This window comes from Clytia hemisphaerica, unplaced genomic scaffold (assembly GCF_902728285.1).
Source record: "Clytia hemisphaerica strain Z4C2 unplaced genomic scaffold, Clytia hemisphaerica genome assembly, whole genome shotgun sequence".
NCBI classification, from domain to species: domain Eukaryota; kingdom Metazoa; phylum Cnidaria; class Hydrozoa; order Leptothecata; family Clytiidae; genus Clytia; species Clytia hemisphaerica.
Genome location: NW_027104551.1, coordinates 633,796 through 749,696, shown reverse-complemented (window position 1 = coordinate 749,696; position 115,901 = coordinate 633,796). Strand labels below are relative to the sequence as shown.

The 115,901-nt window shown below is 35.6% G+C and overlaps 9 protein-coding genes across 9 annotated transcripts; 2 read left to right on the top strand and 7 right to left on the bottom strand.

Moving 5' to 3' along the window:
• Positions 1-4,012: 4,012 nt before the first annotated feature.
• Positions 4,013-22,887, bottom strand: LOC136822847 (parafibromin-like). The gene is made up of 20 exons (XM_067079159.1): positions 22,556-22,887; positions 12,673-12,766; positions 12,451-12,489; positions 12,270-12,300; positions 12,059-12,124; positions 10,897-10,958; positions 10,568-10,653; positions 9,941-10,070; positions 9,479-9,607; positions 8,955-9,056; positions 8,369-8,438; positions 8,185-8,249; positions 7,904-7,970; positions 6,897-6,929; positions 6,660-6,747; positions 5,951-6,109; positions 5,495-5,595; positions 5,137-5,213; positions 4,832-4,896; positions 4,013-4,428 (listed from the first exon to the last, which is right to left on the bottom strand). The coding sequence occupies exons 1-20, from the start codon at positions 22,684-22,686 to the stop codon at positions 4,392-4,394; spliced, it is 1,632 nt and encodes a 543-aa protein (XP_066935260.1). The 5' UTR covers positions 22,687-22,887; the 3' UTR covers positions 4,013-4,391.
• A 2,840-nt stretch (positions 22,888-25,727) lies between these two features.
• On the bottom strand, positions 25,728-29,280 carry LOC136822862 (uncharacterized). The gene is made up of 4 exons (XM_067079175.1): positions 28,091-29,280; positions 27,456-27,552; positions 26,938-27,086; positions 25,728-26,399 (listed from the first exon to the last, which is right to left on the bottom strand). The coding sequence occupies exons 1-4, from the start codon at positions 28,448-28,450 to the stop codon at positions 26,127-26,129; spliced, it is 879 nt and encodes a 292-aa protein (XP_066935276.1). The 5' UTR covers positions 28,451-29,280; the 3' UTR covers positions 25,728-26,126.
• A 33-nt stretch (positions 29,281-29,313) lies between these two features.
• LOC136822904 (uncharacterized) lies at positions 29,314-36,445 on the bottom strand. The gene is made up of 4 exons (XM_067079212.1): positions 36,035-36,445; positions 33,161-33,257; positions 30,189-30,337; positions 29,314-29,867 (listed from the first exon to the last, which is right to left on the bottom strand). The coding sequence occupies exons 1-4, from the start codon at positions 36,443-36,445 to the stop codon at positions 29,586-29,588; spliced, it is 939 nt and encodes a 312-aa protein (XP_066935313.1). The 3' UTR covers positions 29,314-29,585.
• Positions 36,446-39,583: 3,138 nt separating this feature from the next.
• Positions 39,584-56,932, top strand: LOC136822851 (uncharacterized). The gene is made up of 9 exons (XM_067079163.1): positions 39,584-39,890; positions 50,762-50,896; positions 51,512-51,602; positions 51,971-52,076; positions 53,457-53,534; positions 54,048-54,175; positions 54,670-54,909; positions 55,244-55,413; positions 55,641-56,932. Exons 1-9 carry the CDS (start codon positions 39,717-39,719, stop codon positions 55,764-55,766), a joined length of 1,248 nt encoding a protein of 415 aa, XP_066935264.1. The 5' UTR covers positions 39,584-39,716; the 3' UTR covers positions 55,767-56,932.
• Positions 56,933-57,338: 406 nt separating this feature from the next.
• LOC136822903 (protein ARV1-like) lies at positions 57,339-82,348 on the top strand. The gene is made up of 7 exons (XM_067079211.1): positions 57,339-57,443; positions 58,033-58,195; positions 59,303-59,422; positions 74,238-74,313; positions 77,117-77,262; positions 78,889-79,014; positions 81,966-82,348. The coding sequence occupies exons 1-6, from the start codon at positions 57,339-57,341 to the stop codon at positions 78,996-78,998; spliced, it is 720 nt and encodes a 239-aa protein (XP_066935312.1). The 3' UTR covers positions 78,999-79,014; positions 81,966-82,348.
• Positions 60,276-62,547, bottom strand: LOC136822850 (uncharacterized). Its single transcript, XM_067079162.1, has 2 exons — positions 62,101-62,547; positions 60,276-61,203 (listed from the first exon to the last, which is right to left on the bottom strand). The coding sequence occupies exons 1-2, from the start codon at positions 62,504-62,506 to the stop codon at positions 60,278-60,280; spliced, it is 1,332 nt and encodes a 443-aa protein (XP_066935263.1). The 5' UTR covers positions 62,507-62,547; the 3' UTR covers positions 60,276-60,277.
• Positions 69,109-71,673, bottom strand: LOC136822889 (uncharacterized). The gene is made up of 2 exons (XM_067079197.1): positions 70,902-71,673; positions 69,109-70,043 (listed from the first exon to the last, which is right to left on the bottom strand). Exons 1-2 carry the CDS (start codon positions 71,272-71,274, stop codon positions 69,109-69,111), a joined length of 1,308 nt encoding a protein of 435 aa, XP_066935298.1. The 5' UTR covers positions 71,275-71,673.
• A 122-nt stretch (positions 82,349-82,470) lies between the features above and the next one.
• LOC136822865 (type-2 ice-structuring protein-like) lies at positions 82,471-84,847 on the bottom strand. The gene is made up of 3 exons (XM_067079178.1): positions 84,585-84,847; positions 83,823-83,919; positions 82,471-82,816 (listed from the first exon to the last, which is right to left on the bottom strand). The coding sequence occupies exons 1-3, from the start codon at positions 84,732-84,734 to the stop codon at positions 82,590-82,592; spliced, it is 474 nt and encodes a 157-aa protein (XP_066935279.1). The 5' UTR covers positions 84,735-84,847; the 3' UTR covers positions 82,471-82,589.
• Positions 84,848-85,538: 691 nt separating this feature from the next.
• LOC136822856 (uncharacterized) lies at positions 85,539-86,772 on the bottom strand. Its single transcript, XM_067079169.1, has one exon. It carries the CDS (start codon positions 86,759-86,761, stop codon positions 85,760-85,762), a length of 1,002 nt encoding a protein of 333 aa, XP_066935270.1. The 5' UTR covers positions 86,762-86,772; the 3' UTR covers positions 85,539-85,759.
• Between the last annotated feature and the right edge of the window lie 29,129 nt (positions 86,773-115,901).

The following is a 115,901-nucleotide window of genomic DNA, read 5'->3' as shown; positions in this document are numbered from 1 at the left end:
CGAACGAACGAACCGAAACGAACGGACAAAGGTTTTTATAGGACCTTCACCCCACCGGTTAGGTCCAAAAAAAAGATGAAGTTTGGTTACTTTCATCAATTTTTTGAAAATTTATTGGCCTTTTTCATCAAAAATGGGCCGAAAAACGCATATATCCTTACACAAAAAATCTCAAAAACTACAAAAGCTATAACCATAAAATTTTCGTGCTGTTACATATGTCCTGGTCTATGTTCTGAGTTTTTTTAACTTTGATTTGAGTCAAAGTGACTTGAGCTAGGCAAAAAAAACCAATTTTCAAAATCGAGGGGGTCGGTCACAGATCGCCCGAAGGGCTAGATTGCAGCTTTTAAGCTTTCTCCAGCAAAAAATGAAGCTAAATTTGACTTTTTAAAATTCGTGCGATGGATAGGATCTAGCATTTTGATTGTTTTCGGAGCGCGATATCAAAAAACATTGGCGGCAAACGTATTTCACATCTCTCCGGTGAAATGCATATTTAGTAGTGACTTGGTAGGAAATCCTACAAATGAGCTTCACTTTTCAACAAAGCTGCAAATCTAGCCCTTCGGGCTTACCAGATATCGTGGTTGCTACCTTAGAAAATCATAGCAATTTTCCTCGGCAAATCTCTTAAAAAAAACCAGCACATGCTTGCATACGCAATGAACAACCCTGAAAATTCAGTCAATAGATTGAATGTCCAGGGTCTATTTTCTGTAGAGTTCTAAAAAAAAATGAGAACACGTTTAAAGTCTTTTGTGCGTTTTGGCTGAAAAAAGATACTCAATTCCATTTTTTTTTGCCTTGTTCCAAAAGGTCAATATCAGCCTCATGATAAGTCATGTCAAATTTCCCCTAATTTCAATGCAGCAAATAACTGCTTGTGGTGAACAGGGAAATCCCCTAATGACCAAAAAAATTCCCCAAAAGTAAAGGTCAACCTATGGGTAGTCGTTAAACGTCAACTTTGAAATCAGCATTTTTGGTAGGGAACCACCTTAACTTTCCAAAAATGTATAACAAGTACTTTGACTAGGAAAGTCGAACGACCTCAAAACATCGAACAAATTTCCCCCTACTAAGAGACTGTTCATCTAACGTTTCCAGATCATCTAAAAAGAACGACAAATAACTATTAAAAAGCGACAAAAAGAACGACAAATTTTTAAAGAACGACAAATTTCATATGGCCATCCACAACCCCGACCGAAAGTGACTGTTCCACCCCTAGAGATTCATTCCTCTTTGATTGTCACGGGAATTAACTGCTTGTGGTTGAAAAGAACGGCAAATTACGCATGCGTATTGTGTCTATTGGGTGGTGGAAACATACATGAACTCCTCCTAATGATCCATTTCTTGGGCCGAAAAAAAAATCCTTTCGAAATCTGTTTTAGCTACCATGTAACTACGATTGTATGGAAAAAAATCAATGATAATGATGATCCAATTTGAAATGAAGGCTATAAAAATCGTTTGTTAGCCTTTATTGGCTGAAGTTTACACCCCAAAAATAGTTTTTGAATCGGGCTCGCCACATTTGAGGGTTTATGGTTATTATTTATACATTTTTGTATACGAAAAACAAAAAGCTGAATGAGCCAATCACAAGGAAAGACGCCCCCTTCTCACAGACCCGGTAGGATTTTTTCAGCCAGTGGGGGTAAAAATAACGGACTGAAACTCGATAGGGATTGATATTCCCATAAAATCATAAAATTCCAGTGGGGACGGGAAAAATAGCATGATATTTTGCAGTGAGGACAAAAATTGCAGGATAATTTTCCACTAGTGGCGATGTTTTTGCCAATTTTTTCAGTGGGAAGGGGTCCCAGTGGGTCTATGTGAGACAGGGGTGTTGAAAGCTAACGGATGTCTAACGTGACAGGGGTTGATTGAAACAACCAAGGGGTAAAGAAAAAAAATTAAATAACTATTTTTATGATACATTCTTTTCTAACGTATTCTTGAATTAATCTTGATCTACCTACAAAATTTAATTTCACGAATTGCCATCAAATTGTTATAGTTGAAGTGATATAACCATCACCAGCACCCACAAAGATAACATCCAATATTAACAGTCTTTCATTTCAAACATTCTCATATGAAAACGGACTGATGCACCACCTTGCTTCATTCAATGTCCAATTGACTCATTTTTGTTCGACTTCTTCCTCTGTTAATTCTTTGATTTTCTTGGCACGTTCAGATTGAAAACCTTGCATACCAAAATACAAACCAAAGTGAACTGAAAAGATAGAAATTAAATTTATTACCGATGGAATTTTAGTCGAACCATACCGGTGTAACCGTAAATCTTTACTCCCCGGAAAAAATCACTCCCTCAGTTATAATTTCCCGGGAAAAAATTACCCCCGGAGTAATAATTACCTGAGAAATTATTACTCTCCCGTGGAAAAAATTACTCCCCTTCAAATTGCAAATTTATTTGCTCTAATAGGGGGGAGTGTTATTTTTCCAGTAAATTATGACTCCCTTGAATTCCGGCTATTGCATATTCGAATTAACTTCTTTTGGACATTCCAATCAATGACCACTGCTAAGTAGAGACGTTTAAAATGTATGCATACTGTAATCATCTACAAGTTAAAGTGACCCGTTGTTACCCCCACCCATCCCGTTGAACTGTACCCCTGGTGACGCCAAGAATATTTTCATCCGTTCGGGGAAAAATGAAAGAATGCTATCCCCACTGTAGCGATTTTTTATCTTCATTTTCCTTTTGATATATTCTACTCTAAGGACCCGAATAATAAAGGGGTCCAAATATAAAAGGGGGTTGGGGTCCGAAATTTCTTTAAAATATAATAGACGGAGGGTTGAATAAACGGGGGGGGGGGGTTCGAAATCAGTATAGTCAAGAAAGATGCCTTTTCATTAGAATTTTTATTGGGCCAAGAAAAAGCTCTACGAACAAGAATTTTTGTTAATTTCAAGACTTATTTCAAAATAAAGAAACAGTGTGGAGGTCCGATGTAGCCCGATTTTTAACCCAAGAAATTGCACTCAAGAAAAAGTTTAAATTCCTTTAATGTCAAAACGTAAAGGTTCCATATTGTTTTTTATTATTCTGAAAAAGAAGAAGGATAGGACACGAAGTTGTCGTGATCATGCAGTTTTGGGTACTATCAGGGGAGTAAATTTCCCGACGGGAGTCATTATTTCTGCTTTTAATACTCCCGGAAGTAATAATTTCCTGGGAAAAGATTACTGGGGAGTAATAATTTCCCAGTAAATAATGACTGGAGAGTATAAATTTTGGGGAGTAATATTTTACTGTGACACCGGCAAAGTTGAAAATGCATGCATGGATTTACTTTAATCGATCCAAGCTGAATTTCGAAATCAGATTTTCAGCGTAAAGTTAACAAAGCTACAAGTGGTCATGCTAACTGAACGATTTAACGCAAACTTGAGCTAAAAGTGGATTAATGCCAAACTGGAAAGTAAGTGAGCGTTGCATTGAACTTTGGTCTTTAAGGGCTATCATAACGTATATTAATTTTTCTAATGATCCAACTGATGATTGCATCAATGATGCATGAAACCACCGGTATTGGTAAAGAAGAACTTATGTACAGTGAACAGTTTGAGTTTTTTAAATCGTAGAACAGGTTAGAAATTTCTTACTTGTTATGACAGCGGCTCCTATCTTCAATAAAACTGATCGATCCATGTCCAGTAGAGAAAATGATGAGAGTTTCAAGTTCCAGTTAGGCCGTCTCTTCCAGATGTTAAGTTTCTTTGTTTTTTTAGTTATCTTTTATTTATCTTCTATACTGAAAAATAAAATTTGAATATCATATGATGAAATTTTCAGGAGATCTAAAAAAAAGATGTTTTCCCACTTTCAAATATTTTAGATTTTTAATTTTGAAAATCATCAAGCACTCTCCTAAAAAGCTTTCTCCGAAATTCCCTTTTTAAAATTTTTGAATTAGAAATCGGACGTAAAAATAAGAAAAGAAACGACTCTCTACGAGCATAAAAATATGATATATAATATTTAGAGATAAAAATGATCACTATAAATTGTTGAGTAAATCTAAACTTAAAAAATTATAATGACACTTTTATAATAATTACCACACTACAAAAGCAAAATTAGATACAGCCTGTAAATTTATTGAAAAATAAGCTCAGAATAACCTATTTTTTTATGGTCTATTTAAAGCTATTTATTGAGACGAAAATCTATTCAAGAAGCTGTAAGATAAACACCTCATTTAAAAGACTGCTATATTGTTAATATAATAAACAGCTTAAAATACTTTTTCTATTTTACAAAAAAAAAAATTACGCTCTAACCAAGCTGCTAGCGTCAATACAATTTCACTCAGAATCCACTCAAAACCACCAAATCTTTAAAACCTCAAGTTCGGTTTATTCTTCGCTAAGAATCTGAAAAGGTAGATTGGGAAAATATTACAATATTGACGATCAAAAACAAAAGTCTTTGGTTTCACTTTGATTTTGATTTGTTTGCTATACCAATACGTTACTAAACATCAAGGTGTTTTAAATTTCAATACCATACCCCCTTGAAAAAAGAAATTTTAAGTCGTTGAATGGTGCCGTAGAAGTGAAAAGGATACACATTTTTTATAAGCAACCAGGTTGCTAAACCTAACCATGTCAAACGAATATCCTTTACCCAATAACCATAAACATGGTATAATATCAGGAGTGGTCAAAGCAATTTTTCAGAAAATGAACAAGAATGCAAAGTAACCCAAGACCTGACCCGAAAATTGTAGCTGTTTTTAAAAAAACTGTGTATTTGTTGGGATATTATTGAGCTTACTTTTCGAGTGCTTCCCAAAACTTGAGAACAGTAGCTCGATCCATGTGTCGTCTGTTGCGGTTGAACTATAAAAATAAAGAATAAAGTTAAAAGTGAAAGAAATAAATATTTCAAGGATAAAATGTTGTCCAGCATTTCAGTCTTCTTCCCCAGGAAATTTTTACCCCCCGATTAAGCTTGAGATTTTCCACTAACCCCACTTATCCATCTCAATTCCCCTCATTAATTTGGAATCTTAGAGTGAAAGCCAAAATCAAAGGATAGTCTCTTAAGGAAAGAACCAATAACAACAAACAAAGATGTACCGTTAAAACCATGACGTCCCATTTCATGACGTTGGCGTCAGTCTTCATATCGTCATATCGAACGTGAAAGCCTTTGACTAAAAGAAGAAGTGGAAATTTGACAATTACCAAGAAAATTCATTTCTTTAACTATATCAACATAAAAAGAATCGTAATGAATTGAGACAGATTGAGAAAGCAAAATATTTCTGCTTTTATTATAATGAGGCAGTGAAATTATTCTTTCTTTCAATACTGAAATTTTCATGTCTCCCTCAAATAATCTTCAGTTGAAATAAAATCTGATGTTATTAAAAATATATTAAAATAGATATTGCACAGGTAGTCTAGATAACCAATGAGGAGATTGGTTTCATACTTTTGGTGAGGATGTCGACAGGCGATCCATCAGGCAGTAAATGAGGCCATCCTTTGAATTGCCAGGTTGGTCCTTGTACGAAAACTGCTGCTACACGATTCCTGGATGAGAGAAGTGACGAAATTAGGTTAATGTCTGATTTTTTTTCTTAGGACTTTAGTAGTAAATATCGATGTAAAAACATGCACTCCATCTAATTTTACACTTTATGGTGTGGAATTTGAAGGATTGTTGCCAGCATAAACCCTTTTAGTTTTTAGGTGACAAGATAGATTAGAAAATGATTGGGAAAACGACTTATCCATTTGAGAACAAAACCATGGAGATCATTTATTTTTTTCCTAAAGGAATAACTTAGGTATCGTTTAACTTAAGAGGTCCTTCTGAGCACAAAATAGCATGGGGATAATAAAAGTACCACAGGAATTACATAGGGAACGTCCATAATTAGCTTACCATTCATTTGGTTGTAGTTTGAGGGGTTGATCGACGATACGGAATGGAATGGTGACCGTTTGCATTGTGTTGTTGATGAGTGTGTCTTTTTTACGTTGTACCATCACTTCGTTCTCTTTTATCGTGCCCAGTCTCTTTTTCTCTTCAACGCTCACAAACCTGAAACGGAGAAAGTTGTGCATTGTCTATACACCTTTTCGACCGTAGTCGCCAATTGCCGCGCGGGCATTTTTTGTCCGATTTATTCCACTAAAACCGTCCCAGTCCATTTTTCGCACTATAGACAATAGAAAAATGTGTCAAAAAAGGATTGGATCGGCTAGCGATAATTAAATAACTAAGCGACACGCGCCTGACCGCGCGACTACGATCAAAAAGGTGTATTCAGCATCGTCTGGTTTATATGTCTTCCGCTAAACTGGTCTTGTTTTTTTTTTAACTTGTGCCCATCCCCATGACACTTCGAATCTTTGTTTTCAATAGTGAAAATTTACAATTTTACGACTTTCAGGCACCATGATAAAAGTCGTTCACAATTACAGAAACCTAATTGATGCCATAAATTTATAAAGTTTTGCCTAAAGACACCAAATGTAAGTTACATTAAGTTTATTTCCAATATTCTTGGTTGTTCCTCTGAGGGTATTTGAGATTGGGTGGTCCCTGTAAAGGGTTTAACAGCAATGGGAAAAAAATTATCCCTACATACCTATAGTCTTGTAGTATGTCTTTGGCATTGAGAAGTGATATAAGGGCAGTTGTTCCCGACGGTACGATGATAATGGGCGTTTTTGATTCTAAAAGAGAAGATACACTTTCAAACCTCTTTAATATACCCTTCAATGCGATAGATTGAAAAGCAAAATAAAAGCTAAATTGTCAAGATGATAGATATTGAATACAAAAGTGGTATTAAAAAATGACATAAAAAAGTAAAGCGCTCCACCTCTTTTTTGTGGTTTTCCGGGACTTTTGCTTCCTGAAACGAAACAAGAAAATAAAAATTATAAAATTCAAACTTGTACGTTTCACAGATAGCTAATTTTCATTACAACAATTTTTTTTTACTGATGATGGTACTCTGTTGAGACCGAAACGTTTAAAAAAATAAATTTCAAAAATGAACCAAAAGCAGCTTCTGTTATTCAATCTTTTACTGAAGATGTATGGAAGGATTGATTTATTTAAAATAAAAATGAAAATCGAACCGAATCAAGATCAAACAAATAAAATTTTGAATCATTCCTGAGATGGAGGATGGGAAAGTGCTTTCTCCGAAGCATCCAAAATGACACTGAATAATTAATGCATTGTAACCAACCCATACAACGATACCGGGCACACTTCCCAGCATTCTTCTATCAGAGCCATAGTGTCCTTCAGGGTCTCTTCCCCCCCATGCCTAGAATGAATTTTCCATTCCCCCCCCTCATTTTTTCCCACCCTGCCTCAAAAAATTTTTCTGTCCCCCCGCCCTCCAAGCATAACATTAAAAATCAATAATTTGATGAACTTAACGCTTATTATTTTCCCTAAGATAGTTCTAATTCAAGAATAAATGGAAAGGATGGTTGTTTTTAAACCATGATATTAATAGAACTAAGCATTATGCTATATCATCTCATAAAACCAGATGTTTTTCAATTTTGAATTGATTTTGGTGAGTTACCCCCCCCATGCCTAAAATGAAAATTTTCCATTCCCCCCCTCGTTTTCCCCCACCCTGGCTTCAAAAAAAATTCTTTCCCCCCTATACGTCCTTTTGACCTCAAAACCAATCCCCCCCTGAATCCAGGGGGGAGGACACTATGCAGAGCACCCAATCCCCCTCACATAGAATGGGATGACCCGGGCAGAAACTCCATTTTCTATTATTCAGGACTGAAAAATATGATAATGGAGTAATAGTAGATTGCCTGAGAGGTTTGAGGAAAAAGATTGGTTTTTACTCACCGGAACTCGATTTTATAGGGTTGTGTGGGGATGGCGCTGGGGCGTTACGGCGTTGACTCTTTCCTTCCTTAAAATTTAAAGTAGATTGTACATAACAATATCCGAAAGAAAATTTAACATGAGAAAATTTGTTGACTTTAATCAATTTGCACGACGTTCTTTTCCTTCAGAAAAATATCCGACAGAAAATTTGAGAAAAGTTAAAATAAAAATATGATAAATTTCCTTCAAATTATGCTAAAAAAGACAAGTCAAATAATCCAAAAATGGTTTTTGCTTACTTTTACACTCTGTAAGTCAAGACCGTGAAAGGTAGCCATTGTATCAATCTTGAATCCCTCAGTTGCTAAGGTGATAAAGTAAACAAGATGCAAAGAGGTATCAATTGAACTAATAAATAATAAATTTAACTCTGGAAGAATTCGACACACAAAAGGAAATGAAAGGAACCTAACCACCTAGTACCTTTTTGACTGTCGAATCTTTCTTGGTAGAAACGATCATATCTATTTTCTGTTCCGATTTTTCTTGTTTCCTAAAAAAATGAAAACAAAGATGAATGAGTCAGCTAAATTACTATTAGAAGTAGTACATATTCTAACTGCAGGACTTGTTTTCATACTTTTTTCCACAACATTGATTTGAACATATTCTGATGTTGCGTTTTAGGCTTAAGAAAAACCGAAATACCCCTTATAGATACCTTATTGGAACTAATTTCCGCGGGAATTAATTTTTGCCTTTTTTCAACGAAAATTTGAACACGCGAAGTACAATTTTTTCTAATTTTAGCGGAAAATGAAAGAAATTTGTCCAAAAAAGGGCAAGACCGCAAGAATTAAAACCCGCGAAAAGCAATTTTTCCGATTTTTTTTTTCGACCGCGAATATTACTTCCCACAAAAATTACTTCCAATATGATACATTATATTTCGCTCTATAAATAAGAAGTTTTAACAGTTTGTTGAGCACAAACCTTCCTAAAACTCTTATTTTCCTGGAAAACCCAATTTCGAGACATCGTTCACGTAAAAATTAATTTATTTCTGTACCTTTACAGGGACAGCCGGTTGTGGTTGTTGTTCAGGATTAGATTTGCCTTCTTCTTGTGCTTTGATGGATGTTAAAATAGCCAAAATATTCTTCAAAAATTGCTGAAAATATAATTGGACAAAAACGTTGATAAATACATTAGGTTTATGATGATGCAATCATGAAAGAGTAAAATCAAATTCAAAGGACATTAGAGAGTAATACATAAAGCTTACTTAAATGTTTTGTTTTTACAAGTGTTCCCGTTCCATAAACAGACACATATCAGACATATATGTCTGCTTATTGTTACATTATGCTGATATAAGCAAAAAAATGTTTTTCTTTTCCTCTTTCTGATCAATCTTGCTCCCTATCCGTGTCAATCCAATGTGAAAAAGCTTGAAAATTAAAATTGATGAGTAAGCAAATGATATCACTCTTATTTAAAAACAAAACCTTAACAAGGAGAGCCGATGAAGAGACGAACTGATTTCTGAATCAAATTATACGTCTTACAATGAGGAAAATTATAACAACTGACCTTTCCATTGCTTTGTAAAACACTGGTACGTGTGCGTAGATGACGTTCACGATTCAGAATATCTTTGGTCATCTCATTGTCAGCATCTACCACAAAGTTCTGGATACCCGTTACATTGCTCTCCATCGGCTGTAAAAGTGATGAGTACAAACATTATTCTTTAACTACTCAGAGCTTTGGGTATTTACTCCAAAATAAATAACGCAAATACAATTTCTTTTGACAATTTGTAAAATGAGACAACGAGGAAAAAAATTTGTGTGAACGAGGAATACTAGTTTGAGTAAAGAAAACGGTTTAAGTTAATTTTATACTCTAAGTTTTATGCCATCCAGGATGGCAATTTTCAGTGAAATAAAATCTACAATTTACGGAATATAAATTTTCTTAAAGTAAGTAAAGAAATGAAGATGAAACGTTCCATTTTACTTTGTTGTATAAACAAGATGAATTCACACTTACAACAACTTGTGGAACTTCAGGATTGTAATCTTCACCACCTTTGATGGTTCCACGCTTACGTGTCATAATTTTACGTTTGATCTCAGCAATTCGATCAATTGACATGACTTCATTCAAACCACTCTTACCCCTGGAACAAAAAAAAGAGAAGAACTAGGATAAATTAGAAACCGTTTTACGAACATTTGAACTAACATTAGTTCTAAAATAGGACCACATACAACAAGTGTAAAACAACCACAGAAGCAATGCACTTCATCCGAAAGAAGACACCATTCCAGCGTGCAAAAACTTCAATAAGGAAGAACATAGTTTCCAAATGCCAAATTTACAATCATTGAACAGCTAAGAAACATCGAAGGAAATGAAAGCAAGCTAAAGAACACCATTCTAACACGAGAGAGCTTTTGATATAACAAACTCCAAACCTTAAAAGCCAAGGATTTAAACCAAGATTAAACTTGACTGTCTGTGTTTACACGACCGTTTTTTAGAACAAGGGTAAAAATAGAACTTAGAATTCATGACAACCAATAAATCAGGGAAACGTAAAGTGATGAAGTTTATAGACTAGATCTACCAGATCTTTAGTATTCGATTCTACTTAGCATTTTACACTGTTCTTACTCTTTAATGTCATCTGTAATGATTGCTCCCTCTTTTTTGTTCAGTTTGTTTTGTAACCATTCTTGAATATCTTTCTTATTCTGTGTCTACAATTAATGAGTGATAAGAATAAATAGGACAACATAGTCATACCTCCACCCTCCACACAATCAGAAGGGAGAAGCAAAGACAGGTCACGAATAACTTATATAAAACTGTCGAACATGTTATGGTAATGGTTATTTTTAAAAGAGGGGCTAAGGTTGATCTAAACATTAAGTTGTATAAAATTACTTTTAAATAATTTGGATACAAGAGCTGAGTTTAATGCATAAAATATATTTACTTACATCTGTTATCTTGGCTTTCTTACTTGCTTCAGAAACTGTGTCTTCTCCAGATCTTTTAATACCTGCAAAAAAAAACATGGGATATTTTTTTTCAAGTATTGGGCCGCCATTCTTTCTGTTGCAATCTATCAGTAAAAATACTCAGCATCAGATGCATCGTTTGATTAGCCCTTTGCGTGCCGTTACCTTGTTTTTGTACCCCAATCCATTTGCCGAGGGGTAATTTTTTTTAGTAATCTGATTTGCCGATGTCGTATATATACGACATGCAAATTTTAACTCGTGTTGCCGCATGTCGGATATATAAGGATATTTTATTCCTATTTGCCAATGTTTGACATTTGTATTTTACATTTGTTTTATATATATTTTATGATAGACTAAAATAAACCTGAAATAAATCTTTTGAGCACTTAATATAATACTGTCACTATTACTATTTGGATTTTTTTATGTCGGATATATACGACATTGGCAAATAAGAAAACCATTTTCCTAAAAGCTGATTTCTCGGCAATAGAGCTCCCTCTTTTTTAAAGGCCTCGGCAATTAGGTAAAAAAATTTGATGTCGGATATATCCGACATTGGCAAGTAGAGTGAAAATTTGCATGTCGGATATATACAACATCGGCACGGAAAGGGTTAGGAATATAACATCGTTTTATACTATCATATAATGATACAAACTGCCGTAAAAATATGCCAGGATAAAGTACCACAAAATACTCAAAGAGGTTTCTTCTCTTCCCTTTATTACTTTTTTATAAGAAAGATTTTAAATGATGTTGAATAAAATCATAATCTGTCTACTTCTTACCCCCCTCCTTTTATACGGCCCTTTTCCCTTAAAGTGATAATTGGGAAGACTCTACTCCAACCTTTAGAAAGGGTATGGAACAAACCCAAAGCTTCATAATAATAAATTCATACAGTTGTGATAAAATAATTTTTATGAAGTAGTACCTTTCTTCAATTGATCGATAGAGTCAATCATTTGCATGGACAGCCCAGTAATCTAGGATTTTATGGCAGTCTTTTAAAGTGTTTTGAGAGAGTCCATGACGAACCAACCTAGCTTTCTTATAGATAGGAGCAGGGATTTGAACCTCTTTGAGGTGCCAATACCTTGATCACTCAATCATCGCACCTTTAAAAACTTACCAATAGCAGTGGTTCTTGAGATAGGTAACTCTAAGGGTGCACTTTTATCCACATTAGCAGATTGGTCTGAAAAAAGGAAATTAAAGAAGATTTCAATTACTGACAAGAAAACAAATGAAATTGTTCTAGATAGTGATATACTCATATCACTGTCATCAATAAAAACAGATTGTCATACAAAGTAAGAAAAATATTTCTTTGGAAGATGTACCTTTCTCTCCATTCAAATAGGCCAGCAGGTCCTAAAAAAAAGAGTTGCAAACTTTGTTTTGACAAATTTACAAATTTTGTTTGAAGGTAACAGTTTTACAGTAAAGAAACAGGTCATTGAAAATCCAGCTTGTAGATACAATAAGCATTAAAATAAAGTCTGTTTCAATCAAATTTGTAACCTTTCGATCTGGAAATCTGACAACTGGAACATTGGCTGCCTGTAAAATATAAAAATTGTTGATATAAATATTGTCACGCCTTTATGAATCAAACAAATTATGGTTTTAAATGATGTTTTGTTTAGTGTTTCAATGAGAATAATGTTATTCCAAGGATATATGATATAATATATATGATATGAAAGATAAAAGAAGAAATTTCCAATAAAATACAAAACTTACACCAGCTCTTTGTACGTAAATGGGATGGGAAAGTTGTACATTTTTCAACAAGAAAAGAAGAGCTTCCAATGTGTAATATTCCCTGGGTGTGGTTCTAAAAGAATATAAAAATGAATTTAGACAAGAACTTCTTCAGTTATTGATAGGTGGCCAACATAGTTCCCTTATTATGTCAAAGCGGTGTGGGACGGGGGGGGTACCAGAATTAATGTTTCTAAGTAAAATCTTAAAAATATCACCCATGTCCCTATCTTGTAAATAAATAGTCCCAACCTTAATCCACCTTTAGTCAGCTTTAGTAAATCTTTCTATACCTTTTGTCCTTCAGAAAAAAACATTAAAATCATTTGCTTTCAGTTCCTCTAGCCATTAGTATAACCCCCTGTAGACATCTTATTTCTATTGAATTTCGTACGGGTTTTTCAATAGAGATGTCAAACGGCTCAAATCCTGTTTCTTCATACGACTCAAATCCTGGTCATTTGGTTGATTTTGACGTTTCTGTTAGCTTCTCTCAGCTTCTCTCGTTCACTTTAATTATTAGAAGCTTTGGGGAAGGTGTGTCTATAAAAGTTATTTATTTTTTGTTGGAAAAAAGTGTTTAAAAAAGCCCTTTTTGTGCTCAAGGTTTGTTTTTCTTCGCAAATTTTTGTGTTCAATCTTAAAATAGATTAACGAGTATTTCACTAATGGTTATGATTTTTTTACAGAACATAGTAAAACTATTTAAGAGTTTTAACTTTTTTACAGAATTTCAAAAAGTCTGTTAGTTCTGTAGATCATTTTGATGGAAGTTGTTGGAATATTTACCGTGAAGTCAGATAACTTGCATCAGTGGAGGGAAACTTGCATAGCCCTCAAATGAATAACCTGGCTGGTCATTAAAATACAAAGTTAGATCAAAACAAACCTGATTTACAAAATTTGCGGGTGGTAAAATGTATATCTTCTAATCAAAAGTGATGTCATGCATAATTATGTTTAATATCGTTATCAAATTTAAGAGTTACACATCCAGCAGTCATCAAGAAACGTCTGAATTCCTGCCATTTATTATAATCTTGCATGATTTTTTATTATCCAACCATGCTGTTTAATTTACCCCTGATTCTGTCGTCGAGTAAATTGCCAAAATTACTCGCACAACAAATATGAGATTCTAAAATGGTAGAGTAGAACTGCGAGCGGAGCTGCATAGTTCATTTGTTTTGAAATTTTGCTCCTTGATTGGTTAGTCAGTTTTAGTGGAAGTAGTTCAATTTTTAAACTGGTTGAAAACATGAACCAAAATGTATTCTTGCTTTTTTTTGATGATGTAATCCTTTTGAAGCAAGAAAGTGTGACCACAAACCAATGAAATGACATCCAAAGACAATCCTTTTAACAGGATAGACCTACCATGATGCATCCTGTTTTCGTGGACCAACCAAATGAGAAAACCATGGTCAAGCTTTGAAATATTTATAGTTTACAAGCATTTTTCCCTCCATTGATGCAAGTTACCCAACTTCATGATACAATGTTCTTGACTGAAAATCCATTGTTTGATTGTCAAATGACGATGTTTGTGAGTGCACTTAATAGTTTTGGATTCCCATTAAGAATAATATTCTGGTTTTCATGTTACTAGATCAGGGGGGGGGGGTCGGTAGTGAAATCTCAGACATATATGAGGTAGTAAAAGGATTTTTATGGATTTTTACATACCACCACCCAGACTCTTGGAAGAGGTATTTTACGACCCTGGTAGTAAAAGTTTTTGGGACAATTTGTCATGGAGACCACCTATTTTTTGGTTGCTTTTCGGACTGATTTTGCAAAAAAAGCTAAAAAGTGATTATTTCTGTGACACATTTTTAACGTAGTGCAAAAATTAATGTTTTGCCCTTAGAATTAAAGTCTTTTTCATATTGACAAAAAATTTCGAGAATTATTTGTTGCAGCCAACAGAAAATTTTTTCAAATTATAAAAATTTTCAGATTTTTTCAGAAAAGTCATCCAAAAAATTTAAAAAATTACAAAAAATAGCTAAAATTTGCTAATTTTACCAGTTTTAACTACCCAGTTAGTAATTTTGTTTTTAAATTTAACACATAGATACCACCCATTTTAGTATTTAACTACCCTGGGTAGTAAATTTTTTTTTCGATTTTTCGTCACACCACCACTGTAGTAAACGTCATTATGTCTGAGATTTTACTACCGACCCCCCCCCCCTTACTAGATGCTATTTTAGAGCTTTGGAGCTAGCATGACATTTTCCTGAATTAGCACCCGTGGGATAATGCTGCAAATCTTCCCGCAAGACGTTGTTTTAAAGTGTTATCTCGAGTATTATGGTTTTATTTTTGTTACAAGATGATGTCAATAGAACAAATCAAGCTTCGAATCAATGGATCGAAATAGAATGCAATCAAATAATTGCCATTCGATTGTCGAATGCAATCAAATCGTAATTGAATATTACCCAGGATTTCATTGTGAGCCCCCCTTTTTTAAAGGGGGGATCCAACTTTTCCAAAAATGCTTTATAGGAGGGTAGGAGATTTTCCGAAAAAAAATGGGGGGTTTTAGATTTTAGGGGGGGGGGGGGGGGGGGGGGGGGGGGGGGGGGGGGGGCGGGGGGGGGGGGGGGGGGGTCAAGTAAAAATAGGTGGATAAAACAACTTTTGGTCAAAAAATATAAAAAATAGCCCAGGAATTGGTTCGATCACAATTTTTGTTTGAACTTGTTCGATTGACATTGTCTGGCCGTAATATGTAGCAAATAATCTTCCAGTCTGAAAAATCTCCTTAATTGCATGCTTGACTTCCAAAGCTTTAAGCGCGCAATTACGCAGTTAAAATTTACGCCAATGTGTGCAATTGCACGCTTATGATCCCGTCCCGCCCTAGTTGAAATTGCTTGAGCAGATTAGAAGGTACAGATTTTTCAAAATCAGGCGAATACATGCTCAACCGGGCAAAAGTTTTTAATACGATTGTTATCTACGTTAAATTTTGAGTAAGATATATAGTCCAAGGCTTTCCGATTTCAACGAAGCGAAAAAGCAAATAAAGTTTTTTTAAATGACTAGTTAAGAGCCATTTTATGTAAGAAACAGGCAGGTGGTGATAGTAGAAAAATCTAAATTCCCCCATTTTTGGATATTTGGTAGACAATAGTGAAAAACTCAGAATCCCAAAATTTCAGGTCCCCAAAATCCATAATGGCAGATTTACAGCCAAACAAAAACTTTTTTTGGCCGTTTTCTTTGTTACAACTTTAAGAGGCATTTTTTCAAGTTGCAACTAAGATCACATGGCTAATTTTCTTGAAGTACACAATTAATGCTTCAAAAAAAACCAAAAAAACCAATGCGACCTTAAACGCCAATTCCATAATGGCGGCTAAAAAACGCTCCAAAATCCAATCAAATTTTTCAGAGTTGCGACTAATTTCGGGCAAAACCAAAAATTGGATCTGATAGCCCTAGACATGTACAGTGGGGCTTTCGCATGTCTTTACACGTACGCGAACCTTGCGTGTCAGAGACTCGCAAGCGGCTTCTTTCACTATTGAAAACCTATTTATTGGCGACTCGTAGCCTCGAATTAATAGGGACACTCAAGCTATTTAAAACAGGTCAAAAGCCTATTATAATTTGCGAGCTATTATGTAGTGCAAAAAGAAAACAATAGTCTGCATGTTGAGTGTCGCAAGCCTTCTTATGTGCGAGTGCTCCTATTGTTGGACGCTTAACAGTTGCTTAAATCGTTTTATAAAAATGTATTGTGCTTAGGATGGAACTAAAAGGCCTTTTTAATTCATTTTTACTTTTCTTTTAGTCTAAAATTTCGAAATGTAGTAAGGAAACAACGGAAACAAATGTTGTTGCTATTAAAAGAATTGAATATAGAAAATTAAATGAAATTAAATGAAACAACTAGAAATTTAATAAAAGTATTGAATGTGACGTTCTAATATACAAATACTGGATATTTTAACTTGTCTCCCCTGTCCAGAAATTTCTGGAAGATTCGTTTTGGAAAAAAAAGTTTTAACCCTTATTTTTTCACACTGACAATGTTAACAAAAACACTGATAAAACGTCAATGAAAATAGCTATCACTTTTTAGTGTCCTGAAGCTTTACCCCCTCGTTTAACCACTATTGGCAATACTTTGTTTATATGGTTAACGTCCATGGGTTAATGTATCGGCATTTCGCTTGGCCAACCATGTCCCAAAAGCTTTTAATACCATCAACTAGTTGATCTTATGTCATCGGTAATGTTATTTCTGAGATGATATTTCATTTCAGCCCATAGCATAGGTTTTTTTAGATTTAATTTTTTTCTGAGTTCTTCTAATTTCATTTACTCATAAGCTTATTATTACCCTTTATATACTATTACAGTGTTAGTCGGATATCAGGGTTCGAATTATAAATTTTAGGAGCTTCCCTATTTTTTGAGCGAAGCGAGATAAATGAGCAAAGTAAGACTTGAAGTCAGAGATTATAGACAAAGCGAAGTATAGTGAAGTTTTGAAGTAACGAGTAGATAAAGCAATATATAAATGAATGAAGAAATAGCCGAGTAGATAAAGCATTAGATAAACGAGTGAATAAAGTAGCGAAGTGGCAAGTAGAAAAGGCAATAGGTAAACGAGTGAATAAAGTGGAGAAATAGCGAGTTGATAAACCAATAGATAAACGAATGAATAAAGTAGTGAAGTGGCAAGTTGATAAAGCAATAGATAAACGAGTGAATTAATTAGCTAGGTAGCAAGTTTATAAAGCAATAGATAAACAAATGAAGAAAGTAGCGAACTCGCAAGTCGATAAAGCAATAGATAAACGAGTGAATAAATTAGCCGAGTTTATAAAGCAATAGATAAACGAATGGAGAAAGTAGCCGAGTAGATAAAGCAATAGATAAACGAGTGAATAAAGTAGCCGAGTAGATAAAGAGAGTGATAAAGATAATAAGCAATAGATAAACGAGTGAATAAAGTAGCCGAGTAGATAAAGCAATAGATAAACGAGTGAATAAAGTAGCCGAGTAGATAAAGCAATAGATAAACGAGTGAATAAAGTAGTGAAGTGGCAAGTTGATAAAGCAATAGATAAACGAGTGAATAAATTAGCGAAGTAGCGAGTTTATAAAGCAATAGATAAACAAATGAAAGAAGTAGCAAAATAGGTGTTTTCTTATAGTTTTTTAATTTTGCATTTTTAGTTAGGAAATCTTTTTGGATCGCTAAAAAAATCACTTCGCATTTTGTGAAGTGCGAAGCTATAAATTGGAACCCTGGATATTGTTTATATTATCTCGTCTTTTGGACACTCTTATTATTCAATAAATACATTGAAAGACTTTTCACAAATGTTTCAGCTGTATCTTCTTTACTTAAAATAGGAGGCCTTTAAATATGAAACGTCAGTAAATACTCACTCGCTTCCCTATTAATTCAAAATAAATAGCTTTGCTTTCCTATTAATTAGCGGTTGAATAGCACGTACCTATTATACTAAATTAAATAGGCCTTTTATAAAAGGTACGAGTTGAGTGTTGGGAGGGAAATCAAAAGCACTCGCATTGAACGAGTCTGAATAAATTGGATTTCTAACACCTATACATTATGTACTCGCAACGCGCGAGCCTCGCGCACACGTAAAGACATGCGAAACCCCCACTGTATTTTCAGAAAGTGAAAAACTCATGTGATGTATGAGCATGAAAGAGAAAAAAAGGCTCAAAAATTTTCTTAAGTCCGATAAAAAAAGAAGTCTTTTAGGCCTTTTTTCAAGCTGGAAAACTGGTTTTTCAGCTTGGAAATCATTTTTTTTCAAATATTTTATCAATATTTCCAAAATAGACCTAGTATTTTTATTCCAAACAATTCATTTGAGTTAAATATATCCAAGATTCCATGATTTTCGTCATTTTTTGGCGAATTTCGTACATACTGGGCATTTTTTCACAAAAAAATCATTCAAAAAGTGATATTTTTTTCAATTTTGATGCAAAAAAACTTCTTTTATCAACCTAGGTAAGTCTCAGTTCATGATAATTAACAGAAAACGTTAAATGAGATTCATGGTTATCGTCTAAACAAGGGGAAAACAAAGTTTTGAGAAAAACAGCTTTAAAGTTTTAAAATGCTTAACAAATCCCTGTAAAAAGCATATTTTATAGTCTAATATTTCCTTAATGACTACACCAACGTCTTTATTATTTCGAATACTGGTTGTTAATTGCACCAAGTTGTCAGGTGAGCTAAAATGAACCAAATTGGCCAAAATACTAAAGTCTGGTTATCGTCTAATCAAAACTTTGTTTTCCCTTGATTAGACGATAACCATGAATCTCATTGTAACTTTTTGGGGGCCTGAAATTTTGGGCTTCTGAGTTTTTCACTATTGTCTACTAAATATACAAAAATGGAGGAATTTAAATTTTTCTATTATCACCACCTGCCTGGTTTTTACAGAAAATGGCTCTTAAGTCCCCCCTAAGAACAAATTTCTGAAAGGCTTTTGTTTTTCTGTAAATATTTAACAGATTTTAGTATTTTGGCCAATTTAGTTCATTTTTAGTTCACCTGACAACTTGGTGCGATTAAGAACCAGTATTCAAAATAATAAAGACGTAGGTGTAGTCATATTACAGGGATTTATTAAGTATTTTAAAACTTTAAAGCTGTTTTTCTCAAAACTTTGTTTTCCCATTGTTTAGACGATAACCATGAATCTCATTTAGCTTTTCCAGTTAATGATCATGAACTGAGACTTACCTAGGTTGATAAAACATGCAAAACATAGTAATTATGACGTCACGCATACAGCGGGTCCAGATCGATGTTTTGATTTTATCGTTTGGCGGTTCTATTCCCAGGAGAATAATTTAATTACCGTCAGCCGAATAAGGATTATTTTTGTACCTTTGCGGGTGATTTTTCAGCTTGAGTTTATGTCTAATGTTATGGTTTCTTGAAGTGCTTGTTCTAAGAGATGAGCGAATTTGATTCTTTCTAGTTTTCAAAAGAAGCAAATTTAATCTTTCTTCTACAAGATTACACTTTAATATTATGCCAATTATGCATGTAAGTTTTATATTAATAAGACTGTACTTTCTTTTTGCATAATGTTTTCCAGACGATGTCAATCGAACAAATCGAACGCTGAATCAATTGAACGCAATCAAACGCAATTGAATGATTGAAATTCGATTGCCGAACGCAATCGAATACCAATTGAATATTACCGCAATTTTCTCGATTGATTCGATTGTGTTCGTTTGATTCGATTGCATTCGATTGACTAATGTATTCGATTGATTCGACTACGTTCGATTGGCTTATGCATTCGACTGGTTTGACTAATTGATTCTGTTGATTAACGTTGATTCTCGTTCAACATTTGAAGCGTTAAACCAGATGATATGAATCGAAGAAAAGACGGCTGTCTTTTATTTTTTTACCCAGAATTTTACGTTCGATTGATATTCGATTGCGTTCGGCAATCGAATCGCAATCATTTGATTGCGTTTGATTGATTCAATTGGAATTTGCGTTCGATTCCGTTCGATTGACATTGTCTGGTGTTTTGCATACTTTCCAAGGGAATAGACCTTTTTTTAAAGAGGCAGCCATGTTGAATAATTATGTACTCCAGCATAAAAACAATGATACAGCCATGCATAATTACTGTATCATGCATATTTTAAAAATTATGCATGGCTGTATCATTGTTTTTATGCTGGAGTACATAATTATTCAACATGGCTGCCTCTTTAAAAAAAGGTCTATTTCACCACGGCAATTCGGCCACCATAATTTTTGCATACAATTCAATATGGCGGATGGAAAGGTGAAAAGGTCTATTGCAACCTTAAAAAATTCTATAATTTTGATAGCCGTTTTTAAATCTCGGAAGTTAATTGCGTAATATTTAAGAGGATGATTTCCCAGACTGTCTTCGACCCGAATGGTGGGAGAAATTTATCATGCAAAACTGAGTCAAAAGGTTCTCCTGTTCTCCCAAACAACTGTTAAATATACCGACCATCGTATTATTATGCACAAAAAATGTGGAAAAATATCCCACTACGGATTTTTCCTCCTTGCATTTTTGCGTCCAGATACCAATAGGTAGCAGTAGAGAGATGGCGTGGATATGTCTTCTCCTGCCCTCAGGCGGCAATCAAAAATATGTTCCATTCAGGTCGTCCGACCAACTGTTTATTTACAAGAAAACCCGATTCGGAAAGTCAGTAAAATCGTCGATTTTTTGGGCGCTGTTCGCTGGTTCATTTCTTTCCCATAATTAGCAACTCCAGAAGATTTTTAAAGTTTTAATTTTTTTTTCAAAATCTATCCTATCTTGTAGAGCTTTGAAAAAGAAAGAAAATGAGGGGTCATAGGCCTCCAGAGGATTAGTGGTTGTAAAGATATTCAAATTTTAGTGTCAAAAATTTGACTAAAAATGTCAAAAAAAAGGTTAGGAAAATAGCTTGGAAAAATTCGAAAAATGTGTCAAAAAAGAAAAAAAAGAAATTTTCCAGTCATGCTTCTTAAATTTTGCATATCTCTTTTTCTAGTGTAGCTAGAGACCTCAAATTTGGAGGGAGAATTCTTTGATGGTGTTAAAATATGATGGTGTTAAAATATTATTATATAAAAATACTTGTAAAATGTTTAGTATATTTATCAAAATAACGAAAGATATATCTTTTTTTGAAAAAAGAAGACATTGCATTGTTTTATTTTTGTTTTTGAAAAAAATAGCTTGGAAAAGGTTGAAATGAGTCAAAAAAGTTGGTAGGACCCATTTTCAACGGGCCTCTGGAAATGGAGGAACAAAAACTTATGAGTAAAGAATAAGTTTTTCTGAAAGGAGAAACCCCAAATGAAAAGAAAATCCATTTCGGCAGAAATAAAAACTTTTTTTTGGGACATTCCCATGCTAAAGAAGCAAAAAAGTTGGTCGGTAGTAAATTTTGTCGGATTTTTAAGATCTAGTAAATCCCGATGAATCAAGTCGGCAATCAACAGAATCTTATGCCGCCATCTTTAATTTGCCAAACTAAATGTGCGCGCGCATGTGTTAACCTTAAAGTGACCCTTATTTTCGGCCCAAAGGGTATTGGCCCTACCGCGTTGCTGAATTTTGACATGAAAATTTCAATAAGAGTACATGAAAAAACTTGAACGGGACTCAATGTGGGTTAAGTAAACAAAAAATAATGATTCAAAGAGCTCCTTTCGCCCGTGCCCGCCATTATGGTAGCGACTCCAGAAGTCATGCAACTTTCGTTGACGTCAAACCAAATGTTTCATTTTTCCGTGAACTTTGAACCCTTGGAACTTTATTTCTATGTATGCTAAAGCGTTCCGGTTTTTACTAAATGAAAGCCCGTGATCTTAGCTTTCCAGCGGTGTATAACACTGTGGACACGGGCTAGACGGCAAATTGGTAAAATGCCGAACGTTTTGCAACATTTTGAAAATTGTTTGCCGACGGGAGAAAAAAAATTAGCAACTATCGAAGAACAAAATGTGTCTGGAAACGGAGGAAAATGTATTCGGAGGCTGAAACTTTGTATATTTATCAGAAAAAGGGTGAGGAATTCAAAAATCACAATCGCTAATTCTAGTTCTTTCATTTTCATGACCGACTGGATTTGAAGATGTTTTAGGACCCGGAATGGAACATATTTTTGATTGCCGCCTCACTACTCTCTCTTGTGTTGAAGACTTGAAAAATTGTGCTCTTCACATAGAATTAATTGTGCCTACCCCTGGATAGGCTGAATGATGATGAACCTGAGATTTCTAGAGGGAAAACTGTCATTAAATGAAAACACTGTAGACTGAAAAAAATTAAATTTTACCTACCTTCCAATAACATAGTTTGTCTTGGCTGTTTTGAAGAAAGAAATTGTTTCAAACACAATCTGATCCTCTCTTTCTACTATGTGCTTCTTGGCAGTATTAAACTGACGCAATAGAGTGAGTGGATCAGCCATAACGATTAGCTAAAAATGATGAAATCTCCAACTACTTCTTGCCTCTTGTTTTGATTTTATGGTTCTTTGTCTGTCGGGGTCAACTGAAACTCTAGTCGGCCTCATCTGAGAGATAATACACTATCCGGATGGTATATCAACCCGGAAACGGAAACTACCGCACTTTACTTACTGCTATCTTGTCAAAAGTTTTCTCCAATGCAATGTTTCAACATTCAAATTGTTTTTGATCCCGTTTTTCTGAGCAGTGACGGCAGGGTCGATTTCGTCATCAGATTTTTGCGCTTGTATTTTGATTGGCTCCCGGCATGTGCTGCCAAAAAAATTGCTTTTAAAATCGGACCCTTACAGAAGTTAAGTGCAGCCCTTTAGCAGTGAAAAGGTACCTTTACAGTGCATTTTACCGAACGTTTCTGGCACTTACAGTGTTTCATTTTATATCTTATGTCGCGGAGGCCAGAGATGTCGATCAATGTGCAAACAATTCAGAATTTCAGGATTCTATTCCATTCCAATCGGGAATTATCCCGATTCCGATTTTGAGGGATCTCAGGCGGGATGAGACGGGATTTTGAGGGATCTTTTGAGTAGATTATTATAAAATTATCCGATTTAGAAGACAATCGACAGAAACATACTTTTGAGTCATAATTGTAAAATCAATTGCTTAATCGACAAAAGAGTACCGTGAAAAGCACAAGCCTAAATCATATATTGACCTGTGCCGAACAATCCAGATTCTATTCAGTCAACGCAGAGAAAAAAGTAATCATGGTGTGACGTGACATTGCATAACTTTTTCATAAATTACGTCATGAAAATCACTTGCCTCGTATTCAAACAATTATCATGGTGATTACGCTTTTTAAAAAGTGAATCATAACATAAAGATTTATAGGGAGGTTTATTTCGTCAATAGTAAACATATGTAGTCTGCTAGACATTAATAAGGTAATATTTGCTCTTCATCTTTGATTTTTTCTACAATGATTAGATTGATACATGCGTGATAAAATTTCTTTACTTGGTCTTGGTCCTCAGAGGTTTGTTCTTTGAAAACTCAACCTCTGATACTCAGGGTAACGAAAGAGTTTAACACCCCCTTCTCACAGACCCGGTAATATTTTTTCAGCCAGTCGGGGTAGAAAAAAAGGACTGAAACTCGATGGGGGTTGATATTTCCATATTTTTTATGACTGGTGATTCCAATTCTTTTGTTTTCAAGTCAAACAATTCACTGGGGATGGGAAAACTAGCATAATATTTTGCATTGAGGATTGGTTTATTTGATTATTTTCAAAAATAAAATATTGGAGGATAATTTCCACCGGGTGCGATATTTTGGCCAATTTTTCCAGTGAGAAGGGGTCCCAGTGGGTCTGTAAGAAAGGGATGTAGTTTAGCACTTATTACAAAATCTAAGTTTGCATTTCCCCGATTTTTAAACATTAATTTAAAGATCGCCATGTATTGGTTTTCGAGTCAAAAAGCACAGAAGACTAAGGTTTTTTTCAGAAAGGAAAGAGCCCTTTCCTGGATTGTAGCATAATCTGTGTTATCATTATACTATAGCACTTACCAGACACCGTTGATTCCACGCTTGCGACACAGAAATAGCCATGGCGTATCGGTAATATTACTTTCGCAAGTGCTTATTCGTATGAGCAACGGTATCACCATAGATAAAGACATATGGCCATAGGCGGTTTTAGACCATGTCAAAAACTTATCAGAGGAAGAAATTTGTCATTGTAATTTCATTGTGGAAGTTGTCTTTTACGTGCGTTGCACTCCTTCGCGTTTCCGACATACTTGCTCTATTAAATCCGCTAGTGTATGCATACCTCATCCATGCTTCTTATACCAAAGTATGGTTCCCCTCACATGGGGGTATTGTCATGAGGGAATTATAAATAGTTTTGTATGTTTGAATATTTGTAAATATGCATTATACATGAGATCAAAATTTCTCGACCAGATATAGAAATTCGGATATTCTTCAGCGAGCGTTCGTCCGGACAAGACGTAATGAAGAATCATAGATTGCGTGGCCATCAGACCTAGGTTAGCCTGGTTCCACAAGTGGACCCCGTTGACCCCGGTCTGACTGCCATGCGCATCCACAAAGAATGTTAAAGCAGAGTCCGTGACCGTGAGGTTGGTGAAGCGAAGTACCTGGATGAGGCAGGTGGTAAGTCAAACGGGGAGAACTGCGAAGTTATGCGGTTCTTGCGCAGAGATAATAATAAAACCCACGTCGCAATAAACTGCAGTGAGCGGCGACGCCTGGACGCAGGTGAATTATTAACATTTAAATTTGTTTGTTTATTGTGTGTAACTTTACTTTATCATTTGGATGGATTAAAATAAATATGCACGAGCCTAGAAACTCTTGTCTACTTTGTTCTACTGTCACTCTGAATTCCACTGTACATTCAAGTCCTCCCTGTCTTCTAGCGGCGGGTCAGATCTTAAACGCCTTTGGCATAAAAATAAATATTCGCTTATCGCGCCGGGAGAGGACCGTGCACAACCTCTTCCTGCCCGACAGTATTGGCTGACCGGATATCCGGCTGACCCACTAGAAGAAGGTCATTCACTCACCAAGTTAATCGAAAAATCGAATGGGAATCCAGATGAGAGGAAGTTTTTATAAGATACTTTAATAATTGGTCATTTGAAGTAATAGAAATGATGCGTTCTTTAGAAAAAGTAACAAAATTGTTTTATTACTGGTTAACGACCAACCAAATCAAATAAGAACTTTTAAAAACTTCATAATATCGTCCTGGGAATCGAGCCCTTGTCAATCTCGGCTAGCATGTGCGAGTCGAGGATAATAGTTACTGCACTATAAAACCTTTTAGAAAAAATAGCGAAAACATCCCGGAAAAGTGAGTGGAATCTTAGTACCAGAAATGAGATCTTAGCCAAACGACGGTAAGCTTATTGATTATGCTTTTGAAAGATTTTTTATTCGTAAAAACACAAAATGATGTACAACAATAAATAAATTAAGTTAAAAATGCCATACCTATGAAAAATTTACATGATAAAAAGCTATTAAATGTGCTGGGTGTTCATTTATTAAATCGTGGAGGTCTCTATAAATAATTTTCTTTTTATAAGAATCGTGTTTTTCCAATCCATCATGAATATTCTTATCATTTGTGAAAAATCATCCTGAAATATTCTTAGGGTATTCTAAGGTTTGGATCCAAACTCAGTTAAAATCTAGTATGTAATACACAGCTCAAGCAAAAATGGAACCTTTAGCGTTGCTGGGGAATATTTGGTAATTTAATGGTAGAATACTCTAAAAATGGCATTCTTAGGTTCAGTTGCAAAATTCCAGTGTTCTTTACCATATTTTTAATTTTTTGGCCAATTTCATCATGAATATTCTTATAAAAAAGCGTGTACTTTTAAACAGGTAAGCATTACAATACTGCACCGTATACCCAAATTTCTTCTATATGAATGGTTTTTGCCGATACAGCTTGTGGTTGTTCAATGTAAATTCCATCAGCTTGACGCATACATAAAAAGGCTCTACGCAATTTAATTTTACCAGTATTTCCAAACCATGTCATAACTTCTTGGCCGTTAATGGAAAGAACGGTTTTGAGGTCAATATTGTGTTCCCGTTCGTAAAAATGCAATCGATTGACAAAAACGACATAATCAATAAAAACACGCGTTTGAAATTCTGCCTGTGAAGATAAAAAATTTTAAGTGTTTTAAATTAATAATGAAATCCTCTTATGTTTAAGGATAATTGGCCCATTTTATAGGACTCGTGCATCCATCACATACTATTTTCTATTCAATTCAAAACGCAAAAATGTATGTGCAGATTTCGCGAAAGACGATGAAAAAAATTGTTTTTTTGTCATCGTTTCATTGACTTGGGAATTCAAGAACTGTTTTCCATCATCGTTGCCTTCGTAAAACTTAATCTCAATTGACAGAAGTGGTTTACAGTTTACTGCAGTGACGTAGAAAAATTTACTGAAAATACGAATCCTATAAAAAATGATAGCGCTTAGGCTGGTAGTAGTTAGAGTCTTTCTATACCCACATTGGTTAAAAGATACTCTAATGTCTAACTGATTTGGAGCATCTTAATGATGCCTTGATACTAAATAATACCTTATGGTTTTAAAGAATCGTTAATAAGCTCGCTTTCTAACACCCATATTTCCAAGTGGAAATTCAGCATAAGTAACAAACACCAAAAAGGAAACAGACCCTAAGCCAATGTGTTGTCATCTGAGCAGAACCTGTGACTCCAGAGTGGAACAATGTTGCTTCGTTGCCATCGAATGCATTAGGAGCTGGTGTGTCACTGTTGTAAACAGATGAACTGGTTGGATTTTGGATGTGATTGTGGAGAGATTCTGAAAATAAAAAGTTCGATGTATATAATCACGTGTATTCACTATGCAAAATCGTTCTTGTAAACAAAAATCTTCCGCCATTCTTGTGCAACTTGTACTTATACATCAGAGAGTATGAGGATTTTCCCTGTGTAATGTCTAAATGTCTTTTGCAGTTAAAAGGTGTTTATATCTTTCCTAGTCAATACTTCTTTCTCCTTTCAACGCTACCTAGAGATTTTTGTTTGAGTTAAGGACACCGGCCTATCCATGACCGATAAAGAAATCAAAAAATTTGCTGCCTTTACAATGTAAAACCTTCTTTGAATTTCAGCAGCTTTTTTGTCCTTTCAGCCTCCGAAGTATGAATGATAGGATTGTATGACTTACCAACTGTAAGAGGAACACAAACGCTTAAACCATTACAATTATCGACACATCGCTTGTCCGATCCACAAGGATTGTTTCGAAAACACGAAGTCCCAATCTAGAATAAAAAGAGACCAAAAAATATAAAACTCCATCCAAATAATTTTTGAGTTATGGGAATATTCGGGTTAACAAGATTATCCCGGTCAGATCTACAACTTGCAACAGAAAGATGTATAACATTTTTACACCCCCTATATGACCTGGTGAGGTCCGCCCCGGTGAATAATTCTTTGTAAAAAATCACCTGAAATGGCCTAATTATGAGAGGTGGGATAATGAGTGAACCCTGTCAAAAGTTTATTAAAATTCCACCCTGGTTAAACTTTGAAATCTATTATTTTACCACGGTCAAAAATTATGATTAAGGCAACTCATTCAAAGGAAAAAATATACATATTATTGAATTCTAGGAAAGCCTGACTCACCATAAAATAAATTTTTTCCAGCCAGGTGAAATTCGAGTTAAAAATTTCCATCATAGTGAGTTTTTGAGATTTCAAAAAAAAACCACCGAGAAAAAGATTTTTTCATAGTCACACCCCGGTGGATTTCAAAACTTCAACAGTCACTGAGAAGAACACCCCTGTTCTTACCTCTTTTCTGTCATAATTCGTTTCGAAATGGTTCCATTCTTCATCGCCTGATAAAATATCTGTTTGATCTGAAATATTTCTCTGGATAGTGTTTCCCAAAATCTCACAAGTTGAATCATCCCTATTGTAATTGACTGACAGACATCCCAAATAATACAAACACTTTGTCAGACACTCTCTCAAAGAAAGTGAACTCAAAGATTGGAAAATATCACCAATCAACCGTTGACCATAAGTGATTTTTGAAAATTCTGCATCGAAGTTACGACATTGGTCGAGTTGGAAAACATGAGAGAAAGTTTCGTTCACAAAAACAAGAATTATTGTCAATGTTACAAATCTTTGAAACTTTAAATTCATTGTTCAAATATCATTAAGCTATTTCTCCACAAGGGAACTAAAAAATAATAATTTTGTATTGAAAAAAATCAATAAATTTAATGGGAAAAAAATACATACAATATTGTTCATAATATTTTGGCACTTTTCTTAAATGGCACTGGAGAAACCTTCCCCTGTCTACAAAGCTATTGGAGTCAGTTCTGGTGAAAGATTGACAATGCTTCAGTTTTGTAGACAAGGGGAGGGGAATTGCTTTCGGAATGTTCTGAATTTCTAAAAAGTGCTAACTGCCAACATTCATAAGCTTGATTGTAAATTAGTTGAATTATTCAAAAATCAAAAATTGTTGAAAAAAATATTTAATCATAAATTATTTAGTGTATTTTTATTGTATAAACACCACACGTGACCAAATCTATACTCTGTTACTGAAATCCAAGTCAACACATAATGCACAGCAACAAACTATTGGTAAACTAATAAAAAAAACATGAAGCAAAAGTTTCTTAATTAGATGTCCATTTAAAATTGTCATAACAGAATTCTTTGAAGGAATCCGTAAGTCATAATTCTTTCAATGGAAATATTTTCAGTGAATATGAACATTGAAGTTAATTCGCTATTTTCAATTTACCCAATTTCAAATATATTGATTTTTTAAAGGTCGGCCCACAGATAAAGAACCACTACACTATACCCCCGGGGGGCAGCTGGGCAAAAGGACTGACGGGAATGTGCGGGTCCTAAGGGTACCTTTTCAAATATGTTTAAAATGCACTGTAAGGGTCGGAAAAACTAGAGATGCACTGTAAGGGTAGAAATTTCACAAAATTCTTGAAAAATCTAGATATTTTGACCAAAAATGCTAGAATTTTGACCATTTTTTGCACGAAAGGGATCGAAAATTTTGGGGAAAATGCACTCTAAGGGTATGATTTTCACTGATTTTTGCTGCACTGTAAGGGTGCAATTTTAAAAGCCAATTTTTGGCCCGCACATACCGTCAGTCCGCAAACCCAGTGCCCACCCCCGGGACTATACCTAGAGAAATAACAGAATTTGGAACGGAATAATAGAACTTCGGAAGGGCCCAAGATCTGCCGTAATTTTCCTGAGATGTTTTCAGATAATTCCATCACATGCGTCAACGAATTTACAAAATAGCACCATAGACCCAAATCTCCATGATATTAATGGCATCTCTTGAAACGGCTTGTGGCTGTACAGCATAGATCCCATCTGCTTGACGCATACATGTAAACATTCGACGTTCGATTTCAAATTCACCAGTGTTCCCAAACAAACTCATGGTGGTCTCACCGTTAATGGAAAGAATAGTCTTGAGGTCAATGTAAGAATTTCGAGTATGCCAGGGAATGACCTTACGATTAACAAACACAACGTAGTCAATGAAAACTCGACTGTGAAATTCGGCCTTTTGTGGTGTGTAAAATAATAATGAAATGTATAAAAAGAGACTACAGGAAAGATTACCTGTACAAGACATGTCTTAGGAAGACACACAGAGTGTTTTTTCACTATTTGGAATAATCTCAGCTAGGACGAGAACAAGTCATCTTGTGTTTCAATATTTAAGACATTTCTTTTCAGTGTGCAAGGCCTTTGTATTAGAGCATAAAGTAATAATTGCAGAAGTCAAAATGAAAAAAATTCGCTCAAAATAGAAATAACTCGAATGCGTCGGAAGCAGTTAGTATAGAGCTAAAAAGAAGGTAAACAGGCTAGGACTACTAACCTTTATCCAATGTGTTGTTTCACCATACTGAAAACCATGCTCACTGTGAAACATAGAGTTCTCATTTCCATCAAATGCTTTTATAGCTGTTGATGTTTCCTGTATAGTAGAAGAATTTGTCGCTTCTTTAACGTGTGCATGCAAGGATTCTAAAAGAAAGATTCATTACTGCAATGATGACTATACTATTCACTCTTTATCCCTTAAGAGTGTCCAAAACCCAATGGGATTAGGTTTGAAGAATCCTAGATTCCCCAGAGTCAAGGTTTACAGTAAAGTTCAAATTGTGGAATATACTTTAGGCGTACAAACTTTCGCTCGCGATTTTCGCGACTTTTGGCCTTTTTCGCGAAAGTAAATGTCATTGAAAATTCTTAACAGGGCGATTCGCGAAAGTTTATGCTCGCGCAAAAATTCTTAAAAATATTGAAAATCTAAAAAACCTCGAAATTGTAATAAATATCCAATTTTCAGCATATTCTTATCCTCTAATGTCTTCTTGAAGTCAAAGAGCAACCGTCCTAGTCATATTTAAGGATTATTTTTCACTTTTAAGGAAATTTTTATTCGAAAATCCTCATTTTTATCCAACGATTCGCGAAAGTTTATGCTCAGAATAAAAACATACTGGTTTAAAATATTTCGCTCTCTCTTAGAGCATCTTCAGTTTTTTTGAATAACAAAGACGTTTAACAATTATATTTAACGACGCTAGAACGGCATTACAATGACTTCTTCAGTTTTTGACGTCACGGAACATCTGGTACACTTCTTTCGCGTATCCGTGGCAGTCTTTGTTGAGACCTGATGGAGCCAGAGTCTGCACATCCATTTATCTTCGGCTCGTTCTCTTTCTGCGGAGGATGAAAAGTCACTTTCTAGGATCATCACCTCAAGGTCAGCAAAGGAGTGGTCGCGATGGAAATGTTCTGCCAACTCTGAATTTTTCTGTCTCTTTCCAATGTCGTAGCGGTGCTTTGAAAAACGCGTTGACAAGGCTTCTCCTGTGTGACCAACGTACAACTTGTCATGGATCTTGCATCTGGCTGCATACACAACGTTCTTCGTTTTGCAGCTACCACCATTGGTTACACGTTTAGTGATACCATTGTGAGTGATTTCTGACTGGGTGACAATGTTCGGGCATAGCTTGCATTTACCACACGGTTTCGTGGTGTTTTGACGTGGTGGTCTTTCCAAGATATCATTTCGCACGATTTTGTGGGCGATTGTTTTTCGGCGGCGGAAGGCGACTGTTGGAGTTGAAGGGAAGACGGTGGATAAGGTGATGTCGTTTTTGACGATGTTGAAGTTTTGACGAAGAAGTGATGATAGGTGTCTGAGAGCTGGATGCCATGTGCAGACGAAGATGGATTGTTGATCTTGTTTATCTTTTTCTTTTGAACGAAAGAGAGATTCCCGGCTGATCTTCAGGACGTCTTTGTACGTGTTTTCAACAACATCGTGTCTGTACCCTCTTTTCAGAAAGTACTGAAGGAGTTGTTTGCCATGGTTGATGTAGTCAGCTACGTTCGTACAAATTCGACGGATTCTGATGAATTGTCCCTTCGGGATGTTTCTGATGACATGGTTTGGATGACAAGATTTGGCATTGAGGTATAAGTGTGCATCTGTTGCTTTGGAATACACGCTTGTCTGGATGGTGCTGTCACGAAAACGAACCTCGACGTCCAGGAAATTTACGGAGTCAGTTGATTGATGCGTCTCGTATTGAATGGTTGATTTCATTTTGCGGTTTTTCGAAAAGTTATTGCAAAAATCGATAAACTGATTTAGTGACTCATTGCCATGGGTCCAGATGAAGAAGATATCGTCGATATAGCGGTACCAAACGAGGGGTCTGAGCTTGGTGAGTTCGTAATATTCGTCAAGCATTTTCGTCTCTAATGATGCCATGAAGAGGTTTGCGTAGTTTGGAGCCATTGGAGTACCCATCGCGGTTCCTTTGATTTGGTGGTAGATGTTGCTCCCAAATCGGAATACGTTTGACCGTAGTACCAGAAGTATCAGCTTTTTTAGATAAGATGAGCTGATCGATTTCTTGTTGCGTTGTTCCAGATGATCAAAGCAGGAAAATTCAGAGTTGGCAGAACATTTCCATCGCGACCACTCCTTTGCTGACCTTGAGGTGATGATCCTAGAAAGTGACTTTTCATCCTCCGCAGAAAGAGAACGAGCCGAAGATAAATGGATGTGCAGACTCTGGCTCCATCAGGTCTCAACAAAGACTGCCACGGATACGCGAAAGAAGTGTACCAGATGTTCCGTGACGTCAAAAACTGAAGAAGTCATTGTAATGCCGTTCTAGCGTCGTTAAATATAATTGTTAAACGTCTTTGTTATTCAAAAAAACTGAAGATGCTCTAAGAGAGAGCGAAATATTTTAAACCAGTATGTTTTTATTCTGAGTTTTACTTCGTCCGCAATGCTGAATTGAAAGTTTATGCTCGCGAAAAACATTTTTTAATAAAATTCGCGAAAGTAAATGTCGTGAATTTCGCGATTTTTCTGACTCGTGAAAGTTTCTGCTCGCGAAAGTTTGTAAGCCTAAAGTACACTGTATGGGTATTGAATTATAAACGAGACTATGGCACTACATGATTGTTCATTGCTAAAATTAGGAATAGATTTTTCTTGAAACAATCAAGCCTTTAGCCCTAAGGCATCTGAGAAAAAAGTAAATTTTGATATCGATAAAAAAATCATATAACTGCAAGTAGGTTCACGAATGTTTGGGAGAATGTACACAAAGGTGTTTACACCTTTCCTGGTCAATACTTCTTTTTCCTTTCAATGCTACCTGGAGATTGAACCTCCTCAGTTAAGGTCTATACATAACCGATAGAATAAAGAAATAAAAAAAGATTTGCTGCCTTCTCAATGTAAGATTAATTTTAACAGCCCTTTGTCCGTTTAGCCTCTGAAGTATGAATTAGGAATGTATGACTCACCAACAGCAAGAGGAACACAAACGCTTAAATCATTACAATTATCGACACAGCGCTTATCCGATCCACAAGGATTGTTTCGAAAACACGAAGTTCCAATCTAGAATAAAAAGATAACACCCCTATCTCAGTAAGCCGTTAAGAATTGCCGAAGATTTAAAATATTGAATGTTATGGATGTTAAAATGTTTTAAATGTTAGTGGAAATTTTAAGTGAAGATGGATTTATAAATTCTTGTTTTTCTCAATGCGAAAGTTTCTGCCCTTTCCTGGTTATTTCCTGGTGTTACTTTACTCTGCATTAAAGATCAATGGCTGAAAGAGGCCCTAAAATTCCGAAAGTTGGCAGGAATAAGGGTTCTTAATAATTGTGGCGCCGCAGGCAAAAAAATTTGGTGTAAGAAAGGTCAAACACCTTAAAAGATATTCAAAAAAGAAGAAAGTTAGTCCGCATAAGACCACAAAAACCACAGCGAGCAGTTTCGATCAATCTCTCATTTTGGAGGGTTAGCATCCTCTTTAACCCCTGGTGGATACACAACACTTCTCTTACTTTGACTTTTCGCAATTCAATGTTGATAGTAGTTTTGAAAAAATTCGTAAAATAAAACGAAGCGCCGCAGGCGAAAAAAATATTACATTGCACTTATAGAAAGACGCTAAAAACGTTTCAAAGGGCGCCAAATCGCCCAACCAAACATCAAAAAAAATTTTGGCGCCCCTCTCAGGTCTTTCTGGGTGGTGCACTGCACACCCTGCACCCCCTGCCAGGCCGCCACTGCCTTGGACACACTTTTTCAAATAGAAAGCTCTCGAAAAAGATATATAACACAATCGAAAAAACAATTTAAATTTTTTGTACACTACAAAAACAAGAAAAGAAAACTTCGTCAAATATTGATTTTGTCTACTTAGAATATTAGACTAGTCATAGCTTTCACTAAATGCCCCCACTGAAAGGTCATGTCATGCACTTATAAAGCTTTTAATGCTTTAAAGATTTATAAAGCTTTTAATGCTTTAAAGATTGAAGCATAAAAAATAATCAGGAATAATTAATTGATTGATTTAATTATTGATTGATTGATTTAATTATTGATTGATTGATTGATTCTCTATTGCTACTTTGCCTAATAAACAATAGTCAGGAGGGTACTGCGGATAAAATTGATCAAAAAGTTCTGCGCCATCTTAAATAGGGCGAAATAGAAACCAATCCTAGCTAAGGCCCGGACTCCACTCGCCTATGCTGTGATTGCACTTCTCAAGCAAAATCTTTTATGTTGTTGGTCAAAAGAAAAATAAAGGAATGCCATTGTGGCCCATTCAGACGTACAGTCGAGAAATCTTGAAATGCACCTAATTTTTTTAAAAGTGCATAGTACTTTTTCATGATGCAATCTTTTCTCCAAGCTGAAAGGATTGAGTCCATTAAGGGATTAAGATGATCGCAGCGCAGACAATGAAGAGACGTGCCTTCAGGAAGCTAGACTTTTTGAGTTTATAGCTATATACTTTCACTTCATGGTGTTTCTGTATGACTGTCTGTGTGCCTAGTCTAACCACCGTTAAATGCCTTCGGGAAGGTCCCTCCTAGCTTGGAAAGCCAGAATTAGAGCTATTTTACCAAACTACTGGAGCGCAAGTTATTACGTAGGCTATTACAACTGAAAAAGTTGAATGTGCGCTTATACAAACTTTTTTCAAGTTTTCCAAATAGATTGAACAACTGAACAAACAGTGAAAACACTCTAATGAGGTAAATCTATTTTGAAGACCAAAAAAAAAAAGTTTGTTTTCATATGCATACATTCTACTTTTCTGTACTTTGCCGGTATCTTATTTTACCAAGTTAAGAAAGACATTCCTGAGTTACGACCATATAATGGTCTTTAAAGCTCAAGAAGTTCTATAAACAATAAAGGTAGTTATTAAATAAAATAACAGACAAAGATAAATTACAGTTTGAACAAAAATATCAACAAAATGTACATTTGAAAACTTGAGCAAACTTCTTTAAAGATTCCAGAAAAAGAATTGAAATCATTGCTGAAATGAACTTCTGACTAAATTACAGTATTTATTCAGTTTTAAAGACAAGAAACAAAATTAGCCATACAAAACACTTTTTCCAGTCAAAGACGAAAGAATCAGCTCATCATCATCATAACCAGTCTGCCATTTTGTTTGTTTTGATTTGCAAAAGTAATATTGTAATTCGTGTTATGGTGTAATTATATACTTTTTCTATGATTTGCATTTATAACACTCGTTTTAGCTTTTCAATGCTAAATCAAAACTAATGAAATGTAATATATAATAATGGTAATAGCATATAACGTAATATGAAAATGTGTATAACATTTACCGCTGTATAATTTACCGCCATATTTTTGCGGAACACTTATTTGGCCGGAAATCAAATTACAAACAAAAACGCAAAGATTCGAGATTCCAGTCCAATATATATGCGTGAAGCTATGAGTGCCTCCTCGTCGCTGCGCTCCTGCGGGGGCAATAATTGAACTTATAATTATGTATTTTCACAAAATATATGGACATTGAAAATTACAAATAAAATCATCTTTGTAAAGAGCAACCAGTTTTAAATGCAACAGAATCTGCTCTCATACGTAAACTGTCTCTTGTTCTCGTTGAATGAAATTTAAACTCCTCATCCCTTAGTATCTGACTCCAAAGCTTTCCATATTTGACAATGCCTGCTCGCAAACACCTGTCTTCCTCGATTGTAAAACGTACATTCTTAATTGCTTTTTTGGAGGGATTTTCCTGAATATTAGTTATCTCCCTTTTTAAGTCCACGATGTTGTTCTCACTATTTACAAAAGTTTTAGTTCCCCTATCGACATCATTTACTAATGCTTCATTCGATAAAATTGACATGGTCACGTTATTCGAAACAGGTTCGTAAGGATTAGCTTCAAGTTCCTTTGAGGAGGATGCAGCTGCTTGAATTATTTTCTGGCTTTGTTCAAGGACTCTTGAATCAAATTGACTATCTATATTATTGTACATAGACATTATATTTTTCTCCGCCCTTGCTGTTTCAGTCATCTTGTCCATACATTTTCTACCTTCAACTGCGACAATTCGAGACTGTTTTTTCTTGTAATGAACCTTAGCAACTCTGGAGCTATGTTTTTGATCTTCACTAATGATTCTTTGTTCTTCAACAGAAAGTCTTTCACTGCTCTCAGTCTCGATAATTTGTCGATAGCGTGTTGGATTAATGTTCTTACCGATCGCTTGATGTACTAGCATTACCATTGCAGAAGTTAACGATTGATATTGAGTGCCATTAGTTGAAATGAGGAGATAATCACATCTTGGTTGTAGACGAGGTCTTACATGATTAAGATATAGGTCAATAATTTCCATTACGTCATCTGTAATAATCAAAGTGTCAAAAATAAACGTTGATGCAGTTTTTAATTCGGTTTGGTCAATGAATCCATCATTAATTCTAGCTTTTTCGATCATAGGTACTGTTAGAAACTGAAAAGACATTGGTCTTGAACACTTAACACGGAGAAATAACATGGTCGTGATAAAACGAATGCAAAATACTATGTCATTTTTTGTCACAAGTGTACTCTCGTTTTGGCACTTTTCGATAATAGTTTTAAATGGTTTCATATGGAACGGGATTACCTGCTCCATCTCCTCTATCGTTGCCCAACTATTTCTCGAAATTAAAGTTTCTAAGTCAAGGTTTCTTGTGCATTCAAGGTTCTTTTTTTTGCCCAAATTTTCCTTGGCTCTTCTAAGATAAACTTCTGTAACGGTAAAACATCTTAAATCATCATCAGAAACACCTTGAGATTTCCGAAAATCTAACATATCCCCAATGGACTTGATGTAATTCAAAGACGCTGATGAAGATAATTTCCAATCATTCTCCAAAATTTGCAAAAAGTTTATCAAAATGTTCGGGGACCCTAGACAACAGTCTACATACCCGTTTGTCAGTTCTTTGCCACAGTCATTGTTTCCCATAGCTTGCATAAAAAATTTTATGGCTCTTTTGGCAATTTGTACAGCCTCCTTGTTGTTCCTTCCGCCACCACAAGTTATGGTAAGCCAAAGAAAAAATGTTTGTCCAATTCCCTCGTCTATCGAAAACGCAAGTTTTTTTGACGTACAAACCTTACGATTTGGTAAAATCAGTTCAACTTCATCTCTCCTTATCTCGGGCTCTTTGTCAAAATAGTAATACCATGGGTGCTTCGCATCGATGTGTTTGCGTAATCCACGACTGCTTTTAAAATCTTCATGCAAACAATTTTTGAGAGGGCATCCAAACATCCCATGAGCATTCAATCTTAGTATTAATTTTCTTTTGGCGTGAGCAGCACCATTCATAGATTTCCAGATCACCAGTAAAAGTCGACTGGTCGACTTCATGGCGGTGCCATGAATAAATTTCAATGTGAAATTTTTAGTTTTTAAAGACATTTGCCAGGGGGTATTCGGATATTTCAAACTTAAATGTTAATGTTAAAAACTAAACTTGATTGGACCATAAGTAATTTCTCTTTGTAGAATTAGCAAAAATAGACCCCCCATACAAGGAATACACCAATCAAGAAAGCGCACGCGAGAAAAGGTCTTGATTGTGCATTAATGTACCAAAAGAAAACTTCCTTTTAGCATCAAACAATATGTTCCTACTAGAGTGATGACTAAAATTTTCTTATAACAGAAAAGAACAAATCAAACACCTTAAACAGAATAGAAAATTCACTTTTTTTAAGGAACAGAAAGGAACAAAGTGTTCAATTGATAAATCTTGAGTGAACAAAATGATTGTAAAGGAATTAATTGTACGCTACTTGAGAGTGGAGTGACAATATTGTTCCCTAATGAACATAATGGACACTTAAACTGTATTCCCTTCGCGTTCACTAAAAAGAAGAAAATTATAGACAATCAACTACATTAAAGTAGGACTAGAAGGGCTAGATTTTCTCATTCCCTGCTTGCTAACTCAACTTCCCGCGCCAATTTACAATGCGAAAAGGCCGAGACTCTGAGCAGGTAAAAAAAATAACTTCAGTTTTTTATCACTCTACTCTTGTCTCCCGAATAGATGTCCCCCCCGCTAATTGTTAAGTGAAAAAAATCCATCCCTCGCTCTTATTGAGACCACCCCCGCTAATTAAATTTGAATAATTAAATATTATATTACAGTGTAGATAGACCTTAAACTTGTTAAAATTTTCCTTTTTGTTAGTATTGGTTCTTATTTTACGTGTTTATTTGCTAATGTTTCTTTTTTGTTATGTTGGAATTGATATCAGTTAAGAAAATTCTGTCTTCAAATAACCCCCCACTTATTACATTCCCCCGCTTATTAGAAGTTAGAAGATATTCCTACCCCCCTGCTTATTATTCGGATCCCTCCGTCTATTCGGGAGACAAGAGTATGCCGTATTCCATTATCCGCGTTTTTGTACGCAGCAGAAAAATTTTCTTCCAGCGCGCAGTGTGGCTGAAGAGTAAAGTAGTGGAAAGATCTTGCTCGGGAATGCGCCAGGAATGTTTCACTGGTGGGCGGGAGTTCCAGGGGCGGCGGGAGGCACTTAGGAAAAATGGGTGTCGGGTATTCTATTAGTGAGCCATAAGAAGAGTAGTCCCTTTTGTAAATTAAGCCTTCGCAAGACTCTAAAACAGGGGCATAACATAATTTAAAAACCATAAATTAGCAAATGAGTCTCTGATATCAAAAGTCGACTCCCTCCTCAAAGGGTCATATATCATAGATTCTATTAGTATTAAGTCAGAATAAAGTTTGAAAATTTTGGCTGAAAATTGAAAGTCAAAGGGTCGTAAAAGCGTCAAAAATGGACCGAAATTCGCGCGAACTAAGGGAATTGGGCTCAAGTCAATGAAGTACAAGCCCAAAGGGCTAGAAGAAGCGAATCTCCTTGTCCTTGGGCCAATAAATCCTACAAATCCTGCGCAGACTAGAGTCCGGGGGGGGGGGGTACTAGGGTTGCGAGCTGACGGGGGGGGGGGTGCCGCCCGACTTTCCAGGAAAGAAAAAGTGAAGCTATAAAATATGTGCCTTCGTATTTTAAAGGATGGATTGAATATTGAATTTAGCATTAGCAATTCCTTTGTTTTCGAGTGGTATTTTTTTCGAGATTTAGCGGTAAATTTTAGTTTCAGCAGTCTGGTATTTGTACAAAAACAACTAGGCGGACGCGCGCTCGCTTAGATATAGCCCTTCGGGATTTTTGGACGATGTAGCTCCGTCGGTTGATTTTGATCATGTGCGTTTTGGTCATGTGACATGTTTATACAACAGTAGATGCAACACTAGGGAGATAAAGATACTTACCTGATTTGGGTTTAAAAAATGTTGTTAGCTCTATAACCTTGCACAGCCGTGTGTTTGTTTTGGAATTGGAGGTCGGTCGGACTCAAAATTTTTTTTGGAACTGCACAAAACAAACAGACAAACAAACTACTCCTCATCATACTGTCATACTAACAACTAAAGGAGCAAAGACATCAGCCATTTAGCATTTATAACATGTCAATAATGGAGCAATATTCTTGTGATTGTCTGAATATAATTGCAAACGTTCGTGGAAAACGAGAGACTTCTGGTCGTGATCTGGTTTCTTTTCAAAATTTTAACAATGAAGATCAATTTTTCAGTAAAACTCTTCTAGATGTTGATCTTGGTGTCAGTGGTATTGAAGTTGTAAGTTTTTTTCTATTTTTATTCCTGTCTATCTTTTCATTGTTCTCATATAATAATCTCTTTTGCTGAACATATACCTTTTGTGAGAGCAAGGGATACTGTAAGTTGGTCTAATAAGGCAGTTTGGGAAATTGCATGCATAGATCCTCAACATTGCGAAATTTCGCATTTTTTGCGTTGTCATATTCCCTAGCCTATGTACCAAAACCGGCATCGCAGGGCCTGCCCTGGATGGACCGGGGTCCCAAAATAATGTGCATTTTGAAGGCCAGAAATCCGCGCTCGATAGGATCGATCATCGGAACAGCTCGATGACGGATCGATGGTGAAGGCTTCTTCATAAAGACGAAAGACATGTATCTATTTTTCGAATCCGGTATGCGGGAATAGTGTCAGGACCTGCAGGCGACCTGGTAGCGTTGGGTATGGGTGTGGTTACGTATCAGATTGGTTAGGAATTGGGTTATTATCAGTTAGGGTTAGGAGGGTTGGAGCTCGAAACAAGCACTCTTTTGTAATTTTCTCTTAATCCAGGCGTAGTTAATCGATATAATCGATAATCTTGAGTAATCGATAAATAATCGATAAGTAATCGATGGATTAGATATCGATTAACCGATAGAATCGATAGGTAATCGATACTCAAGATTCAAGATACGCTCGATTATTTATCGATCAATTTTCTCATCGATTGTTTATCGATTATAGATCGATTATACTTCGATTAAATTAAGTATCGATTAAAAATCGATCGGCTATCGATCACAGCTTTTGATCGATTACATATCGATCAAAAATTTATTAATCATCGATCAAATAGTTAATCGATCAACTATCGATTCGTGATCGATTATTTATCAGATTTTAGGGAGTGGTACTTTAATTGGATTAACTTTCGCCTTCGCGAGATTAAATTGGAAGGTTTTGGGCAAATAGTCTCTTCCCGACGAGATTTACCATCTAATTATACCGCAGAACTTGACGAGTGGGGTCTAATTCGCGAGTTTAGAAAATTTCATTTTCAAAAGTTTCTTCTACGAGGAACAATCTTCAATCGAATACAAGAAAATCGAGTCACTCGTTTCGGGGTGAAGTGGATAGCATTTGACGGGGCGCCATTCGTAACATAAACAAATACTTTCTATATTTTGTGGTGGAGCAATACCATTTTTCAAAAAGTACGTTTTGCCGAAGTTTTAATGTCAATTTATACGATTTTCACTAACCAATTATTCATTAGATGGAGCATCATAAAAATGTAATACCTAAGGGATATCTATTTTGGGTAGTATGTTAAGTATCATTGATAGTAAAAGTTTAATTAGTGTGCGCTATGAAAAGTTTGGTTGAGGAGCACGATAGAAAGTGCGACGTAAGAAAATGAAACGGTTATGAAAGGTCTGACTACATTATTAGCTAAATCAAAGTTTGTTTGTTTTTAAATTTGACGCTTGCGTTTCGTTCCAGAGGAAAATAAAAAGGGAGAAGTAAATAAATGAATAAAAAAGAAGAGCATTAGAGAAACTGGACAACTTACGAAAATATCAAATTTTCATCGAAGCATCGATAGAGTCAACAAACACATGGTCGTTAGTTATATGGTCGTTATATTCCGCGGTTACGATAGATAGCATTGAATTTAAAAGCAGAAATATATCATACCCAGCAGGTGCGTATTTCTTTTAACCCCAGAAGAGTCTAGCATACCACACCCACACCCCTGTTTCACATTCACAGGCTAGGTTAGGTTGATAGAAAATTCGCCCAAAAAAACCAGTGTACATATTCCGTTGTTTTACGGACATTATAAAAGAACGTTGTTTTGACGTTTAGCGTCCATAGAATACCCCTGTCTCAAGTATCCACTGGACTTCTACTAATGCCCTATGAAAAGCTAACTTTTTCCAGTTTATTCGCAGTGATACTGGGTGTGATATAGCTGAGCCGATAAAAAGAGTAGAGAAATTAACCTGTTCATCGTATATTTTTGTTTTCCCGTTATTTCAGGTGGTACTGAACAATCTTGATACCTGAGAGGCGGGAGAAGATTATCAATAACGCTCTGGTTAACTCTAAGATTTGTCGACAAAATGATAAGAGAAAACGTATGATATACCCCTGTATCAGTGACCCGGTCACAGATCCCGTCTCGATGGAAACCGGTGAAAAAAATTACCAAGAATGAACTCTAACACGTTCACTGTCAAGCCATTTTCAGAAATTTGACTCTTTTTTTTCATCGAAAGTGACTTTCAAAAGCTCCGGTGGCCTTGGTTCTGCTTTAAGTGCCTACAAATTGTATACCGATCGACGCAGAAATTTAAGGAAGATTCCAAAAATACAAAAACGAAGCAAGCAAAAGTATTTGTATCAAAGGTTATGGCCCTATTGGAGAACTGTCGGTATCTTGACACCTCTACTACAACTAGGTCAACCCGGTCAAAATCGAAAAAGAATTATCCACCGTATCATACTTGTTTGCCCCTTTTTCGAATTTCCGCTTGCAGAAATATTTGCACCCCTGTCTTTATCTGATATTCCGATGGCGTATTGGCGGCCGCCCACGCTCAAGCTCAAAAGGAGCGGACCAATATTTATTTATTTTTTATTTTATTTATTAAAGGATTTACAGTCCAGGCACACTAGGGCCTCTAAACCGGTTTATCTACATAGTGATTACAAAAGTGATCTTGAATCGTAACGTAACGGGTGCTTTATCCATGCTTGAGTCAGTTCTTCTTTAAATGCTTTGATTGACTATATACCTAATATACAATATATAAAATATGCCCGACCTTCAGAGCAAAGCGTGTCGTAGCATATTTCCACATCTGGTACCAGATAACCCTGTCTCAGAGATGATTTAAGCCAGGGGATGCGAGACCTCTGAGAGAATGAACAGCATATGAACGAACGGGAAATTATATCTTGCTTCATACTGTACCTTGTCTCATTATCAAGCCTTTAGAAATAATCCCTTTCGTCAAAGACATTTCCTAGGAAGGACGAGAGATCGAGGCGTCCATTTCTTTAATAAACGTTCTATCTTATCCTGTTGTAAAGTGTTTGTAGCCTTACCCTTCCCACTATCTTCTTCTGAAAAATAATACATGACATATAAACTGCTAAATTATCACTATACAAAATATACAAAGACGTTGTATTCACATGAACAATGAGTGACTATTAACATTTGAACATTTATTCCTAGCTACTCTGAACACTAACAAGCCTCTTGGGATAGTGTGGGAGTAATTAAAAATGACATGATGACGGCATTTGATATTTCTTGATTATTAAATAATTAACTCCTTTCCATTTCTCGGTTCCGTATCACTTAACAACGCCTTCAACTTGGGGCGCAAATGGACGATTCGTGTTTTAATGCGAACAATTTTCCGCCCTAACTTTAGAATGAAAATATGAAGAATAGACATTGCTTTTTGTTTAGTGAACCAAAGATTGTATACAACTGGCTTTCGTAGAACACAATGCCAAAGGAATCTTCAATCACGGTCGCTTCATTATTTCTTATTCGGTATTTCAAAAAAGGGTCCGAAAATCAGAAGGTTTTCTTCTTCAATTTCCGAAGAACATGTTCCAAATCTTCGAAGCCATATTTTTCCGAAAGCTTGATCGATCAGTGAACGGGATCTGAAAACAGAATGGAAAAAGAGATCGTCAGTGAAGTATGAGAGGCGATTAAACAAATTATCCGATTCACCCCGGGTATCCGATTCACCCCGTCCTACGGAAATTAAAAGCAACATTTTTCGCTGATCTCAATTGAGATGTACTTTTGAATTGAATCCAATCTCCTGGTAGCATAGGGCCTAGAAAAGCTACTACACTCATTTTTTTTATAAGCATACGGTAAATTTCGGCTGAAGCATTCTCAAACCCTCTGATAGGCTGAACAAAAAAAAGTTAAAAAAAAAACAAAGTTATATACCGTTTTATTTAGAGAAGGGGCGTTATTGAATGGTTTGCCTTTTTGGAGGAGCATTATTAATTCGAAAGCGGGTGTTTATTCAAAGTAATACGATCGGTATGAGATTTGGCGAATTCCAGAAATGTTCTTTACTTCATTAAATACCTTATCTTGGCCCTTTTTACCCCGGACCTTATTAGCGTTATTTTTGGGCTCGTTGGTGGAATAAGGGCCGGCGCAAAAAGGGCCGGTAATGTAGTCAATAGTAGGTCACGATCGATATATAATCGATAACGATACGTGATCGAAGATAAGTAAATAACTGATAAGTAATCAATGCATGAACGATAAGTAATCGATGATTGTTAACAATCGATACATGATCGATATGTAATCGATAGGTTGTATGTAGTCGATATGTGATCGATAAGTAATCGATAGTTTGGAAATAATCGATCGCTGATCGATACTCAAGATTTTTTGAAGGTCTGATTACCTATCGATTCTATCGGTTAATCGATATCTAATCCATCGATTACTTATCGATTATTTATCGATTACTCAAGATTATCGATTATATCGATTAACTACGCCTGGCTTAATACAGTCTGGTCTGCAGTTTGTACAATATAATAAATAGCCGTCAGAAGCGCTATCCTGGCATGAATCTGTGGCGCAGTGGATAAGGCAATGGGTTTCAAAACATCGGAACTTTGCATTTAGTGGGTTCGAATCCCACCGGTGGCGATCTGTCTGTAAGTCATTCAGTAAGTTAGAAAACATAGAAAATAACTACGTTTCAAAGGTCTTTGAAAAGATTGTACGAGCCAAGATACAGAATCATCTAGAAGAAAACAATCTGTATAACAATAATCAACATGGCTTTAGGAAAGGCCGCTCATGTCTTAGTCAATTGCTTCAACACACCGAAAGACTGATCCATTACCTAGAGAATGGAAACAACATTGACGTTATCTATTTAGACTTCAGTAAAGCTTTTGATAGAGTATGACCATACCATTTTGTTACACAAGCTTCAGAAAAATGGCATAAACGGTAAACTCCTTGAATGGATCAGATCCTTTTTGACTCATCGAACACAGAGAGTTTCAGTAAACTCAACCTTGTCCTCAGAAACAGATGTTATTTCAGGTGTGCCGCAAGGATCTGTGCTGGGACCGCTATTGTTCCTGATCATGATTCAAGATATCGATAACAACATCCTTCATTCTATTTTGGCATCGTTTGCTGACGACACTCGTTTGATGAAAGAAATATCCAAACTGGAGGATGTTTATCATCTACAAAATGATCTAGACACTGTCTACAAGTGGACAGAAGACAACAACATGCAGCTGAATGGTCTTAAATTTGAGCACCTTGCCTACGGGAAAAACGACGCTCTGAAGCAAAGTTCTCGCTACTTTACTGACACAGCAACATTGATTGAAAATAAAGACAAAGTTAAAGACCTTGGAGTCACCCTAGACACTCACTTGACTTATGAGAAACATATCCAAGAACAAATGAAATCAAAAAAGTGAAAAATATAAGTGCATGGATATACCGCACATTTAAATCAAGGGAAATTGAAACCATGTTAACTTTATGGAAAGCACTAGCCATCCCTCATTTGGACTACTGCTCTCAACTCTGGTCTCCCTGGAAGCGTGGTCTTGTCCAGCAACTGGAAGAAGTTCAGAAATCATTTTTACATGGAATTCCATCCCTCAGACATCTCAATTATTGGGAAAAACTCAAATCATTAAAACTATATAGCCTTGAAAGACGGAGAGAGCGGTATCAAATAATTTATACCTGGAACGTCATTGAAGGCAACGTCCCGAATTTTGATTATGACGAAAGTAAAGGAGGCATTTCCTGCCATATAAATCAGAGATTGGGGAGAATTTGCAATCTAAAAGCTGTCAATATCAAACACAAAAATATCTGGAGGGGAAGTCTTTCCCAAGAAGGCCCTCGATTATTCAACACCCTTCCCAGACCAATAAGAGATTTGACAAACTGCCCCAAAGAAGTATTCAAAAAACACTTAGACACCTTCCTCACAACTGTTCCGGACGAACCTCTGCTTGCCCACTATTTTAACCTTAGGCAAGCTGACTCCAACAGTCTCAAAGAAATGTCAAAGCATCGGACTCAACGAGTTGGATGAGCTGTTCTAGCAAAAGCCAAAAAGAGGTACAAAGAGGTATAGGTAACTCACAAAGAACCAGAAAGTCAGAAAGACTATGAACAAGAGATGGAAAGTACGAAATAAGTCCAGATCTGTCTTTCGTCTTTGTGAAGAAGCCACAACCGTGATCGATGGATTACTTAACGATCCGGATAGGATATCGATAGAGGATCGATACTCAAGATTTCTTTAAGCTTATGATTAGTTATCGATTATTTATCGATCTATCATCAATCTTTTATCGATCTTATCGACCCTATCGTAGCCATTCCAGGGTCAAATTGAAACTATTCTGGTGGCAATCAAACCTAGTTCATCTTGTAGAGCTTCAAAAAAGAAAAGAAATGAGGGGTCATACACCTCCTAATAATAAGCGGTTCCGGAGATTTTGGTTCTGCTAAAATAGCACCTTTTTAGACATTTGAAGTTGACAATTTAGCCCAGAAATGGCATATAAAATGGCACCGAAATATGCTGCAAAAATTGAAAATTCAAGCTTTTGTATTGAGTCAAGATATTCCAGATATCTTCATTTTGACTGCAGACTTTTATCAAATTCTTTTTGTTAATTCCTGCGATAATGGAATTATTATGTATACGTTTTTGAGCTGTGATAAAAGGGATATGTCCGAAATATAATGTACTATCAAATGAAGCTAAGATAATGAAAGAGAGCAACACAAGAAATGACACAGTGTGAATTTGAGTATCGAAAATATATTGAAAACACGAATAGAGTAACATACGTATAACGCGAAGCTGACGGGTTTTGGGGTAACATTGGGGTTGTGCCAAGACTAATTGATGAGAACTGAGAGAACATGAAATCATCCAGTTACGAAGTAACCCAGATTAGCCCCAGTGCAGCCCCAAGTACCGTCAAACTCAACTATTTTAATATTTTGTCACACGGGTCCCAAACTGAAGTCGTAGAAGTCACTTTAGCCATGGCTCGCTGGAACTTTCAATCAAATCGTCTGAAACTCTGAGATAGCGAATGTAGCAGTCACTTGACCACCTGCCTAAAATTTTAATCAGTGCATCAGAGGCGCCGGCGGATAGTGCAGCAGAGGCATCTCCAATCTGAAAACTATGTGAAGAAATATTGTGAATATTAGATAGTGCGTTTTTGAGCAATTTGTTGATATGTCTCCTAGTGAGAAGACGTCCGTCGCTAAATCGAAATAAAGGCAAGTCAGCAATTGGTAAGCTTCTAAAATAAGCCAGCATGGCCCGTACCGGGCAAAATAGGGTGGGGATAGCGCTAATGCGGATGACCGTGCCAATTCAGAAGGGATCTGTTTTACTTCCTTTGAGACGCAAAAACATGATAGTGCGTTGAAGATTGAAAGAAATATCACTTTGTAACAGGTGTAGGGTAGAGTCATACCGAGTCTGAGTTGGAGATGTATATTCTGAAACTCTCAACAGGCCATAGAACGCTGTGTGGATAGCTGCCATGTACATAAGCTTATCTACGAAGGGCATATTAGATGTACGTATAAAAGTGATGATTATTGTCATATGCTGGATGGTGATGGGTGTACGTGGTTTCTTTCTAAGGGAATTACCCTGAACCCGACGAATGCCCCTAAGGGTGCGAAATAAGATAGGGAAGTGAGCCAGAGTGTGATGATAACCAAGTAGTATATTTTGATGTAGAACTCCAAAAAGGTAGACTTTAATAGTACCATAAGATATGCGACGATTTGCTTCAGCCGTAACAAAATAGCAAAGTGAAGCTTCAGTAATAGGAAACGAACAGATACCTATAGAGCCACAAAAACGCAAATAAGAAGAAACACCAGAAAGGTACGTGCTCGTAGTAGACTGTGCCAGGGATTGGTCTAAGTATCCTGCCAGAGATTTCCCAAGATGTCCAAAGCGACTGAGGCACCGGTGTGGGAGAAGCATCTGCTGAAGGGCAAATTGAGAGAAAACGCTCTACCTGTAAACGAGAAAGATGGTCTGCATAAGGATTTAACACTCCAGGAACGTGCTTGAAGACGATAGACAAATTCAAACTGGTACAGAGAAAAAACAAAGCCCTAACCAAAGCCATGATCGGTTTGTCTCGTGTAGAACCAGAAGCCCAGATAGCCACAATAGCCTCGTTGTCTGTAAAAATGATGATGTACTTGTTAACCAGAGCCGAAGACCAGCACGAGATGGCTGTGAAAACTGCAAAAAGTTCCAAAAGAGCAACATTAATACCCACAGTGCAAGGCCAAGCCACTGAGACCCAAGCTCCCTGAAAAAAGGCACCTAAACCAAGCCCTGAAGCATCAGTGAATAGATCAAAGTCGGGAGAAGAAATAGCGCGATATTGAAAGAGGGCAGAGCCATTCCAGGAATCTAGAAAGACAAACCACATGGCTAAATCCTTACGGATAGAAGATGAGATGTCAATGTGATGGTGAAGAGACTTGACCGAATGAGCTAAATCAATCATGCGACGAAGAAAGATTCTACCTGGTCGAATCACACGGCAGGCAAAAGATAAAGACCCAATTAGAGAGAGCAATTCCCTTTTGGTGCACTTGCGTCTGGATGACCACAAGATAACCAAACCTTTGAGTTCCAGAAGCTTTGTGGGGGGGACCCTTAACAAGCAAGCCTGTATTCAATATGGCGAATGGAAAGGCGAAAAGGTCTATTCAATTGCGTTCGATTGCGTTCGATTGCGTTCAATTGAGATCGTCTGGAGTTGATTGTCTATTTTTTACTGCCATCTTTATTTTGACGGTTAGAAAGTAGTATGGTCCGATCAACAATACGTCTGAACCGGGCGACGTTTCCCAACAACAACGACAATCGAACCAGTCGAACAACAATCGAACCAGTCGAACAACAATCGAACCAGTCGAACAACAATCGAACCAATCAAATATTACCCAGAATTTTGACATTCGATTGAGATTCGATTGCATTTGACACTGGTTCGATTGTCGATTCCATTCGATTAAGATCGTCTGGACATATCGATTCTTCCCATGAAGAACCCCCCCACCCCACCTCTTAACGTCCTAGTTTAAACAGTCCGTCATAGTGCCTTACAAAAGTTGTCTTTTTGATTTTCCAAACATTCGTCTCAAGCGTTCACTTCCACAATAATTTATGTAAATTTCAATTTCTGTCAGTCCACAGTCAGGTTCAACATAATATACGTGTGTTTTTATTCACATGACCGAAGTGCCTACTAAGACAATCCGGGGATAAGTGGCGAAGCAAAATAGCAGATTATTCCTAAAGTAAATAAATATATTTCATTATATTTCCTTAATTCAAAAATCAAAAATTCATTTTATGATCGCAAAAAAGTAAAAAAATGAATTAATATTACATAATAAAGCTCCCCCGTCTTTTACTCTCGTCTAATTTCCCATCTCGGGACATGCAAAACACCCGTCCGCCTAATATCCACCCAATCATCTTAAATTCACTTTAATTGTGCTTTGACTTTCGAAAAATAGTATTCAAAAACTATGAATTTATAATAATTACAAAAAACAAAAAGTTCGATACTTCATCAGTGAAATATTCAATAAAATTCTAGTTTCAATTTTCAGTGGGCGTTATTCTAGCGCTTTGTTGATCGCGCAATTTTTGCGTCACACCAACTTTCTCGGCCACTCGTAATAATTATGCATTGCCAAATTTGGTTCCCATTGTGAAGTCAGGATCAATGGTGATGTCACCTAAGCATAAAAAAGAAAGGATTTTGTCAGTTTTATGCATATATCAATTTGCGAGATATTCTATTCGCCGCACGAGCGCACTTTTCGTAGACTAGTCGGAATACCTTCTTTTACTCACGGGGTTGATGATAACTGTTCATCTTCGTTATTTTTAAAATGAAGCACAACCGAGAAAAAACGAAGCTTCAAAAAGTTGCGTATTTCCAGTGAGTATTAAACGATAACGAAATTGATGATGATGATGATTTTTTTTCAGTCAGGCAATTGTGATGCACTGTTAAAAATTATCAAAAATCTATGAAACTCTAAATTTTCTCCTTCACTTTCATTGTTGTTTTGTCAGCCATCTTCAATTGGGCCATTCCAGAATTTGTCTGTAACAGGGGGCAGACGACACAGGATTTCCGAGGGCAAAATTATTTTACCAAAATTCGAAATTTCCAAGGCAAGTAAAAAATGTATGAATTTCCAAGGCAATTGAATTAAAAAGCCAAAAAAGAGTGGAATTTCTGATGCATTTTGCAAAATTACATGGATTTTCATAGGAATTTCCGACCACCACTGGAAAAGAAGGATTATTTCCAAGGCTAGAAAAAATTAAAAAATGCACGTCGTCTGACAGGGGTAACAAAAATTTTCTGGAATGGCCCATTTCGCTATGGCTTGATGCTCGGTGTTTACATTTTAAAAATAATGGAGATGATTTCTAAACTTTTTTTCGGAAAGTTGCCAGAATTAATTATCTCCTTAATCATAATCAACAGAATAGCAACATTTCACAAAAAAAAGACAGACCTTCTGTGAAATTCAAGGGCTACGCGGACCATCTAAACAAAAGAATACGAGACATAAACATCAGGCCGTTTGTTTTTGTTCTATAAAATAGCAAAGCGAACAAATACAGAATTCGGGCCCTCGGATGATCTCACATAGCAGCATCACTAGTACGGTAGCAGCGTACCTCAGACCTTCAGTCACCTTGACTTACTTCTATTTACTGAAACCCCTGCCTGTCTGAACTTGTAAAAATTATTTTATATTCTAGGCTCAAGAGATCTTGACAAAAGAACGAGTGTATGGTGATTGGATTGTAAATACATGTTTGAATTGTTCCAGGGATGTTTATTGTATGCATAGTTCTAAGGGTTTAGAACGTGTTTTACTATCTAATGATTTAGTGGTAAGTTGCATTACTAAAAGTGTTGAACTTGATTCGTGTATAGATCTCTCTTTTACTTTAAGAAAAAAGTCTTTAAACCTTTAATAAAGTTCAATTTTGAAAGAGATTTTGTGCTTGTTAGTAACTTAATCAGGATCGAAATATTATCAATCAAATACTGTAGAAAAGATTTAGAAATCATTTAAAAATAGAGAAAACAAAATGAAAGAATTTAGCTTTATGCTAGGATCAAGTTTCAACTCGAACGTCGAAGCATCTTTAATTTTAGAACCAATGTGAAATAATTTTAAAAAAATATTCAGTTAAAAAATACAGCTTAAAACTTTTTTCTGGCTGACTAAAATGTTTTTGTGATTTGTTTAATTATGCCTTGCTTTGTGATGATAAACATCTCGATAATAATCTTTGGGATATAACTTTCCATTTAATTATATTTTTGAAAAACAGTGACGTTTTTCTAAGATCAAAGAATAAAGTGTGTGAAAAGTGGAATCACAACGCTGTTCTTCAAGAAGTTTGTTTTTCAGGGTCAGCACAGCATTAATTCAAATTGTATATTGTGTTTTAAAGAATTTGATACACTTTCCAAATAACATCTTTGTTTCTCTGTTTTAGTGTAACAAAGATTTGGAGACTGATATAAAAAGTTCATCAACATTTTCCAACATATTCAGACTAAAACTTGGCGATTTCAAGTGTCAACCAAGTAAGTCCCTAGAATTTTTGAATTGAAGAATTGTTCCATAAAAGTCTGGCTGTTCAATTCTATTCATTTGTAAGTTGAAATGGAAGTTTTCCTAATTACCTTTTTATCATGGTTATGGTGGTAGAAACTCAATTTGAATTTCAGTTTGTAAACTCAATTTTGTGAAATGAACTGAAGCAGAATAAGCAGCAAATGGTAAAACCCTAAGATTTGAAGATTTTCCATTTAAGTAAGGTTTTTTCAGGGTAAAAGATGTGTGAAAAACAGCCTTCTATGGTGGGACTTTTAATGTTGGGAGAGAAAAATACTTGGAACCCTTCAATGAGAGTATATGAAAAATAACTACAGGTTTTTAATATCATTTTTAGCTCAAACACTAAGTGCCAAAACTGTTACATCAGTATCAACAAAATTGAATGCTTACGCACAGAAGTTACTTGCAACTGAAGAAGAAGCAATGCTTGAGCGAATCAGGTTTTTAGATTTTTTCCCTTCCTTTTTGGACCTTCCTTAAGGTAGTCCTTTAAATTAACCCTTGTCCGTTCGTCCGTCTGTTGCCAGCTTTTCTCGGGATTGGCTCATTAGTTTTTTCTGATTTTTTGCACAATGATGCAAAATGGCAATGCCCAAAATGTGACGGAGCCCGATTTTCGAATGCCGGAAATATCCCGAAAAACTGGTTTTTTGGCACTTTCTCGAGATTTTATCATTAGTTTTTTCTGATTTTTTGCTCAAAGATGCGTATTAACAATGCCCAAAACATGACCGAGTCCGATTTTTGAGAAAAAATTTTTCCAGAAATATGCCGGAAATTGCCGTTTTTCTGGATTTTCATTGGACTTCTTCCTTATAATTGGTTGTTTTTTCATTCCAAAAAATTATTAATAGCAATGCCCACCATCAAGTATGTTCCAATTTTCAATGAAATTGATTTTTAAAGCCGGAACTATTCAAAAATCGCCAGGCCAACTTATTTTCGCCGGAAAGACAGTATTTCTTGAATTTCTTGAGCTCTACCTTATATTTTTTTATGAAATTTTGCACACTGATGCAAAATGACAATACCATTTTATTCCGGCCGGAAATATGCTGGAAAAACCGGTTTTTTGACATTTTCTCGAATTTTCATCCTTGTTTTTCTCTGATTTTTTGCGAATGATGCGTATTGGCGTATTCGCAATGCTCAAAACATGACCGAGTTCGATTTTTGAGAAAATGTTTTTTCCGGCCAAAAAAGCTGGAAATTTCCGTTTTTGCAGATTTTCATTGGATTTTTTCGTTTCATGTCTTTGTTTTTTTCAAACAAAAATATAATTTATAAGAGAATGTCCGCGATTAAGCATGGTTCAATTTTCAATGAAATGATTTTGGTACAGGAACTTTCTAAAAATCGCCAGAACAGCCGAGAATTGCCGGATTCCATGAATTTCTCGAGTTGCTCTCGTATTATTCTGCATTTTCATACTATTGTTCTCATTTTTCAATTGTCTTATTATATCAATCTTCAGGTGGTCCATTCAGCATGTAGCTTGTTTCAATTGTTATATTCTTTGAAGTCAGTTGTTTTTTCTTGATTAAGTCTTTACTTGTCATTTTAGTTATCTTTGAATTATTTCGATGTATTTTCCTATGTGTGACATAGCTACCACTACCTTTGAATAAGCTTAGATGCTGAATAAGTTGATAAGATAAGTTTTAACAGTATTTGTTTAAAACCTTTCCCTTTATTTAAAATTTTCCAGACATGGTTAATTTAAATTTTTCTCTTTGATTTAGTTGTTGGTGGCCTGCCTGTTGTTTATACCTTTTTATACCATGTGAAAAGAAAAGGCTAAACCAAATCCTATCTTTCAGGTTGTTTACAGAAACACAAGAAATGCAGCTCCATGAATTTAAATTGAACACTCAGAAACACAAGGAACAACTGCTAAGGTATCAATTATAATTTTTTACTTTCTCTTTGATTTTTCAAAAGCAGCATACATTGTCATCAGAAAATATTTTGACTTATCTGGAGTTCACATAATTTTAACTCTGTTCGTTATTAGCTAGCTCCCTCCTTTCCATGTGATTGGCTCATAGAGTTTTTTTTCTGACTTTTTTCACAAAGATATCACCATAATAAACCCTCTTATCTAGCAGCCCCTTATTTTCAAATAAAAATTTCACCAAACATCAGCTGGTTGTTCAATTTTTCCTGATGTTTATTATAGATCAAATTCTTTTCAAGAATTTAATGCTTTATAAGAGGTGTTTTTACTGACTCAAGGGTTGACAATTTTCTATATTTTAAAAAAGGAATGATATTTCACTTTGATTAAACAGATTGGTCCGTAAAAGTAAAGTATCTAATCACTTCTTTCTTTTTATTTTATCGGCTTTTATTATACATAAGTTTGTTGAAATTTAGTGAGTTGCTAAAGAGATTCTGTCTTGAAATTTCAGGTCAGTAAGAAAACATGAAAATAGCCAAATGGACTCTTTATTCGACTCTTTCAACGAGTCATATTTTGGTGATCCTAAGCAATCAGAGGAAAGAGATCTATCAACAGATCTACCTAAAATTCATAAAGGTACAATACAATTCAAATTATTACTGGGATTTTTTGAATGACCATTTTGCTTGATAATTTACAAATGATACATATTATTTTCCCCTTTTCCTTAAAAAAGTGATATGATACAGGCTCTTTGGACTTTCTATTAAGACTCATGCATATACCTTTTTGCTAAAAAATGATAAAGAAATGTTCTTGGGTGTTAAGATCACTATGATAAATTATCTATCATCGGATCTACCTAAAATTCACAAAGGTACAAACAGGTACAAATAAAACTTTTACTGGGGATTTTGTTAATGACCATTTGTCGTGAAAATTTAAATATTATAAATAATATTTTCCCTTTTTCCCTTACAAAGTGTATAACTTTTGTGCTCTCAATGGAAAGTTGGAAAGTACAAAAACCCATACACAAAGGATGTTTGGGTGTTTTGTTTTGAAAAAGATTCACCCATGTTATACAAAATAAGTATACAATTTTGATAACCATCCATTTGTTACTCTAGGTAAAAGCATTCCAGCTAAAGGTTCACTGAGTGCCAATTTAGACAGCAGTAATGTAGCTCAATCTCTGCCCACAACATCCTTCATGCCCCCGTACAAATCAAGGAATTATCCAAGTGGTAGCCGTAGAAACAACCGTTCAAGGAGTTTATCAGAATCTGATGACATCATGTTTGATATTGAAGGGTTTCATGAAGACAAAAGTTGTGAACCTTTTTATGAGTCGGATGAAGATGAAAGTGGTATGTTAAATTGATGTTTTGAGTTTACTACTATCTTTTACAATCTACCAATATAAAATCAATTTTTTGGAAAGTATTTACAATAATTATTTCTATCAACAAGCTCATACATGTTTTTTATAAGCATACAAAAATCCAAAAACTGGCTCGGAGAAGTTGTAGGGAAATTCCAAAAATCCGTAAAATCCCAGCGAAAAATAACCAAGATCAGAAAATATAGGCTGAGCTAAACGTTTAGCATATGCTTAAATTTTTGCCATATCTGCATTTATTTACTAATCTTTTTGAAAGAAGCCTTTTAGTATAACATCGACCCAATTTCTTTTACTTGTAGGAGATGCAACGAGTCTTGAGAGTAGTGGTGGTTATTCAATCCCTTCATCAGCAACCAATCGTGGATTGAATCCTGGTGATCGTGTCTATGCAACCTCAGTCCCAGTCTCCATCCCATTATTTGAAAATGTGAAGAATTCATATGACCCTGAAAGTGATGAGGAAGAAGAGGTTTGATTTTATTCTGAATTTTCATTTTCATCTTGCCCTGATGGTCATTTTGCAAAAATTCATCCGTTAAATACTGATAGCTTTTTTTAACGGTGATAATATGGATTTAAAATCTCTTAAAGTACGTAAAAGTTACAGAAAGCAAAATTTTACTATAGCCTAACAATCGTTTTTGTTTTCAAGCGGTAATATTTACAACAATTTTATTTTTTTTATTTCATTCCCAGGTATACTCTCCATCGCCCAACCATATTGCAGATTCCATAAAAGCATTGGCAAAGAGCATGCAGGATTCCACTAGTATGTTTGGGGAGTTGCCCCGCCCAAGGTTGAACACTGGAACAAGGAGATAGAAAATTAAAAGGTTTTTCCATTATATTTTTGTATATAGATTTTAAAGGTGTTAGTAGATTTTTTAAAAGTTGAAAACCAACTTCAAGTTAAAGATTTCTTCAGAATTTTACTACATTTCTCTTTAGGTACAGTTTGAAAAAAATTTATTTTTATTTTTACTGTATTTTCAGAGACAATCCAAGGTATAGCTCAATTAACCGAGTAATTTGTTCCTTTACCTTTTTATTTTGTTTTCTATTGTTCATTTTTTCGTGTTTGATAGATTTAGTTAATTGTCTTTATTTATGTTCTACATATATATTACTGACCAAGGTTTCTAAAAAGGAAAAACATTTTCATTTTTCACACCACAACGACTTTAGCTAAAGTTGCGCACTAAATCATCATTCTCAAGCCCTTTTTAAGTCTGCAAATATTTGATCGTCCAATTCCTACAATTTTAGGCAACTTATGAATGGAGCTAAGTATGTTGTGGATTTATGTTTATGCGTTTTATTTTGTTTTTGTACAGTGCTTTCTTTCCATTTGTATATTACTTTTCATCCTAAGTCTCTGTTCTTTAATTTCAGTGTACTACAAAGTTTGGAATTTCAATTTTGCTGCGCAAGGTGAAATTTCCTTTGTAATTGTAGTGTCAAAATGTTTAGAATAAGCATTTAGAGTTTCTCTTATAGAGTAAATATTTTTGAATCATTGTTATGATAAAATAATAGGATTTGATCTTCTCATATACATATTTTTTGCCAGTGTATTTTTTACAGATTATACTTTTACGCTACTGTTTTTTTTTACAGTTCGTTTTGAAAAAATAAAATTTTAAAAAAGAATTTATTTTTAAAAAGATTAGGATTTTTACATCACATAACAGATGGTATAAAGTCTAACTGAACTTAACGGGCTGGCTTAACTTACTCCATAAAGTTCGGTGATAGTTAGACTTAAAAAAACGTTATTGTGATCCAAGTCAATTTCATTTAATATCACATCCGTATTATATCAAGTATAGGAACAATTTACATTATATCCATTCCCAAAGAAATATTCCAGCATTATACTTAGTTTTTGATTATGGTTTAGTTTTCCATTTTCTAGTTTGTTGTAGAACTGTAAAACATATATTCCAGGTGTATTATAGGAAGATGTAAAATATTATTTTTTATGAAAATCTTTTCCTTTTGTATTTCTTGTTTTGGGTACCCTGAAGGCCACCATCCTGGTAGACTAGATGACGCGATATTTTACTGAACTCATCGTCATCAAATGTCACCATAAAAAAACAGAATTCATCCAAAAGCAACTCTTCTTTTAAGTGGCTTGAAATCTCCATTGATATATCTTTAGAAATTGGTTTTCAATATACTTAAATCCTCTATTTTCTAATTTGCTGTCTTTGATTGACTGACACTTTAGTCGTCTGTAATAAGAAAGTTTCTTATCATAGGTTTGAAACTCGTCACTGTTGATTATCACTATTAAATTCTTTTTAGTCCCAATACTTTTAGGGTATTGAATGTGTTTTTAATTATCTACTGTTATTTTTTAGTAAACAAAAAATAACTAATTATTGAAATATGCAAATGGAAATGAAAGACAATTTTGTTTGTGTTGAATGTGGGAGAAAAGCAAAGTCCATTTTCAAAAGATATGAAAACGGGATCACAAAGCTCTCGAGATGTGTAAGTTAAAAATCTGTTTATTTTTATTTCATTTATGTGAGATATTAACCTTCTAAAGAACATGTTCCTTTCTTGATTACTAATTTAATCTCAATCTAAACTTTCGTTGATTGAACTTTTTAAAAGATAATCATCTTGCGACTCTTTAACTTTGTTTGTTTTATTTCAATTATTTTTGAAACAAAGGGGGTTAAAGGGACATTAAAGTAGTAAAATGTAAACATTGCACGAACCACGTGTCATTAAAGAGAACAATTAAAATCACGTGTCCAAAACAAACTTGTAAAACAATTGAACAATCAAAATTAGCCATATTTGGTTTGATTTTTTATTTTGACATGTGACATTTGTTTTGATTTTGTATCCGCTGCATACAGTTTGTTTACATATTTCGCAAGTACTGTTATGTCCCTTTAAAACATTCGCTTGTAATGTTGAAGAAAAAAAGTTTCAGAAACTTTATTTTTCATGAGCTTTTTTTAATTTTCGCGAAACTTTCGCAAATTTACCAAAGACAATCTGAAATTGTTTCTATCCAGGTCTACCGGCTAAAGTTCATTCCATAATCAAATTGAACTTCCATATTTAGGTCTATTGTGGGCACCTGGTAGACGAGTATACAGAGCTAGATGGTGTGCTGGTATTCTTGAATCTTCTACTTCACAAAATACAAGCCTTCCGCCATCTCATTTACAACCGAACATTTACCAATCACAAGAAATGGTTATTCTTGTACATGTTAACTGATATCTGTATCCTTTCAATGCCACGATTTTTAATCATATTGCGTATTGGAAGATACACCCAAACAATTTTACATGTTATTTTATAAACATACAAGACTCCAAAAGCTGGCTTGCTTGGAAATGCTTAGATCGAGAGGTTTACAAAGCTGAAAAATGCTTTGAGAGATGCTAATATTCTAAGCAAAATTTAAGAGAAATTTCGAAAATCCAGCCAAAAACAAACAAATTCTGAAAATGAAGGCTCAAAGTAATGTTTAGCATATGCTTAAATTTTTGCCAAATATGAGCCTAGATACGCTTATATAAGCGCAATGCTTTTAAAAAAAGTATGAAAAATTCTTTCCACGATTAAAAAAATTGACATTCTGGACATGTCGATACATTGCAAAGGACGAAAGACGAAATAGTATGGTCGTGTTACAAAAATACAGGCTGTTTGTAGGAAAAAAATAAGATCTAGCTGAAACTTTCTCCAGACCTTCTCTATAGGATGGTTATGCCTCAGGAAAAATTCCCCTAAAATCCCACTGGTGGAACATCTCTTTTTTGGGACATTTCTATTTTCCCCAGGCAAAACCCTAAGGGCGAAATTTTTTGACAATTTCAAACTTATTTCCAGACAATATCATGTATACCATTCGAAAGCTCTCGAAAAACTATAGACTTTTAAACGATTATAGCTGATTTCCTTACCTAACTTGAGATATTTCATGCACAAGTTCCACTTTTCGCTACACTTTGGTCAAAATTGACCATAATCATAAATAGCATCTTCTGCGTGAATTATCTTGAGTTAGATAATGAAATCGGCTATACCCGTTTAAAAGTCTTCTATTTGGTTTTTCGAGAGCTTTCGAATGGTATACATGATATTGTCTGTAAATAAGTTTGAAATTGTCAAAAAATTTCGCCCTTAGGGTTTTGCCTGGGGAAAATAGAAATGTCCCAAAAAAGAGATGTTCCACCAGTGGGATTTTAGGGGAATTTTTCCTGAGGCATAACAGACTTAAGTTAAAAAGGGTAAATCGTTGAGTGAGTCTTATATACTTAAAAATTATTCATCTTATTATCTCATATACAATATACAATCCTTAACTGAATCCCCTTTTTCAGATAGTAAATGGTGTTTCATCAGTAAATGGAGATGCAAGGAGAAAGAACAAAGTGAGATGGAGAAATGGAATGATTTTATGACCAATTATTTTCTGATGCTGACAATTGTGACACTCTGTGGTAAGTAGACCTATTCATCTGGTGAAATGTTTCACCGTTTGACCATAGCGTCAGCCCCCCTGCTAGTTAGAGGGGTTACACCCTCCAAAAAACTCAAAAAGAGTGGGGGCTAAAGATGTTTCAAATATTTGGGGGGGGGGTCTAATGTACCTGGGGGAGCTGAAATTTCATCATTTAACTTGGTGATGAATACTTCATTTTAATGCTTGGCTTCAATTACTCAAATTAAAGCTCATGAAGCTGAAAGTTTTTCACCTGCGGCGCAATATTTTTATTTCAATGATCAGGGGGACCTACTTTTTGTCAGGGATCTAAACCCAGTCTGTCTGTCTGTCTGTCTGTCTGTCTGTCTGTCTGTCTGTCTGTCTGTCTGTCTGTCTGTCTGTCTGTCTGTCTGTCTGTCTGTCTGTCTGTCTGTCTGTCTGTCTGTCTGTCTGTCTGTCTGTCTGTCTGTCTGTCTGTCTGTCTGTCTGTCTGTCTGTCTGTCTGTCTGTCTGTCTGTCTGTCTGTCTGTCTGTCTGTCTGTCTGTCTGTCTGTCTGTCTGTCTGTCTGTCTGTCTGTCTGTCTGTCTGTCTGTCTGTCTGTCTGTCTGTCTGTCTGTCTGTCTGTCTGTCTGTCTGTCTGTCTGGCTGGCTGGCTGGCTGGCTGGCTGGCTGGCTGGCTGGCTGGCTGGCTGGCTGGCTGGCTGGCTGGCTGGCTGGCTGGCTGGCTGGCTGGCTGGCTGGCTGGCTGGCTGGCTGGCTGGCTGATGCCAGTACAGTTAATTCGGAAAAGAGTTGGAAATAGTTTGATTCGTTCATTGCCACACATCAACAGTTGTAAGATGTTAAATTTGAATGATAAGGAGGTTTTTATCACTTGATACTTTTTCTTTCCACGTAGTGAAACCGATTTGACAACAATAACAAAATTAAAATATAAGTAATTAAACTATAGACTGGAATTATATACTTCAAAATATCATAAACATAACTTGCAGTAAAAAAAGCCAAACACGCCAAAGCTCTGGCGATGATATATCGATGGGATTCGATGATACTCGAGGAATGTGAAGGAGTTATGGAGAACATCAACCATTGACAGTAAACTGTCGATCCGAAACCCTGAACGATGTTGAAGAATAAGGTGGTGAAGATAACTACATGCTGCAATGGTTTATCGAACTTTGTAACAGTACCAAATAAAATAATGGATTCTAAAACTCCAATAATTACCAAACCAACAACATAGAGAAATAATATATTCAAAGCAGATCCCATGAGCTTCTTCTGAGTCAAATACAAAGTTCCAGTAGATGCAATAATAGCAATACTTGTGATTAAACCAAGTTGCAGCATTGGCCAATGGAAATATTCAACTGCCATCAAATTGATTTCGAGCTCCATTTGAAAGTATTGAAAAGCTAGATACCCTTCAGCGACCAACAATAACATTAGATATCTATCCTTTACAATTTCCTTTGTTGTCCATAGTTTGTCCTCATTGGATATCCTTGCATTACTATTATTCTTGTTAAAATCAGAGAAAGGACTTTCCGGATCTTTGGTCAAATTGTGTAGCCCGAAATAAGAGAAGATCCACATGCATGATGTAATGGAAGCAAGGAATATGCCAATGAAATTATCTTGACTGATTCTCCACGAACCGATTTGGAAATGAATGCCATAGAAAAACAAAGGTGTGCATGGTGCGAGTGCCATACACGTCGTCGAGATGAATGCTTTCAATGATAGCATTTGTGCCAACTCCTTCTTCTCCTTATAAATGCGATTGAACTCTCCTGGGAAAAGAAAAATGAAACATGAATGAAGTATTTCGTAAAACTAAATGGATGGAGTCAATAATTTACTTGGTATTTTAGGATGATTTTCATTCTCTCATTAGTTCTCCGGGATTATAAGGATCCACGAACCGGCTTGACTGTTTCGCTCGGGGACTGTATAAACCGGTATAAGAACTCTGCAAGACTTGGTAAGAAAATATGGAGGTTTGAACTACCATCTTAAAGGTATTATGCCAAGCGAATTTTATTTTTAAAATTTTCCATTAAAATTAACCTATTACTGAAGCTCAAATTCCTGCTGCAATACCGCACACAAAGCGGCCCAAAACTGAGGCATAGTTTTAACCTTATAAATTCGGTTTTTGATACCTTTTAAAACATGTTTCTCATCAATTCGAGATTTTTTCCAGTCGGTGCAAGCCGACGTTGATTTTTCAGGGAGCCATCAAAAATAAAGTCGTTTATTTTTTGGTGCAGAAAGAAGTTAAAAATTCACTTAAAACTATTTTCGACGGCAAAATTTCTGGCATATTTTGACCCTAACCCCGATGATAGAAATTTTCGGACCATAATCATAATCGGACCCAGTGAAATTTTAGTTTTTTCATACAGCCACCCCGGTGTAACCTGATAACAGCTGTTCATTATTTTCTTACGTGCACGGTAAACCTCTGAAGGCACTTGAAAATCATACAGCTGAGGAAAATAGTCCTCCCGCGGAAAATTTTACAACAAGAATCTTTTCGTGCGCCAGAAAGTTAAAAACTGATACGGCGCCCTATTCGTAAACACAATCACGCAACTTTGTTGTCGTCCCCAGTCTTTTTAGACGAACGCGGTCCTTACGATTTTGAGATAGCATATTCCTCAGATTGTAAGTTATCAATTATTTACCTGTAACTGCAGCACCAATTCCAGTTGCAATACCACACACAAAGCGGCCCAAAACAGGAAGCCAGGGCGACCAAGTCAGTGTATATGTTAGATTACCAATAATGTTAAATAACGATAAAGTCAATACAATCTTCCTTAAATCTCTTGTCTTATCCATTGCTCGTCCACATATGTAGTTTGAAATAATAGCGCTGAGAAATATTGCTGCCATTGAGCATCCATAATAAAATTTAGGATTTTCGACATTGAAAGATTTTTTATAGTAATATAAAGCAGAAATTGCAGTCGATGAGTACTCAAAGCAATAAAGACATCGGTATATTATACCAATCGATACTGTTAGCTTTCGCTTTAATTTCCATGTCAAATGCATGTTTCTAAAACACTTGTTCAACACTCTGTTCATAAACAGCCAACCAAAGTCATAAAATTTGAAAATAAATTGATTTCTTATTAATTACAGAGGTTTGAACCAATTACATTAATATCATGTTACACTATCGCATTTTCCATACAAAAATCTTTTTTAATTGGATTTATGGAGTATATAATATAAATTGCAATATTGCACGTTGAAGGCGTCCTCAAGTAACGTGTTTAAATCTTAATGAACTAGCTGCGCTGGAAGGTCGCCTGAATAGAATAGCTTGAAGAGCTTAAACGTTTGAAAAAAGTAAAACACGAAAAGCTTAACAGTGTAACACGTGATTTGCGAATGTGCCAAATCGTTAAAAAGCAATGTGCTTTTGAGTTGCATTAATGTCAAAATGGCTGAAGTGGATTTTAAGTTAATATTAGAAAAGATAAAATGAGATTGGAATCAGCCTGAAAAATATTCTTCAGAAACAAATATGTAATATAATATTCTTTTGTCATCCCTAAAATCTTAAAGGTTTTCAGAAAGTTATAATTTTTTTAAACTAACATTAGGATATAGGTGAAAATAGCTTAAATTTGTTCTGAAGGAATAAAAAAACCTTCCAAGTTACTATAGTAGGGGGGAATTTGTTCGTTTTTTTGAGGTCGCTCGATTTTTTTAGTCAAAGCACTTATTATAATTTTTTGGAAAGCTAAGGGGTAGGGGAATCAAAATAACTTGGTTGCCAAATTTTTTTCGGACCAGTCTTACTTTTTTGAGAGCTTTCCAAAAATATACAACAGGTCTCCGTTTTCTCAAGCTAAAATTTTCATTAATTTTTCACCCTATGATTTTTGCCTGAGATCTTCGTATTTGTCCGAAAATCACACCAAGGTGTCCGAAAAAAATTGCAACCAAGTTACTTTGATTCCCCCACCCCTTAGCTTTCCAAAAATGTATAACAAGTGCCTTGAATATAAAAATCGAGCGATTTTACAAATTCCCCCCTACTATTAAGGACACATTCAATTTATAAAGTTCGAGTTTGAAGACGGTCACTTAATCATATCATGTTTCTTGTTTGTATAATAAACAAGAGCCGCAAAGATGCGGATAAATATTTCCTTTACAAATGTTAAAATAATAATTGATGTCCACAAAAGATTTCAAAGTGCTTTAAATCTCAGATAACATCAAGCAACACAAGTCCCTAAGAATTTCAAAATTCCATTTATGTTATTGCCAGTATTTACAGGATTATTCATAAGATGGCTGTAGGTTCAAAGCTACGGATCATGGAATATATCCAAGCTGAACCCGACTGAGAACAACAATGCAGTAATCAAATTGGCTGGAACTTTAATTCTCGTTAGGTTGACTTTAAATGGATTTTAGTATTAAATACTAGCGGTCACCCGGCGTCGCACCGCCAACTAGAGTGTTGTTGAACACATCAAAAGACCTGATTATATAATTATTATTTCATGCGCTGATTTCCAGAAATATTATACAGACAAAAAGGGCAAATATTTAAAATGAAAAAATGACAAAAAGGAGAATATTTCACAGTAAGAAAACCAAAGAAAATTTTATATATTTTCAAAATGAGATGAAATATTTTGCATTATACTTTCATATATAAAATATTGTAAAAAGTAACTTTTGGAGTTTTTTGAAATAATGTACGTGCTAAAAAGTAAAAATATTTCAAAACAGGGAAACAATTTCATATTTTCCGACAGGATGCAACAAAAAAAAAAAATCTCATTTTTATATACTGGGAAACATTTCATAATCTGAAAGAATGTCGATAGGAAAAAATTCCCCTAACAGAAGCCATTTTATGATTTCCAAAAGCATGCTGCAAGAGCAAAAAATGTCACATACAGTACTTGGAAACAATCAAAATTTCCAAAAAAATGTCAGAAAATAAAATAAATTGTCAGGCCAGGAAATCACTTGAGTTTTCTTCATTTTTTAAATGCATGTGGTAGAAAATGTCAAGTTCACGACAAAAGTTTTTCACGTTTTGAATTGACGGTAAGAAAATCTCCAAATTCACGACATAAGTTTCCACGTTTTAAATGTACATACTGTCAACTGCTTTAACTTGGGACGATTGGTCGAAACATGGGACTGTTTGATATCTGGTCTGTATTTTCACTAACTTGTTAAATCTCTTTGACAACAAATTTGTTTTGATAACTCCACCAAGTTTATCAATCATACTTTACTTCCTTTCATAACATGTCACGATAACTTTCACTGATAGCGCCGATTGGAGAATTAGAGATCGCACGCAGAACGCTCCATTGTTTTGCCATTTTTTTAATACGCCGTTCATTAACTCAAATCAAATGACTTTGGAGGTTCGGTGAAATGGTGGCCAAATTGCCGTCCCATGTTTTGTCAGATATTCCCAAGCTGGAGCAGTTGACGGTAAGAAAATCTCCAAATTCATGATAAAATTTTCCTAGTTTAAAACACATGTTGCAAAAGATCTCTAGATTCACAACTAAAGTTTTCCACGTTTTAAAATGCACGCGGGGAAGCAAATCTCCAAGTTCAAGAAAAATTTTAATTGTACATGTGAGGTGATTTCAAATTATTTACATCCATATTCAATGTAGGCTGCACACATCCCCTCTGATAAGTTTTGATATAGGGGATGCGAATCAGGCTCACAAAACCATTCCGAACTTAGCAAAAAATCTGCTAACCAAAAAAAGAGTTGAATGATAGAGAACTTTGATTGACAGTTTGTCGTCTTTTGTTATCTTGAGAGTTTTGTTTGCTAATTCAATTAATTTCGATAAACAAAAAGAAAGAGAGGAGAAAGAGAGATTTCTAGCAATATGTTCTTTTTATTTGATTTCTATTTACGTCATCAAATAACTCAAACAATACACATCGAGTTTTTTGAAAAATACAAGTCGCCAAAATTCTGCAAAATACATAGCTATTCGGTAATTTTCTCGGAAGCGATATCAGAGCCCGATTCGCATCCCCTATATCAAAACTAATTTGGGGATGCATGCAGCCTATATTCAATGCAATAAACCTTTTAAGAAGTATAACATAACATTCTTCATATTGGGGCCGTGGTGTTCCGGATCCGGTTATCAGCTTTAAAATTTGAAATTTATAACCGCAACAAGTTTTCACTAACTGTCAACTGTCACTAACCCCAGCAGTTAATTCATTGTTGTAGATAAAAAAACCAAGGGAAATTCAATCATTAACCAGTCAATTTTGCTCCATGTTTAAATTTTTAGCTAAAATCAGTTCATCAACCATTCCCATTGTTGTGTCGGCATTGCATTCGTTGGGTGCAAACTTTTTTCATATTGCAACTGCAAGTACATATGTAATTTTTCAGGTATAGCGAAAGAGCAAAAGTTGTCTATTTTCTGCCATCTTTGTTTTGACAGTTAGAAACGATCAACAATACGCTTCTGAAACGGCCGACGTTGCCCGATCGACAAGGAGAATAGAGCGCCGTACCGATATTTACCGCCTCGAAAAAAGAACATCCTACTTTTTTTACCGCCGGAGCTTGATCTAAAAAGAGACTCATTTACAAACTCACGAAATTGACCAAAACCGGCGTTAGACTTGAAGAAGGAAGGAGAAGGAGGAGAAGGAGAAAAATTACCGTTTTAACAAATATTTCCTATATAGATAGATAGGAAATATTTAAAAATTGTTGCTAGAAAGTTTCAATAAATTATTAGTAAATTTAATAATACAGTTGAAGTAATCTTAACAAAAGTAAAAAATTTTGGAGGCAATTTTAATATGACTGCGAGCTTGAAAAATTAAATTTGACGGGAATTTATTTGCCTTGAAATAGATAACATTTGGGGGAAGAAAACAATAATCTAAGTTGTATGTTTGTTCAAGAAATTTTAAGTCAATACTCGCAATGGTTACACAAAATTACTCGTCTTGGAACGGTGAATCATCAATCAAATCTTGCTTTAGCGTTTAGGTGATAAATGTTCTTTTGTTTCACTTCAAATCTGCTAATTGTAGCTAAAGAAATTCATGGTATAACTTGATCTGGCAATTAATACATTGGTTAGGTTGCCATATGCAGTGCGTGATCTTGGTTGGGACATGCTATCAACTGTTATCATAGATTCAATTCGAGTAATTGAAACAATACACAGGAAAAAATTATTGATTCCTTAGCCTAGGGGTTGTTCATTTTCAGATGTGTTTTTTTATTCGATCACATTAGTCTAGAATTTTAAGTTAGTGAAAGTAAGGAAACTAGGGAAACCTATTTTCCAATGCTGGAAGTGCATTACCAATGTGTTAGTGAAAACGGATTTCCACATGTGGAAAACTAATATTTTTAACGTTCTAGTTGCCCATTCAGAATGGCATGGGAAAATCAAAAATCCCTAGTTTTTCTAAACTGATTATGGATGAGTCGGTAAAAGAGAGATCACGAGTTTTTAAAATGATCACTTTCTACAAGCTAGGGAAAGGAAATATCACGAATTGTGACCTTGCTTGCTTTATTCTATTCTTTCTCTGGATCAGGAAATGTGATTTCTCGAATTAGGGAAATAAAATTTCCCAGAATGGGAAATTCGATTTCCCGAACGCTTTATTTTGAGTGTATCCTTTAACCAATTAATTAAATCAGAACTTATTTCAAAAATTTAAACTGTCACAAATTAGAGCCTAAGTTCGGGGAATTTATTTTCAGGTTAGGGAAAATTGATTTCCCTAACTTGTATTATGCATGCGCGAGAAAAAACCACAAGTGATTTTTCACTCAAAAGTGTTCGAGTCGTATGTGAAGCAAACCATTATAAGGGTGTATTCGATCAGTGTGTAACACAATGCTAAAGGGGAGGCGTCCCGCCAGGGCGGCCTCATTCGTTCGCAATGGACTTGCGTCGCAAGGGCTCAGTGGATCGGTGAGCCGGGTTTGAGGTCATTAAGTTGGCTCTCTAGTGCAGCTTCACTGTTGTGACAAAATTGACAAAAGTGCCGGGATTCTCAAAGTAGCGCAAGTACATGTCAGAACGAATGAGAGCTATCGAACCAATGCTCACAGAATGATCGAATACATTTAATTATTTCTTTCTTAATTTCGTTCTATAAATCAGGATTTAATTCGTGAATATGGGTAACCCTATGGGGTTTTATTGGGGTTCGCTCAAGAAAAGCACTTTTCAACAATAGGGAAATTCAACATCCCTAGGTAGTCATAAGATCGTGAAATTTCATTTCTATAACTAGGGAGCTGTTGCACCTTCCCTAGCTAGGGATTGGTTAGGGAAAAATCTAGATTTCAAGATCTGGAAATATACATTTCCATAGCCTAGGGAATCAAAAAACTTTTCCTGTGTAAATACTACGGAGCTAATTAGAATCTATATACCGCAAATACTATCTGATAAGTTTTAGTAGGGGGAAATTTGTTCGTTTTTTTGAGGTCGCTCGATTTTTTTAGTCAAAGCACTTGTTATACATTTTTGGAAAGCTAAGGGGTAGGGGAATCAAAATAACTTGGGTGCCAATTTTGTTTCGGACACTTAGGTGTGATTTTCGGACAAATACGACGGTCTCGGGCAAAAATCATAGGGAGAAAAAATAATGAAAATTTCAGCTTGAGAAAACAGAGACCTGTTATATATTTTTGGAAAGCTGTCAAAAAATTAAGATTAGTGATATATTGCGAGTATAGGTGATTTCTTTACCTAACTCGAGATATTAATCCTTAAAAACAGTGTTTTTCAGTGTTTTTCAGCCAGAAACAGCTGTTTTGTCCAGTTTTAGCGCTTTCGGAAGCTCAATATCTCGAGTTAGGTACTGAAATCACCTATACTCGCAATATATCACTAATCTTAATTTTTTGAGAGCTTTCCAAAAATATACAACAGGTTTCCGTTTTCTCAAGCTAAAATTTTCACTAATTTTTCACCCTATGATTTTTGCCCGAGACTGTCGTATTTGTCAGAAGATCACACCAAAGTGTCCGAAGCAAAATTGGCACCCAAGTTATTTTGATTCCCCTACCCCTTAGCTTTCCAAAAATGTATAACAAGTGCTTTGACTAAAAAAATCGAGCGATTTTACAAATTTCCCCCTACTATTGCGTGGCGTAATATAACAGAGATAAAACGGCTTATGCAAGAATTTACGCGGAAAATAATTTCCCGATCCACCGAACATTTAATTCCGAATCGGGCGACCAAACTTTCACATTTTTGTCAGAAACACCGAATTTAAAGGTCCCTTTCACTTCGGAAAAGATTTGGAAATAGTTTGATGTTAAATTTGAATGATAAGGAGGTTTATTATCACATGATACTTTTTCTTTCAACATAGTGAAACCGATTCGACAACAATAACAAAATCAAAATATAAGTAATTAAACTATGGCTTTCTTAAGGAAAAAATTGGTCACAAAATGGTGAAAATAATAAGATTTTAATTTAAGAACATTTTTAGGCTTGAAACTCAAAAAGTTAAGAACATCCTAATGCTTCAAAAATTTTACAACGTGTAGCCTAGCTAAATTACTCTTCAATGCCAGTACAGTTAATTCTGAAAATAGTTTGATTCGTTCATTGCCACACATCAACAGTTGTAAGAAGTTAAATTTGAATATAATCAAAGTTTGTTGATCACTTTGTACTTTTTCTTTCCACATAGTAAAACCGATTCGACAACAATAACAAAATTAAAATATAAGTAATTAAACTATAGACTGGAATTATATACTTCAAAATATCATAAACATAACTGGCAGTAAAAAAAGCCAAGCACGCCAAAGCTCTGGCGATGATATATCGATGGGATTCGACGATACTCGAGGAATGTGAAGGAGTTATGGAGAACATCAACCATTGACAGTAAACTGTCGATCCGAAACCCTGAACGATGTTAAAGAATAAGGAGGTGAAGATAACTGCATGCTGCAATGGTTTATCGAACTTTGTAACAGTACCAAATAAAATAATGGATTCTAGAACTCCAATAATTACCAAACCAACAACATAGAGAAAGAATATATTCAAAGCAGAACCCATGAGTTTCTTCTGAGTCAAATACAAAGTTCCAGTAGACACAATAATAGCAATACTTGTGATTAAACCAAGTTGCAGCATTGGCCAATGGAAATATTCAACTGCCATCAAATTGATTTCGAGCTCCATTTGAAAGTATTGAAAAGCTAGAAACCCTTCAGCGACCAACAATAACATTAGATGTCGATCCTTTAGAATGTCCTTTGTTGTCCATAGTTTGTCATCATTGGATGGTTTTGCATTACTATTATTCTTGTTTATAGTGTTACAATCAGAGAAAGGACTTTCCGGATCCTTGGTCAAATTGTGTAGCCCGAAATAAGAGAAGATCCACATGAATGACGTAATTGAAGCAAGAAATATGCCAATGAAATTATCTTGATTGATTTTCCACGAACCGATTTGGAAATGAATGCCATAGAAAAACAAAGGCGTGCATGGTGCGAGTGCCATACAGGTCGTCGAGATAAGTTCTTTCAACGATAGCATTTGTGCCAACTCCTTCTTCTTCTTATAAATGCGATTGAACTCTCCTGGGAAAAGAAGAATGAAACATAAATGAAGTATTTTGTAAAACTAAATCGATAGTAGACTAGAGTCTACTTCTGGCTGAACTTTGCTTTCTAATAATTTTTGATGACGAGTCCAGTGAAGTAATCCCTTAATCGCGCTATCCAGTCTATAAAAAAGCTTTAAGTGGACCTCGGGCTAAATCGATGGAGTCAATAATTTTCTTAGTATTCTAGGATGATTTTAGACAGTATTCTCTCATTAGTTCTCCGGGATTATAAGGATCCACGAACCGACTTGACTGTTTCGCTCGGGGACTGTATAAACCGGTGTAAGAACTTTGCAAGACTATTTAGGTTTGAACTGCCATCCTAAAGGTATTATGCCAAGTGAATTTCATTTTTGAAATTTTCCCTTAAAATGTACTTATTAATGAAACTCCAATTCCCGCTGCAATACCGCACACAAAGCGGCCCAAAACAGGCATCTTTTTATCCATATAACTTCAGTTTTTCGATACCTTTAAAAAAATGCTTCTAATCAATTCGAGATTTGTTCCAGTCGGTGCAAGCCACTTGTATGTTGTTTTTTTTCAAAGAATTTTCAGGGAGCCATCAAAAAATAAAACTCATTTATTTTTTGGTGCAGAAAGAAGTGGAAATTCACTTAAAACCATCGATGTTAAAACACACCACCCAATAGACGGAACTATTTTCGATGACAAAATTTCTGGCATATTTTGACCCTAACCCCGATGATAGAAATTTTCAGACCCGGTGAAATTTACTATTTTCATACAGCCACCCCGGTGGGTTTTAACGTTTCCGGGTCACTGAGACAGGGGTTGAAAGTATGATACCCAACGAGTATCAATTATTTACCTGTAACTGCAGCACCAATTCCAGTTGCAATACCGCACACAAAGCGGCCCAAAACAGGGAGCCAGGGCGACCAAGTCAGTGTATATGTTAGATTACCAAGAATGTTGCATAACGATAAATTCAATACAACCTTCCTTAAATCTCTTGTCTTATCCATCACTCGTCCACATATGTAGTTTGAAATGATAGCGCTGAGAAATATTGCTGCCATTGAGCATCCATAATAAAATTTAGGATTTTCGACATTGAAAGAGTTTTTATAGTAATATAAAGCAGAAATTGCAGTCGATGAGTACTCAAAGCAATAAAGACATTGGTATATTATGCCAATCGATACTGTTAGCTTTCGCTTTAATTTCCATGTCAAATGCATGTTTCTAAAACCCTTGTTCAACACTCTGTTCGTAAACAGCCAACCAAAGTCATAAAAGTTCAAAATAACGTCGTCTTCAGAAATGAAAGTTTAAGTTTAAAGCTCAAGTAGTACTAAGTTGATAAAGGGATTAAGAAATGCAACGACTTAATTGCTATTTCATCTTTTAGATAGATTACATAAGAGAGGAAAAAGGAATCTCCTTTTGAATGTTTGAGCATAGTATAAGAAAGCCGCGGCTGGAATGATAACATCTGAACTTCTGTTGTTCTATCTCTGCCGTATTTGATGACTATTTTTTTATCAAGAAATTAGTAATGTAGCATCTTTAATGGTAAATTTTATTGGTTTGTCGTTAATACTTACTTCTCAGTGTGTTTTAGACATTAATGATATACCCTTGATAAGACATGCATTATAGAATCATTGTAAAGGAAATATCAACAATAAGAAATTTAAACAAGCGTAAAATGGCTGGGCTGAAAGAACTCAAAAATAAACAAAGTGCCTCGAATGCCTTTGCAATATTTCAGTGAAATCTTTTTAGAAATCAATGAAAAAGTACATCAAGATAATACTGTGAAAGTTTCAAGCCAACACCTAGCCTGGATATCCAAGCTCAAAATTTTAGAAAAAAAAATTTACCTCAACATACAAAGTTCTAAAATTATAGAGCTTGGTCTCCCTAGAGAATGAAAGTGCAAACCCATGTTTCCAAAACTTTCCTAGCCAACCAAGGGCAGCAAAACAGAACTTAATAAAAGCAGCCTTACAAGATCTAAAACCATTTAAACATCCATGAACACAGACAATGTTTTCTTGAAAAATGAACTTGACTCTGTTTTTTTCTTTTTCATGTTTTCATGTAACAGAAAGCTCTATCTTCACTAGCAAGTGGAGGACTATCCTATTTTTGCTTCAGAATTGCTCCGCGCCGTGTATATTGGTCCTTACGGCTTTAGCGAAGTGAGCGCAAGCATTCTCATCTGAAGAATGCAAATCGCTCTACGGAGACCAGGCTGTAAACCAGAACATAAAATATCAAAAACTAGACTGTGAAATAGTTTACAGCCTGGATATCCAGGCTAGCCAGCACCTTCAAAATTGATCATTCAAACTGACAGGAAATTTGTCATCTTGAATATAGTTCTTATAATTTCAATTTTGGCGAAAAACTATTTTTTCCATAAAAATACCCCTAAATATGTCCAAATTAGTTCAAGTGTTTTATTGGGTACAGATTCAAAGATATCTAGCACTAAAAAACCTTTTTGCGAAGGAAAATAAGAGAAATATTTCAAAAACTATCTACCAATAATAAACTGAGCATCTTGATGTTCTTATAAAGCTCTGAGACAGATATAGAACAGCAATTATAACTGAGAAGACAATGTGGTACATATTCCAGCCGCGGCTTTCTTATACTATGGTTTGAGTGAAGCTTCGTTTTTGATAGAGGAGATCGCAAACAGTTGATAATTTATACACAACTTCCATACATACTTTTATGGGTATCCACTGTATCTTTATACTCTGCATTAGACATGATACTCTTTTTTTCAACTTCCACTCAAAACAACTTTCTTCTCTCTATCTCACTATTCATCAAAAATGGATTTAACAAATCGATTTTTTTGTTGCGGAGTATGGGAATCTCCATACTTCGATCCATGATATTCTCATTAAAAGCCCGTTAACTGCCTAAATTGCTAGAGACGCTCCGAGCGTCGCTAAGTCATAAATTTCACGTTCTCCTTTCATAATTTACAAAAGCAGCATGTTTTTGTTTCACTTGCGAATTCTGATTTCGTCTATTCAGAAAACGGTGATAATATCGTAAAAACTTATTTTTTAAACCTTTTTAAACTTTGGTTTAACTTATGAGGAGCGTGTAGCTAAATACAAAAGGAATATAAAAGAAACATGTAGACTTAATTACTTTAAACCTTGGGTGGTTTTTCACTACGCTAGATAGATAAGTGGTTCACATCAACGGTCCTTTTCATAAATTTCTAAGGGTTGTAAAAAATATACAATGAAGATTCGTGCTTAACATCAGATTTTGATCGCTTTATATTAACATTCCAGATTTAACGTCGAAAATTGGTCATTAAACCTTTTGTTCATTCAAAAGAATATTGCAAGCAATTACAAATGCTAGGCTAGTCTAAACGCAGCCACTATCAAAAGACGTGCACTATTACAATTTATATTAAGTTTTTTTATCACGCCATGAATTCAGTTTTTTTATATGAAAAATGCAATACTGTAACATGATATTAATGGCTTAAATGCCATGACAGACAGAACATACAATGGAAAAGCTATTAAAATCGAATCCCTCATGAGCAAATGCCAAATTACAAATGCCAGTTGGTCTTAACGCAGCCAGTGATTTTTCATATTTTTTATGTATAATTAATTTAATAAGGTATGGGCAGTTCAATTGCTAAATTTTGTTTCGAGTGGCTCGCAAATTTAACTACCCATTGAAAGTATGTACGGTAAAAGCGGGTGTAATAAAACATTTTACTAACGTCGTTTTGTAGTTCAAAACGTTATTTTTGCAATTAAGACTACTTTATCGGCCCCTTTTACCCCCCCCCCCCCCCCCCCCCCCTTCCCAGCTGGCACACAACGTTGTTTCAACGTTCATTTAACGTTATATGGGCGTTGTGAACGTTAAATAAACGTTGAAACAACGTTGTGTGCCAGCTGGGTTGGCGAAGCAAATTTTTTTTCCGTAAGCGATCAAAGGCCTCCAGAAGCGAAGACCTCCAAAACTTTTTTAGCGCAAAATCTAGCTATCCAAGACCTGATTTAGCTATCAAGACATACCTGTTTTGCCGTGCGGAAGCATTTATCCTCGGCGAATGAGAAAAAAGGGCCGATAAGTTAGTAATAAGCATGTTGATTGGGGATCAGTAGCCCCTAAATTTAATCGACCTTTTTTCTTCTCACAGAATACATTACGCAGACCATTGTTGCTTTATGTCTGATCAAATCAATCGCTGTGAAGAATGGCTATCATAATCTTAGGTAAAGCTGTTTAGTAGATTATTTATTTGTCGAAATAAGCGAGACCAGCGACCACACTTAGCGAGCTTATGAATAGTGAGGTTAAGTATACCAAGCTAATCACGACGACGGACGAAAAATGTAACAGGCTAGTGAAAATACGAAATTTGATTGGTTGAAACTCACCAGCCTGTTACATTTTCGTCCATCGTCGTGATTAAACCGATTTACTTAACTTCACTAATGTGTGTTTTTCTGTGACGGAGACGGTTTGGTTCTGATTTGTTTAGATCTTGATCGATTGAGGACGACAATAAAAAAGCTGTTTTACCGTCCTCGATTTTGTGGGTTAAAACAGTGTTTTTTCCAAATCGCTAAAAACAGTATGATTTATAGCTAAAATATCGTAAAATAAACTTAGCAAGAGGTCATTGATCATAAAACCCAAATACTTTAGGCGTACAAACTTTCGCGAGCAGAAACTTTCGCGAGGTCGAAAATTCGCGAGATTTGCGACATTTACTTTAGAGAACTCGACGAAAAAGTCTTTTTCGCGGGCTTAAATTTTAGCGAATAAAGGCATAAAACTGAAAACTTTTCACATTAAAAATGGCTTAGAGGGACAAATACCTCTTGAATTGGGTTGAAACTTTTGTCTTTCGACTTATTGGTATTTAACAGGCTAAAAAGTGCCATAAATCTTACAATGTATTCAAAGTTTGAAGTTTTTCTATTTTGTCAAGAATTTTTCACGGGCATAAACCTTTGCGAATGACCCTTTCAAGAAATTTTTTCGCGAAAGTTTATAAGCCTAAAGTGGTATAGCAGGCTCAAAATTTCAGCCACAAACTATTTTGGACGGATAGGGTATGCAACATCTAATGCTAACAGACTATTTATAAAATTCTGAGTCATCACAATATTCTTATTTCGTTCTAAAGAAAATGAGCTTCTTGTACATACTATTCATAAAACAAGAAGCCGAAGCGGCATGAAGGCCCAGCTGACGTGGCAATAACCAAATGTCGTTTGTATTGGGTATATACCTTAAGAGAACCAATGTTGCGAAATCGTATTTTTACAATTTTAGGGTTCGAAAGAAAACATCGAATCTTAGAATCCTAATGCACACATTTTCGGCAGAGATTGAAATACAGAACATTCAAAAAGTTAAAAAAGTTCGAAAATTGGCTGAATGAAAAAAAAAAACCCAGCTGTGCTGGAAGGTCAGTAATGATAGATTTACTTTATATTTTTGTTACTAGTATGAAAGAAAAAAATCGGTTTAAATAAATTCACAAGCTTCAAATGTCAAATGTTGACCGTCAAAGTTCAAAAATATCGATTTTTAACGCGTAGCATCATGAAAAACATTCCAAACTTATTCAAATTTACACTCACATGAGCTGCATTTTAGAACCCTAAATGACTTACAACATAGTTTAATTGGGAAAATTCTAATGATAAATGATACGCAGTATATGTATATAATAGATTTACTTTATGTTTTTGTTACTAGTATGAAAGATAAAAATTGGTTTAAATAAATTCACAAGCTTCAAATGTCAAATGTTGACCGCCAAAGTTCAGAAATATCGATTTAACGCGTAGCATCATGAAAAACATTCCAAACTTATTCAAATTTACACTCACATGAGCTGCATTTTAGTATCCTTTAATGCATTACAACGTAAGTTTACTTGGGAAAATTCTCTGTCAGGTTTGAAAAATCCAGCCACCGTCCGTTTAGAGCGATAAATCCAAAATTAACCATTTTCACAGCGTAGCATCATGAAAAACATTCCAAACTTATTCAAATTTACACATGAGCTGCATTTTAGTATCCTTTAATGAGTTACAGCATAAGTTTACTTGAAAAAATTCTCTGTCAGGTTTGAAAAATCCAACCACCGACCGTTTACAGCGATATATAAATCCAAAATTGACCATTTTCACGGGTAGCATCATGAAAAACATTCCAAACTTATTCAAATTTACACATGAGTGGCATTTTAGTATCCTTTAATAACTTACAACATAAGTTTACGTGGAAGAATTCTCTGTCAGGTTTGAAAAATCCAGCCTCCGACCGTTTAGAGCGATAAATCCAAAATTGACCATCTTCACGGGTAGCATCATAAAAAACATTCCAAACTTATTCAAATTTACACATGATTACGCATTTTAGTATCCTTAAATGACTTACAACATAAGTTTACTTGAAAAAAGTCTCTGTCAAGCTTGAAATATAAAACTCCAACATCCAAATGCTCCCACTTTTGCTCCCTGACCTGACTCCATCCATCTTGAAAACCATAAAGAGGATGAAATTTGACTTTACTACCAACTCAATCCAATATAAGAGTAGGTCAAACATCGTGCGGGTAGGCGAGGCAAAAATTCTAAATCGGCCGCTGGTTTAGCCTGGACTACTGGACTTGTTAATTTATTGCGCGCACAGGCTCCGACAAAGCCAAAATCTTTTCGATCAGTTGCTTTTTAAAGGCCCACTTGCGCTGCGCGGCTGGGCCAAAGAGTCTAGTTCAAGGTACTACTACTATTGTGAAGAAATCTAGCCTCGAACATCGTCCAAGTCTTGATTATATCACAGTATGGACTTCTTTTCAACATGACAGTAGCTATTTGGTCCTAATGATAACTATTTCTGAAATTCTGGGCCTTCAGACTATTCATATTTCGTTTGAAAGAAAAAGCTTTATGTTCTTATATTAAAATTTCCTGTTCACAGTGTTCTGCTCATCGTGAATAAAAATTTAGTCTTGAATATCAATATCTTACGCTCAATAACCTTCCATCATTTCAGCATGGAGAAGATCGTCCAAGTCTTGATTATTTCACAATATGGACGTCTTTTCAACATGGCAGTTGCTATTTGGTCTTCCGATGATTATTTATTTTTCATGCTGGCTCAATGTCTTATCTTCACAACTTCCGTTCAATCTTTCAGAGGTAAGATGTGAACTATGCCCAAATACTTACGATACCACATTAATAGAAGATTAATCGATGATATTTGCGTCTATTGATAGCTTTCTTTGGTCTAATCAACGATGTAAAAATGATAGATAACCAACTACCTCTAGAAGGCACTTCTCCCAAGAGAACAACCATTGTTTTCCTATTGAAATGAGCACTCCTTTAGTGTTATGCTTTTAGCTAGATTTTGACACACTTTTTGACATCCACTGAATTGATAGAAAATTTGAAATGTTATTTACTGCAAATTTTGGAATTGTTTTCAAAAGATAAAGGTGCCAATCTTTAGACAAATTGACTACGGATCGGCCTGATACCACTTAATCTTCATCTGGATAAATAAACGCTAATAAAATGCTGTTATCTGAAAAATATATGTGTGATTTGAAGTGCGATATTTCACGAATGAAAAGTGCATGAAGGTTGCCTGATACAAAATAAACAGATGAATGTTTATAAAACAATAATATCTAATTAAAAAATTCCTTCTGTGAGGCTGCCTATGGGAAAATACACTTTTTCTAACCCAAATTTTGGAAAAATATACATCACGTGATCGATTCTGTCCAATAAAAGGTTGCAAATGAAGCAAGTTTTTATTTAATTGCACTTTTTACGATGCAAAATGTCATTAATATTTTTACAACCGTAACACGGATGTTTTTTGAGAATCAAGGCAAGTTGGTTATCTATTATTTTTACATCGTTGGTCTAATTTTCTCCCTTTGAAGTACCTTAAGAGAAGATTAATCGATGATATTTGCGTCTATTGATAGCTTTCTTTGGTCTAATTTTCTCCCTTTGAAGTACCTTAAGAGAAGAAATTTTTGCGAGAAGAAATTTTGGCGAATCAGCCCATTCGCAAATTTTGGCGCAATTTGGCGCAATTTATTCTGGCGATTTAATAAAATTTCAAAATTTGGCGAGAATTAATTTTGGCGAACGACCCATTTTTGTTCAATATTTTAGCTGAAAAAAGAGGGCTAAAAGGCTTTTTAGGAGAAATAGAGACTAAATTGAAAGAAAATTAAATTTGGCGAGAATTTATTTTTGTGAATGACTTATAAATTTAAATTTGGCGGAAAGGAATTTCTTCCCTTAAAGTAGTTGATTCAGACAATTTACGTCTAATTGGTTACTGACTTTAGTCGCTTCAGCAGAACTTTTCTTTGGTTCTGTTGCAGTTTGGAGTATTTGGAATATTTGCATACTATAGAGTATTTGAACATTTATCGAGCTATCACAGAATTTTCTTACATCCTGGACATTTAAACTGGATTAAAAACGTTACAGAGAGGGTAGGGGGGTATACTCACAGTATGCAGAGCGAAGGGGAATGCACCCGGGAATGCAATTAGTGTTTTTTTACTCCTGTTAGGGTACAACAACAATTAACAATCAACAGCAATCCCCATCGTTTCATTTCCGCCGACTCAGCAATCCTTTAAACCTAACTCACGTTAAAACGGATTGCATCGCTTTCGGAATTTGTGATTTTAACTTAAAGGGGAAATCTAATTTCCATTGCGAAAATCCAACCCCTGCTTAAAGTTAACGTTCCATGAATCTATTCTTTCTGCACCATTTTTTACGTCTTAGTGTTATTATCAAGATCAAGTATGTTGGTTTCCATGGTTACTTCAGTCATTTCCTTAGCAACGTCATTCTTGGTTGCTATGGTAGCACAGTACCATTTCATATCTCTATGAAGTCTTCTTTCCTCAGGTAAGAATCGTTATTTAACATTTTCCACTTAATTTGTTCAATGAATTTTGATAATTACTGTTGAGTGCCTTCCAAAACGTTCTTCAGTTTATTATATTTGAATATTTCAATGTAGCTATTAACCCTTTAACTGCCCCTCGTATTTTTTAAGGTTCGACCTATTTGCCACGGGAAAAAAAGAAGGTTCGACCTATTTGCCCACGTCGGCATATGCCGACATGGACAAAAAGTAGCGATTTTTACTTCATTTTCTGTATAAATATGAAGTATTACCCAAGGGCTATAATTTTAAGTTGAACATTGTAGAATAGTTATTCTTCAACATAGAAAAGTTTGTAACTATTTATTCTTTTCATTTCAAACCACCTAATACAAAAATCTTGTAAAAAATGATAAATTTCGGGCAAATAGGTCGAAATTTCGCATGTCGGCAAATCCCGAAAATGGCAAAGAAATCAAAAATGCTCATGTCAGCATATGCCGACATGGGCACGGATTGGGGTAAAGGAAAAGTTCCTTACATTTATCTTATTTAGGGGGTATACAGAAGATCCATAATCCACCTCAGCATTCCCCTGAGTAGTACCATTGGAGAGAGCCCATGAAAATCTGATGAAAAACGGGTACAACACATGCCTTGAAAAATATCCCTATCAAAAGTTATGAAGGTTAAAAATAAATTTTGATGACGTCATCATAAGTCCTTTAGGCAAAACTGAAAAGCTTGTAATATCGGAACCAATCGACTAAATTTGATGTGGCAGGTGGCCAGGTGTTGCTGTTTGAAACTAAGCTTTGGACCCTCTAAGGGTCATCACCTGTGCCAAACTTCATCCTTTTATCACCATCTGAAGTATTGCTGTGTTTCCAAGATTCCAAGAATAGAAAGATAAAATAAACGAAGTTATGCTGTCGATACCAAACTCAATAACGCCAGGAGAAACCAGATTTCGTTTTGACTATACAATGCGTCGAAAATGAAAGTTCCTTCCACCTGTCTGTTTTTCATCAGCCCTTTGAATTTCAGCCTCTTTTAGCCTTACCACTTCCCCAATGGCCTTAATATTTCGGTGGGACAACGTCTTCGGCTGACCATTCCAAGGTCCCAGAAAGACTAGTATAGAGGTAAATTACCTTAGTATCTACTTGATAGTGAGAACCTTATACAATATTAGTAATCTATATATTAATAGTGGTAGTCTGTATGTCGTTTTGTCTTTCTTTCTGTCTGTGCTACTTTCGTTTTCGCACGCAATGTTTTTGTTCTTCCAAAAGATGACTTTTATTTTGTTCTTGCTCCACAAATTTGTTTAACGCTATTCGCGCCGTTTTTTATAAAAACTTTGTTTTGATTGATAGATTAGACTTTTTCTTTTCTTTTTTTTTCTTTCTTTTCTTTTGTTTTATGTTTTCGAATGTAATTAACGACCTTATTTGATTTGAGACATTCGAATTCTTTTCAAAACAAAAGAAATCTTTTAAACAGAATCTGTTAAAGAAAAGAACAAATATAAAATAAAACACAAGAATCACATACCAAGTTTGTTAGGACAACAGCAACATTAAAAATACATTCAAAAGGCGGTAAGAACTAGAATTCTTTCTTCGTAAAAAGGGACCTTTAAACATGTATGTCGATAATTATTTGTAAATCTAAGTCATTGTTGAATTTGAAAAATTTTTGAAGTTATGACGAAGTTATTTTATAAAAAGGAACATAAAATTGCGCTATCTATCACGCTTTTTTGTCTGCTGCCTTCCGGGGGGGGACGGTCTCGGACGTCGCTGGTCGCCGGTATGGTGTAATTTGGGAATGCCACAAAAATCTTTTTCAAAATATGGTTAAAAGATACGTCACCCGGGAGAGATAGAGTCCAACTTTGAAGAGAATTCTTCCCTTTAATTTTGATTTCATCGTGTTTAAGCCATCTTCCCAAAATCTTAAAGGACTTTAAATGCGTTCAGCAAACAGCTAAACCGGCGTGCGACGCCGGGTACCGGCTAGTTACTTTATATTGAGTCAGAGATAGTGAGACAGGGCGTAAAATGATTTTCGTTTTACCGATAAGCGTTAATCGGTAGCTTATTATTCAATAATTTTGTACTAAGAAATTTTGTAATACGTGGTTTAAAAGCCTTTTTAGCTTTTCAGTTTCTCAATTTCCCTTTTTTCCGTGCTAAGTCTATCATCCTTCTAAACATTTGGTCAGATCAAGTTTGAGGCTTAAAGGAAAAGCCATATTGGGCCTGTGTTAAAATTAGCTTTATAGTGTAGGGAAGATTTTATTAGTTTACAATCAAAACAAGAATTTCGCTGAAATGGATATCGTATTCTTTACAACAATATATTCAACAATATTTTCTTCTTGTCTAAATCAAGTCAAAGTCAACTGGTTGTTCTGATATGATCTTAAGTTTACTTTTAATTTTGAGTCTTAAAGTTTTCCTCAGATCGACTGACCACGCCCTAGTATTTCTTCCCCCGGTTAAAGTCTTACATTATATTCATATATGCTTATAATAAAGAATTTTTGAGTTTATGGGATAAAGTTTATAGTTAGAAACCTTAAATGATTTAAACAGACCCCTTATATCAGTGAAAGTAATCCGTTTTATCCTTCCGGAATATGTAAACATAGTGATGAGTTATCGACGTATTTTAACCACTTTTCTTCGTCACCCTTCCTATACTACTTTGGTCAATAAAATATATATTCATTTAGAAAGGTTCAATTCAGAAGAGCTGAGTTTCTAAGAAAGTCTTTCTGTAGATACCACCATTTGAAAAGAGAAAAAAGAATCTACATTTATTAAGTCGAGCTTCTTTTTTTTGAAACTTCTTGACTACCTGGTACCTTGATTGAGAATTTCAACGCTTTTAAGATTGATTTAATTGACGTCCACAACAACAAGCAATACAAGTTAAAGAATCCGTCGCTCCTATCATTCAGAACATCGAGAACAAAATGGCAAATGTTTTACCATTGGTTATACTATCCCTCTTCGTGGCAGGGATTATCGAGTCAAGAACTCTCCTTATAAATAAAGATGAAGAAGGCAGAATAACACAAAAGCGAATCATTAATCGTATCGTTGCTGATCTTGATGACTTAATCGATTTCGAAAGTAAAGACTATCACCAGAGTTTTGATGTTTCTGCAAAACAATTGGATGAACGTCTCAAAGAACTTTTATTGGACGAGAATCAAATCCCGCCCTCTGGACCTAGAGCCGGCAAATAAAAATGGGCTATACGCAATCATTACTGTGGATTATTTATGTATAGGTTATGTGTTATACTAATCGAGAAATATATTTGAATTTTAAAATACTATTCCCATGGTCTTACAAATATTTTCTATCAACTAAGGTATTTAGGGTTTAACCTTGACTATGCTAAAATCTAAAGGATGGTTTTAAAGTCCAACTTTTTTCAGGGTTTAGGATTCGCTTTGATAACTATTCTTCCAAAAAATGAAATGGTGCCATTAATTTGAAAATCTTTAAAAGTATTTTATTTGAAAGAAAGTGTTCGTAATATTTTTTTCTCAAGAGTGAGATAAAGCAAATTTGAACTAATCACAGCGGAACTCGCATAATCCCATATAAAGTGCAGAACACATATCATCGTCCCAACTTCGACCAGGTCTATAACCATACATCATGCACCCTTCATTTGGACCAGAGCTATCACTTGGTTCACCACTTGCCCAAAAGGTGGTTGTTATTTTGTTAATATTTGCTCCCCACCAAAACCATTGACCAGTTGATCCAACTTCGAATCCACCGATCCACGTCGGTCCTAGAAAAAAAAAGTTTCCTTGTCCTTAATATGGTGGAAGTCACTACTAATCTAGACGATGCTATCGTCCGTTAGAGGGATAGTAAACGCGGGAAAGGGCGTCAGAGTGGTTTACGGAAAATATAGCGGCGGTAGAGTTTGGAGCACTGTAGAAACCTCCGTCACTGCTTACTCCGCCCCGGGCTAACCACCCGTTCACAAATATTCCCCGCGTCCTAAACTATTCTCATTTTTAGTTATTTTTTTTGTCTAAACGATAGGATTTTTTACTACTAATCCAAAAATGCTTAACTTAAAAGTCTTTCCAATAACTGGGCAAATTCTTTTCCCTTTTCTTAAGATATCGGGAAAACATTTAGGGTAATCACAGCATCGAGTGAAATAAACTTTGAAATTGACCGGCAAAAGCTTTCCCAAAGAAACTATAAAATCATAGAAAAACATTTTACTATGTGATTCAACAACTGCTTTACCCTATGTCCAAATATTCATTACCTGGGAAAGTCATCATTTTGTTGAAAGATATAATCAGATTTGCAACGAATCTGTATGAGTTACTATCAAGATGTTAGATTCCTAAAGATCGAGGGAAATAAACTCGGGGAGGGGGGGTGGTTATTTGGTCACTTTGCGAAAATTTCTGTCAAAGTCCCGTTTAGATTTACTGGGAAAAGCTTTTAGATGCAAAGGGTAATTTGATCAGTGTTCCTCCGATAGGGTAACAGGTTGAAGATTTGAGTATTATCAGGATTTCTTAGATACGGCCGGGGGGGGCACTCGATCTGAAAACGACCATACGTTCGGCCCAAAATTTGGCTTCTAAAATCGGACCCTTACAGTGCACTTTTTCAAAATTTTTGCAATTTTCCAAGAAAATGTGGAATTTTTCCTCCAAAATTGACCAATTTTGTGCCAATTTTACCAAAAAATTCAGTGCAGTTTTGTAATTTCCGGGTACGGAAACTATATGTTGTAAATATTTAGAAGTAATAAAAAAGAAGCAAACCTGTAAATGTTGTTTGGATTTTCGAATTTTCTTCTTTATTTCGTAAAGTACCAATTGTGCTCATATGTGCAGGTTCCACTTTCTTACACATTTCGACCTAAACACCGAACACGAAAAGACAGAATATTTTACATATAGGATTTTTCATTTACCTCGATTTTTTTGTTGCCAAAATTTTTCTCCGCCATTTTTTTGAGAAAAAGAGGAACATTTATATATTTTTAACACCAGCATTTTTCAAATTATGGATCCCCTAAAAATTCAACAATTTATATAAATTTCCACCTAACTATGGACTGTTTTTTGATGAAAAATACCTTATTACAAGGTTAAAATGTGAATGTTACCTTCAATGTGAGATATGTGAAATACCTTCTCCTACATTACCACCTATGGCAATACACTAAGATGTTTCAATATCTAGCTATCGTGCTTCTTAATAAGAATTTCATAGTAACCATTCACTCTATCTTTATAATATTAACAGGCAGTAAATTCACCAAAACCTAAGAATTAATTATCAGAACTTTATTGATCTAAAGCCTTTGATTTCAAAAGCTATTTATATTAATTTTCAAGGACTCTAGGCTCATGAGTCAATAAAGAATATCAGTCTTTAATGGTTGGAGTTAAGATTATCGGCTACGCCCTTTTTATATAAAGGTGAAAAGATAGCGAAAACCAGTCTGGATAAAGTCAAAGAAGTTCTAAATACTGAAAAGGTTTTTGGACTGCAATTTAATTGGAAAGAAAAGTCCGCACCTGTTGTAACCATGTTCTTGATACTTTCAGCTGTGTAAACCAGGCTTTACCAACTTTAACCCAAGCGTAATTCCAGTTTGAAGGTATGCATGATTGTGAGAGGGTGACCCCAATGAGAGATATAAGTAAAAGTTGAGAAAGAAACCCCATTCTTCACAATAACCTTAATATCGGTATTTTAGTTCATCGACCTTCGTTGGAAAGTAAAAGATCTGAAGTGTTTGTGTCGAGTCATTTTTAGTATCTTTATATAGCTAAAAATGGCGTTCGCGTATGATGTCTATGTGCACGTTTCTTCAGTGAAAATGGCTGAAATATTTCAAAATTGTTGATACAGCTAATACAGTGTACAAGAAAATGATGACACAACCTTATACACGTTTTTTTTATAAGAACATCCAAAATTTTTAAGTTTTTGGATGTTCTTAACTTTTTGAGTTTTAAGCCTAAAAATGTTCTTAACATGTTCTTAATTTCACCACTTTTTGAGTATTTTTGTACAATTTCATAAGACATCGGGTGTTTTAGAGTCCATGAAGCCTTAAAATGTTCTTAGCTTATCCTTAACATTTTGGCCATCAAAGCCTTATGTTCTTATATAGTTTGTTCTTATAAAAAAAGAGTATGCGAAATTGTATTTTGTTTATTTTTAAAGTGCATAACAAACAAAAATTGGATGCTTCACTACGTAGCTGGGTAAACAGCCTTGACATGGCATTTGACGATATCACTATATTAAAATCGCTTTATTGTAGGTCAATCTTTTAACATTACTCGGGGTAGCCTGGAAGCCTAACACAGATTGGAAGAAATTGAGCTGAAAACCCTTAGACCTCCTTTGTACTATGAAAATTTTTCAAGAAGAAAAAGTGATTCGGGTGAGGGTCCCTAAAAGAATGATCCAACTTCATCTCTAATATCCAAGAAGATTTTACATTCTACAATATCAACATATACAATTTTTGATATAATTCTTGAAATGAAGTATTGGTTTAATACATAACTTTTTAATTATAATCAAGAGAAATCAACCTATTTACATTTATCATTTGTCACAAAATATACTTAATTTCAATATCTAACCAACATAATGTAATATTCTGAAAAACTTTCACAAAAAGTAACTCATTAATTACAATACCAATTCGTTGCTTGTCTTCCAATCCGCAATGAGTTTACTTTGGTGTATCTTTTCTTGCTGACTCATAATCTTTCTTGTCATCCAAATGATTCTCGATGTATTCGAGGATGAGATTTTCGACACCTCTCTTCTTTCCACCACGAGCCAATGATGACCGACTTGACGTATCCTTTTTCGTCGACTTCGTACCCAGGTTTGAAAGAGCTTCTTCAAGGGTTTTGTCTGCTGATTCTTTCCCGTATCTTGGGCGACTGGCTTCACTTTTTCTGCCATAACGTGGTCTATCACCAGAAATGATTTCGGTCAACATATCTTCCAATGTGTATTGATATGAAGGACCATTCGTGGAAGATTCATCTTTCCCGTATCTTGGTCTTTTGGACATCAAGTCAGAGAGAATTTCACCGAGGCTTCGTTTGCCACCTCTTGCGATACCATTAGGTTGATCTTTTCCAGGGCGTGGCCAATCTTTGCCAGCACGAGGCCAATCTTTCCCGGCACGGGGCCAATCTTTCCCGGCACGGGGCCAATCTTTACCGGCACGGGGCCAATCTTTTCCAGGTCGCGGCCACTCTTTTTCTTCATCAAGACCATGCAGCAAGCTGACGAGATTATCAACCTTGCCATCTGATTTGATATTTCCATCATCTTTAGTATCACTCTCTGATGATTGGTTCACCAGCTTCTCGATCAGTCGCTCAATCACATTCTGGTTCTCTCCTTCTGACATCTCTTTACCGTATCGTGGTCGAAAAGTTTCTTTTAAGTCTTTACCATACCTTGGTCGGTCTTTATTTTGTTTTTCATCAAGATAGTCAACAATCGTATCCTGCATTGATCCCTTATTCAAAGCTTCCTTTTGTCCATCTTCATGAACGTTCTGAAGCCTTGATAACAGTTTAGCCAAATCTGATATAGTCAGTTTTAAGAGTAACTCGTTGTTGCCAATCTTTCTTACGTTACTGATTGGTGCGCTTTCGGTTAATTTGAGAAAAATTGCACAAATGAAAACGAGGATGGACACCAAGAGGTTCATGTTAGACTATGATTTCTATGAAGAAAAATGAAAAGGAGGGTTAATGAGATTGATTTTAAAATCAGTGTAGATCAAGTGTATCAAATCTATTGATAACAATTTGACGAGGAGGATAAGACCATGCTCAGAAGTTGCTGCTCCGTATCGTACCGAAACGAAACGGTTCCGCATCTAGTGTGAACGTCGAAATTCGAAACGTCAAAAAAGAACGTGTGAACGTAGCTTAAGACAAAGTTGAACCGTAAAATTCCTACATAGCTAGGGAGGGGATGGATACTATTTTGTCAATTTGCTAAATTTCCAGGACTCCCCTAAATTAGAATGGCTGCTGCTTGTAAAAAAAATACCTTACCTTTTTTGTAGAAAAGATTTGCTTCAACAGAAATCTTCAACTTTTATAAATTTAAAATTTTATTAAAATCAAACTTTAGTCACTTCATTTTAACTTAAAATTTTAACTATGTAATTTTTCTAGGAATGAAAATCTATATATACTGAAATGACATTTTATCCGAAAGTAGGAGGGCAATAAAGGAAACACGTCAAAAGCTTTATAAAATTTCACGAAAATTCAAAATAATCTTTTGTCAGATGGATTTTGACTCGGTAGCATTTCTTTTTCATTTCTTAGAGGGAGGTCAGACAAGATGTTACACAGTCAAATACTTCAAGGGGAAAAAAAACAAAGATAAAAGAACTCATATCGATTTTTTTGACAATGAAGATCAAAACAAAATTAATGATTTTTTTACTATTGATTTCCCTTCTTTGACAAAAGTTAACACCTCTTTTCTTTGTTAAGGTTATGTAACAACTCGAGAACTTTGACATGGAGGAAGGGGTACTGACCCTGACGGTCGGCGGGGACGGGCCCATTAACGTGGTGGCAGTGGCAGGGGGACAGTGCACCCCAAGCGGCCGATTTCTTTAAGGGACGAAAGACACGGGGAGCAAAAAGGCGTCTCTGATTAATAATTTCAGAGCCCCTTTGTTTTTTTACAGCTTAGAATTTACAATTTTCAGCCAAAAATAGGTAAAAATCTTCCTTCGTGTACGCGAACTTACGCGTAAGTTTTACAAACATATTTTACTTTTATTAGCAATCCAATTTATTAATAAACAAAATTTGAACCCAGTCAAATGAAATTTCACGTATTTCAAAATACATCCTTTTTAAAATGAAGAAAATATCGTCCTTGAATTCAATTTTTGAAATAAATTTGCAAGTATTTGGAGCTTATTGGAAAAAGCATTACCAGCCTGACCCAGCTGGCACACAACGTTGTTTTAACGTTCAAATAACGTAATCTGGACGTTATGAATGTCAAATGGACGTTATTTTGACGTTGTGTGCCGGCTGGGGAGACACCTCACCACGAAACTGAGTGAGACATTGCAAACAAAATTTACTCAAAGCACAAAATCTACTTCTTAAGATTGAGTCTACTTTAAGTCATTTGAATTTAATGTATACTTCTTTTGATTTTTAAGCCAATTTTATTTTTTGTTTTACGGGCCAAGCTACCCAAAAAAGAGAGCCGGCCGTTCGGCGAAAAAATAAATTAAAAGTAGAATTTTACCTATAAAATCTCCTAAAAAGGCAGTAGACGGGAAAACAATCGGCGGCGGCTGTAGAGTTTCGAAAGTTTCGAAACGAAACTCTACCGGCTGTAAATTCTTTTCGGCAAAAAAACCGTTAGCGAATTTTTTTCGGCTTTTTGGGCTTATTTCTTCGATAGCGATTTGTCTTAGGCTATAGTATAGTGTAAGTTTCTCCTGGACCTAATCAACTCTAGGAATTCTAGAAGTTTTGCTAATGCTTCGATAAATGTTTACGTTTTTAAGGGTGGTTGATCTTCCTCTTTAGAGTTGCAGACTACTAAAAAACGGAGTTTCACTGGAAAAATCGGCCAAAATATCTTCCAATGGAAAATTATCGTCCAATTCTTGTCCCTACCGAAAATGATCAAATAAACCAATCCTCAATGCAAAATATTAAGTTTAAGCAGTCATTGGACAAAGTCGAATCCAATATGCAAAAATGCAGATTTCCCATCCCCACTGAATTTTCTGACATGAAAACAAAAGAAATTAAATCCCCAGCCATAAAAAATATGGGAATATCAATCCCCATCGAGTTTCAGTCCGTTATTTTACCCCCACTGGCTTATAAAATCCTACCGGGTCTGTGAGAATTGTGTGTTGTAAAAGAGCACGTATTTGTTAGAAGATGTTAACAGCCTTATTCTTCTTGGAAAAAAAACATGGAATGACACATACTATGATGAATTTACCGATTTAATGATCTCATTGCAAGACTCTCCCTTATTCAATCTATTATTCAAATAAATATGTCCCCTTTTCCAAGAACTCTTAAAAAACAAACGACTTGATTACATCAACACGGGATGTGATTGTCATTAAGAAATTCGACACGACAGGCAATAAGCTGTTTTTTGGAAAATTTAGTTTCTAATTTCAGCCAGGATCACGTTTGATTGCTCGAACATCTGCTAGATGAACTTTACAACGGTTGACCCCCGTAATAAACGATCATGCATATCATCTACACAATGTCACTAGAAATGAAATAATTTAGGACGTGGGGTAAATTTTAAAACGGAGGTGAACCCATGGTGGAGTAAACAATGTTGGAGGTGTTTACTATTTTCTGCCTACCACCCGTTACGGCTGTAAACTCCACGCATGTATATTTCCCACTATCCCTCCTGACGGACGATGATAGCGTGTTATAATTTATGTTTTTAAATTAGCAAATTATATTTTTTTTGCGTGTTATGGAAGGGAAGAGGTTAAATAAATGTGATCAGTTGGAAGATTCCCGAAGTTTGCTTTTAAAGTAGATTTTCTTGTGGAAAAAAAAAGGTCTTCTAATCTTAAAAAATATTTTCCATATCACACCCCCTTCTCACAGACCCAATGGGATTTTTTAAGCCAGTGGGGATAAAAATAACAGAAAAAAGCTCGATGGGGATTGATGTTCCTATATTCTTTATGTCTGGGGATTTCAAGTCAGAAAATTCAGTAGGGATGGGAAAAATATTAAATTATTTTACAGTGAGGATTGGTTTATTTGATTCTTTTCAGTGGAACAAAAATTGGACGATAATTTTCCACCGGGGACGATATTTTGACCAATTTTTCCAGTGGGAAGAGATCCAAGTGGCGGTCTGTGAGAAGGGGGTGTCATATCATTCCTATTGGAAGTTTGAAACTTTTTCAACCGCTTTAAGAGAGATATATGCGGTTGATGGTGCAATAAATGGTTCTTAAAAAGGTTATTCTGCCAAAAAGGTTACTTCTACTGTGATCCTGCTGTGATAATATTACACCTTTAACCCTTATATGGAATTCATGAGATATTTTTTCATGGGGAAGCAAAAAAATGCAATTCTTCTTACTAAAGATTTATTTTGAACACGTAGAAGTTGCTGTGCTCTATGAGTGAAGAGAAAAAAAAGAGACGCTTTTTTTACAATAAAATTCAAAACATTCGCTTCTTTAAATTTTTAAAGTTTCAGAAGGGGGTCTTGACCTCTTTCAGAAGACATCATTTCCTTTTAAATCAGCGGAGGACGGTCCCTTACAAGTATTTTTTCTTTTCGATGATAGCGTGGGATTGATAGTCATGAAATATTGAGTTTACGGTACTATGTAAGTTCGGTATTTTAATAGAAAACGAGTTATTCCAGTTCATTCTCTCTCCCTGAAGACCTGGTGTGAGAGATTACATGGTCAATATATAAATCTAGGGTTCGATTTTTACTTGAATGAGTATCTCAGAGGTTTTATCCGTTATATAGTCAATGCCCTTTGAAATGAATGGACTTCAAAGGGGACACGAAGACTTAAATATAAATTTTAAGATTTCAATAGTTTTCTTTTTCACACTGTAAAATTTTCAAATAAATACTTCATCTTGCTTTCAGTATAAAAAGGGACTAGCAAGTTAAAGAAGACTTACTCTTATCAAGTTACCCAAAGTGGGGGTTGGAATCGTCAATTGATAGGCAAATGAGTTTCTGCAGGAATTTTCGAAGCAACCAAAAAAGACTTATGTTCTGATAATATGTATCTACTACAGTAAAGTATCTTTAACTCTAACCTCTACAACTCGAATGTCTCCTTAACTTAACTTAACTCGAACTAGTTTTTCTCGTCTCTACAACACCCCTGTCTCAGTGCCCCGGTGGCCTGATTTCAGTACATGGTTTCAGTACATGATTTTTTCCTACGTCACTGCAGTAATCAAATTTTTATTGCACTCATTTGTGAATTGAGATATAAATTGAATAAAGACAGCGACAATAAAAAACAGTTCTTGAATTCCCAAGCCATTTAGGATGATTACAAATGAGTGCAATAAAAATTTGATTACTGCAGTGACGTAGGAAAAAATCATGTACTGAAACCATGTACTGAAAAAAATCATGTACTGAAATCAGGCCACCGGGGCACTGAGACAGGGGTGTTCTACAGTTAACAATGCCTTGTAAACCTCACCCCATACCATAACTCGAAATTTCCTTAACTCGAACAAATTTTTGTTCTGCGTGTGGGTTCGAGTTACGGAGAGTAAACTGTATTAGTCAGAGATTCTTATTTAAAAAAAGATGAACGTTGAACTGAGAACATCAAATCTTTCCTCGCTGTAGCCTGGCGCTTTTATCAGTTGGAGCGAATAGTTTGAAACGATCTCGGTGGGTCTGTGATAAAAGGGTGTTTTAGGGTAATATTTTTCCTTCTTTCTTCCAACTTTCGTTTTTATCGTGATATCCCACGCCCAAACAGGAAAAGCCAACCGATTTCTTTCATAACAAATATACCCAATCTTTAGCCGGTTTTTAGTACTTTAGGGTTGCTTAGCACAGTGCGTGGTTGAGGAGAGAATAAGACTTTTCACAACCTGATAAATAGCACTATAAAGGTTGATTAGTCAGAAAGCTCTAAAGGGAAGTATTCAGGAAATAAGAAATCATATAGAAGCGTGCCTTTTGGAATGTTTTTATAATGATGTAACGTTGGGGACTAGGAAACGGGATATTTTGATAGATTGTTGATTGCTTAGTAATTTTCTCTTATTTAATGTGCTGTCACCTTTTTAAGATTGCCAGAGGATATGTATACATATCCTTTTTGTCTACAAAATCAAACCGTTTTTGACAGCTATAGTAGAGTCATTAAATTATATGTCTTTTTGGGTTATTCTTCCCAATAAAAAGCCTCTAACTCTCACCGTTCGGGGAAACAGATGTGTTTCAGTCACAAAGACTCTACTGTCCAAAATTGAGTACACCATCAATTTGTCTTATCGGCCCTTATAATTGCTATTGTTTGGCCTAGGCCAAAATCAATTCTCAGATCAGCTTTTCTTCCATAAGTTTTCTTCTTCTCGCTGGGAATTTTAATGAAGGCGGGGTAAAAAGTTTAAACATGTTTCTAGTTGCAACTATTAACACCCTAGGACCTTAATTAATGCACAGCATTTACACGAGTATTCTAGAATAAAACACAAGGAAAACTGAGGCTTTTGCGATGGATAGTTTAAAGGAAATCCTCTCCATTTTTGAATTTTGTATTTTGTTGTGAAAGAAATGGTTATATAGTTTTACAGTGAGCTTACAGCCCGAAGGAAGGGAGGAATCTTCAATCTTTCGAATACAAGAAAAAATGTCAAGCCTGGAGATTTGTTTAGCCTAGAAAGCGCTTCAAATAACCTTCTATAAGAGGTACCTAAAAGACGTAGAATGTATGAGCGGGGTGGGTGGAATGTTTTCAAAATAAAGTGTTGCCGAGGGCGTTTGAAAAACTTTTTTAGGGGAGAGGCCAAAAAAAAAGACACAAATAAGCTCGGAAGGGTGGAGTTACCATGCATGCCCGGTTAGGAGTTGACGGGATACCCTAGTATTCTAGGGGGAGAAGTTTCCAAGGTTGTGGTTTTTTTTCCTAGCCTAAGATTCACGGCTCTTTCCAACAAGATTACCTAAAGGGTTGCTTACAAATTTTAGGGCAATAATACAAAATACAAATGATAACCATGACGAAGACTCATCTTGGCTTGATTCTTGTTGCCATAACAATCCATTCATCGATTTCATTGGCAGAAGGTTCAGTTCATGATATTGAAACAGGGAAAGAAATATTGAACACTCTCAGAGAAATTAAACATTTGAAAGACAAGGAAATCATTTTAAAACGAGCTGTTGCTGAAATGTTAGTTTTCAATTCTAAAGATGACAAACGAAATGCTGGAATGTACGGAAAGAATAAGAAACTACCTTTCACATCAGCACGTGCAGGAAAACGAGGCTCTTGGGACAAGAATGGGGCGACTCATGGGTTTATGATTACGAACATTATTCCGCCAATGATGAGAGGCGGTAAGAGAGAAACCGCCACCGCCGTCAAGGTATTAAATCACGGAAACACGGGTCCATTCACGAGGGGTGGAAAACGAGAGGTGATCGATGAAGAAGAAATAGCAGAAGAAGGACCGCATCATCGATTAGCTCGATTGCAAAGAGTCGGTGATTCTTTAATTGCAGATATAATCAAAGCAGCATCAGAGAGAAACTAAACTCCCTTGAAGGATAGATTTTGCAAAAGACTTGAAGCATGATAACTAAATTAAAAAACGCCTGGTTGCGTTGTTTCATATATATTTTAAAGATTTATCGTAACTTATAGCTATTTAGACATTAAGTTGGAATTTTTCCTGAAACTCCATTTGTAAATATTATTATTCATTCTAATTATTTGAAAATATACCAATTAGTGCTAAGTCAGTGCTAAAGTGAAAAAATTAATATACTATTTGCCTAAATAATACCCTCCTATTCCAGGGATGCTTCTCTGGAGAAAAGATTTAGGGGATTCAAAGCCTCTTACAAGCTACATAGAAGTGTCTCAAACATAAGCTTTCTATTCATCGACTATCGCAAAGTAATCAAAAGCTTTACATACGAGAACTCAACTCTGGGATACTAGGTCATTTAGTAGTAATAGTGAAATTTAGATTTTAAGTTAGGTTAAGAGCATCAAAAGTACCTTTTTCTTCCTTCGACTTTGCACTCAACATCTGATTGTCTCAAGATGACCTCGTTGGAGCAACTGTGTCTAGCTGCTTGGGATGTTTACGTTAAAAGTTTGCGTGACTGAGGAAAGTATTTTGTTTGTTTAACTCAAACCCCATTTGTCCTATGACCCTTCATTTTTTATGGGTAGCACGCGATCGATAGACTTTTACGTAAACACGTATTTGACACTGTGGAGGAACAGGACGCTATGATAGAAATCCTCAAAGCTGTCAATCTAGCTCAATGACCGACACGCTTTTTCACATGAATGTACTCTATACGAATATTCCTAATGAAATTTGTCAAAAGAATTAGGAATATGCATAGAATATCACCATCATCGAATTTGGCAACTTTTAAAGCAACCTATTAACCTGTAAATTACCAATTCTCACCAAGCAATGCTCTACATTGTCACAAAAAAGTCATATTTTTGCTTGGAGTCACAGGCTTGGGGTATATATTAAATGAAAAAGTTAGGTTGAATTTGGTCCAAACCTAAGAACACCCCCTTCTCAGGGACCCACTGGGACCTCTTCCCACTGGAAAAATCGGCCAAAATATCGTCCCTTGAGGAAATTTATCCTACAATTATTATCCCCACTGAAAATAATCAAATGAACCAATTTATACTAGAAAATATCTACTGTTTTTCTGATCCCCACTGAATTTCTGACTTGAAAACAATTTGAAATCCCCATTCATAAAAATTTTTACGGCTGAAAAATTCCTACCGGGTCTGTGAGAAAGGGGTACCTATGAATAACAGGGGAAAATATCCATGATGCGATAAAAAAACACTCAATTCTTATAAATAGTGTGTGTTTTAAAATTTCACGAAATATTCCAAAAAACTTAAATTTCATCCTTTATTGTTTTTCCTTCGTGAATATTCAGTCAAAGTTCAAAATCTGATACGATTTCAAACATCCAAAAAACGTTAGAATAACGGTATTGCATGACTGACTAACACTTATTTTCATGAAAATTTCTTTAGAAGCAGGGGGTGTTTAGAAGTTATTTTAAAAAGTCGAAATATAAAGCATCAAATATTTATAGCCCTGATGACGTCTCTCTACCTCTGCTTTCGAAGGGGTTTCATGGTCCTTTTAATAGAAAAAGGGTCCGACTTTTCAGGGTTGTATATCTAAGATGCTTCCTTAACGTATCAGAAAAAAAAAACTTGCTCTACGTTTGAGCCCCGGAATCTGCGTCATTGTAGTGTAAAAGTTTACCAGATTGACTTTCATTTGAATATCAGTAGTCTAATTTTTTCGTTAGATCATTGGCAGTGATCTCAGATTCTGCGTCATTGTAGTGTAAAAGTTTACCAGATTGACTTTCATTTGAATATCAGTAGTCTAATTTTTTCGTTAGATCATTGGCAGAAGCCTAATTTGTCTGATCTCAGATTCTGCGTCATTGTAGGGTAAAGGTTTACCAGATTGTGTTACGTGGAGGTCCCCCAGCGGTAAGTCTGATCACGACATCGCGAAATTTGTTGTCTTCGACCACGATAACGAAAATCACCCAAAATTTGGATAATCACGCATCCCTATGAAAGAGTCCGAATCATGCATCACGGCTCAATAATCTTTCAAATCACGATCACGTTTTGACCTCTGATCACGCAATCACGAAGAAAAAATTTCCAAGTCACGTAATCACGCAAGGAAAAGGTCCCTATCACAAAAACCGCTTGGGATGCCTCTTACGTGGTTGTAACAACTTATTATCATAGTTAGCTAGTTAGTAGTCAAATTTTCTCATTAGACGATTGTCAGATATCAGATTCTAAATTAATGCGGAAAAATATGTTCCTTTTTGCTAATTTTTGCCAAGTGACGTCATTGTTCGCACCAAGTCATGCTACAAACAAATATGGAGGCAGGTTGATAAAAGTATTTCAATTTCCGTTGTATTTAAACGGTTCGATTGCTCTTTGGTATCCTTACGGGAAATGATGAGAAGGAAATAGATGTATTTTTCTATCAAAAAGAAAACCATTTGTCAGATATAAAAAAGAGAATTTTTTGTCGCGTGGATCTATAAAATAGCTAGACGGTGTCGAAAATTTGAATTAATTTTTCTAGTCACTTATCTACGCAGACGCATGGCAGAGGATTAAGAAAAAGACGCGCGTCTAGAAAATTAGCTTTATTAGATTTTTTGATTCCTATCAAAGGCTAGGGTGGAACCATCACACACAGTTATATAGTAAATTCTTTGTCTCATCATTTTATACAAGATCGCATCTGACATCAACGTACGGTGCAAGACCTTCTTATCAGTAGCTTCAAATCATAACAAAGAGAAGTTGAAGAGGAGAAAACCCATATAAACACTTATTATAAACCTTTTTCATCATTTATTTACATTGATAGCAGAAGGCGACTGGTGGTTCTTGTTTTTAACATCAACTGAACATTGTGTGAGAATATATTTATAAAGTCATGCATGTTGTTGGCATTATTCTGTTTTCATTGGTAATATCTGCTGCAGACTTGACCTTTGCTGATGAGGGAGCTGCAAAGACTAACCTGGATCCATCAGAGCGATACATCTTGAAAGTTGTCCAACAATTGATAACGAAACATTCCAAAGAGAGACTTTTACAGAAAACAAAATCCGATATCCAGAACTTGATTGATGATATTAATGAACTAGAACTAGATAATGTTGGTAAAATCATGTCCAAACGAAATTTCGAAAACGTACAGAGAGAAACAACAGTGAAAGAGAAACAGGATGCTTGGCTCCAACGTGAGATGAATTTCATTATAAACGAACTTCAAAATTCCAACCCAAAGGATAACGAAAGTCTTCTTGAACGTAGTCGAAAGATGTCGAAGTTTGGTAAATACGGCGATAATCTTTCACGACAAACCCAAGAGGATATTATACGAAATCCAGAACTTCACAAATTTCACAGATACGGGGATGAACCTGATAAAAAAGACCCTAAGTAACTGTCTATAAGCTGTATATGATGTTTAGGTATAATTTTACTGTACGTGTAGTACTGGTCAATTTTATACTGAGGAAATTTGTTAGATTAGTCTGAATCGCAGACCTCTATAAATATACTTCCTAGATATAGAAAGAATATATTAAGAAACCCTTTTTCGCTAGAGGATGGAGCAGAAGCCCCGCAGAAGCCTAGTATTAGATATGAGGGGAACGAGGAAAGGTAAATCTGCTTGAATTAAACCACCCCTGTCTCAGTAACACATTCAAACCCGTTCCATTAAGCCTGTGAATTCCAAACTTTTCACTTTTCTAATAACGATATTAACCGCAAAAAAAACTGTTGATTTTTTACAAAATAGATTTTTTTGCTCCGTCAGTTGAGGATGATTAATCCTTTAGTTTCAATGAGCCAGAGTGGGGTACCGGGGTGGTGACATGCTATTGGACATAAAAGGTACTAGTTACATGAGGGGATCTCCAAATTATCCTATCTTGAAAATATCAATAATTCATCGCATTTCTCATATGATGGTTAGTGCACGCTCTGTATTATTTTATTTTCCTCTTATCCTAATTAAAGGTTAATTTAGATAATTTGTCGACCTGCCTTTATTCAATTAGTATGTAACTGTATGTAAATATGTAATTTCAAACGTCGATAAAAATCAACAATTTTCTTGCATTTTTGAACTTTTCCATTGCTTCCGAAGTACAACTCAAAAAGGATTTTTTACGGAATTAAGAACGGGTCGAGAATCGAACTCCTTTTTCATCGATCCGTACAAGTAATAAATAACAACTGGGGTAGGCCATATCTTTGCTAATCGAGTGAGAATTCTCAATTCTACGAAAACCATCCAATTGTGGTTCTCAATTAAGTGTTTTCCCAGTGGGAGTCTCCAGCTGACCAAGGTCTGAGTAACAGGTACTTTAAGGAGTTTTTCAAAAACCAAATCCTCGAACCAACTTTTCAATGAATCAGCGATTTAAACCTGAACTCTATATCTAAATGATTGCCTCTGTTTACAATTCTTTGTCGAGACGAACCAGGCTTATAACTGAACGTCCTAATTTATATTTTTTTTGCGATAAAGGAAAACCGCTTGTTTATGTTTTGATTTTCTAATATACTCCTTGATATACTCCTTGATTTGTGGTTAGCAACGGCTTTCTCCGTTCATTAAGGGTCTATTACATTATGAAATAATTCTTATCGGTCGTCTCAGTTATGAAAACATAACCTATTCAATGCCTAGTCTATCATCAACAGGATTTCAGCCACCCCCCCCCCCCCCTCTTACGATTTAAAGACGACCGTATGTGCGGCCCGGAAAACTTTTTTTTCATTTTTTTTTCTCTTATTACCCCCTTAGAGTGCACTTTCTATAACCTTTACTCATTTCGACCCTTCCAGTGCACCTTGGGAAGTCAGAGAAACGTACCCTTAAGGGCCGCACCTAAGGTAGGTCATTTACCTCTTTCACGTCTCAGAGCTTTTGCACTTTTTTGCGAAAAAAAAATCAAAAGTTTCGCACCGGCCGGTTATGCGGTAAGGGCGCTGCCCCAAAACCAACCTATTTTCTTCAAAATTTCACACTTTTTGCAATGGTAGGTATGAGAGCTCGAGAAACCTCTTATTTCGTAAAATATAGCCTGGTGAAGTTATGTTATATGCTCTGCGGGTTTCTTGGATTGAAAGGGTTAAGGATTTTTAAGCTATTATACCAGTAGGGGAAATTGCTTATATTTGAACCCTGACCTAGGCACATTACAATATTCTTTAGCGTGCATGTGCAATATGCTGTGCGCCTTTGGATTAGGACATATAGAATCATTATGTTATATAACACCCTCTTTGCATGTAGGTACAATTGTCAAATATGATACCATCAATGCATCAATAGAAATATGATACCTCAATCTAAAATTCATCATAAAAGTGTAAAAGTAAATCTAGTTCTAAAACACTGTCACATCTCATAAACCAATCGTGTTGGTAATGACATCATTACATTATATTGTTTCATTTGTCTTCATCAGCAAGAACTCTCTTGACTAGCTTTTTGAAATTTCGTAGCCACATATCGAATCCTGGTCTATCAACCGGACCTTTCTTTTTCTTTGAATCAGCTGACTCATCCCAAACACCGATCCCACTCGGATTGCTTCCTCCCCTATGTTTCACTCCAAAACTCCATATTCCGATCTGGTTTTGATCACGCCTACGTTCTTCTTCGTCTCTCCATATCCCTATTCCGTTCGGGTTTCGTTTTGACGTCCTCTTCCCAATTCCGTTCGGATATCGCCATTCGCTATCTTTCCAGATCCCGATTCCATTCGGACTACGACGGCTCTCATAATCTCTCCATATACCGATCCCGTTCGGATTACGATATCTGTTTTCATCGCTCCAGATTCCTATTCCGTTTGGATTTCTACTTCTTCGACCTTCATCATTAGATTTTTCGCCTTGATGTTTGTTTCTCATATTGAAATACATTCCCAGCAAACTTGTCAATTTTTGATCAATATAAGAGTTTCCACCAGGTTTCCCGTACATCTCTTTTACTTCATCATGCGGGCTATAACGTGAGTCCATCGCATTCAAGAATTCCTCAAGGTCTTCTTTTTGCTTATGGTTTAGTCCATAACATATCGAGATTAAGATTAAAATACAAAATATAAATTTCAGTCTCATTTTCATTATACTTTTTCACCTCTTGTTGCCATCAATAAGCTATACTGAATATTCGAAAGCCACTTTTAGCAAAATGATTCGGCATCTCGGGGATTATCAAAATATTGATTCAGTTGATTTTTTAGTTTTTACAATTTTACTTTACAATACAATGTGATGCCTTGTAAAAAACGAAGAGGTTAAATCCCTCTTCAAATAATATTTTTAGAATAAATTCTCATTAAAGTATGTCCATCGTAAGCCTGTTTCACTCTGTCTACCTTCGGGGGTTCAACTAACACCCCTTCCCATATTTGTTACTTTTTGGAATATCTCCTAACACCCTCTCCTCCCATCAATCCTTAATAGGACCTTACTGCCGTGCGCTTTTCTATTGTAAACTGTTCATAAAAGAAATCCATCTCTGTCCCCTTGGCTCTTTTGTTTTTATAAGAAAAATGAAGCAGACAAAGTATTCATGCAGTACGTTTGGACATATTTTGCTATGATGTTCCCGCTTTTCATCAAAATATTATTTTGGTAGAAAAATATAAGACATTCTTAATAACTTGCTTCAGTAAAACCCCAAAGAAATCGGATGTATACTAGGAGATTTTAACCGTGACATGCTAAGGAGAAACTATCTCTCTTCTACCGTCCACGATCTATGTAAAGATAAATCGTTAGTTCAGCATGTCGAATTACCCACTAGGGTGACTCAAACTTCATCTACTTTGATTGATCTGATTCTGCCCAATAATAAAGAGGCAACTGAGTGTCAAGTCATTGACATGGGGTTAAATGACCACTCACTTGTTTGTATCAAAAGGTCGAAAATTAAAATTCAAAAATCACCTAGGTTTCTCACTTCCAGATCTTTCAAAAATTTCAACGAAGAGGCATTTATAGATGATCTAGGAAACCTTAATTGGTCGAAAGTGGGTTACAGAAGACCTTCTAGATGCAATTAAAGAGGCCCCCCCCAGCGGTTGGCGTGATGGCGTGATGGAGGGTTTTTCGTGGCGTGATGGCGTGAAATTTTGAAAAAAACGGCGTGATGGCGTGAAAATGAAGTGCCGGCGTGATCGTGAAATCGAGTTTTTTTAGGCGTGATGGCGTGAAATTTGCAGTTCAGCGTGATCGTGAAAATTATATTTATTAGTTGAATCGTATTTCTATGTCCATTTTAGCCAATTTAGAGGGTTTAAATTTCAAAAAATTTCTTGGTCGGCCCCAACTATGGTGGGCCTCCTATAGGGTCTCCTATAGATCTCATTTTAAAACATAAAAGAAACGGTGCAAACAGTTCTATTCATCTGCCATTTATCCTTGTAACTTCCGATTGTTTTTAGCAGTTGCTAGCTAGTCTTCAAAATAATAAAGTCGAATGCTGGGTCGAAAATTGAAAATTTTCCCCGTCAGCGCAAACCATGGTTGCGCTTCCTCCGTAACTAACATTCTCCTCTCTTTCTTAGATGCTTGTTCTTATAGATGCATCAAAAGATTTCAGATCTTTTATTTCAGGAAAACATATATTTGTAGCAAATCCTTAAACACAAAGAAGCAACAGGTTTATTATGAGGTGTAATTTTAAGCAGATTGATCAAAGCAATCCTGTGATGTTTAAACCATATTTTGGAAAAAGAGAGTAAATGAGGGCGATTTTAGCCATACTAAATTGAAAATTTCTCCCGTCGGCGCAAACCATGGTTGCGCCTCCTCGTTCCCCTTTTGAAAACTATTCACGCTAATTCACAATTAATGCCCATGGGACCCGGGACCAGGGGGCATGGCCCCTCAAGTTGCTTGTACTTTTAAAAGATTTCCATTATTTTTACATGAATTATTTTTCAAATTGAATTGAAATGGGTCCTAAAATAGCACTTTGAACCCTTCAAAATTCAAAAAATTTCTCCGTTGCTCAACCATGGTGGGCTGTGTCAATTTACTCAAATATACCTCAGCCCTCAAACCGGTGCCCTTTGATATGACCAGTTGTCCAACAATTTTTGATATGCATAAGTCAAGATTACGTCATTTTTCCTATCGAAAACACCCAAAAAAACTGGAATTTGACCCCTGTGTCAAGAATAGAAAAACAGAGGGGCAATTTTACAATCTATGGTGGACTGAAAAACACTTCGAAAAATACTTCACTAATACACGTATTCAAGTAATGTTACATTTGTCACGAATGACGACATGTGGCTTTCCCTATCTACTTCGTGCTATACAAAGCGTAACAAGCGACGACTTACACATTTCATACTACACTTCCATGACTATTTGAAACATAACCTCGCTTTATTATGAATGGGTGTCATACTATCATACTACACTTACAAATGACCCTCTACCATGATAACACAATACAAAGTGAGTATACAATATACCCCTCAGGTAATGGTAATTGCAGTAATTTCGGTAATCACGGTAATCACACCCTTACGCCACAACATATCGCCCTTTACAACGCCACACCATAATAAGACAATGTATACAATGTACCCCTCAGGTAATGGTAATTTCAGTAATTTCAGTAATCACGGTAATCACACCCTTACGCCACTGAGGGGTACATTGTATAAGTTGTCTTATTATGGTGTGGCGCTATAAAGGACGATATGTTGTGGCGTAAGGGTGTGATTACCGCGATTACCGAAATTACTGCAATTACCATTACCTGAGGGGTATATTGTATTCTCACTTTGTATTGTGTTATTATGGTAGAGGGTCATGTGTAAGTGTAGTATGATAGTATGATACCCATTCATAATAAAGTGAGGTTATGTTTCAAATAGTCATGGAAGTGTAGTATGAAAAATGACATAATCTTAACTTACGCATATGAGAATGCCGAAAAACTGATTGACGACCAAACACGCATATATGTGGGCAAAAATTAAGTTTATATAACAAAATATGAGCGTGAAAACTAAATTTTCTAGGCGTAATGGCGTGAAATCGAAAAAAATTGGCGTGATCGTGAAAATCAAATTTTTCAGGCGTGATGGCGTGAAATCGAAAAAAAATTGGCGTGATGGCGTGAATTTTGGGTCCGCTGGGGGGGCCTCATTAAAAAAAGGATTATCTGAAAAAAATTGCATCCAGGACGAAAATTGTTATTGATTGGAACAGATTCAAAAAACAGAGAAACTATGTCATGAGTTTGAATAATCAACTTAAAAAGGGAGACTATCAACGCGTGCTTGATGAAAACAAGTCAAATTCCAAGAAAATTTGGAAAAACATAATCTTGTCCCAAATAACAAAAAATCAAACAACTCACCCCAATTCATCGCAGATGATAAAGGGTTCGAAATTTCTGACAATAAAGAAATTACTGAAAAATTCAATTCCTTCTTTGTTTCGGTTGGCTCAAAGCTAGCAACCGCATTTAACTTTTCTCGTACTGATCACATCTGTCCGTCTGTCTGCCCTAACTCCTTCAACTTCAGTAATGTCTCTCTGGCGACTGTATAAAAATTGATCAAGGAGCTAGATAACGATAAATCTACAGAACTAGATGATATTTGTGTCAAATCACTGAGGCTTGGTTCTCCTATCCTCTCGTTCTACCGTGTTCACATCTGCAATCTGTCTCTTAGAACAGGGGCTGTCCCAGAAACTTGGAAACAAAAAAGGGTAACCCCTGTGTTCAAAAAAGGTGAAATGGACAGTGTCAATAACGACAGAACGATCTCCATCCTCCCAATAACAATGAAGGTTTTTGAGAAAGTAGTTCATGAACAAGTTTCGACTTTCCTTGACAACAGTAAGATCCTGAATCCATCACAATCAGGATTTCGATACGGACACTCAACGGACACTGCAGTTATCTGTGTTTCCGATTTCATTCTTGATGAGTGAGCCTTCCTTGTCGACCTTAAAAAGGCATTTGATACTGTCGACCAGGGATATGTGATAGCAAAGCTGGATGAAAGACGAGAATTCCTTAGCGCATTACTTCTTTGTCTTTTCTATTGTAAAATGTTGATAATAGAAATCCATCTCTGTCCCCTTGAGTCTTTTGTTTTTATAAGAAAAATGAAGCAGACAAAGTATTCATGCAGTACGTTTGCAAATATTTTGCTATGATGTTCCCGCTTTTCATCAAAATAATATTTGCAGAGTGTACCCGAAAGATTCCTTGTAAATGAAATCTAATTTCATCAACGCGTGTCTATGAAGTTAAGAAGCTCTCATATGATTCCTCTTTAAAAATTTCAGATGAGATGGAGTTTTTATAAAATACTTTAATAATTGGTCATTTGAAGTAATAAAAATGACGCGTTCTTTAAAAAAAGTAACAAAATTGTTTTATTACTGGTTAACGACCAACCAAATCAAATAACAGCTTGTAAAAACTCCATCTCGTCCCAAAAATTTCGGATGTAAATATTTTGATAAATATTGTTTCAATTGACTTGAAATCTTTTCTATGATCAGACATACCGACTCGCTATCTGAAAATATCGGTTAAAAAGCGAGGCACCCCGCGGTGTAGTGCAGTATTTCAAATGAAAAAAGTGCCACTTATATAATGGGCTTTTCCAGTTAAAATCCGTACCCCCCACGTTGAGGATATCCATTTTCAAAATTGTTAAACCCCGGGATGTCCAAGCCCTATTTTTCTCCAACCCCTTGGATTTCAAGGTTAAATTTTCCCCATCCTCTAGGACGTCTCTTGTGAAAAGAAATAACATTACCCCCCTGGATGTCCTATATCCTCAACATGGATAGCGCCTTACCTCTCTTACTTAATAACGCCAATGATTTTTCCCGGAAGGAATCTGATCTCCTTCCTTGTGTATGTCCTCAACATAGTTTTAGCTATAGGCTATACATTATATTTACCATATTACCCCTTGGATTATTGCTGAAAATTTTTTTGTGGGTGTACGTTTTTTTTTTTCTCGGGTCTGCTTTTGACCCCCTGGACAACGGACACACTTCTGTCTTCTGTGACCCTTGCGGACATGTGCAATTTTCGTAACTTTGATTCCCCGTGGACACTCATCCTTATTTTTATGTTTCCACTGTTTACACCGGGAGTCTGATAAATGACGTGCCCAAGTGCCCACGTGCCCTACTTTTTCGACGTGCCCACGTGCCATGACGTGCCCAAGTGCCTCGACGTGCCCACGTGCCCTCCAAAATTTGACGTGCCCGCGTGCCGGTTGTAAACGCACATGTTTTAACGCATAAATATTTGATTTAGGTACTGGAAACAGTGAGTGATTCTAAGAGAGGATACCTGAATTAACTTATTCAGTCTGAGGTTACTAATAAATGCCCGTTGTTAATTTTTCGTTTTTTTCCAGCCCATGCGGATCTTTTGATGACATAAGTTCGTGTTGTTAACGGGAAAGTGTCTTATTCCTGGGAGATTTGGGTAAAAAGCGATACGCGGATGTTCCGCTGGACAGGTTTCTTTTCATTCACCGCCACGGGTCCCGGTTGAGAAAATACCAAATTAGAAAATTTTGGCAAGATTCTCCAAATAATGAGTCGCAAGTCGGATCCATTTTCGTCAATCATAGTTACGTAGGTATGAATTGAATGGTTCGACTACTCAGTTAGGACGGTCAATTGAAATGCTATTAGAAACGCTATAAAATTTTACATCAATTCGTAGTGCAAAGATTTATCAAGATTTAATTACGAATTTCCAAGTTTACATCCGAAAATAGAAGATACTAGACGTCTCCTTCGTCGCAAACGTCGGGTAAGTGTGTTGCCGGAAAATCATTTACTTTAATCGGATTAAATCTCGCGCGAAATTTTTTGGATTTAATTTCGTGAGTCAGAGTTTTGAAAAATTTTACGTGGATTTAACTTCGCAAAGAGGAGCCGCAGAGCAGCTGAAAATGGCCATTTTACCACAAATGGAGAGTTTTGTCTGAAATCCCCGCCGAAAATTTGTTTTTAAAAATTTCGTGATGGATTTAATTTCGCGACTCAGCAATCTAACGCGTTTTCGCGATTTTTAACTTCGCGAGTTTTAATTTCGCGATAATGGCAAAATGAAAAATTCGCGAGATTGCGAAATTTAATCTCGCAAAAATCAAATCCGATTAAAGTATCATAAAGTAGTCTCGATTTCCAAACCACTATTCTTTTAACGCGAAACATAGGAGCAATTTTGCCTTAAAGTGGAAAAGAAGAAAAAAGCCGCGTACGGGAATTTGGTGGGAACAATCGAACACCCGCAAAGTAAACAAACTTCTATGAAGGTTTTTTAAATATTTGCTACAAAAAACAGAAATGTTCAAATTAGTCTCTCTTACCCTGAGTATCAGATGCCGAGTTTTCAAAGAAAATATCTGACCTCTGACCACCGAGTGTAGAAATTTTATGGCGCATGTGTCAATCTAATCACTATAGAAAGAATCAAAGATGAAGAGCAAATATTACCATATTAATGTCTAGCAGATTGTATCAGTACACATGATGAATTCCCCCAGAAACCTCCAAGTGTAATTGAAATGAGTTTCGTTCAAAAGAAATCTTCTACATGATTCCCAAGTCTATAATAGTACTTACTAAACTATCAATAATTGTAATGTTACTTCAATGGAATCGAAATTTAATAAACCAGCCGAGGCTGGAAGGTCAGCCAATAGAGCTTAGCTAGATCGCTTTAATAAGTGGGTTAACAGATGTAAGAGATGCACTGAAACAGAGTAGACTAAATATGTTGAATAATGTACAAAATGTGAAACATTTGATAACTTGATTTAAAATTATGTAAAACAAGCCTGAGAGCTCCTCCAGCCCCCCCCCCCCCCCACGAGAAGCTCAAAGTATACTTCTCTTTAGCATTGTCCATATAGTACGTACGCAAAGATTTTCCAAATATTTGACACCCCTCCCCCTTTGTACGCAGAGAACAATAGAAATGACTTTGTTTAAACAATAGATGTACGCTTTTGCTGAACCCCCTCTCCCCCCTTCACTGTGTACGTATATACTATATGGATGGCCCCTCCAGTCTGGGTAAATAAATTTTGTAGTTTAGTAACCGTCAAGTTACACAACATGCACACAACCATCTTGAAGACTTTGCTGGTCGCAAATGATAATCGAAAGCAAAACTTAAAATTCATAACTATGCGGGGAAGCTCATTTTTCCCCCGTTTAGCTTTAAACTCGCTTTTGATTGGTCTATGAATTTGGGCGATTGATTTACCGCCTTGGCGGAATAAACACACAACCATAATAAATAAATTCAACAGGGTAGCGGTGTAGGAATTAATTTCAACTGGGAGTCCTCTCTTCTGTGCCAAGCACTGGCTGTCAACTGGCAGTGTTTTTTAAACTTTAAAACAATGTTAAATGAAGACCAGATTGATCTGTTTGTTATGGCTGTGCAAGTTGTGGCGAGAGTGTGCATGTTGTGTAACTTGACGGCAGCCCGCTTTCGGCAAGTCTGATAAGAGATATCTATAAACTGTTATCGCCATTCATTCCATTCCATCATTCAGTCAAAATGTGTGCCAAGGTTAAAAAGGTTAGAAAAACACAATCTGCGTCCGGAACTAAGTGAAAAATAGTTTGATCAATTTCAACAAGAACTGTATATATTAATATTAATATAATTATAAATGATCAAATTCCAAAGACCATTTGTCATAATTTTGCAAGTCAAATAATAGGAGATGTGATGTCATCATTTGGTTCACGTCATCTGATTTACGGTCAGCAGGTAGAGCTGGAGAGTCGGAAAGCTTTTCCGCTGCTTTGCTGGATTTCCACTGTCGACCTCTGCACGCTCTGTGTTTAAAAGTTTTCAAATCGAAGTAGAGAGCCGCATGCTAATGGAGAGTAAACCGAAAACACCAGTTTATCCACGGTTTCTCAATTTTAAAATTTGGATCAGTCCACACGAATTCCCTTTCAACAAGACGTATAGCTGCTTCTTAACAGAAAAATATTTTCGACTGACCGGCCGAACGACTCCCACTTTTTAAAGTAGAAATGACGGGAACCAAACATTTTTTTGCGATTCGACTTTATCACAAACACGTCCAAGTCCAAAAAAGCACGATTGCATCCAGTCTTTATATTAAATTTATACAGTAGCTGTACTTTTGTAAACTTTATCAAATTCCAATAACATTATAACACCATCAATCCCACCTAGAGGCAAACAAGAAAAATATAAAAAGCAGCAATAAAAAGTATCAGAAAATTCAACACAAACAAAAACTTGAGCAAACAGCTTTAAACCTTCAAAGGATGTAGAAAAAGAATCCCCTTGATGAAAATCATGTGTTTGATTTGCCGAGTTAAAAAAATAAATGACAGAAATTGAAGCTTGCAACAGATTTACACTGGAAATACTTTGGTACTACACTGACTTATCACATCTGACTATCGCTTGAGCCGCCATCTTGAAACTACATTATGATCTGTAAAAACAACGCACGCTAAAAGTACCCAAAAAATTAACCCGATCGGAAGAAAGTTTAGAAATAAAAGTGAGATCGGGACATCGGATTTTTTTTTGTCGTCTTATGGAACTGAATTTTACCTATTTGAATGCTCAGCTTAGGCTGACCAATAATAGAAAACTCTTTTTTAAAAGCGTTGATGACATATTTCTATAAAATGACATTTTTCAGAACATACTTATTGTTTGTGTTGATGTGCAATGAATAGAATTGCGATTTGTCATCACAGGTCAGAATATGATTTAGCGAGTACCTCACCAAAAACTGCGTTGAAAAAAAGCCGTAACGTCTAGTATAGGCTAAATATGATTTTGAGCTGTGATTTTCACGGTAAGTCTCTCTAGGGTCGGAAAATTTACGATTTTCAAAAATCTTGTAAAATTTGGTCTCTCTCTAAAACGCTACCCAGTGTTTATTATTACGTCAATGCTCTCTAAGGGTCGATTTTCGAAGGTCCTGTCCGCACATACCCCTTATCTGCCAACCTTAGTACCACCCTCGGGTCTACTTTACTCTCGGGTTCTCAAAACTCCATTCCGGCCAAGTCTAAGTATGACCAGTATGACTCACGAGTCACGAGTCAGAAAGCTTAAGTCATGAGTCGCGGAAATCTTGAGTTGAGAGTCGGATTCTTGAATGAGTCGGGAAATGCCGGCACCGAAACTTTGTTTTTGGGGTGGGGGATTTCTACTAACCTCATCGCACAATATCAAAAACACATTATGCATGTATAATACGGTCAGTGTAAAACGCAGGTCACAGGTCACAGGTCGCAGGTCACAGGTCACAGGTCAGTGATGACAGGTTGACTCTAATCAATGTCATTGCAGAGGAAAATGTTTGGAAAACACAAAGAATTATCAAAAACATAATTCTCAAGCAATTTCATCCATGTAAAACCATTTCCAACATCAAAATTTAACCATGTGCTTTTATCGATCTTTCGCAGTTTGCGCCGTGTATAACGCAGACCAGAAAATATTTGAAACCATATTATACGTATAATAGGTATATTACATATTGTAATGTTTGTAATGTTATATGATGGTTACATATAATAAAACACATCGCTCTAAAACTACCTTCTCAGAGAACTCACGAGCTTCTGATTGGTGTAATTTTATATCCAGCCATATTGTTATCATCATATTCGGTATGCTAAATATTTTTGGTGTTTTTATCTTGCAAGACATGATATTTTGTGATTCTGGCAATATTTTTGTCAAAAATTGTCATTAAGTCATTAAAATAACAATTGAATGATTAATTAGTTTCATCCTTCTAAAACCACTCTCTTAGGGACCTCACAAGCTTCTGATTGGTGCCGTTTTATATCCATTCACACTATCAACATCACATTCTGTATTATAAATATTTTTCGTGTTTTTGTCTTTTCTTGCATCAGATTTTATGATTCTGTTAATATTTTTGTCAAAAATTGTCATTAAGACGTTAAAATAATAACTGAATAATTAATTAGTTCCATCCTTCTAAAATCCCTCTCTTAGGGACCTTGCAAGCTTCTGTTTGGTGCCATTTTTTATCCATTCACACCATCCACATTACATTTTGTATAATAAATATTTTTCGTGCTTTTGTCTTGTTAGGCATCATATTTTATGATTTTGTCATTATTTTTGTAAGCAAGTGTCACTAGGTTGTTATTCTATCCCTATTCTATTCAATTGTCATTTTATAATATCTAAATAACATGTATTACTTTTTTGTAATTTAATGCGTTATGTATTGATGTTATGTTATGATCTTATTATCTTTTTTTCCGGTCTGCACTTTGTTGACCTGTGACCTGTGACCTGTGACCTGTGACCTGCGTTTTACACTAACCGCGTATAATACATAACCCATAATGCATATAATGTATAGTACATAACGCAATACAACAGGTAAAACGTCCATAATGCAAAAACGCATAAGGCATAAATGAACACGCATAAGAACAGAAGGCTTCGAGGTCTAAAATTCTTAAGAAATTGCACCAAATAAATACTCACAAATGCTGAAAATAAGAAACATTTATCGAACATTTTTAGGCCTAAAACGGAATATTATGCATTTTTCGTCCATAACCAATACAAATAACCAATCACAGCTTGTCGGCACATCAATGGATGACTACTATCCCTCTCCGATGGGATATTGGCCCGCTCCTTTAGTAGAGCAAAGCGTGGGCGGCCGCCAATACGCCATCGGAATATCAGATAAAGTCTCGTCCAGGCCTTTTTGTTTGTTTTGCAAAAATAAAATGGCGGTTGAAATGGAAAGGAGAGTTTTTAGGTCACGAGTATCAAACTGTCAAGCTATTGAAGAATCCTAAATAAACCTGTTTGAGTAAGATAGTATTTTAACTTTTGTTTGCTTCTCATATTTTGTGTTCAGGGGAGTGTTTTTAAGGGAACTTTCAGCTCAAATTTGTAAAAAACTTCAAATTATAAAATTAGTCTCTGTCCAAAAACTTTTTGACTGCAAAACGTTTTTAAAAACACGCTGCTTAGATGTCGTGTCTTCCAAAAAGTCTATTGTCTCGATATTTTTTCGTTCATGTCACGATTTTTCTGTCTGTCGGCAATGCAATAACCAAGTAATCCATTTCGAACATTTTAGACTTCTTTTTTGTACCGCTTCCATTGTCACGATATTTTTCTGTCAAGTCACGATATTTCTGCAAAATATGGGTCATCGGTAAATAATTCGTCAGAAAAATGACGAAAAAAAATTATCAAATATTTCCAGATGACTTTGAGCAGTTTTTACTTTTTCGAGTCACTCAAAAAAATCTCGTATACCTTTTTTGAGAGAAGAAAACACCAAAAATCACTAATTTTGGCCCCTTTTATCGTAAACAAAATCCAAATACTGGTACACTGTTTTTAATAAAAATTACATAAATCGAGATGAGCCTCATTTAACATGAATTCGCCTTGGAATTCATCTCAAAAATTAAGATTTTTTCCTGCGATATACTTCTTCTCAAACGCTCACAAACATAGAACCAAAATGAGAGGCACGAAATCAAAATTTTCTCAACAGAACTCATGCATATTCCCGCCAGAATTTGAGGCTGAGCGTTATTCTTAAAAAATTCTTGATTTTTAGTCAATGAAGTAAAGCCGAAGGCTAGAAGTGAATCTGCGTGGTAGGATTTGAAGCAAGTTAAATCCTACCAAAGTTGCGCGGCCCGCGTGGTTTTCATACAAACACCAGATTGAAAATAACATTTATCGCTAGATTTCGAAAAAATGACTGCTCGGAAACAATGATATCACTAAAATCAATCCTTCATTCATTGTCAGCGAAAATTGTTAAAGGAACACTTTCTCTTGCCCGGGAAAGATTAAAGATTCACTTCTAGCCTTCGGCTTAAATTCAATGTTTTTAGTCTTTTGAGCCTCTGATCCATTTGATAAAAAGAACGACAAAAATTGTTATCAGAGAAAAAGATTTTCTAAGGTGGGGTGGACCCATTGAGTTTAAAGCCCGAAGGGCTAGAGTTCGATCTCTAACCTTTCTCAGGCAAGAAAAAGTGAAGCCTTAAAAAATGCGCCGCATTTTTGACGACAGATTGAATCTAGCAATTCCTTTGTTTACGATTGATATTTTTTTCGAAATTTAGCGGTAAATTTTAGTTTCAATCTGTCATTTGTGTAAAAACCAGGCGAGCCGCTCAAGGCCACGCAACTTTGGTAGGATTTGTTGGCTTCAAATCCTACCAAGGAAATTGACTTCTAGCCCTTCGGGCTTATACTTCATTGAGTGGACCGCTTGAAACGAAGTTTAGCCCTTTTCTAAGGGGTCTTTATTTTCTCGAATGACTTTTAGAAGGGATATTTTAAATTCGTTTTCACTATGCTAATGTTTATTCGAGGGTACATTTAGATAAGGGGAGGGGTTATAACTTTAGACAATCCAAGTCGGTTTCTTTTGTTTATAGTTGTGGCTTTTCATTTATTAAAAAGGTCCCTCTGTCTCGTTTCATAACAATGGTAACAATGTCTTCAATAAAATCTAATCAAGTTTTGCCCTGTCTAAGCCAATCAGAGTCACCTGTTTAAAAATTATTTTTGAGAAAATTTAGCCAATCGGAACATTTCTTTGATAACTGACCAACCAGAGCTCTTTTTGATCTGTTTCTATTCAAATGAAAATCTTTCTCTTTTGTTATAGAAAGTAGACTTTTGTTATCAATACTTTTCACAAAAGAATAATTTTTAAATACGTCTTTTCTGTTTTTAACATAAAATCAAGTGAGAAATTGTGTAAACAGTAGTTTTGTGTGAGTTGTAAAACCTTTTACTCTTGTCTACCTCTGCAATAATAAAAGAACTTCAACTCTATTTTCGAAAACCCTTTTTTTGCCGCTTTATACTTAATTGCACTGCGTTTTGGTACATTACACTACGTTTTGCTACATTGCACTGCGTTTTGCTATCTTACACTACGTTTCGAAAGATCAAAGTTGGAAAACTCGGTTTTGCCAAATATGGTTTCATTATTATTTTACAATATCTTTTGTATGTCAATCTTCGTGATTTGAAAAGGAAATATGAAACTCATAGACACTCTCCTCCATAGAGTCAAAGAGATGATTAAGTCTATTTATAACTTTCCGAAAGTAACAATAAGTCTACTATTTGCATGAGGTATGAAGCGGAATCGATGTCAAAAATACCCGGTTTAGATACTCGACTGAGTTTAGAACCCGAACGAGTCAGTTTAGAACCCAAACGGATCAGTTTAAAACCTAAGTGAATCAGTTTAGAACCCAAACGGGTCAGTTCAGAACCCAAACGGATCAGTTCAGAACCCAAACGGATCAGATTAGAACCTAAACGGAACTCACATCCCCGGTTTAAAGTGCCGCTTTAAAGTGCCGGTTTAAAGTGCCGGATTATCGGATTATCGGATTATGATTTCTGAAAATCTGGTCTGTAGATTTAGTGTTTAGCCTCTGGAAAAATATCACCGGCAGATTGCAGGCCGAAAATGTAAACAAAGATGGCTGACTGGCAGAACACACAAAAGCTGAGAGGGACACAGTCACCAGAAGAATTTAAATTCATGTGGGAAACAAGCTGCTTTATATTATCATATTACTAAATTATTAAATTAATTATTTAATTATTCAAGATGGAAGTTTTTGAGTATTGGAATATTGATTAGTTACGTGATTAGTTTGATTATTTTCATAATTTGTAATTCAGTCGGGTCTACTTGGTTGTTTTACCGAGATCAGCGAATCTCGTTATTTATTACTATATAACGTCATAAAAACATCTTTCTTTTTACATCCAAATCACGTTCAAATTCTTTAACATCCTGCGACAATGAAAAATTACCTGCAACAATTTTTTTCCCTCCTCAAAAGTGAAAGAACACAGGACAATACAATAGACCTTTAAAAGTTCTTTAATGTCGCGACCATGACAGTTCTAGTTCTATTGAATTATCACATAATACATTAAGTACATTTTCGTGATTTTAAACATAAAGGATAAAATAAAATAAAAAGTTAAAAACATTAGCGCAAGATGTTCTAAGACGCTGGTAAATGGAAAGCACAAACAGTCCATCACAAAGTGCCATATAAACAAAACTCAACATTCTCACAAAAGTTGTCTTTTTGATTTCCCAAACATTCATCCAAAGCGTTCACTTCCACAATAATTTATGTAATTGTAATTTCGGTCAGTCCACAGTCGGCTTCAACATATACACGTGTTTTTATTTACGTGACCGAAGTGCCTACTAAAACAATCGAGGGTAAGTGGTGAAGCAACACAGCAGATTATTCGTAAAGTAAAGAAATATCTTTTGGCATTGATAATCAAATATAATATATTATATTATATTTCCTTAATTCGAAAATCAAAAATTCATTTTTCATTCGCGAAAAAAAAAAGAAAAAAAATTAATATTACATACTAAGACGCCCCCGTCTTTTACTCTCGTTTAATTTCCGATCTCGGAACGTGCAAAACGCCCGTCCGCCCAATATCCACCCAATCAGCTTAAATTCACTTTAATTGTCCTTTGACTTTCAAAAAATAGTATTTAAAAATTATGAATTTATAATAATTACAAAAAACAAAAAGTTTGATACTTCATTAGTGAAATATTCAATAAATTCCTAGTTTCAATTTTCAGTGGGCGTTTTTCTAGGGCTTCGTTTATCGCGCAATTTTTGCGTCACACAAACTTTCTCGGCTGCTCGTAATAATTATGCATTGCCAAATTTGGTTCTCCATTGTCAAGTCAGGATTGATGGTGACGTCACCTAAGCATAAAAAAGAAAGGATTTCGTTAGTTTTATGCATATATTAATTTGCGAGATATTCTATTCGCCGCGCGAGCGCACTTTTTGTAGACTAGTCGGAATACTTTCTTTTACTCGCAGGATTGATGGTAACTTTTCATCTACGTTATTTTTAAAATGAAGCACAACCGAAAAAAAACAAAACTTCAGAAAGTTGCGTATTTCCAGTGAGTAAACGATTCTGACAATTAACAAAATTGATGATGATGATTTTTTCTCGGTCAGGCAAACGTCTCGTATTGGGGGTTCTAGTCTTGACCCCTCAGCCTACGCGAGATTGAAGCGTTTGGGTAAACGAGACAAAACTCCAAAAAAGCTGGTGTTCTGAAGCGCTTCCGTGCGATCGAAATATCGCTGTTTTTGACGCACTGACAAAAGTAGGTGTAGACTCAAATATTAAAGTGTAAGAGTGAGCTGGGACTAGACGATTACATGCCAAGCTAAGTAGAAAATTGTAGGAATTATAGGAAAAATATTTTAATTTGGAAATTAAAAACTATTAAAATAAATATTTTCATATCAAAGTTTGTAGGCAAAATAGCAACTGTAGCCTATTTTTGATTGGCTACGGCCAATTTGTTCCCTACAAACTGTCATATCTGCCCAGTTTGCAGGGTATGGCAGAAATCATCGAGATCTCGGGGGCAGAAGTGTGTCCATTTTCAAGAAGGGCAGGGGTAAAATTTTGATAATTTTCTAGTCTCAGGGGCAAAACTACTGGAAAATAGCCTATTTTGTCACTTTTTCTGGCTTTTTAACAGCTTTTTTGAGTGAGTACACAGAGTTCAAGGGCAGGATTTTAATGTTGTAATTTTTCCTTGGGGGCAGCCATGTGACATGCTCTGAAAACGGGATGTCTGCCACATTATCAAAAAGGTCTATTTATCTGTTGGTTGAAAAAAATTCACTGTTGATTTCAGCTTTAATTGCCAATTAATCACTTTTCACTACTTAAAAGAAGCCGGTATAGCATTCGCTACAGTTTTTGGCAGTAAAGCGAGCGCGATTACCGAGCAAAATACTGACCGGTTAAAATCGTAGACGTAACCGGCACGAAATAAAAATTTAGCCTTAATTTTGGGCGTTGTTAGTCTGGTTTCCATACTCTGTTATTGAAATATTTTAATCCTGCGAAAAAGTCCAAACAAAAAACTCTAAAATACAGAGTATGTTTTTTTTGACTCGATTCAAATCACTTAACAAATCACAAATAGAAAAAAACGACTTAAATTCCCGGAAAACTCGCAAAGTTTTGGCTTCAATTTGTGAAATGAAATTTTGCAAAAATTTCTTCCTGCGAGAATTCCTTCCCCTTAAGGTATTCAGAGTACAATTTGGCTAACAAGAAACACCACTTTTTTGCCTTTACGTAAAGGGATAATCAGATGATGTGAGATACCTGCAGACCCTAGAAACTGGGTTTTAGGCAAAACCTCCAAATTTTTGGTGCACTTTTTTCCTAAATCAAGTTATGTCAATTTGAAGTTTTGAACTTTTACTTGAAAGCAATAGAAAAATTACGAAAAGTCCCATTTTGCAAGATTTCAAATTGGCATAACTCGAGTTGGAAAAATTTGGAGGTTTTGCCTAAAACCCTAGAAACTATCTG

What these genes read in the sequence shown, in the direction of transcription:
- LOC136822865 (XM_067079178.1), bottom strand. Translation starts at nt 84,734, where the DNA reads ATGGGGTTTCTTTCTCAACTTTTACTTATATCTCTCATTGGGGTCACC. An exon ending in CAAGAACATGGTTACAACAG is followed by an intron (nt 83,920 to 84,584) that starts GTGCGGACTTTT and finishes TTCGGTGTTTAG; the next exon opens with GTCGAAATGTGTAAGAAAGT. An exon ending in AATCCAAACAACATTTACAG is followed by an intron (nt 82,817 to 83,822) that starts GTTTGCTTCTTT and finishes TTTTTTTTCTAG; the next exon opens with GACCGACGTGGATCGGTGGA.
- LOC136822856 (XM_067079169.1), bottom strand. Translation starts at nt 86,761, where the DNA reads ATGAACCTCTTGGTGTCCATCCTCGTTTTCATTTGTGCAATTTTTCTC.
- LOC136822847 (XM_067079159.1), bottom strand. Translation starts at nt 22,686, where the DNA reads ATGGCTGATCCACTCACTCTATTGCGTCAGTTTAATACTGCCAAGAAG. An exon ending in AACCGGCTGTCCCTGTAAAG is followed by an intron (nt 8,439 to 8,954) that starts GTACAGAAATAA and finishes TCATTTTTTTAG; the next exon opens with GAAACAAGAAAAATCGGAAC. An exon ending in CCCTATAAAATCGAGTTCCG is followed by an intron (nt 6,930 to 7,903) that starts GTGAGTAAAAAC and finishes GTTTCGTTTCAG; the next exon opens with GAAGCAAAAGTCCCGGAAAA.
- LOC136822862 (XM_067079175.1), bottom strand. Translation starts at nt 28,450, where the DNA reads ATGAATTTAAAGTTTCAAAGATTTGTAACATTGACAATAATTCTTGTT. An exon ending in TTGTGTTCCTCTTACAGTTG is followed by an intron (nt 27,087 to 27,455) that starts GTAAGTCATACA and finishes TTTTATTTTCAG; the next exon opens with AATCTCTCCACAATCACATC. An exon ending in TGACAACACATTGGCTTAGG is followed by an intron (nt 26,400 to 26,937) that starts GTCTGTTTCCTT and finishes TTATCTTCACAG; the next exon opens with GCAGAATTTCAAACGCGTGT.
- LOC136822889 (XM_067079197.1), bottom strand. Translation starts at nt 71,274, where the DNA reads ATGCATTTGACATGGAAATTAAAGCGAAAGCTAACAGTATCGATTGGC. An exon ending in AATTGGTGCTGCAGTTACAG is followed by an intron (nt 70,044 to 70,901) that starts GTAAATAATTGA and finishes TTCTTTTCCCAG; the next exon opens with GAGAGTTCAATCGCATTTAT.
- LOC136822850 (XM_067079162.1), bottom strand. Translation starts at nt 62,506, where the DNA reads ATGAACAGAGTGTTGAACAAGTGTTTTAGAAACATGCATTTGACATGG. An exon ending in AATTGGTGCTGCAGTTACAG is followed by an intron (nt 61,204 to 62,100) that starts GTAAATAATTGA and finishes TTCTTTTCCCAG; the next exon opens with GAGAGTTCAATCGCATTTAT.
- LOC136822903 (XM_067079211.1), top strand. Translation starts at nt 57,339, where the DNA reads ATGCAAATGGAAATGAAAGACAATTTTGTTTGTGTTGAATGTGGGAGA. An exon ending in TCACAAAGCTCTCGAGATGT is followed by an intron (nt 57,444 to 58,032) that starts GTAAGTTAAAAA and finishes TTCCATATTTAG; the next exon opens with GTCTATTGTGGGCACCTGGT. An exon ending in GACAATTGTGACACTCTGTG is followed by an intron (nt 59,423 to 74,237) that starts GTAAGTAGACCT and finishes TTCTTCTCACAG; the next exon opens with AATACATTACGCAGACCATT.
- LOC136822851 (XM_067079163.1), top strand. Translation starts at nt 39,717, where the DNA reads ATGTCAATAATGGAGCAATATTCTTGTGATTGTCTGAATATAATTGCA. An exon ending in GCAATGCTTGAGCGAATCAG is followed by an intron (nt 52,077 to 53,456) that starts GTTTTTAGATTT and finishes CCTATCTTTCAG; the next exon opens with GTTGTTTACAGAAACACAAG. An exon ending in GTCGGATGAAGATGAAAGTG is followed by an intron (nt 54,910 to 55,243) that starts GTATGTTAAATT and finishes TTTTACTTGTAG; the next exon opens with GAGATGCAACGAGTCTTGAG.
- LOC136822904 (XM_067079212.1), bottom strand. Translation starts at nt 36,445, where the DNA reads ATGGTAATGCTAGTACATCAAGCGATCGGTAAGAACATTAATCCAACA. An exon ending in TTGTGTTCCTCTTGCTGTTG is followed by an intron (nt 30,338 to 33,160) that starts GTGAGTCATACA and finishes TCTTTCTTTTAG; the next exon opens with AATCCTTGCATGCACACGTT. An exon ending in AAACAACACATTGGATAAAG is followed by an intron (nt 29,868 to 30,188) that starts GTTAGTAGTCCT and finishes ACACCACAAAAG; the next exon opens with GCCGAATTTCACAGTCGAGT.